Consider the following 144,179-nt stretch of genomic DNA (forward strand, 5'->3'; position numbering starts at 1 on the left):
ATTGACTTTTTTTATCTGTATTTGAAAAATTAAAAAAAAAAAAACATTATTACAGTGGAATGTTTATAATTGTAAGAGGCGTATAAAGGTGTTATTAAATTAGATATTTGCTTATGTGCATATAAGATATTTGGAGTTATCCTTTTTTCATATAAATATTCAGAAGAATCCGATTATGGCTCAAAAAATCTGATTACTAGTTATATGGTGCCGTGAACCCATAGAAGTGTATGGGGGATGTATATTGGCCGTATATACGTCCCCCATACATGTGTGTGAATGTAGCCTTACACATGCATAACTAAGAGTGACATTTCACAAAGTTTCACAAATTTTAAAATCAATACAGTCTACTGACATTCTTAATGAACAGTTTCATTGCTAAAGCCACTTGAAATGACTATAAAGCTATTGTAAATGGTTTGTCCATTATATTACATTACTTATTCAGAGCTAACAGCAGGACTATGTTTTTTTGTTTTAAAAAGTAGCAAATTCACTACAGACCAAATGCCACATTTATCATTAAGGAAAAAGCACTAAGATACATCTGACCAGCAGGAAAGCCAAGAAAAGTCTCAGATAACAACAGGAAAAAGTCAGACTTATGATACACTTCTGCAACCTAACTTCTTTAATCTCTGAAGCAAGTGTCCAGTTTTCCAATTAAAATGTAATATACAGGCGGTCCCCTAGTTACAAACGGGCCCCTGGATTTTGGTAATTTACTGTACTTTAGCCCTAGACTACAATAAACAGCTATAACAGTTATCACAGTTGTCTGTAATGAAGTTTAATTGTTAATCCTGGTTCTTATGACAACCCAACATTTTTAAAATCCAATTGTCACAGAGACCAAAAAAATTTTGTCTGGGGTTACAATTATAAAATATACAGTTCCGACTTACATACAAATTCAACTTAAGAACAAACCTACAGAACATATCTTGTATGTAACCCGAGGACTGCCTGTATATATATATATATGTATATATATATATATACTCACCGGCCACTTTATTAGGTACACCTGTCCAACTGCTCGTTAACACTTAATTTCTAATCAGCCAATCACATGGCGGCAACTCAGTGCATTTAGGCATGTAGACATGGTCAAGACAATCTCCTGCAGTTCAAACCGAGCATCAGTATGGGGAAGAAAGGTGATTTGAGTGCCTTTGAACGTGGCATGGTTGTTGGTGCCAGAAGGGCTGGTCTGCGTATTTCAGAAACTGCTGATCTACTGGGATTTTCACGCACAACCATCTCTAGGGTTTACAGAGAATGGTCCAAAAAGAAAAAAACATCCAGTGAGCGGCAGTCTGTGGGCGGAAATGCCTTGTTGATGCCAGAGGTCAGAGGAGAATGGGCAGACTGGTTCGAGCTGATAGAAAGGTAACAGTGACTCAAATCGCCGCCCGTTACAACTAAGGTAGGCAGAAGAGCATCTCTGAACGCACAGTACGTCGAACTTTGAGGCAGATGGGCTACAGCAGCAGAAGACCACACCGGGTGCCACTCCTTTCAGCTAAGAACAGGAAACTGAGGCTACAATTTGCACAAGCTCATCGAAATTGGACAGTAGAAGATTGGAAAAACGTTGCCTGGTCTGATGAGTCTCGATTTCTACTGCGACATTCGTATGGTAGAGTCAGAATTTGGCGTCAGCAACATGTAAGCATGGATCCATCCTGCCTTGTATCAACGGTTCAGGCTGGTGGTGGTGGTGTAATGGTGTGGGGAATATTTTCTTGGCACTCTTTGGGCCCCTTGGTACCAATTGAGCATCGTTGTAACGCCACAGCCTACCTGAGTATTGTTGCTGACCATGTCCATCCCTTTATGACCCCAATGTACCCAACATCTGATGGCTACTTTCAGCAGGATAATGCGCCATGTCATAAAGCTGGAATCATCTCACCCTGGTTTCTTGAACATGACAATGAGTTTACTGTACTTAAATGGCCTCCACAGTCACCAGATCTCAATCCAATAGAGCTTCTTTGGGATGTGGTGGAACGGGAGATTCGCATCATGGATGTGCAGCCGACAAATCTGCGGCAACTGTGTGATGCCATCATGTCAATATGGACCAAAATCTCTGAGGAATGCTTCCAGCACCTGGTTGAATCTATGCCACGAAGAATTGAGGCAGTTCTGAAGGCAAAATGGGGTCCAACCCGTTAATAGTATGGTGTACCTAATAAAGTGGCCGGTGAGTGTATATGTACTAACAGTGGTAACATTAAGACCAATAAAGTGGGCAACATTAATTATCTTGTAACAAAAGACCTATTTAGAAGTGGGATATATCAGTTCTGCGGGATGTATCTCCAATTTTCTTTTTATCTTATGAAAACCAGATTGGGAAACATATGCCTTTTCTAATCTTATTTTTCTTCAATTTTCTATCCATAATTACGGGGGTTCCCATTCTGTATTGTTAATTATTGATGAACGGACCTATTAAGGTTCATGTTCGGCCTACTGGGAAACATAATTCTGCAGTGGGTTTTGAGTCTGAAACCTATACATTATTTCTTCAGAATCATGATACACCTTCCTAGGAGCATGTTTGGCTATGTGTGAAGGGCATAGGCACCTTGCACCAAAATGTTGCATGTGGGTGCATGTGTCTGTGTACATATAAAACCTCCTTGGTTAGCCTTTTCTCACATGAACAATAGTGTCGGAAATTTTTTATTGGCCAATGACACATTTCTCAAGTATGCATAAGGCTCAGTTGATAATGAGCCATGTGACTGAAACATGTCACACTGTAAGAATTGTAATGCTGTAAGATACTATGAGAACTAAAAGCAAAACCAATAATTGTGATTTTGACATTTTCAATTAAAATTTACAAGTCCTCTTCCTACACTTCAGAAGAGTATGGAGTCTGATCTTTAAAAACAAGAAACTGACATTTTTAGGGCCATCTCTATAATTAACATAGTGGCTGCCCTTATTGCAATAATTTTAAATTGTGACAATGCTATTGCTCTGTAATGTCTTATTTAGTGTATATATGTACCTCATGATCTATAAAGCGCTGCAAAATATGGCACTATATAAATAAAGATTTATCATTATTATACCATCTCCACAGGCTAACCCTCCATGATTGTGCTATACTTAAAGGGGTATTCCCATCTGGGCATTTACATGTAATTTAATTCATTTGCCATATGTAAAAAATTCTTCAATTGGATGTTATAAAAAAAATGTTCCTGTGAGAAGATAATTTCTCATAAATGTAGCCATGTTGTCCCTTAGAAACGAGATGGCTTCCTCAGATACGACCACCTCACACTCTGGCAGCAGTGGTCAGACATGCACTATTGAGTCCTGCCTGACCTCCTGGCTTCACCAATCATTACCACAGGATGGCTGTGGGACATGCAGTAACTTGTGGACATTTCATATACAAAAACCTTTTGTTTCTTTGTGCAATCCCTCCAGCAGAGGTGGCCGTATCCAAGGACACAGTCTTGTTTCTAAGGGACCATATGACTACTGTTACTGTATTACGCGGTAGATTTTCGCACCAAAATCTGTTTGATGAATTGATTAATTGTCAAAATTTCAAAAACCTCTGTTTAGAAATAAACAAAAATGTTTAATTTTGTAACTTTTTTTTCATATAAACATTTTGTCAGAAGCATCAGAAGCAGACAGCTGTTCTTTATGTTTTTAAATAAATATTTTTTTTAATTGATTATTTTAAACAGAAAACAATTATGATAGCTTAACAATATAAACCATCATAATATGTGGCTGTTCACATTAAACCCCTCCCCCGCCTGAACACATCTGTCACTCAGCAGGAGGGAGGTCCCCAGTGATTTCAGTCTCCATATAAGGGCACTGACCTCTTTGGAAAAGCACCAAATTCAATAGAAAGAGCCAGTCACTATCTTTTTCCCGAGGTTGATTCCAGCCCCTACATTCAGGGGGGAGGATCAGGCATATAGCCCCCTATAATCAGACAGTGATGCGTCAGTGATATACATTGTAAGGACACGTTGCTGAGCCCCAAAAGTTCTCCATATAATGTATGTGATAAAGGAGAGACGACTGCAGCTGGACAGGATATACAGGACACACCATGATAGGACATCTGTATATACAAAGCGGAAACTGTAATATAACAATTAAAACATAAAATGATGTCCATTTTTTATTTTTATATTAAATCACCCTAAAAACGAACTACCGTGTTTCCCCGAAAGTAAGACAGTGGGGCAGATTTACTTACCCGGTCCATTCGCGATCCAGCGGCGCATTCTCTGCGGTGGATTCGGGTCCGGACGGGATTCACTAAGGTAGTTCCTCCGCTGTCCAACAGATGGCGCTGCTGCGCTGAATTTCCCCGAGGCCTGCTAGAATACCCTGAAATTCACCAGCCTATAAATGCGCACGGTTTTTCCGAATCCGTCGGGTTTTCATTCGGCCACGCCCCCCCAATTTCCGTTGCGTGCATGCCAGCGCCGATGCACCACAATCCGATCGCGTGCAAATCGGCGCAAATCGGAAATATTCGGGTAACACGTCGGGAAAACGCGAATCGGGCCCTTAGTAAATGACCCCCAGTGTCTTACATTCTTTTTACCCTCAAAAGTCCCACTATGTCTTACTTTTGGGGTATGTCTTATATTGGAAAAAAATTGTCGATTTTGTTTTAACCATAAAATCCACAGTATCCCACACATCTCCCATAGGGTTACAGCCCCATACAGTATCCCACACATCTCCCATAGGGTTACAGCCCCATACAGTATCCCACACATCTCCCATAGGGTTACAGCCCCATACAGTATCCCACACATCTCCCATAGGGTTACAGCCCCATACAGTATCCCACACATCTCCAATAGGGTTACAGCCCCATACAGTATCTCACACATCTCCCATAGGGTTACAGCCCCATACAGTATCCCACACATCTCCCATAGGGTTACAGCCCCATACAGTATCCCACACATCTCCCATAGGGTTACAGCCCCATACAGTATCCCACACATCTCCCATAGGGTTACAGCCCCATACAGTATCCCACACATCTCCAATAGGGTTACAGCCCCATACAGTATCTCACACATCTCCCATAGGGTTACAGCCCCATACAGTATCCCACACATCTCCCATAGGGTTACAGCCCCATACAGTATCCCACACATCTCCCATAGGGTTACAGCCCCATACAGTATCCCACACATCTCCAGTAGGGTTACAGCCCCATACAGTATCTCACACATCTCCCATAGGGTTACAGCCCCATACAGTATCCCACACATCTCCCATAGGGTTACAGCACCATACAGTATCCCACACATCTCCCATAGGGTTACAGCCCCATACAGTATCCCACACATCTCCCATAGGGTTACAGCACCATACAGTATCCCACACATCTCCCATAGGGTTACAGCACCTGGTACTGCAATTGCGATCGGATCAATTACTCTGCAGTGCTGGGTAGAGGTCTGGCTTCTTCTTCCTTGTGCAGGAGCCACTGGTCCAATCAGAGGCTGCACATGAGGGCACGGAGGCTGCGTGTTTCTGTATGCCCCGGCCCCGCGATATTCAGCCGGCATCAAGCTCCCGCCCACCCTTTAGCCGGCTCCAACCCGCCCCCCACATACCTCCGCTTTCCACCCCTCCGCTCCCGGATCCTGCATCTAGCTCCCGCCCCCGCCGGCCGACATAAGACTCCCGCCAGCAGCCACCAATCCCACCTCAGCTCCGGGCTCCCCCCCTGCCTCTCTATATTGTTCATGTTCCTGATGCAGGTACTGGTACTACCAACCAATGTAAAATTTACTACGTCTTACTTTTAGGGTACGTCTTACATTAGACGACCCCCCTTAAACTCCCACTACATCTTACTTTCGGAGGTGTCTTACTTTCGGGGAAACATGGTAGCTGAAGAATACTCCTAAATGTTAAATGTTTTTCTCATTGAGACTTTTTACACAAAGTCGCAAAAATATGAAAAAGTCTCAAAAACTAGCCGGGAGAATGAACGCATCTATCTAAGCAAATTTTGACATTAGACAAATCTGGCGCAAAATAAAGACATTTTAGGCAAAATTTAACGCAACATAGAAAAAATCAAGATATAACAGCCCCCTAGTCTACTTCTCTTTGCGTGTTTGTAACTAGTGTTAGGGATTTTTTTATGCAGGGCCCCAACAGCCCTCTTGACTTTTGTAAGTCCTAATTAACCCATGATTGAACATAAAGACCAAGACATACGTCAATCTCTTAGTCAAGATCTTCTCCCGTTTAATAATCAAAATGCATAATATATAACAGACAGAAGAGTCATCAAAGGGGCGTGAATAGTATACTGCAAAACTATTGGACATCAGCACATTCTGGGAAAAAAGTGAATTAATTGTGCTCAGTTCTCAGAGACCTTGTACACAGATATTGTTGATGAAGAAGAAGGTGATAAGTGGCTCCAGAATCATATTATTATGCAGCTTCGAGGACAGACTGGCTTCTCATTAAATGTCAAAGGGTATTAGCAGACAGGCAAGCAAACAGGTTACATAAAATGAAGTTTGAATGATGACATTAACTTGACAATGGTCAGGGAACATGGGCGCTGTATCTAAGATGGCGGACAGTAGTCAAGATGGCGTCCGAAACCAGTGCGACCTCCCTAACACTAGCCACAAGAGAAGTCATTTATTTTCCACCCAAGCTTCACATTCACAGAGCTGTATTGCAAGATTCACCTAACATGTTTCATGTCTAAACGGCTTCATCACATGTCATATTTATATCAGAATACTAATAAAAGTTATATTTTAACACAAATCTTAGGGGTGGACATATCAAGGTTTTAAAGCCAGGTTTTACATTATAGTAGTCATGAAAAGATACTGTGACTTTTCATCTGCAGATCACACCCAATGTATACTCAGATAATACAACCAGACAGTTTTTCCACTATATCAATGATTTGGTAGCACAGACAATGTTCCATTTCACAGTTTCCTTTAAAGAGGAATGGGAACCATAGATAAGGATTCCTCTTCAAAGTGTGTCCAAAAATGACACAGTCTGAAAAGGATTTCCTGTTAAAGACAATCATTTCTGAGCAAACTGGAAAAATAGCAAGCTTAAATTTAACACGAGTTGTATTTGTTTTATGCGGTGAAATGTATTTTTAATACATTTTTTTCTCTTTTTGCTAGTTTCTTTTTCCTAAAAATGCATGAAATGGAAATAAAAAAATCTTCATTTTTTATTAGCTTTGTGAATCCCTTTTAACCAAAAGACAAGCAGGCATAGAAATAAAGAAAGATTGGCGTTTTGCACAGCAGTTTTAATATTTCCCCCAATGGCACACAGTGGGGCAGATTTACTTACCCGGTCCATTCGCGATCCGTCGAGTTTTGTTCAGCCACAACCACCCCCACCCCCCCCCCGATTTCCATCGCGAGCATCCCGGCGCCGATGCGCCACAATCCGATCGTGTGCGCCAAAATCCCGGGGCAATTCAGGGGAAATCGGCGCAAATCGGAATTATTCGGGTAACACGTTGGGAAAATGCGAATCGGACCCTTAGTAAATGACCCCCAGTGTCTCGGATTCACAAAGAGGCTTTGGCCTCTTAGTAGATCTAGATACTTTCTCGGCCAGGTCAGACCTGGTTTGACCGGGTGGAGATTTCAGCTGCAGTCAGCTATAGTAAATACGGCGGGATGGGGCATTCATGTCCCTCTCCACATCATGTCGAAAGTGGCCTGCAAGGTTGAAACTGGCAGGGTTGGAGCTTTATAAAATGCCTTGTCCTACAGAAAACCAAATAACCTAAATGATGTATAACACAAACTACATAAAAAATGAAACTCAAGAATGGAACACTAATATAACAAAGACAATGATGACCATATATACTCAAGTATAAGCCTAGTTTTTCAGCACAAAAAAAATGTGCTGAAACCCAAACTCGGCTTATACTCGAGTACAAATAATTATATCAAAACTCACCTTTCTGGCTTTCCCCGCTATAGGCAGGAGGCTGGCTTTATACTGGGGCAGGGGACTGGCTATATACTGGGGGATATGGGATGGCAGGCTATATACTGGGGGGCAGGTGCTGGATTTATACTATGGAGCAGGGTCCGGCAGGCTATATACTGGGGAGGCTGTGACCAATGCATTTCCCACCCTCGGGTTATACTCGAGTCAATAGGTTTTCCCAGGCTTTTGTGGTAAAATTAGGGGCCTCGGCTTATACTTGGGTCGGCTTATACTCGAGTATATGCTGTAGATAATATTGTGGCATTCTGGCCCAAGTGTGCATTTCACTTCATGACTTCTGAACTTCAGGATACACTGGACCTAGTGTTTGGAAGGTGTCCTGTTGCATTGCCATAGGAGTGTGAGACGTCCCCTCTGAGCTGTAGGTTAAAAATGGGCATGGTAAATTAGAAGTTAGGAACCTCTGCAGTAAATTCTGTCAAAATCCCTGGACAAAAAAAAATAAATAAAGAATACAGTTCTCAGTTTGGAGCACTGAATGTATATAACAGATCAGTGCTCCAGACTAGAAGTCTGTGTTGGAATTGTTTGGATTCTATCCAGAACACCTCATTTGGGTACTTGGATGTCAGCATTTGTGTTTTCGTCTTAGTCCATCCTCTCAGAATAAGTTCAGAGACTCTTTCAGACACAGGGAGCAGGAGCTACATTCCTCACATATGAAGTCAGGTCTGACCCGCATTTAAGCCTTAAAGTTGTCAAATACCAGGTGTGCTGCACAATGTCCTTGATAATGGCTCAGCCAAGCAGATCATCCTAAAGGGTACTTCAGCTCAAACACATCTTGTTGTGTATACATTTTTTTAATAAGAAAAAGACAATGACAAATAGAAATATTTTAAAAGTAATTTCTTTTCTTGTAAATATCTATAGAATTGGGATTTCTTCTTGAGCACAAGTAGACAAAGTTATATTTATAGCACTGTACATGTCACTGTTGTGTATGTTATTTGTGTTACGTAAAACTCATCCTGTACCTCACTCATGCCATGCCTCAATAATATTTCCACTGTCACATACACTCTCATCAGCACACAAATACATAGATCTCTGTGTCCCACAATATCAACACATCCCCTACTGCTGAACGTTGCAATCATTGACGATTAGAAAAACATGTCCTATTCCCACCCAATAATGGAAACTTAAAACAATGCTGCTGGTCCCAAAAAAGTAACAACAGTTTTATTATTTTCTTCCATTCATAGACATCATCAAACCATCATGTGTTCTTAATGTATATGCAATGTTTGCTAGGTGGATATAGTTTTTATTAATTTCGCTACATGATATGTAAGTACTATGTAATTCAACTTGGCTAAAGAGTATACACATAGCTGGATATGTGTATTCGCAGATTGCAGATTGCCCAGTTCAAATTCATAGACTGTATGTAAATATAATAGGAAATGGGAAACCTTTATGTATGGGTCCTTTATTTGGGGGCTAGTGCATATTGTAATGTATATGGCTTTACACATTTAAAATGTATTCAGACATAAACACTACCTAGCATAAACATACTTTACATGGACACTAATATGGTATAAGTTAAGTTTGCACAATAAACCTATGAGCTGATGAAGACTTTGAGTGCCGGGATCTTTGTTTGATATAATTTCATATGAATGTCTGCTGCACCTGGCCCGGAAGCCGATGTAGCATTCGGCCGGCTGTAGAAGGGGAGTGGGTTAGCAATCCTCTCCCCTCCCCTCTCCAGAGGGAGCTGTGCAACCAGGCTGTACATTGTGTGCACTCACCATACTATGCCATGCATAACGAACTTCTGTCTATCTAGTCGTATGCTAGCTGCCATTCATATAGCTGCCATAAATGGTCACATGAAAGGAGCCTAACTAACAATAGTTTCGTTAATATCAGGCTAGGCAGTCCATTTTTATTTGTTATCTGTAGTGGTTTCATTGTGTAGATTTTTCCTCACAGTTGCACCTGCAGAGAACGGAATGACTTTGTGCACATTAAATGACGTGTTGGTAATAAATTACATTTTTTATCTCAACTGTTCATTCTCATGAAATTATCCTTCTACAAGCAAAGGAAATATCAATATTGTACACAAGATACACAGGGCCGATTCTAGCATATTTGCTAGACAAATATTAAAATGCCCCCCCCCCCCCCCTCACCTCCTTAGCAACCTACCTCTGTTCTCCTGCTATATTTGGCGTACAGACATATCTTTTAAAAGTGCCCCAGTCTGGTTAGTAAATGCTAACAGTAGTAATCGTTATAGTTATAAAATATTTATTATTCTCACAAATTGAGTGTATAAAAAAAGCGCTTTCCATAAGCCTGCAGAAGAAGAAGCCTTACGATGAAACCCAGGGTCTGGCAATAACATCTAATGGCTTGGTCTAAAACCGGCCTTAGGTGTTTGTGTACAACCAAAGGAGGTGTTAACCCTTTAAATGCCACATGATCTTGTTGCTTTGCCTCGGTATGTAAGGCATAACACCTGCGATCAGTGCCAATCTAGAAGACGGACTTCTTGCTGAAGTCTATGTTCGTGTCGTCCAGAGATCTGTATCCACATTATTTGGCATGGACCTGGATTTTGCAATTCGGCTCTGCTCATTGGTTAGGCTGTGATTGAAAGAGTTAGGAGTAGTCCAAGCAAGTTGCACTGACCCTTGACCCATAGTACTGTATAAAAAAAGCCAACTTTTTTTTCAACATTAAGTTGTATGGGCCCTAATGCCAGATAAAGTGCAATGACCTCAAAGTGGTGGTATATTATACAGACTCCATTAAGTATATATTTATTATAACTTACATTTAGCTCCAAAGGTCAGTTTGAAACTTTTTCATTTTGCAGGTAATCCTAGTTTGCCAATCTACCTCTTCCAATATGAGCTGCAAAATATAAACTATGTTATTAATGAACCTTTCTAGGAAAAGTTCAATGTTGACTTCAGTTTATACCACAAAGTGCCCTTTAATTACAGGAGCTGGGAAATTTATTACTGCTCTTCCATCTTCAAAGAGAAGTTTCTTTCTGTCCTGTGAACCATTAAAAAACAACCTGTCTGATTTACTATACACAGTATATGCATGCATCTCTACCAGTTGTCATAAGCACAAAAAGAAGGGATGGGATGGAATTCAAGCCTCTGTAAGAGGGGGTCATACTTGTATGATAGGGACATTTTTACATAACAAATTAGCTCTTCTTTGTGTATTGGTGAGACCTTATATATTACATTAAATCATATAAATAGCAGAACCCTACAATGTTAATGTTTATAGGGAATTTCATGGAATTGTAGGTTGGTTATAGAAGAGCCTTTGCAGTATATATACTCAAGCCAACCCGAGTATAAGCTGAGACCACTAATTTTTTACACAAAAACTTACAATTTAATAAACTGTTCAGTTTCCTCCTCTCAATAATGAAATGTGCAGCAGAGCACCTTAATAATGTAATATGTCCAGCAGAGCCTCCTTGAAAATAAATTCTGTACTCACCTCCAGCACTCCCTGCAGCCCTGCTTTTCCTTCTCTATTCGGCTATTGTGACTTCCCAGGATTGTGGGCAGAGGTATGTCTATGTTCACCCGAAGCACTTGTGTATAGTTTAAAAAAATATAAAACTATATTTTAGACCTAAGGTACTTTAAAAATGCTATTCTAAACATATAACTGAACACATATTGCTGAGTTAGCCAGCATCATTAATGGTGAATACAGCTAACATTTTATGGTAGATTTCCTTTAAAGTGTTAAATAAATAAATTAAACTTGTTAATATCATAGTTCTATTTTTTCTACCTTTCTTGATTCTTTAAACATTGTGGGGCAGATTTACTTACACGGTCCTGTCGCGATCCAGCGGTGCGTTCTCTGCGGAGGATTTGGGTCTTCCGGCGATTCACTAAGGTAGTGCGCCTGATGTCCAGCAGGTGTCGCTGCTGCGCTGAATTCAATCGGAGTTCACTGAAGTTCACCGTCCTACGCTGGGTGCAGGTAAGCGCATGTCAAGCGACACTTTTTTTTTTCTAAATGCGTCTGATTTTCTTACAGCCACACCCCCCATTTCCGTCGCGTGCATGCCGGCGCCAATGCGCCACTATCCGTTCGCATGCGCCAAATTCAGGGAAAATCTGCGCAAATATTCGGGTAACGCAACAAAAAAATACGATTCAGGCCCCCTGTATCTCTGTACTCACACACAACTGTTAAATAAGTACAAGTTGTCTTTGTGTCAGTTACTTAACCCCTTACAGACAGCCACTTCTATATGTCCTTACACTATCCCACACAGGGATAGAGAGATGAAATAAATGGCCACAGAATATTTTTTATTTAATAATGTATATAAGAAGATATACTCATCTGCGGCTTTGATCATTTGGTTACCCTGTAAGGTTGTACACTTTTAGGGACAAATAGTATACGCATACAGTTTTTGAGATATTCAATTTCTACTGGTAATAGTATATAATACAATACAATGGAGATCTGAAAGACTCAATGGGGCATATTTATCAAGCTGTCTGAAAGTCAGAATATTTCTAGTTGCCCATGGCAACCAATCACAGCTCCCCTTTAACATATTCATGAGCACTGGTAAAATGAAAGCTGAGCTGTGATTGGTTGCCATGGGCAACTAGAAATATTCTGACTTTCAGACAGCATGATAAATCTGCCCCATTGTGTCTGCATACATTCTGTGTTTATGGGGGCTAAGAATAATGGTGGTCAACAGCACAGAGACAATTCCTGTAACCTACTTTATTTAGAATATGCTAATTCCAGTGGTTGTGAATTAAATTAGAAAACAGGAACAAAACTTGCAGGAAAGTAATAGTGTACACCCATGTGGCTTCGTTTTAAAGAACAGAAATCTTGAAATTGAAATGAAACTAAAAATTAAGAGAAAATTGCTGCTGGGAACTAACCGTGTGGGTCCTCCAGTTGCTCTGGGCCCATTTGCCAATGTATGCCGGGTGCTGGTGCCTGCCCTGCATGTAGACCTCATGTGCATACCTATATTTAAGATCCACGTTGTACAAACTCAAAATAACACCACCATATCTATGTTCCTGAGCTACAAGCCACAAGCCACTGTCTTTATGCAAAAGTTTAGATTTATTTGAAATTTCTACAGAAAAAATAAACAGAACTTAATTCAATGTGTGCTATATTGACAGGTATGACATCCTATGTGTGTGTGCATATGTCCACTAAAGGGATATGCACCATTGCGTTTACAATAACCAAATTTGAACAAGTGGGGGATCCTGCACAGCAAAAAAATATATAAGTGGTGGGTATATGGACATTGTTAACAACTAAGTGGTGGGTATATGGACACTGTCACCGTGGGGTGGTAATGCCTGTACCCTGTTTTGCTCTGGTGTGAGCTCCCTTTTAGTAGCCATGACTGTTTTAGACTGAGATGCTTATACTTTCACAGGGATAACTCTGTCCTGGTTACTTTGATTTGTCTTTTGATCTATACTGCATTGTCATTTCATATGTACTAACTGTTCACATACTGTTATTCAGGTTTGATGTGTCATACCTATTGTTGAGCTCACACTGTCTTGACTTGTGCAATCAGGGGTTGAGTGTTGGTGACTTTTGCATTCACCGCACTGAGTTTTTAGTGTCATAGTACACTTTTTTAAGTGATTTTATATTGTGTGTCTGGTCTTTTTGTAATTAATAAAGTTTACATTTTCAATCTACTCTTGGGTTATTATGGCACATCTTTCTTGGGAACTGTTCATACAATAACCAAATTTTATACAGCCACTCTCTGTCACTGTGGGAACGTCATAGAATATGTTTTGAGCAGAAATTTTCACCCCAGGCTTTCCAAAATATACTTATTAACCACCATACACAGGAGCCATGGTCTGCTGGCTGCTGTGGCAGTTATAAGCTGAGCAGTAATTGGTTGCTATTTTGCCACTGGTGACTAATATGAGCTCTGAGCTATGATTGCCTACTATAGGCAATGAGTATATGACAGCATGTGTGAGGTAATATGAATAGGGATACAAAGATGGGGGAGATTTATCAGAAATGTCAGTTGTGCATGGAAACCCATCAGATATCATCTGTAATTATACAAACAGCTATGGAAAAATTAAACTTGAGCGCCGATAAATCTCCCCACAGACAAATAAAGAGAGAGTCAGAGACAGTCAGTCAGGGACAGACAGTTGGAGACAGAGAAAACCAGAGTTAAGAGACAAAAACAGACAGAGACGTAGATGGTCAGACACAGGTGGAGACGGAGACAGTCAGAGAGACAGACAGTCACTGACACTCAAAGACAGAAACGGTCAGAGACAGAGTCAATCAGAGACAGTCATGTAATGTCACAGAAAACCGGAATCAGAGACAGTCAGTGACAGACAGAGATTGTCAGAGACAGAGTTAGTCAAGGATAGATAGACACAGTCAGAGACAATCAGAGCCAGAGACAGTCAGAGAATACCGGAATCAGAGATAGTCAACGACAGACAGAGATGGTTAGAGACAGACAGAGATAGTCAGGGATAGACAGAGACAGACAGAGATAGTCAGAGAAAACCAGAATCAGAGACAGTCAGAGACACAGTTAGAAACACCCAGAGACAGAAACGGTCAGAAACAGAGACAATGACGGGCAGAGGCCGTCACTGACAGAGTTGGTCAGGGACAGAAATGGTCAGAGACAGTCAGAGACAGTCGGAGACAGTCAGATACAATCAGAGACAGAAGCGGTCAAAGACAGACAGAGATAATAAGTCAGAGAGACAGTCACAGAGAGAGATACATTTTGTTAACCCATTCCATTTTGTTATATATAAGAGCAGTTATTAACTATCCTGGCCAATGCCAGGAGCTACAGCTAGTATACAGTAAAGAAGAAAGTATAGTATTATCATTTGCATTACTGATTTATGAAATGTTGTGGAAGGTTTAGGTACCCAGTTATTCTACAATTTGGACAATTCTATAGTGCTGCATAAGTAATTTATGAGGTCAATGTAGTTCTTACTTGAGCGAAGGCTTGTTTGGATATACTTTTATTTTCAAAGACTTTACATTGTCTCAAAAACTTATTGTTATATTGAAATGTATTCCTTTATGACATTGTATATTGTTGTCACATATCTGTCATTCCTTTTCACGATTTAATTGAGGTTGATCATGCATACAAATGTCATCAGTAAGAAGCAGTCATACCAGTGTTATAAATGATACCAATTTCCATGTGCTGTTTATATTTATATAATTGTAATGTGTAAAACTCACGTGACATGTTTCATTGCATGAATCATAATATGGGATAACACAGAATAAGATAATTCTTTCTTGACAATGCTTTTCTCTATAATATAAAGGACTATAAAGAGTTTTATTCTTCAACAATTACAACATATTTATTTATTTATTTTTAAACCATTTTATTAATTTTAACAGAAATACATATACACTGAGACATGTTAATACAATGTTGCATGCAAACCGGCCCCAATGCGCCAAAATCCCGGGGCAATTCAGTGCAAAACGGAAATCGGCGAAAATGCGCTCTGCGGACCCTTAGTGAATGTGCCTCAATGTGTTGAGTCGACATGAGTTAGTTTCCTCTTGTAATATTACATTGTGATGTAGTTATGATACAACCAGTTGTTCTTTCTTATTTGAGGATATTAGCATTACTAGAATTAGTGCATGATATATGAGGAATAACACTTGAAAACAGTCAAAAACTATTTAACAGTTAAGCAGTACTAACTGAGACCTGAGACTAGCTATTATATTACCAAAGTTTACCCTTGATAATTAGGGCTATTAATCCAATTATCCCAAGCTGATTTATATTTATGGTATTTGGTTTCCTGTAAGGAGATGTGTTTATGATTTCAAAGATCAAGATGTAGTATTTATATCCTGCAGACTGATGTCTGCTTGGCGTAGGAAGGTGCTTTCTTGTAGAAATTCCATCCTGTACGACAATGCAGTCCTGCTTCCTCCCCCCCAGGATGGCCACAGAAAGTGAGCACTCGGGATGAGCGCATGTGTATGTTTTGGCCACTGTTGAACTTGTGCGTTGCTCCATATACATAAAGAACTTTTGAATGTGCTAAAACATATTGGGGCACATTTACTTACTCAGTCCTGTCGCGATCCCCGATCTGGACGGTCCGACAAAGATGAAGTCTGCCGCGATTCACCAACATCATGCGCCCGAGATCCTGCATGTCTCGCATCCCCGTTCAGGTCCACCGGAGTTCACCTTCTTCTTCCCAGTGTATGTGAGCGCATGGCTTGCGACACAATTTGCGATGTTAAATCCTGTGCGTTGTCTGAATCCGTTGGATCGTCCGACGACTCGTCCCCCGGATTTGTGTCGAATGAAAGCCAGTGCCGATGCACCAAAATCCAATCACGTGCGCCAAAAACCCCTGTTAAATGCGGCGCAACACGGAAATCATTGGAAAACCTGACTAAAATGCGGTCCGCGGCCCCTTAGTAAATGAGCCCCATTGTTTGTCCTTCAAGGTTACATATAAAAATAAAACTTGGGAATAAACAATTCACTGCCATTTCAAGTTCCAAGTAATTTATTTGCACTGACACAACTTTTTAAATTTACATACAGAAAATGTATAGGTTATCAATAAAGAATAATAAATCCCTATTCTCTGTGAATATGCTTTTTTTTCTTATCAAACATAAAAGGCATTAGGGGATATGTGACATGTGATATGTGATATGTGTTAAGCCACAAAAGAGCAAGAATTGAATATATTCGTTATGCCACAGACAAGATCCAAGGAGAACTTATAGCATAGAAACTATCCTGAACACTATATAGAAGGTATATGAAGCATTTTAGTAGAAGGGGGAAAGGAAAGTAATCCCCATCTGTATCCCCTTAAAAAACTATTTGAGCCCCCTGAGAGAAAAGTAAGGGGTATATCAATAGCATATAATATTCTTAATTACGGGGGGAAATCAGACAAGCTGAGTTATATGAAAAAATGGGAGTCGGACTTCAACATAGAATGGGATGATGAGCAGTGGGCAAAAACATTTAGATGGACAGCTCAGTGTTCGCCTTGCATAAACCACTTAGAACAAATAAAAAAGATACATTTGAGATGGTATCTTACACCGGACAGACTCTCCAAAGGAGGACCGTCTTCTCCTCTATGTTGGCGGGGATGCCGTATTAAAGGAGACCAAGTCCATATGTGGTGGTCATGCCCTAAATTAACCCCATTTTGGGGACTTGTTAAACATAGTCACACAAGCGCAGAATGTTATCTCCCCACAGTTAGCTCTATTACACATAGGGACTGAAAAATTCCCAATGACCCAGAGATGAATTATTATGTACATCCTGATCGCAGCAAGGCAATGTATAGCAGCAAACTGGAGGACGGCACAAAAATTAAAGCTAACAGAAGTTTGCAATAGAGTAAACATGCATAGGCATTATGAAATTATTATGGCCACAAATTAAACGCATCTTTGCAGAACGAAAGAAAAATGGGACATATGGGAGAAGTCCCCTTTTTCAGTGAATTGAGTCTGGTCCTTGAAAGATACCCTAAAGTGTTCAGCCCACCCTATTTAACAGAAGGGTCATTTCTAGCCCGAATAGAAAATTGAAACTTAAAATTTCTGTCACCTTAAATATGAGATTAAAATGTTGCCCCTCCCAGGCTGCAGCTGCAAAAAGATTTAAAAAGGAAAAAAAAATGTTTTTTTTTGTTATATGTCTGTCTGTACTGTTTATATTTGTTTATGTATTTGTATTTTTGTATAATAAAAAAAAAAAAGCTATAAGAATAATATTGTTTTTCCAGTTGCTTAACCCCTTAACGCTCTGCGCCGTAGCTCTACGGCGCAGAGGTATAAGGGATGTATGAAGAGGGCTCACGGGCTGAGTCCTCTTCATACAAAGGTGGGGGTTTTTGCATATTAACCCCCCCGTTGCTGCCGGCAAAGTCGCCGGCGGCATTTAAAAGACGGCGGCGCGCGGGCGCCGCCATCTTTTTTTCGATCGCCACGCCCCCGAACGTCATCGGGGGGCGGCGATCGGTTGCCATGGTAGCCTCATGTCTTCTTTTGACACGAGGCTATCTGGCAGCTGCAGATTCGTTACAATGAGCCAGTGGCTCATTGTAATGAATGTGCTGCAAAAATGCCATATATTGCAATACAGAAGTATTGCAGTATATGGTAGCAGCGATCTGACCATCTAGGGTTAATGTACCCTAGATGGTCTAAAAGATAGTGAAAAAAAAAAGTTTAAAAAAAGTTTAAAAAATAAAAAAAATTAATAAAATATTAAAAGTTCAAATCACCCCCCTTTCCCTAGAACGGATATAAAACATAATAAACAGTAAAAATCACAAACTTATTAGGTATCGCCGCGTCCCAAAATGCCCTATCTATCAAAATATAAAAACGGTTACGGGCGGCGGTGACCTCCGAGGCGGGAAATGTCGCCCAAATGTCCGAAATGCGACTTTTACACCTTTTTACATAACATAAAAAATGAAATAAAAAATGATCAAAATGTTGCACAGACCTCAAAATGATAGCAATGAAAATGTCGCCTCATTTCGCAAAAAATGACCCCTCACACATCTCCGTGCGCCAAAGTATGAAAAAGTTATTAGCGACAGAAGATGGCAAAAAAAAAAATGTTTTTCTTTTTTGTACACATTCGTTTAATTTTTGAAAATGTATTAAAACACAATAAAACCTATATAAATTTGGTATCACCGCGATCGCACCGAACCAAAGAATAAAGTAGGCGTGTTATTTGGAGCGAAGAGTGAAAGTCGTAAAAACTGAGCCCACAAGAACGTCACGTGCGTTTTTTTAAAAAATTTTTCCACATTTGGAATTTTTTTTCAGCTTCGCAGTACACGGCATGTTAAAATAAATAACATTACGGGAAAGTAAAATTTGTTACGCACAAAATAAGCCCTCACACAGGTCTGTACACGGAAACATGAAAAAGTTATGGATTTTTGAAGTTGGAGAGCGAGAAATGAGCCGAAAAACCCTCCGTCCTTAAGGGGTTAAAAAGAGTTTTCTGGCCTGGAATTGATTTTTTCACTATTTGTGATTGCTGTTACAGTACAGACCAAAAGTTTGGACACACCTTCTCATTCAAAGAGTTTTTTGTATTTTCATGACTATGAAAATTGTAGATTCACACTGAAGGCATCAAAACTATGGGGCACATTTACTTACCCGGTCCAGTCGCGATCCAGCGGCGGGTTCTCCGACGCTGATTCGGGTTCTGCCGGGATTCACTAAGGTCCGTGCGCCAATATTCACCAGGTGTCGCTGCTGCGCCGAGGTCCGCTGGAGTTCACCTGCTTTTTTTCTGGTGTATGTGAATGCTTGATCTTGCGACACAAATGGCTTTTTAAATTCTGCGGTTTTTCCGAATCCTTCGGGTTGTCCGGTGGCCACGCCCCCCGATTTCTGTCGCGCGAAAGTCAGCGCGATTGCGCCAAAAAACGATCGCGTGCGCCACAATCCTGTGAAATACAGCGCAAAGAGGAAATATTCGGGAAAAACCCGACGGATTCGCGGCTGCGGACCCTTAGTAAATGTGCCCCTATGAATTAACACTTGTGGAATTACATAAGTGTGAAACGACTGAAAATATGACTTATATTCTAGGATCTTCAAAGTAGCAACCTACTTTGCACACTCTTGGCATTCTCTTTATGAGCTTCAAGAGGTAGTCACCAGAAAAGGTTTTCATATCACAGGTGTGCCCTGTCAGGTTTAATAAGAGGGATTTCTTGCCTTATAAATGGGGTTGGGACCATCAGTTATGTTGTGCAGAAGTCAGGTGGATACACAGCTGATAGTCCTACTGAATAGACTGTTAGAATTTGTATTATGGCTGGAAAAAAGCATCTAAGTAAAGAAAAATGAGTGGCCATCATTACTTTAAGAAATGAAGGTCAGTCAGTCCAAATGGCAAAACTTTCCCCAAGTGTCCCCAAGTGCAGTTGCAAAAACCATCAAGTGCCACAAAGAAACTGCCTCACATGAGGACCACCACAGGAAAGGAAGACCAAGAGTCACCTCTGCTGCAGAGGATAAGGTCATCTGAGTCACCCGCCTCAGAAATCACAGGTTAACAGCAGCTCAGATTAAAGACCAGGTCAATACCACACAGAGTTCTAACAGCAGACACATCTCTAAAACAACTGTTAAGAGGAGACTGTGTGCAGCAGGCCTTCATGGTAACATAACTGCTAGGAAACCACTGCTCAGGACAGACAACAAGCAGAAAAGACTTGTTTGGGTCAAAGAACACAAGGAATGGACATTAGAGCAGTGGAAATCTGTGCTTTGGTCTGATGAGTCCAAATTTGACATCTTTGGTTCCAACCACTGTGTCTTTGTGCGACACAGAAAAGGTGAACAAGTGGACTCTACATGCCTGGTTCCAACCATGAAGCATGGAGGAGGTGGTGTGATGGTGTGGGGGTGCTTTTGCTGGTGACAATGTTGGGGATTTATTAAAAATTGAAGGTATACTGAACCAGCATAGTTACCACAGCACCTTGCAGCGGCATGCCATTCCATCCGGTTTGCATTTAGTTGGACCATCATTTATTTTTCAACAGGACAATGACCCCAAACAGGCCTCCAGGCTGTGTAAGGGCTATTTGACCAAGAAGGAGAGTGATGGGGCACCACGCCAGATGACCTGGCCTCCACAGTCACCAGACCTGAACCTGAACTAGGTGGTTTGGGGTGAGCTGGACTGCATAGTGAAGGCAAAAGGGCCAACAAGTGCTAAGCATCTCTGGGAACTTCTTCAATACTGTTGCAAGACCAATTAAGGTGGCTACCTCTTGAAGCTCATCAAGAGAATGCCAAGAGTGTGCAAAGCAGTAATCAAAGCAAAAGGTGGCTACGTTGAAGAACCTAGAATATAAGACATATTTTCAGTTGTTTCACACTTTTTTCCACATGTGTTAATTCACAGTTTTGATGCCTTCAGTGTGAATCTACAATTTTTATTGTCATCAAAAATACAGAAAACTCTTTGAATGAGGTGTGTCCAGACTTTTGGTCTGTACTGTATATATATATATATATATATATATACTCTTCCTACCCTAGCTGTAGGTTGTTACTAACATAACACTGTATACATGTACTATAATTTGTAGGTTTTGTAAATAGTTCCATTTAACATGTATTCTACAATGATGATGATGTCTATTTGATATCATCAAGAGATACAATGTGGACTTGATTTGATTTGTAGAAATGTTCTTTTCGTAATGCTCAAATACAAGCAACCTTAAATGCCCAGACACAGCAAAGAACAACTTTACAATATCAATAATTTAGACTAAGCTCACAACTTAAGATGAACAAAGTGTACAGAGGATAATTTTAAAAGTGTTCTTATAACAAAACATAATCTTAATTTATGCATTGGACTAAGGGACTGCACTTGAATTAAAAATGGATTATGTAATAAGATGAAGTTCTTTGGCAAGTAAAGCCAGGATGGCAAAAAAGTATCCATCCTTTCCAAAGAAGTACCAACGATTTCTTTGTAATACATTGTTGGAAAAAAAATAGAATACTAAGTTTAAAACGCATCAGCAATTTTGTCCATGAAAAACTACTAAAAGAATTAGGTAAAAGCCTACCTTATGTGTATATGAACTGTACAGTGGGTACAGAAAGTATTCAGATCCCCTTAAATTTTCACTCTTAGTCTCATTGCAGCCAATTGGTAAGTTCAAAATAGTTCTTTTTTCTCATTAATGTAAACTCTGCTCCCCACAGAAAGGTAGATATTTTGCTAATTTAGTAAACAAGAAAAACTGAAATATCACAAGTATACCGACCCTTTGCTGTGATTCTCACATGCTGTCAATGTCTCTCTGATCCTCCTTGAGATGATTCTACTCCTTCATTGGAGTCCAGCTATGATTAGAGAGATGGGACAGGCACACGTTTGTCTGTATAAGACCTCACGGCTCACAGAAGAAGCCTTGGTGAGAGAGGTAAAGAAGGACCCCAAGATCACCATGGCTAATTTGCAGTAGGGAGAACGTTCCACAAAGTCAATTATTCTCTGGTCTGTTGAGATGAAGATTGAATTTTATGGTGTTTATTCTAATTGGTAGGTGTGGAGAAAACCAAGCACTACTCATCACCTTTCAAATACAAACCCAACCGTGAAACACGATGGTGGCAGCATCATAGTATGGGAGTTTTTTTCTGCTGCAGGGACAGGTCAACTGGTTGTAAATGAAAGATGAATGCAGTCAAGTACAGAGATATCCTGGATGAAAACCTCTTCCAGAGTGCTCTGGACCTCATACTAGGCCGAAGGTTCACCTTCTAACAAAACAATGACCCTAAGCACACAGCTAAAATCTAAAAGCAGCGGCTTCAGAACACCTCTGTGATTATTCTTGACTGGCCCAGACAGAGCCCGGACATAAACCCAATTGAGCATCTTTGGAGAGACTTAAAAATGGATGTCCACCAACGTTCACCATTCAACCTGAAGGAACTGGAAAGTATCTGCAAGCAGAGGATCCCAAATTCCAGGTGTGAAAAACTTGTTGCATCATTCCGAAGAAGACTCATAGCTGTACTAGCTCAAAGGGTGCTTCTACTAAATACTGAGCAAAGGTTCTGAATACTTATGACTGTGTGATATTTCAGTTTTTCTTGTTTAATAAATTAGCAAAAATGTCTACAATTCTGTTTATTTTGTAAATATGGGATGCTTAGCGGATATTTAAGAGCAAAAATAAAGAACTCTTTTGATCTTACCAATTGGCTGCAATGAAACAAAGAATAGAAATTTTAAAGGGGTCTGAATACTTTTCTTACCCACTGTATATCCTTATGTATGCTGATATTAGCAGAAAGAAAGGAAACTTAAATTCCAGGATTGTAGTTTCTCCAGGTTCACTTGGGTTCAGCCTGCATACTGCTGTGCTCTTATATATATACACTCACCGGCCACTTTATTAGGTACACCTGTCCAACTGCTCGTTAACAATTAATTTCTAATCAGCCAATCACATGGCGGCAACTCAGTGCATTTAGGCATGTAGACATGGTCAAGACAATCTCCTGCAGTTCAAACCGAGCATCAGTATGGGGAAGAAAGGTGATTTGAGTGCCTTTGAACGTGGCATGGTTGTTGGTGCCAGAAGGGCTGGTCTGAGTATTTCAGAAACTGCTGATCTACTGTGATTTTCATGCACAACCATCTCTAGGGTTTACAGAGAATGGTCCGAAAAAGAAAAAACATCCAGTGAGCGGCAGTTCTGTGGGCGGAAATTCCTTGTTGATGCCAAAGGTCAGAGGAGAATGGGCAGACTGGTTCGAGCTGATAGAAAGGCAACAGTGACTCAAATCGCCACCCATTACAACCAAGGTAGGCAGAAGAGCATCTCTGAACGCACAGTACGTCGAACTTTGAGGCAGATGGGCTACAGCAGCAGAAGACCACACCGGGTGCCACTCCTTTCAGCTAAGAACAGGAAACTGAGGCTACAATTTGCACAAGCTCATTGAAATTGGACAGTAGAAGATTGGAAAAACGTTGCCTGGTCTGATGAGTCTCGATTTCTGCTGCAACATTCGGATGGTAGGGTCAGAATTTGGCGTCAACAACATGAAAGCATGGATCCATCCTGCCTTGTATCAACGATTCAGGCTGGTGGTGGTGGTGTCAAGGTGTGGGGAATATTTTCTTGGCACTCTTTGTGCCCCTTGGTACCAATTGAGCATTGTTGCAACGCCACAGCCTACCTGAGTATTGTTGCTGACCATGTCCATCCCTTTATGACCACAATGTACCCAACATCTGATGGCTACTTTCAGCAGGATAATGCGCCATGTCATAAAGCTGGAATCATCTCAGGCTGGTTTGTTGAACATGACAATGAGTTCACTGTACTCAAATGGCTTCCACAGTCACCAGATCTCAATCCAATAGAGCATCTTTGGGATGTGGTGGAACGGGAGATTCGCATAAATGGATGTGCAGCCGACAAATCTGCGGCAACTGTGTGATGCCATCATGTCAATATGGACCAAAATCTCTGAGGAATGCTTCCAGCACCTTGTTGAATCTATGCCATGAAGAATTGAGGCAGTTCTGAAGGCAAAAGGGGGTCCAACCCGTTACTAGCATGGTGTACCTAATAAAGTGGCCGGTGAGTGTAAACTGAGCTGCTCCACAGGCCCTGCGCCTCTCAACCCTCCCCTCTCCATAGAGAAGTGGACAGCCTACGCCACAACATGGTGAAATATAGGACATGTCCTATTTTTTTTCTGTGCACAGTCACGGTGTAAGGAACTGCCCAAAGAATTGTTTGATCTTGCAAAAAGAATTGTGGCAAGGCACACATCTGGCCAAGGTTGCAAAAAATTACTGCAGCACTCAAGGTTCCTAAGAGCTCTGTGGCCTCCATAATCCTTACATGTAAAAAGTTTGGGACGACCACAACTCTTTCTCCGCCTGGCTGTCCAGCCAAACTAAGCAATTGTGAGAAAAGAACCTTGGTGAGAGAGGTAAAGAAAAACCCCAAGATCATTGTGGCTGAGCTCCAGAGATGCAGTAGGGAGATGGGAGAAAGTTCATCACCCGGGCGAACATACAGCCACGCACAGGAGAGATGAGCACTGCTCAGCCCACCCCTTTCTATAGGGAAGCAGACAGCCTGTGCCATAATATGTTAAAATATAGGATATGTCCTATTTTTTTATGTGCACGGTCACGGTGCGGTGAGACAACGGCTGCAAAATGTGGGGACGGATATCGGTCCCCCTAAAGTTCGTGTAGGAGGGGCCTAAGTGCATGATTAAAATGTTCCCCCGGACAGCTATTTAGCACAGTCAGCAGTGGGAAGATAATGAAGTAGTTTGTATATTTCTCTCTTTATGACACTTGCTGTGTTTTACAACATCTTATTCAAAATGACAGTTAAAGGGGTATTCTGAGAATATGAACCCATAATGCTATTAATAAATGAATATAACAAAAACTCAACACCATTAGGCGCAAAATGGAGCTTAAATAGTTTGATTCTATAATTCACAAAATGTAATAAGCTTTCTAAAGTAGGCAGAATTATCACCAAGATGGCCACCACTGGAAACTACAAGTTCCATGATCCCTTAGTTCTCAGTAACTCCTCCTCCCTCTTATGCTCTGTTCCCAGTGATGATGTAAAAGACTGTCATACAAATGTAATTACCATCACTGCATATTACCTCACCCTCACTGAGATGGGTCTCTACACAACACTGGATTCACTGCAAGCAACTTCAGCCAAACATAGTGATGATCACATGACCAGCCCATGCAGGTGCAGGACACGTGATGTGGACATGTGACCAGCAGTCGTCATCTGTGCCGAGCTGGGAAAATCAACGTCCTGATTGACCCCTTAACAACCAGACCCTTTTTCATTTTCCCTCCCCACCTTTAAAAAATCCATAACTTTTTAATTTTTCCATGTAGAGAGCTGTGTGAGGGTTTGTACTAACAAATTGCTTTGTGCCTAACAAATTGCACTTCATAATGACAGTATTTAATATTCTATACCAGTGGTGGCGAACCTATGGCACAGGTGCCAGAGGTGGTACTCGTAGACCTTTCTATTGGCACTCAGGCCATCACCCTAGCACAAAGTTCAACAGACCAGACTTGAGGCCTCCTTCTGAAGTCCAAGGTAGTCCAGCTACTGTTCTGGACCTTGCAATTCTACCTGTTCAGCAAACCATGGAGGGAAGCTACAATAATTTTCCAAAATTTTGATATATCAGACACTATGGGACATGGCGATACCTGACACGATTTTTACTGGGGAGTGACTGGTCTTCAAACCTAGGTTGTCTGATTGATCCTACCACATGCTGTGATCGCACAATTTAATACAAATGGGCTAAAATCAGACAGCCTTCGTATGACCCGAGGCTGTCTTGGTAACCGATTGCCAACCCCCCTCCCCACCTCGATGCCTTCACAGGGGGCTGTGATCGAATCCAATATGGCCACCCTCACGTGCCCCTGGGATTTAAGTGCTTCCGGCAGCTTTGACGGAGGCAATTACAAGGTTAACCAGTGTTACCAGTGTGCAATATGCATCACACGCCCTCTCTAAATACTTATAGTTGACCGGCGACGTACAGATCCATTACACTTTGGTAAGAGACTAAAGGGCCAGCAGCATTTTAATTTTAAATAACAACTAATAACATATTAGCTTATATTTTAGGGACCTATTTGGATGAGAATTATGCTTATTCCTGGAATACCCATTTAATAAAAAATTACAAAGGTAAAGTTCTTTGTTGTCAGGTGAGTGGTAGCAGAGAGACTAAATAGCAAATTGGATGCAAAAACTTAGGGTTGGTTATAAGTCAAAACTTTCCTGGTATCAGTGGATTAGAACCTATTGAAGAAGGTTGTGGTGGTGAAAGGTCTTCTTTGAAAGGGTTACCAGTTGGTACAGCTGTGTCCCCAGCTATAGGCTCAAGATGAGTGCCACTTATTTTCAACCACTTTGGCTCTTGGCAAACCTCTGTGATGTAAGGACAGCATAGATTGTCTTAAAGGAAAGCTACCATTCGCTTTGATGCATTAAGAACCAAACATACATTGAGAATGATGTAGCTACACTAATGCAGAATATATCTTGTTTAATCCCTCAAGTTGTTTTTGCTTGAAAAACAATTATATGGTAACATTATGATAATGAGGCTCTGGCACTCCTGTGCCTGCCCCAGCACTTCTTCTCTTACCCTAATTATGCACTGCTTCAGAGAAAGCTGTATTCACTGTGTTGTCCCTGACAGGCAGAAGTAATCAATCGCTGCTCCTTCCTCAGCTGCTGTCTATGAGTCACCCAGCTTAGATTAATCAGAACTGTCTGGATAGTTCAGGAAACTGTGTTATATGTTTATGTACTGTACCGAGTGTGCACCCAGCCTTCCCAAGTTCTGAATTTTATGATTGTTTTTTGAGCAAAACCACTGGGATCAGGGATTAAACAAGATATGTTGCTGAATCAGTGTAGCTACAGCATTCCTAAGGTATGTTTGGTTCACACTGGGATCAGGGATTAAACAAGATATGTTGCTGCATCAGTGTAGCTACAGCATTCCTAAGGTATGTTTGGTTCACAGTGCATGAAAACAAATGGTAGATTTCTCACAATGATAACTATACATCAACACACAGGCTCATAGCTTATTGGAAAGTTCCTCTGGTTGCTGGAGGCAACTCAATTAAATTATCAGGTAATCATCAAGTCTGGAGCCTGTATGTTTTTTGTTTAGAAACAAAATACATAGTTTAGATAAAGTAAATATAGTAGGAAGAGTTTCCAATGCCTATTAGATGGGTTAAGGGGTGGGAATATTGTATTTATTTAAAAACATTATTAGTGGCCAACAGACCGCTTCATGATGGCATACAGGTTGGGGGTGGGAAATCCTATCATTGTCCATAAATAGATCACGCACATGAGGACTGATAACGTTCCAAACTAAATGTCGGTGGAGGGTAATAAGGGGTGTGACTAGATATGGGACTTCAATAAGCCATCATGAGTTACCAGAGAAGGCTGCTTAGTAGACATCCACTGTGTCACCTGGAAGGGTCACCTATCTGCAACCTGAACAGCAAGAACTTTCTTTCACAGGTTTTAAGTACTTTCCGACAACTAGTGAGGTTGTCACTAGTTTTTTCAGACTGCTGAAAACTGATCGAAAACTGATGAAAATAGCAGGCACAAACGTCAGTGATCTGCAACGCAAGTGTGAAAGGGGACCCACATTGTTGTCTATTCAAAGTTGAGTTTTGACTTTGTTGCCAGTAGGTAAAGCAATGGACGTTGTGACCACATAGACTATCATTAGATGCAATATCAATTACGGGTCTCCTCAGATATATGAAGGACCAGACGTTTTGGAAGGGAACAGAATTTTTCTATTAAAGGGGTATTCTCATTTCAGCAAATGAATGTTATTGTTTGTATTATAAAAAGTTATACATTTGTCCAATATACTTTCTGTATCAATTCTTCATGGATCTCTAGATCTCTGCTTGCTGTCCCTCTATAGAAAGCTTAAATTTTTACTCCCAGTGGACAGAAATCTGACTATGGTCACACAGGTGCACGGCTCGTTATATCATACAGCTCTGATTACTCTCTGATACTAACGAGCCGTGCACCTTTGTGACCATGGTCAGACTTCTGTCCACTGGAAGTAAACATAGAAGATTTCTATAAAATGACAGCAAGCAGAGATCTGGAAAACTATTAAGAATTGATACAGAAAGTATATTGCAAAATTGTATAACTTATTTATATTGTATTGTAAAATTGTATTTTATAATACAAACAATAACATTAATTTGCTGAAATGGGAACACCCCTTTAGGTAAAAATGGTCTCATTGCAATTTTTTTTGCTCTATACAAAAGTAGATTAGAAAGGGATGAATGCTGTACACCCTTACCCTCTAAATTCTCTGAAACAAAATAAATTTTACAATTGTAAAGTGGACATTATATGGCAATGTAAGAAATATTCTTAGTACAGGCGTTCCCTTACTTAAGGACACCCGACTTACAGACGACCCCTAGTTTCAGACGGACCCCTCTGCCCACTGTGACCTGTGGAGAAGCTCTCTGCTTTAGTCTAGTCCCAGGCTGCAATGATCAGGTGTCTGTAATGAAGCTTTATCAATAATCCTTGGCCCAATTACAGCAAAAAATTTTGAAACTCCCATTGTCACTGGGCCAAAAAATTTTTTGTCTTGATCTACAGTTATAAAATATACATGTTCGACTTACATACAAATTCAACTTAGGTTCCATAGGTTTGTTCTCATCTTGTATGTAACCCGGGGACTGCCTGGATTTGTTTTCCTCCCTCATTGGTATAATAAACATTTAGGAGAAGTTTCCATTTTCCTGAATAACCTGAGGCATTTCCTCAAAAATGCTCAGAGATATCGGATTCTCAGATGGGAATTGTTTGGCTATGTGCCCACACATCCATTATCTGAACCTAGACAGAAGAAGAATCCTAGGTTTTTCTGAGCAACAAGTACATTCTTGACTGTGAAAACCATTACAACAGTTTAAAAAGCCTTTCCCTTTTCTTTGCAGCATTCTTGTGCATTATTTTTAGCACAGTGTCAGACAGCACAGTTTATCATCTGACGGTATTATGGTTTGTAATTTTCTAGGAGAAGCAGAATAATCCCAAAAGAAATAAAGGTAAGTTTTTTTTTTTAATTATTTATAAACAAACTGGATTTTGTGTTGAAGAAACAGCCTGAAAACACAATGTAATGATAACATGGCAGAACCATCATACATCAAGCATGTAAGTTATGCAACTAGAAACCTTTTAAGACATCCCTTGTATACAAACGTATACTGACCCGGGTGAGTGTTCCTTATCCTGCCTCTCTCCATTTAAACCTGAGCGACTGCCCTGTGAAAACAGTAGGATACAGGACATGTTCGGTTCAGTCACAGTGCGAGCGCTCACCACATCGTGACTGGGTTCCCTAGACGTCTATGGGGACTGTGATGCAGGTGCAGCAATGGCCCCAATACCTTAGTGTGCAGAGGGTCTTACTGTGACTCTAAAGCAAGCACAGGCGGTGCCCTTCATAAGGACACCCAACTTAGACGACCACTAGTTACAGACGGACTTCTCTGCCCACTGTGACCTCTGGTGAAGCTCTCTGGATGCTTTACTATAGTCCCAGACTACAATGATCAGCTGTAATGTGTCTGTAATGAAGCTTAATTGATAATCCTTGGGCTCAAAACAGCAAATAAAAAATTTGAAACTCCAATTGTCACTGGGGCAAAAATTATTTTTGTCTGGATCTACAATTATAAAATATACAGTTTCGACTTACATACAAATTCAACTTAAGAACAAACCTATGGAACCTATCTTGCATGTAACCCGGGGACTGCCTGTAAATTATATTATGTTGCAGCTTCGTTTTACATAAAACAAACAACAAAACTGGGCCGGTTGCACATGACTAGAAATTGTGAACTCAAGTTCAGCGCGATTTGGATTTTTGTTAAACATCATCAGATTCAATCATTAGTTGTGGGACTCTAAAGTTGCAATGCAACATTTCAACTAAAGTCACAGTGAGGCCCTAAACTAGCACAGCTTTCATTATACCTATACCTTAGCAATGGCTATTTACAATCGGAGGCTGGCTGCACACCTTTATGTATGCCTGATTCCATGGAATGCTCATACCTTCCTTAGGATACAAAGTTTTTGGACCATACAGAAATATCAGACCATACAGTCTGTCGGAGGGCCGAACTGCAGACCAGAAGGCTAAGGGAGGGATAGTCCTTGCATTAGAATTCTATATTATGCAATGACTCCCGTTTGTTCAACGTGTGGGATGAGAATAAGATACGGGCCGGTTTCCACGGGCTGCACATATTCAGGTAAATTCGCCTAAACCTTATTATATGGCCCTCCTTGTATTGCACAGTCCTATATTTTAGTGATCTGCTCAAACTAGCATTCAAGGACACCTTAAATCTTCAATATATCGAGCTCCTTCTGGAATGAGTGGTGACTGCAACAGGGTTCAACAGCCCTTGTTGTGATTGCCATTAGTAAAAGTCTGAGGGATACCCTTTTGTTCAGAAATCCATTGTCCACAAAGAATGCCAACATCTTAAAGAGTACTTGAGGTAGTCACAGACCCTCACATCTATGTCTGCTTTCTTGCCTGCAGTGGTTTATTCTAAATAAACATTATATAGCAAACCACAATGTCTTCCCTGATTGACAGCTGTACATCAGAACTGTTTGTGGCAGTTACTGATCTACAGAGAGAGAAAGTTTCATTCTTAACCCTCTTTCCATTTGCTACATATCTTTAGTTTAAGTAAATGTTAAAAAAGTTTTTGCTAGTACACGTCTGGAGCCATAGACCGGCAGATATATAGTATCAAATCAGCGAGATATGGGCTCAACTTCTGACTCAAACACTACTTGCACCATTTCCTAAATCTGATTGGTAACACAAGTAATGAATACTGAAAACATACAAAAGTTTTATTTCTTTTCGTTATACAGAGAGGACAACTAGGAGTTGAGGGATTTCATTTTATTGTACTTGAAGATATATTGCTGTACAGACACATTTACATAAAAAACATGTATTTCATTTATGTACAGTGACTGAAAACCCCACAAGAAAATCACTGTCCTCCCAATGATACAAAAGTATGTACAGTATAATGATGGTTACAGCACAGTAATAACACGGCAGTGAACTTCTGTACAATTCAGATTGAATAGCCATCATAATGCAAAAACAATCACAATTTCACATTGCATCAGATTAGTTTCCTCCAATAGCCTAAGCTTAAACATGGTAAAACCTATACCATTTCATCAACTATATTAGTCCATATTGCTTCAACATACCTCCTGCCCTTCTACGACATACAAAATCCAACCTAACTTGCAAACTTGCCATATAAATGGCCCATCAGGTCTAAAGTCCCCTGCCCAAACACAGTATTCATTACTCTGTAGAGTCTACATCTCCTAAATCCTTCACTAGTTTCTACTTTGCATCTACGTCCCAAAAAAAGCCTTTAAAAAAAAAAAATCACACCACCAAAAAAAAAAGACAGTATTTTTTTTTTTTAAATCAACTGCCGTGTAAAAAATTTAAAAAAAAAATTAATAAAAAAAAACTGCATCAGTGGGAAGGCAAATGGCTAGGGGCGTTTTCAAAGTCTTCAAAGCTACAATAAAATGGTCTTCAGAAAAACCCTCTACACTACATAAAAAAATTAAATACAGATCACAAACACATAAATGAAGGAATGTACAGTAAACAAAAGGAGAAATAAATTCCAGTAGGTAACATGGAAAACCTGCTAAAAGAGAGTCTTTTCAGGATTTGCTCAAAGAAGTTTCAGATGTAAAAATAACAATGCTTTGGGTATTTCTGACATTCTGAAAGGAAAAAAAGAAAAAAAAAAAGGACCGGCTCAGATTACAGTCTAAGTGTATTTCAAGACTTTACTGCTGGAGAACGCCAAGGTGAACAAAACACCAAATATGGCTGTAGTTACTGGAGGTCATGTTACGCTTGGATTTCCTCAACATTACTTTCACATGGAAGTGGTAATGCCCCACACTTAATAAGGAATCAATTCAAGACAAGTCATTGTCAGGATGTCATCAATAAATTATTTCTTAATAGTTTATTTTTCCCTTCCTAAAGAGGGGGGAAAAAAGACTCTACTTTAGCAGTGTTAACTGCATACCAGTAGCTGCCACTGAAAGGGGACAAGGGGTAACATACAGTAGGATTAATGAAATAATCCCAAAATAATCACATAAAAAGAAAAAAAAATGTACATATCTATAAACACAAGTCCAGCCAAAAGGCAATTTAAATCTTAGACCAATGTTTCCTTCCGCTTCATGCTCTGTTGTGTCTTGTCTCGCATTTTGCGACTGCCACTCTTTTGGGGTTTCCCAGGTTTAAGATCCTCTGGGGAATCTGCAATAGAACAGTCAGCATTTGCTTCAAGGTCCATTTCCACAATGCCAGAGGTGGTGGACGATCGCCTCTGTACTTTGGCGTTTGGCATTGGGGGGTGATTTTCTTCGCATTCCTCGCTGAGTTCAGGCAGCTCTTTTAGTTCGGTAGGTGATGCATGCTGGTACGGAGCAATTGCTGTTCTGATACAGTTCAGCCATTGTTGTTTGTGAAAGATGTCATTGGCTTGAAGCGTGTGACTTTGGCCAAGGCAGGCCTCTTGGAACCGAACTCTGAAGATGTTTTTAGCTAAAAATAAACAGATAAAAAGTTAGAGGATTTAAGAGTATGTATACATTATCAGACAGGAGGGAGAGTTACTTCCCCATTATACTGGGAAAAGAGGCAACAACTCTTCAGATTCAGTAATGGGTTCCCAATTTCCAATAAACTTTATCTCCCCCATTTTCTATATTTGGAAGACCTGTCGTCAAGACAACAGTGTGTTTTGGAACTGCCCAGCTGACACCTCGCTTTAACTTCCCAATGTTTTGGAGCAATGTGTTGGGAGCGACTTTTGGCAGTTTAGGTTGCATCAAATTATATATATATATATATATATATATATATATATATATTACAATATTAAACCAACATGTTCTACATAGTAGCAGAGCACAAAAATAAATCTTTTGTTATAAATGAATATACCTTTATCAGAATTGCTGAACGCCCCTCTGAAGGAGCCTCCCATTCTAACATCTCCATCTTGAAGATCCTCCAACACCAGATCTTGGACAGGGATCGGCTGCCTGTAAACCTGGTAATACAGACGTTCATTCCGTGTGACTGGGCGTGTTAAGACCAGAATGTCTTGAAAAAGGAACAGGTACAGTTTCTGTGAAGAGACCAAATACAGAACTATAATTTCATTGCTTTAAGTGAGAAAATCCTCTATGTTCTAGCTGTCTTCTGACCATTGGTCAGTGCACGGTCTGCATTACATTTTCCATCCCACAGTGCTATAGTTAAAAATTGTTTACCGATGCTACGATTGCAGGCTCTAGCCTGGCACCCTGTATAACATTACATTGCTGAAACCTGTTGTATGTGTAATGTCATTTGTTTACTATTCATTATTTTTGGAGCCCTACAGCAGAAGAATGTGGTCCGACAACATGACATCATTCCATGTAGTATCTGGCATCAGTACCATTACACTTACATGGCCATTTTTATTCTTCAGCTCGCCGTGACACAGCAGTGACTTGCTTGATTCTATCCGCAAGTCTCTCTGTTTGTCATCCAGGTATTCTAGCTTGTCAATGTAATACTGGCATTCAGACTCGCCCTTTTTCAAGTTAATGTCTGCGAGAACACCTTGGATTAAGCAAATCTGTAAAAAGGGAGAAAGAAGAAAGAGTATTTAGAAAACTTTAAATAGCTTCACATTTATTAAAATTCTACAATAAAACAGACCGCTACAAAAACTACTCCCATAGTTTCTTATCTATATAAGGTGGACTGATTGATACCCAATACCCATCTGTAGAGGGCTTTTGTGACCATCTATCTATATGCAAGGGTCTGACCACTGATGGGAAGGAGGCCCAACAGTAAATAACACAATCCTAGAGTTGATAAATTATGTTCATAAATATTGTTGTAACCCAGCTTACCGCTTCCTCCAAACTCTTTACATCTGGGTGGTCTTTAGGAGTGTGTCTTAAAATTTCCTTGAGAAGCAGGGGATATTTTACTAGACGGCTTCTTGGAATATCAAGGAAACTCCACAGGTCCAACTTGCGACTGAAAGGAGATTCAAGACACCTCTGCAGAAAATCCTGAACTCTTCGATCCAACTTCTTCTGATCCAGAAGAGCTTTTGCTGCCAGCTGGTTACTGCAATAACCTATGTAGGCATTGAGTCGGGGCAACTAAGAGGGGGAGAAAAAAAAAGTACCCATAAAAATGTACCCTTAGTGTATTCTAGCTATGTCGTTACTTTTACGAAGATACAAGTTGTATAAAAAGCAGAACACAATTGATAACTTACCCAGGTTACAAGAATGTGACCAATCTGTCCCACTGTTCCATCTGCTCTTGTTGCCTCTCCAAGTTTAGTAAGAAGTTCTATTAAGAAAAAAAAATGTGCATTATAAATTAAATACTAAAAACATGGCCAATGGATGGACACATTGACTACATGTAGCTTGAAACGCACCTTCATGTAGGGGAATATAAGAATCCAGATCTCCAAATATATGTGCCAGCTCCTCCTCAGACATAATGGATAGCTTAAGCATTGGGTCATGGTAGGCCTTCCTTGCCAACTTGAGGTCTTCAATAAGGTCTTGTTCTCCTCTAGTCATTTCAAATATAGCCTTTAAATACAATAAACAGGAGAGAAAGATGTAAATATGGGGATTGTAATAAGTTAACCCCCAAGTCCATCTACATATTCTTCATCTGTATTTATATCAAGCTGCTTGTTTATAGTTATCCTGATAACTACAATGTAACTTGCCCAGGGACCACCTCTTTGGAAACCACACACGTATTCAGATTTTCTGCTATACGTTTGCAGCATTATGTATACTAGTCATCATCTTTGAGAAGACCATTTACAAATGAGATAATGGCTGGTCATCTATAACCAAAAGGCCTATTCTTTCCAACACTATTAAATGTTTCAGAATATGGTACATTAACCAGAGCATGTACCTCTTGCCGCTTAATTTCTTTGGTGCTCAAAGATTCCTTCATATTGACATCCAACATCTCGGACCATAGGACACTGTTTCTTCGTTTTGGAGGGGTGGGTGCTGCCATTTTACTACAAGATTTGTGCACGCTTCCTGGCGATTTGTTTTCAGCTCGCATTGTGAATGACTACATGGAAGAAAATTTTGAAATCGGTCAGTATTTACTTAAATACAAGGAAATGAGTTAAAAGCAGATTACTTGTATATTCTTAAATGTTAATTCACATAAGTTAGTAAAATATATATATATATTAATGGATCTGGGGGATCTTAGATTACCTGGATGGTTTGGCCAAAGCGCCGGACTGCGCCATTTCGCACAGGTGATATCAAATTTGCAAGCGATGTAACGCGTGCTAAAGGCCGTACTCTCTTGTTGCATGGCTCCTGAAAACACAGAGAAAAGCACACATTGAAACGTTTTCTAGGCTTGTAGCTACATGAATACCATCAACTCCCAGGCATTCTTCAACACTAAGCAAATATGAAATGCTAACTAGCATGTAAAAGGCCTCAGACAATACAGGCTTACGTAGGTTCCCCAGTCTGCACGCAAGCTGCATTAAGCAGAACAACAAATGTAATCCAAGCAAATGTTCAAAGGGCAAAGCTGGTCATATGGGTAGAATTTTCTCTGGTTATGCTTCTATGTGTAGATTTACCAGGCACAGAGCCTAGTAAAACACATCTATTATACAAAAAGTATATTATATAATACACAAGACGTGAAAGCAACAGGTTAGACATTAGGGCAACTAACAGCTTGCACAACCCTTGCAATACGAGGGCCAAAAATTATAGAAGCTGCTAAAACTATGCCATTGTGTGTGGGTTATTAACTTATTCATTGCCACTTTCCAGAAATTCTAAAACGTATTCATACGTTTACACTTTTGTAACACTGATAAAACAGGATAGATTCCTGACCGGGTCACAATGAAGCACAATCTTTATTAAAGCCCTAACTTATTTTACATATCTCTCTTGCAGGAAATCATCCATATCTCATAGTCTAAAGCAAACAGTATAACAATCATTTCCGGAAATTGCAGTGCATTCTACATACAAGTGTGAACATCTCCTACCACTTAATGAAATCTGTAAGCTAAGGAAACATAATCATCTCCATTCAGCCCACTATCAATGATCACTCACATCACAAACCTTATCTTTAGCTCCTACTTTCTACAATGGGTCAAATAATTGTATGCATAGTTAAGGTAAGAGAAGACTTCCCATCTTTGACCCAAGTCCTTTAAAAGAAGTCAAACATGGGGCAATTGTTTTTTTTTATGTCCATTGAAAGACAGGTGTGAAAGCCATGAGGTCACATGTCTCAAGATTCACATTACAGGGCAACTAACTTGTGGTCTACATGTGAACATATGATGAAATAGGGACAAAGGGGCCCCTTGTAGGAATGAACAAATGCTTGAAAGCCCATGTACATCGGGTGTCCTCGCCCGCCTTGTTACATTGCTAAAATAAACCAAATGTAATAACACAGCTGCTATAAACCATAATAAATCAAGCCAGTTTATTAACATGATACGCAGCAAATCGGCCAATGCTTGCCATAGCGAAATAGAGCCCTCTACAGACCTACCAAGCGGTTGTACTTGATAAGTACCTTTATTGTACAGGGAGTCCTTCAGGGCGAGACAGCCACACAGCAGGCTGACCAGAAGAACTATGCTTCCTACGCTCCAGGGCAAGAAGCCATAAAATGTATGAAACAAATCAGCATATAGATATTTATTCATCATATGCTAAAGGACATTAGTCCCACACAGCGACCAGCACAATATTACACTTTGTTCTCTGTTGAAAGGATACATTGAAGAAAGTCACATCAAAAGATTAAGTATACAAGAAGCGGACAGGAAAACAAACTAAAACTACAGATAAGCCTCAAATGTGGCTGAAAGTACAAAGAACCGTTTCAGTGACCATCCAAAGCCAATCCTCTCATGCAAGACAAGAGATTTCACTCCAACCAATACATAAGGCTTCAAGCTTCCAAATCGTGACTAAACATAACTCCATTAGGTTGTAGGAGGGTCAATAAGACATGAAGCCTGAACACACAAATATACAATTATATTTTTATACTTCTATGTATATAATATACAGTGTATAAAGGTACTATAGATAACTTTCATACATAGAAAATCACATAAAACTATTAACCAGTACATACCTCCAATTCCTTTGATGCCGGATTCTGAACTGCTATCACCTGAATAGTCCTTTTAATAGGCAAGAGACCCCCAATTTCATCATGAGCCACCATACTTTATAATATGTCCCTGCCTTGAGTAGCTAGTAATCCACCTTTGATGTTCAAGCCCTTGCGGGGCTTCTATGTTATCATAGACAAGTCTCCGGTGTGCTAAGAAACACTCACAGCTCCTTCCCATACTGCATACTTCCCTTGCTTCAAATGGAGTGAGCTTTACAGAGTGCAGCAACTGGGCGAAACTTAAAGCTGGGAGGAGCCGCCACAGCTGCCTTCTGGGCGGGCGTCCATGGAATGCCATGTCATTTGTCTGACAGCTGGTACACCTACAGATCAAGTTACACAGAACTGCAGACACTGTACTCAAAGTCAGGAAGAAGACGTACAAGCCAGGGTGCTGTGCAGGCTCAGAATCCAGACCTTTTGTACAGATAGCAGCACAGCAAGTTCAGGTAAAAGGGGATAGTAACTGGTAAGACTTGTATCTCAAATGATAAGATACAACTACATAGTGCTCCAACTGTAGCACTTTCTAAACATGTGTTATTTGACCATGCTTGGTATAAAACAAAAATGTATGTACAGTAATAAACACATTTCGAATATTCAACAAAATAAACGGATGTACTCAAAGGTATTATCCATTCTGGTTTTTAATCAATCCTTCTCTTCAGGAAGGACAATCACATTTGTTAGCTGTATGTAATTGCAGCTCTGTTCACTAAACAACCCTTTGTACTCCTCCAATGTACAGGCTACTCTACAGTCCGATTCCCCTTGGACTCTGTATACAAGATGGTGGCTGGTGAGTGGTTCACGCAGCATTATTTAGTCATATACCTTAGAATCAGATTGGCTGGGCCGCTGTACAAGCACTTATTCACCACTTTCTCCTCACAGATTGTAAGCTCTTGTGAGCAGGCAAGTCACTCTGGTGTATTGGGTCATTTTATTACTGAGCTGGAAAAAGTCATCCAGAGTCTTTATTGCCTTACATACATATGCGTTATATATACACCACTGATAAAAGGACTACTGTTCTCAGCAACACTTTTATACACAAAAAAAGGCAAACAAAAGATGTACATTCTCAGCACTTACAATGAACAAAAACGGTGCTCTGTTACAGTCAGTTACTATCTGCCAGACCTGGATTACACTATTTTTGGCATAAAGGTAAAGCTGTCCAACTAGACAAACTTTGCCCTCACCTTTGTATTTCAGCAGATCCATCAACATTTGCAGCAAAGTTCCAGAGAATAAAGGGACTGTCAGCTCCGGTCACATATAAACGTAAGACGTGGCCTTGTCGGTGAAGTGTCTTGCGAGTAAGCATGCCTTTCTTCAGAATTTGGTGCACCATGGCTGTGGTTGCCCGGTTCCTTTGACTTGGCCATGATTAACACTTCCCTGTCCCTACTGATAAACTAGGCGTTGCTGTAACACCTGAACATATAAAAGTGGGTTGTTTGGGGATCCCAAGATTGCCACGACTGGGACACCCTGCCACATAATAAATATAGATTTACAATGTGCCTCCATTTACTATATTTTATTGACTTGTTGCAGGATAATAAAGTGGTATTTTGTTATGTAGTGTGTATAACTCATTTCTTTTACAGTCCTGGTTGTCATCCTCCTCAGGATCTATGAGGTATTGCATGAAGTTTGGTTTCAGAACTGACCAGTTTCCATCAATTTTCATGCAATAGTGGAAGGAAGTGCAGTGAAGAGCATAGCACACAAGTGTGATAAGCTCGGAGAGTGGAGTAATATCCTCTACTAGGGGCAGCGCCAAAATAGGCAGAAGGCATGGTAGAAGATGATATAAAAGGAAGCAAATCACCAATGTAAAGGCATGGCTGCAATCTGTATGTGCACCTCTACAAAGCAGTGGAGGAGCTTTTTAGAGGTTAAATTAAAGTGGTTTTCCCCATGAAAGAATATTCTCAAATCTCAATCCCCTAGTGATGTTTAACCAACCAAGATCATTTTAACCACATACTTTACAATTTGACTCAGTATTATTGCTGTTTTAGCTCCTATCACTCCCTAGGCTGGTCAGTGTAATATTCCAGAGTGTGGGTGGGGACTGTGGGCAGACACTTCATGATCCCTCTGTGCTATGAGATGCTGTGTGCTGACAATGTGGTTAGATTATCAGGGTACAAGGTTTATATAAACTTTCATCTTCAGCTTCTGAACATTGTACTAGTATCTGACACATAGAAAAAGAGATGAGAAAGATCACAGATGATGAGATTCATGAGATGCCCATTACACACTGTCAGCTTTGCTACATGTTCTCACACTATGAGATCTCCTGTGCCTCCCCTATATCTGCCTGTAGCTTGCAGCTTCTCTCTCCTCATGCTGTGCTATTTGCTCAGGATGCAAGTGTCTCTTGAGCTCTGTCCTGAAATGCATGGGGGGCGGGCTAGAGTGCAGGGAGCAGATGGCTTCCCCGACCCCAAGTCAGTAGTTACAGGGTTGTGTCTAAGGGCAACTGAAATTGTTTACACCAGGACTAATAGAGACAGGTTGGATTTATATCTGTAAAATGCTGTATTTTTGCTATTAACAGTGAATTAGAGAAAGTGTTATTTTGTTATCCAGAGTAAATTTAGGAAACTTTTCTTTGTGGGAATATCCCTTTAAGTGTCAAGTGTCCTTAAAAGGAACACTCCAGTCAAAACTAATTCTTTGAACAACACATGGTACAGGGCCTGAATTATCTGGGAAAACACCATTTAATGTGCTGAAAGGCACTTTAAACAGCATTTTGGCAGACATTGTACTAGAATTCTTGCACATATTCCTTAATTGTATCGATTTTCTTCTCACTATAAGTATAAGTGCATCTCAATGAATTGGAATATCAGCAAAAAGTAATTTTTTTAGCAATTCAAAAAGTGAATAAAAGAGTTTATTTATGCCAACGTTGATAATTATGACTAACAGCCAAGGAAAACCCAAAAGTCATCTCAGAAAATAACAACTAACCCTAAACACACATTCTAAGGCTTCCTAATAGTTTTAAAAGGCCCCTTACTTTGGTTCAGTTTGCGACAATCATGGGGAAGACTGCTGACTAGGATAACAGAAGACAGCAACAAGGATAACTGCAGCATTGATAGGATTGTCAATAAAAAGCCATTCAAAATTTGCGGGAGAGTCACAAGGAGTGTGCTGCTGTTGGGGTCAGAGCTACAGACACCCTACATAGATATATCCAAGACGTGGGCTACAAGTGTCTCACTTCATGTGTCAAGCCACCAGTGACCAATAGATAACACCAGAAGTGTCTTACCTTGGCCAAGGAGAAAAAGAACCAGACTGCTGATCAGTGGCAAATTTTAAATAATCCAAGCTGCTTGAGGTCTAGTGCGAGTCTCCACAATGAGTGATGATTTGGGGAGCCATGTAATCTACTGGTATATGTCCACTGTGATTTATTAAGACCAAAGTCATCGCAGCATGGCAGAGATATGAAATTGTATTTTTTAGCAGGATTTGGCACTGTCCACTGTGCCAAAAATACCACACTATCAGTGTGCTTGATTGACCAGCAAACTCGCTGGTCAACCCATGGGGTATTGTCAAGAGGAAGATGAGACACCAGACCAGGTGCAACAATGCATCAAAACACCTCTGCAGTGCCATCAGCTGATAGCAAACATGTCAGGCCGCATTGATGCAGTCATTCAAGCAGAAGGAGCCCTGATCAGTTATTGAGGGCATTTACTGTACACACTTTTCATTTGGCCAACATTTCTGTGTTCAAAATAAAATATTCTAATTTTCCTCGGTTTGTAATGATATATATACCAGTTTCACTTTTTGATTTGAATTACTGAGAAAAAAAAAAAAACTAGTTTATTGAGAGAATTGTATAGTCTTGAAAAAAACCTGAACACACCTCAACCTGGCCAGTCACCGCCATGTGACAACTGCAGCCAGGCCAATGACTGAGTACAGTGGTCACACGTTGATGAACAGGACATTATTTGGGGCCCTGCAATAACCAGGTTGCCGATTCTAGAACATGAATTAGGAGCCAAATTTCTCTTCATGTTCCATAATATTTTTTTCAATATATCAGGATGAGACCATGGAACAGAGAATGATCTGTAACATTATTACTTTGCCATCTCATATCTCCACTTTACACTACATACAAGTAAGCTTTTAAAGAACTGAAACGATGTGTTTTACTGACTGACTTCTTTAAGCAGTTTAAAAATTTCTCCATCAGGTTCTTGAAACTGTATGTTAGTGATTGTTGCTAGAAAACATGGGTAGTACCTGAACAGGTAAACATAGAGCTGAGTCACAAACTACAAGAATTTATTCTGTTACAGTCATTCTTTAGGTCGTGTATAAAAGACTCTCAGACACTTCTTAAGAAATTTTTGTGTGCCGCTTTGCTCAGGATGGCTAATATTTAGCTTCAGGGTTAGTAACACTAGCAGTTCTCCAATAAGCCTTTGATCAGTTTGGATATGACCAGAGGGATCGCTCATCGTAAGGGGGGGGGGGGGGGGTCCTGTATCCCCTGTTTGAATTAAGTAGTTATTGATCATTTGTGCTGCCACTCCACTCAATCTATGAATACTGAAGAATGCCAAGTCCAGGGCTTCAGATAGCTCCAAAGGAGGAGATTTATCAGAAGTGTCTTAGGCCCGTTCCACACTTGCGAGTGTGATGCGATGAACTCGCATCACACTCGCAACGCATGCTGCCAGGAACGCGCGGCCCGAACGCTGCACACCGGGAGTGAACTAAGCATGTCAGTTCACTCCCGGTGTGCAGCGTTCGGGCCGTGCGTTCCCGACAGCATGCGTTGCGAGTGTGATGCGAGTTCATCGCATCACACTCGCAAGTGTGGAACAGGCCTTAGAGCAGAAGCGTTTTAGTAGTAGATGGCAATCAATCAGAGCTTAACTTTAATTTTATAAACAGCTGTGGGAAAATTAAAGTTGGTTTCTGTTGGCAACTGGAACATTTTACCTCAGAATCTTCTGATGAATCTCATTGGGAGTTTTCCTAATATAGAAACTTTGAGGGAGATTTATCTGTCATGTGCCACTTACAAAAGAGCTGGACAAAAACCAGGAGCTAGTTATAGGAAGTCAGCCCGGGTGACCACGTCTTCCTGCTTTCACTGGACTGGAGCTTCTCAGACAAATGCACCATGAAAACTTTCTAATGGTTTGGAGTGTGACCAAGTTCTAAGGACAATTAATACAAATCACCATATTACGCCTTTTCTTTACCTTAAGATCAAAGCTGCAAAGGCTTAAAGAGTCATCATCCTTTTCTCTGCGTTTCCTTTTCTGGAAATATAAAAAGAAATTGATTTGATAAAAAAAATAATAAAATAAAAATCGGCTTTCTATCAGCTATATATCAATTGGTATGTAGCACATTGCATATTTTTATGGTGTAGTGCAGGAGAACTTCAATAAAGGGACACAGTCACCTACCAGCTATTTCAAGTAAGAGTATGATATATGCTTTCCGCCACTTATGAGAAATCTTGCCCATTTACCTACCTCTATATCTATCTATATATTCGGATTGAATTGATACCAAAATCTAGAGTGTGATACGATACCCAGAGAATTAGCAAAATACTTTTAAGAAAAGCAAAAAAGTATTATGTGAATTCGATGCATAGGGTGCGGTCACATGGGGGTGCGGATTACATTGCATTTGTCATGCAAACGTCTGGGGGTTCAGCCCAACTGCATATGCGTTTCCAATGAAACTCATGTGATCAGTAATGATCAACCAGCGTTATGTTTATCATATGTATTGTGAAGGTTGTCCTGCTAATGTATAATTTTATTTGTATTTATAAATATATTTATAATTTTTATTCATTCAATTTAACTACCGTATTAATTTTATGGGAAAAAGCAACACCTCTTTATACCTGTGCATTTCTATGGAAGCTATGGAGATAAAATCCTCCTACACCCAGAAAGCCCATAGTATAGTGGCCCAGTTTCACTAAGGTGGGTAGAGTGTGGAGGTTTCAAGTTCAAGTTTAGTTCTATTCTCAGGTTTCATATTACCTAGAAACATGGCATCAAGCTTGTCACTGTGTACAGTGGGATCCCCAATTTCATTGTTAGCAGTCGCCTGAACCCGATAGCAACCGATAAATGAACATACCCTCTGAATTGTAGAACCAAATACTTAAGGTAACGATATTAGCGGACTAGATCAATTGTATTTATAGAACACCAGCAACAGAATTCTCCTCAGGGCAGGGCAGGTTATCATATGGATTTTATGCTTAGGAAATTATAGTTTGTGTACTTTTACCATTACAGTTGTATCAAGCAGTTTCACAGGAACAAGGTGAAGAACACGGGCGAGTGTTAGCAATTTAATGGACATGAACCAATTGTGATATTCAAGACTGAGAAAAAGTTAGCAGTACTGAGCTAGACAGTGGAAACAATGGCTCTAGACATAAACACATCTGTAGATTCAGTTATGAGGGAGAAAAGGCCATTAGACAACATCTGGATTTAGTTTGGAGAATGTGAATGGCTTCTGATGATCACCGTCTAGTACACGGCTCCGAGCAGCTGTTTGCCATTATGATACACATGGAAATATGACCCTTGTCTGGACAGATTTACATGTATACAAGGCATTGAATCCCTGCACATTGTAGTTGTAATAATTGCATACATTGTCTAAAAAGACTATTTACATGCACAGAAACAGGGAATAAAAGTGATTGTGTAAGTCACCAAGGAGTTCATATACAATATTATATTATATATGTACGTATATTGTTATCCACAGGCAGCCAGTACTAACCAATGTAAAATCCCACTGTGTGCTAGGAGTCAGAAAGGTGAAAGAGCTCCCTCTTCTGAGTGAATGTCTGAAAAAAAGAAAAAAAAAAAAAAAGTTTAGTAACGCAGACAGAAGGTAATGTAAATGACTTCATTATAGAATTAGAGTTGGCAATCCTCCACTTGAGACTACATTTCTGGCTAGATTATGTATTTCCATCCTCCTGGTACAGACATGACTCATGTGTGACCCGGTATCAAGTGTGAGTGCAGAAAATGGTACTCATGTGTAAACGGGGCTCTTCCCACATAGCTTCCCCAGGGTTTTTCCTTTGTGTTACATGTAGGTTCCAGGCACATACATTAAACTGATGCCCACGTACAACTTGGTGGGATTAAAAAAAAAAAAAAAAAGGAGAAAAATCACTGCACCCCAAGACACCAGCAAACTTATCAAATTAGAATGCTCTCCGAAACAGATATTTAGTAAGAGGGAAAGTTATTTCTGCTACTGGATCCTATAGTAAGTAACACTGATATTTATAGTATTGAGATGGTGTATGAGCTCTGAAGGCATACGTTGCCTTATGAGCTGTTATTCCTTTGGCTAGAAAGTGAGATGGCTACCATATAGCTATGCCATTTGTCTATAACAACCTAGACTGAAACAACCAAACTCGGGTTTGCTTTCAACAGACACTTATTCCTCTGCACCACTAAAGGGCTGAGGCAACAGACAGACTAATTACATAACAGCTTAAATATTTACTCCTGCACCATTTTTACTAGAATCTATTGCCTGAATTACAAGTGACCACTCCCTGCCCTCCTACGATAACTCTAGTCCTGCATACAAAGTCAGTGTACTTCCCTACCCACCTGCAGACTGCAGTGGCACATCAGCACCTAGTGGCCAAACTCAAGTATTGCAATAAGTAAAAATATAAAATACTTGATCTCCAGCAAGCTTTCAGAATATAACACACTGAATAAAGCCATGTTCACATTTTTATTTTCTTGCGACATGTTCCTCACGATCTTACCCATTTAAACTAGCAGCACCTGAAGTAGGTTATGAAATGTGCTTTCTAGAACTCTTTCTTTAAAGAGGATCTGTCACCCCCGAAAAATACCCGCACCAAATATGTTCCCCCTAATCCTGTCCCCAGCCTCTTTATATTTATTAAATTTTTATTAAAATATGTGTGTGCAAACTTAGTTTTAACGATCCGACTTCTAACCAAATAAGAGTTCGGATCGTCGTACAGGTCTCCTACCCCTGTCGGTCAGTGACCTGTATTGTGCAATCGCTGCGGGCTCTATGCGGTGCGCTTACAGCGGCTGCGCACCGCTTATTCACAGCGCCGGTTGAATGCGCTGCCACCGCCGATTCTTACAGGTCCCTGACTGACAGGGGCATGGAGGGGGTGTGTCGGCCGGCCCCCTCATGTATATGGCCGACTGCTAGGGGGCCTTTACGACGATCCGACCTCTTATTTGGTTACAGGTCGGATCGTTAAAACTAAGTTAGCACACAAAAATTTTTATAAAAATTTAATAAATATAAAGGGGCTGGGAACAGGATTAGGGGGAACATATTTGGTGGAGGTATGTTTTGGGGTCCTCTTTAAAGGAAATCTATCAATCAGGATACACCAGGAAGACTTCCTCAGGCACAGTGACCGAGGTAATCTTATATGTGTTGTTATCCATGACCCTCTTCCTACTAAATTCAACCTTTTAAATTGTATTGATGAGCCAGAAGAGCTCCAGACCACCCGCAACCCGTGGTAGCTTCACAGGGAAGGAGCACTTTCCCTCCCAATTTGTTCTAAAAGAGCAGGAGATAAGGGAAGACAGTGTGACAGCCTGTGAAGCTACAGCATGTAGGGCTTGCAGTAACACCACCATTGCTCTTCTGGCACAATAATAGTTGTTAGGCCATGGATAATAAAATCATACAGGAGGGCAATGAGCCAAGTTTAGAGAATACAAGGGGAGAGTCACTGTAGATGCCCATTTCTTTGGTTCAATGGTACCTAGAGAACTGATTTTGGTGGCATATTAAAGACTAGAAACTCATCATTCAGATTATATTTCATTTTGCGAGCTAAAGGACTGGAGATACAAGAATCTGTCATCAGGGACCAACTCCCACAAAGCACCCAGTGCTTTTTAGAGGTTTTTAATTGCATGGGTAGAAGCATCAGTGAAACATAGCTCTGCTTAAAAAAAAAAAACACACACACACACGTCTTTTCCAGTCATGGAGCCAACTCAAGTACAGTCAAGCTACCTAGCCTCCTCACTGACAGAGTGGCTTAGTGTTACTCAGCTCTGCTACATTATTAACCACTCTCTCAGGAAGTAGTAGAGAGTTACACTGGCAATATGAAGATAAATCAGCCTTCTTTCGCACCCTACTCTCAGGAACGGGTTAGCAGTTAGCCAGGTCAGTGAGAAAGGCGGGGTAGCTTAACTGTATACTGCAGCTCCCCATCTCAGGCAAAATATTACTGTAGAAGAAATTTTTATATGTAAAAAAAGAGTGAAGATACGTTCAAAGGAAGCCATTTTAACAGTAATCGCCAACCCTTTTAGCTCTGTGCATCAAAATGTGTCAAAAAAATAAATAAATAACACAACTAGCCTAACTCGGGTGCTGATATCACTTCAAGAAAAAGTTTGTGACTTTTGTAGCTCTAAAACCAAAAAGTTCTCTTGCAGTTTTGCCAAGTGGTAACTGTGGCTGGTACACTGGGAGTAGGGAGAGATTCTGATAGCTTCTTTAAGATACTGGACAGGGTATAATCCCACAGTCATAGGAATGGACCTCGGAGCAGCCACCTGCCATCGATCAGGCAACTGTAGGACACAGTTCTAGTTTTCCATGCTGCCTTGGTGGAAGTCTACAATAAATTTAGGGCAGGTGGGAATGAAGTCAGTGAGGTAGTGTGAGAGATATATTTCGCTACAGACGCCATTTTGGTCCAACCGGATCCCATCTTGTCTTAGCCGGGGGTCAACATCATTGTGTGTGAACCGTTTAGAAATTACTGTCTCCTCGCTGCTGTTTACTTTATCCTTCTGCAGCTTCTCTGTTTGAAGGCCATGTTGTGACTTATACAGAGCTAACACAAGGACAATTAGTAAAAACATTCTGTCCACATGAGAACAAGGCTCCTGGAAGAAACGGTGCATAGTTCATCAACATTTCAGGAGAATGTCTTAAAGGGGAGGTTTTGGTATATTCAAGCTGGCCTATAGCATTGCAGAATTTTATCACCTTTTCGCGCCCCTATGCAGATGATTTTCAATGTTTTATATATACGGTTGCACGCTAATAAACATTCTCATCCCGGTATCCATTTTGGTTTTATAGCATTTAATATGGAATTCACCTTACAACTGATGAGGGCTGTTTGAGCCCTAGGTAAAGATCTTTCTCAGTAGGCAGTGAAGTCAGAGCCAACAGGGGTAAGATGGCTGCTGTGTGCGCTGCTTTCTCAGCAGGAGAGTTGTCCATTCTCCAGATGCCAATACCGTCAGGTAGTAAAGACATCACTACCTCAAGAGCAAGCAGACATAAGAATCCGGAGTTAGGGCAACTCGCCTGCTGAGATTAGTGGAGGGCGCTGTGCCACCCTCTCCTCTCATCAGGAGGGTTGCCCTGCCCCAGGATTCTGTCAGCTTGCTGTGGGTCAGCAAAATGCTCAGCGTGTCATCTCACACATGTCATAGGTTAGCCATCACTGTACAATGGGATGATAGATCCTTCAGCGATTTAACCGTACATACCAAGACATTTATACCTCTAGGTTAACTCTCTGACAACAACATAATTTACCTTTAGAGGCTACTGGGGTCTGTCTGATGGCAGCAGGTAAGGCTTCTCCATGTGCCAGTAGCCTCCTCCTGTTCAGCCTCCTGCTGCTCTTCCTACTAACATGCAGGGAATTCCTTCTTGGCTCCTGTTTCTGTGTAGCCCAAGACATGCGCATCGCAAGCTTCATTAAAGACGCACCTGCACTGTGCATAGACTGATACCTGCGCGGTGAAGAGTAGCAGTGCAGCAACAGCAAGGACATGGTGGGAGGCAGAACAGGAAGAGGCTACTGGAGCATGGACCTGCTGTCACACCCCCGTCATTTACAGAAATCACAGATAAAGATTTAAGTTTGTTCTATTCGGTAACAGTATAACGTGTAGGGATAAGACTAGAAGAGGAAATCTACCAGCAGAAATACCGCAGATGGTGTATTCTTGATGGCAGGTTTCATACGTACAACACAGGAATAAAACAGAGTGTGAAAAATCTAAAGTAGAACATTTTTTCATGTACAATCAAAACTGTAACAAGTCAGTCTATACTGTATTAAGAGAAAACTACTGACTCAGCATCAATTGCAGAGTCATAATTATTATTGATGATACACAAGGTAACAGTTACTGACAGATATTTGCATAAGGCATTGTTTAAAGGGAACCTGCACCACAGTTTTCACAAATACAGCAAGTGACAGGTTCCCATAGAGCCCTATTAACTAAATGTCACACTTGTAGCTAAATTTTTCTCTCACATTCCCATAAATCAACATATTTATCAAGCATAAAGCCAGATTTAGTCAGAGTCACCTCTACTTCACCCTCACTCACTCCTAGATCTCCCTAGACCTCCTTCTTACCATACAGAATGTCATGTGACCAGAATGATGTCAATTAAGGTTCTTTACCCACTTTCATTTGAAAAATCTACCCCATGTATGTATGTGATGAAATCTCAGCATGTCTCCATGGTGAGAATGTGGAATAGGGCATGGGGAGGAATAGATAAGAGCGAGGACAGGACACCCTCTCACGTGCCGTACGGGAGCGGTACGGCACAGCAAACGTGCAGCACCGTACCGTTCTGTAGCCGGGAGAAAGAGAGGACATGTCCTATCTTTTCCCAGTATATGGCGCCTTGCGCCATATATCACTATGGAGAGGGGAGGAGTGAGCGGCGCTCACGTGTGCCCACTGTGCTAAGATGCTATGGAGAGAGGTGGTCCACATATCTCCTTCACCTAGATCATATAGATGTAATGCATCATGTAGAGGTAACGTTTGTGGGAGATCTGTGACAAATCTGAAAGCTAATATCTGCAAAATATTACAGCTCCAGCACAGGAGGAAACGCTACCAAATTCCATACACACTCCAGAGGATATATACATGGGGAACAGGATATATCCACTACATATCGATTTGTTCTGTGAAATTTCAATGTGAATTTCACCATTTAAAAACACATTAGGACATTTGTCCCGTGTGCACATAGTGGCTACTTGTTTCTACAATCTTCTGCATCACACTGCATAAAGAACCACTTACGTTTCTAACTGGAAAATGGTGAGTCTACACACCCCGAAATCAAGAGGAAAGAAAACATCTAAATGATAGAACAACGCAAGACGGTTTCTTTTGAAAGATGGCTAAAGAGGTTGCACCAGTCTCTACACGACACATGGGGGTGTCACATGCCATGAGCCGCAGATCACAGATATTCTTCTGATAGACATCACAGCCGAGATCTGAGTTTAAAGGGCTTCTCCAGGTGTATGGTACGGATGGGCTATCCATAGTAATGTCAGATGCCCTGATGGGGTAGATTCATAGCAGCCCCCCTTTATTGATAAGCAGACACAGAGCTGTACCTAGTGCCTAGTAATGCAGCACAGTCCTAAGCTACAAAACATAATACGGCAATAATAACGGCCCACCCTACAGATGGTGTATATGTGCAGTATATACATACACTCCCTATAGCCCGGGCTATACAACAAGAATGCGCTCCATCAGTGACAAGGAGGCAGCTGTCACACCTCGCACAGACATCTGCCCCTCCTGCCCGGGATCCCGTCCTACCTCCTGCCCTTCTCCGGAGTGCTCGGACCCAGGAGGCTGGTGACGGAATTCTTCCGTTTAGGTCCGTTTCTTTTTTGGGGCTTCACATTCTCGGTGGGTGGAGAAGGGTCCGCCGGAGGCGCCATTACCTCCTCCCCCTCCATATTGGGCTGTGGGATCTCTAATTAAACGGCGGCCACAGGGACGTTTGTCATTCACTCAACCGCCGCGCCGCCAGTTTGAAAAGAGCGGAAGTTGGTCTATAGCCAATAGCATTGCGAGAACAAGGTTACCAGGAGACGGCTGAGGGGAAGACTCGTACCTCAGAGCGCACTCCTCCGGCAGCGTCATCACTTCTTTTGTGTCCGCTGCCGCCATTTTGGATTAGGGCACGTAGATCTTCACGGATTTCATTTTTTTTTTTTTTTTTTTTTTTTTTTTTAAACTCACTTTAGATAGGTCTGGAAGTGTTCATTTCTATAACGTGAAGGTTGTGGTTTGCAAATTCAGCAGATGTCACTGCTGCCTCAAAGACCTGGCAGCTCAAAGGACATCACTATCCATAGGCAGGAATAGTATGGAGCATCAGCTGCTGCCTCCATGCACATAGAAGCTGATGTGTAATAACAAATTCTAATAAACTTCAAAAAGCAGCACTCCATTAACAATTAGAATGTTCTATTTATTCCACTATAGCGCCAAAAAAGAAAATACACACAACCTTTCACCTTGGCTATGAAGGCATTATCCTATTATTTAATAATGGCTACATGAAGGCCCCTATGAGCTCTTCTGCTTCAATCTGATACGAAATCCTACTGAAATGTGGTGTAAAAATTTATTTCTGCTGCAAGTTTTGTGTCCACGACTAGCAAAACTGATTATAGCCCCTACAATTCTAGCATTTACTTCCACCATACAGTACTAGAATCAAGCTTCTTGGAGAATGGAGGATGTGTCCCTACTGCCTGCTTTCAATCTGTGGGTTCAGGACCATTGGAGGGCCTTCAAAGGTCCTATAATGGCTCGTGTACATGGGTATTGAAAGCAGAAACATATGTATAAGTATGTCATGTGTGAAGGTCCTTCACAGTATAAAATTTGTTGGATGGTCATAGGCCCCAGGCTGCTTTTCAAACTGCCTATATTACAGTTAACTATTGTTGTCCATAGCATGTAAGTTACTATAGATTTCCAATACAAAATAAGAATTCCTGTCTACCAAAAAATTTTGTTTAATGTGCAACACCCTCGCCGATGCAATGGCGAGGTAGTGCTTGCGAATACGTCCCACCTGTAGGTAACATCACATTACACTACATGGTCCTTATAGGATCAAAGGGAAATTGCAGTGGTTAATCCTGCCTGGCAAGGCAGATGTTAATATGTGATGTAATTTCTATTATCCAATGATATGTGTTACATCCTGTCTCTGTGCACTGAGAGGTAATTGGAGGAGCAGCCACCACCTGACCAAAGGGAGGTAATAAAACCTCTGGCCAGGAATGTTCTAGAGAAGTCTCTCCCAAGAGAGAGAAGAGAGCAGTCTCTCCCAGAAGGGAGAATAGACCGGTCCTAGTCAGGCCCTCAGGGTCTGCAGGACGCAAGCAGAGAGTAGCTAGCTGAGCAGCAGCTCAGAGACTCTAGCACACCAGACCAGTGCAGGAAGAGCCTAGCCCCTGCCTGAAGTGGAACAGTAAGACTAGAGTTAGTGTAGTGAGGAAAGGGGTATCATCCTACCTTCAAGGGTGATACCTGAAGAGATCCAGGACCGAGCTGAAGCATCCTCTAGGACACAGCTACCTCCCAGCCTGCCCTATACATCCAGGCTGGTGAACTACATCCTGTGGCTCCCTCCAAATACCTCTCCAGTACTCCATCCACCTGTTAAAGGCACGTTTGCTGCGGTTCCTGCGGTTCAAATAAAGAACTGTAAGTTGTTTTCTTCAACTTCTGTCTCCGTCTGGTCCCTGCTAATACGGCTGCCTTCATCACCGGCACCCTGTCCACCACACAGAGACTCACACTCGGGACATTAAGGGGTTGCCCCAGGGAGATTCGCTATAGTAGCCTCTCCCTCATCTTTTCTTGCCAACACCACCCTGCTGGAGACCTGCCAGGCTGTAGGACAGCCCTCCGGTTCCCCCGTACCAAGCACCGTGACAATAGCGTGCTTAGGCCGCAACCGCCAGCCACTCCGGTACTGCGGGCCCCGGCTGTCACCAGGCCGCACCTCAAGGGCTAGGCCCCGGTGGGGGATGTTGCAAATGTCCAATTGCTAATTCATTTTTCCCTCCATGCCCACAAAAAGAAAAAACAAAACATGAGGATATGAAATACCTCTATTCCCAGCTCTCAACTATGTAAAATTCACTTATACCATGTCTCACGATGCACAGGAACTGGTTTGAGCGCCTTCCCACATGGCATATTTTTCCCCCCCTCCCACTTTCATTTTGGATGCGTTTGAATACTCAAGAAAAACCACACGTGGGAAGGTACCCTCTGGAGCCTGACAAGACTTAGTACCACAACAAAAGAAAAGAACCAGCGCATTATGATCAATGAAAAAAAAAGCCAAGCATCACAGAACGACACGTTTCACCATAGGCTTTATCAATGTCAGAACACATCGTTCTGTGATACCTGGCTGTTTTATTCTTGGTTTATTGTCCCCTTTTGATATGGATTATTAAAAGTTTACCATTGGATCATGTCGTGGTGGATCAATGTTCTTTTGTTGTGTATATATTTACCTGTGGCAAGAGATTGTCCAATTGATCCGATCATAAACTGTCATGCTAACATATGGCAGTATATGGGGATTTCACTGATTACAATGTGCCACTGCCACCAAGTCGAGACAGCTGCTTTTTACTACCGCCGACAATCAAAGGAGTTAACACCACCGATCGGTGCTAGAATGAGGCTTCTATGAATCCCACCGAGAATATGTGAGCACGCATTACTAGTGCATGCACAGTTCACCTATTCCTGGCCTCCTCTCTCACTAGATAAGGGCAACTGCTAGGCATGCGCAGTAGCTTTACAGCTGTCCTGATCGTTTGAGCCTTACCACGGGACAGCTGATCTAGCGAGGAAGGTAAATGTAAACTGCGCTAGCTATGCCCATTCACTTATTCCCGGCAGGTTTAGAGAAGCCTCATTCTAAGCACCTGCGCGAGCACTGCTGCTGGCAAGTGACAGTGGCCGTATCTAGTGTCAGAGCCATTACTAGGGAGAGGAAGCCCCATTAACAGAATATGGGAATATAGGTAATTTTTTATAAAACAATGAATTGAAGAAATTGTTTGAGGGGGTTAGGGATTGAATTATCTGTGGTAGATGAAGTGGGAATACCCCTTTAACAAATTGGTATCTGCTATTTTGCATATTTCCCAGAATCCCCCTGTGGAGCATCAATGGATGCAAGTCCCCACCACACCTGCAAGGCTTGTGTTTTTTTGGCGGGCCATGCAATTTTGAAAAAAAAAAAAAATGAATGCGTTTTTTTTTTAAAACGCACCGTTTGACAGGTTTGAACAATTATCTTAATTGAAACTGGCCAAAAACGCATGAGTTTGACGGACTGTTTAAAAACGGGCCAAAAACACGTGTGATTTGAACCCATTTTTGGGCAGTTAAGTCAGTTAAAAAACGCATGTAGATTAGGAAAACGCATCAGTTTTTGACCCATTTTAATTAATATTGGTAGAACCGGTCAAAAACATGTGTTTATTAAGACATGCGGTTTTAACGGACTGCTTAAGAACGGCCCAAAAACTGGTTCAAAATGGCACGTATGCTGCCAGCCTCAGGGCTGGGGCAGGCTATTTAAAAATGAACGTGTACTTACCTTCTCCGCTGATGTCCTGCGCCGCGGTCCGTCTGATCAGTGCCTGTTTGTTTGTTTACAGGGGCACAGAAGCTGTGCACAGGGAGCTACCGTCTGGCTCCTCCCATCCCCCCCCCCATCTCTCAGCATTGTAAGCCTTGGGAGATTGTCGGATGGGAGCTTCTGGCCGGAAGCTCCCTGTGCCCCCTTGTAAACTAACTGGAACACAAATCAGGTCGACCACAGTGTGGGACATCAGCAGCGCCAGAGGTGGCAAGTACACGTTTATTACCCTGGCCTTAAATTATTCCTAAACTCAAGATAACCCCTTGAATATTTGGGTTTTATTATAAGATCAGAAAAGTGAAATATTTTTGCTACTTTATTCATGCCACTCTCCCATTGCACTCAAAATAGGGGGATCTTGCAGCTCTAACCAATCTCTACAGTTTATTCTAAATTCAGGTAGACAAACTCATCCTTCTGTTTATCCCCCACACTAATGCCTCTAGAGACACGTTACATGAGTTACACAGCACAGACCAAAAATAAGTATTTAAAGGGGTTGGCTACTTTTCAATAAATCCGTTCCATTAGACATGCCTCCATTTACTGTATATGTACCTGAACCTTCGCAAGCTCCAGCCTTTCCCCATTCTCACTATGCTGCCCTCTAAAGGCATGAGAAATGGAAAGTTCTGTATATATATTCAGTCTGTCCCAATGACTTCCCTCACTGGGCCCCTTTCTCTCACGCAAGGAGAGGGGAGAGCAGGATAAATCATAACTCCATGTGATCATTTCTTTACATGTCTAAGCAATGACGACCAAGAGGGGCAGCAGCAGCAAAGTTTACAGACAGCACTAAAGTAATGAGCAGGACTGCTGAATACACTTTTGAACATGCAGGCCAGTAAAGGCACAGAAAACCTTAAAGTATTTAAGCCAAATTACGGCCAATGTTCCACACTGCAGCATGTCCTAGCAGTGATATCTGTTAAGCAGGAAGGAGGCAGGGTAATGTTAGTAAAATTTACTGTGCAGGACTTGCTTAGTGTGACTGGACTCGCATCAAGTGAGTTGCATACAATTTTACTAACTGATTTTGCAGCCATAGAAAGGAACTACTTGGGAACTGATGCTTTTTAATCAGTTTTTAGTTAAGCATTTATTTTTGGTGGATTAATTTAAATGGTAGGTTCTCTAAGGATATTGATACTACACTAATAAAGCCATGTGTTATACACGGCAGCCAGAAAAAAAAAAAAAAATTATATATATATATATATATATATATATATATGCGAGCCATTGTATGCTCAGTCTACAGATCTCAGTATAAATTAGATAGCAGTTCCAAAAACCAGTAGGGTTAAATAATTAATCATCATCTAATTATGCACTTTTTATTGGTACAAGACTGCAAAAATATCCAATACATTACATATTCTTAGTAGGGTTTCCATGTTGTTAATAGGAGATACAAACATTAGACCTTTGACAGGTTAATCGTTAAAATATTATGACAGTTGAGCACTTAAATATTTAAGATCACTACAATACAACGGTTAACTTGAATTCCAATATATAGGACTGCACAGTGTGGCCAATAGGAGAGCTGAAGCAGCTCAGTATTCGTCCTCTTCATCCTCATCACCACCAGATTCAGTTCCTACTTCTTCATAATCCTTTTCCAGAGCAGCCATATCCTCTCGTGCTTCAGAAAATTCTCCTTCCTCCATCCCCTCTCCCACATACCAGTGTACAAAAGCCCTCTTAGAATACATAAGGTCAAATTTATGGTCCAGCCTAGCCCAGGCCTCTGCAATTGCTGTGGTATTGCTCAACATGCAGACAGCACGTTGAACTTTGGCCAAATCCCCTCCTGGGACTACAGTGGGGGGCTGGTAATTGATGCCTACTTTAAATCCAGTTGGACACCAGTCAACAAACTGAATCGACCGCCTGGTTTTAATGGCAGCTATAGCAGCATTTACGTCTTTAGGCACCACATCTCCCCTGTATAGCAGACAGCAAGCCATGTATTTACCACGTCTGGGGTCACATTTAACCATTTGATTTGAATATTCAAAGCAAGCATTGGTAATCTCCGGTACAGACAGTTGTTCATGGTACGCCTTCTCTGCAGATATTATAGGGGAGTAAGTTACTAGCGGGAAGTGTATTCTGGGATAAGGCACCAAGTTAGTCTGGAATTCTGTTAAGTCAACATTCAATGCACCATCAAACCTCAGGGAGGCCGTAATGGAGGAAACTATTTGGGCAATTAACCTGTTCAGGTTGGTATAAGAAGGACGTTCGATGTCCAGATTACGATTACATATATCATAAATGGCCTCATTGTCCACCATGAAGGCACAGTCTGAATGCTCTAGAGTTGTGTGGGTTGTCAGGATAGAATTGTAAGGCTCGACCACTGCAGTGGAGACCTTGGGGGCTGGATACACTGAAAACTCAAGCTTGGACTTCTTTCCATAGTCAACAGATAAACGCTCCATCAATAGTGAAGTAAAGCCAGAGCCAGTACCACCTCCGAAACTGTGAAACACTAAAAATCCTTGAAGACCACTGCACTGATCAGCCTGTAGGAGAAATCCATCAGTTATGATTTATTAATAAATTTAACACCAATATATAAATTATTCTACTGAAGACCCAGCCATCTTTCCACTTACCGTTTTTAGCCTCTCGTCATGACTATATCTGGCAGTCTCAAAACTGTATTGAGTGCCTACTACTTAATTCACATTGAATACTTGTTCAGTGACTACAGTTATATCACTTTCATCTTAACAGGGGAAAACCCCTTTTCATCCAATACAAGTGATATTGCCAGCCCAGAGTTTAGTTGTGGCATAAAATCCCTTAAGCATCAGCTTTACGGATTATGCTAGTTATAGGATGGCGGATACTTTGGGAGTTGTACTTACTTCAAGGATTCTCTCCACAGGAAAGGGGATAAGACTGATTGGTGCAGGTCTGATTGGCGGGACACCCTTCAATCATGAGTATGGACCCCCACCCATCACAAGAACAGAAGTTTTCTTACCAACTGAACAACATCCTCTTCAATAAGAAAGCGCTAGAAACAGGGATGCAACTACAGTGGTAGCAGCTTCTATGTGGCCCTGTATATATAAGCTGTATGTTTGTATATGGCATGGATGTCTCTGTATGACTCACTTGCATGTGTGTAAGCAAAAAAGTATATTTAAGTGGGAAGAGTGGCCCCATGCAGAAACCTCGCCTATTTACTCTGAAAACGGCCTAACTAGAGACGGCCCAAAAACGCCATGTGACACATCACTCCAAGGGTGCTGAGCTCCATAATTCAATTGGTAATAACAGGATCCTTGTTGTCATGATTGGTGCTGCACCCACCCCCACCTACTGAAATTCCTGCCAATCCAAAGAATGGACTTCAATTTCCTCTGGATAGGGAATAACAATCAAAGTTTGTACAACCGACTCACGTATTAGAAAGTCGGGTCCAGCATAATAATCGGAGTATACTCACCATTTTTCGCACTTTGTCCAGCACAGAATCAATTAACTCCTTGCCTATTGTGTAGTGTCCGCGAGCATAGTTGTTAGCTGCGTCCTCTTTTCCTGTAATCAGTTGCTCTGGATGGAACAAGCATTTATATAAACCAGTTCTTGTTTCATCTAGAAAAGATATTGAACAACATGGTTCGCAAAATAAAATCCAGTGGATTAGTTGCCTATACCAACCCCTGCTTTCATCCCTCAATCCAATAGTCTTACAAATAAGAGTTGATAAAGTCCCCCAGTGGTGTTACATTTTAGCAGTAGATTGTCAGGGCGCGGTCACACGTTCCGCTAGCGTCCCGTTCATAGGGGGCGGGTCTCGGCCTGATCGCATGTGCGTTTCCTGGGAAATTCTTATGCTACAGAACTGAGCCCGGCCTCTGTGCACTAGTGTTCAGTTATGAATGCAACACTAGCGGAACGTGCAACTGTGTGGGGGAATTCACACAGGACTGATCGGAGTTGCATGCCAGATTTATCTAGTATATAAGATAAACATGCTGCTTCCCATCTTTATCATTTAGGGCGCTGTCCCACGTTGCGTTTGCAGACGCAGACGCAGACCAAACCACGCCCACTGGGGCGGTCCGATCGCATCGGCGATTTCCAGAGAAACGCAGATGCGATTGGACCGCCGACCGCCCCGGTGGGCGCGGTTTGGTCTGCGTTTGCAAACGCAACGTGTGACAGCGCCCTCATACTAAGCAGTGGGATAACTAGGAATGGTAGGACCCCAAAGAAGGCCTCTGTATGGGACCCCCATCACACAAAAAAAAAAAAAAAAAGTATACTCACATGTGAGATGCAATTACACATTTATACACTCGTGCACATATACATACACACCACATTTATGTTATGTACATATTTATGCTGTAGAATGTGCAGCATAATATGTATATAATGGTGCATATCCAATCTTTAGGCCGCGGTCACACGTACCGCTAAGCGTCCACCATAACGCGACGCTAGCGCACAGGGGGAGGTCCTCGGCCCGAATGCAAAGGCGTTTCCAGGGAAACGCATGCGTTTGTTAAGCCGATCGCATGCGTTTCTCTGGAAACGCATGTGCGTTCGGGCTGAGGACCTCCCCCTGTGCGCTAGCGTCGCGTTATGACCGGACGTCTAGCGGTATGCGTGACCGCGGCCTTAGTGTGTCAGGTCGGATGTGGTCCCCGGACACTGCAGCTCTATAGTGCAACATCCCGATACTAAATATTATACAAGCCCAGTAAAACCATCCTAGAGTCAGAAATACAAGGCTTACTGTACCTATGACAGTTTCTTCCAAATCAACAAACACCGCTCTTGGCACATGTTTTCCTGACCCAGTCTCACTGAAGAAGGTGCCAAATGAAGAGTCTGTGGACTGTGCCGTCTTTTCAGAGTGTATAACGCCATCAGGTTGGATTCCATGTTCCAGGCAATACAACTCCCAGCAGGAGTTTCCTATCTGAACACCAGCCTGGCCTACATGGATAGATATGCATTCCCTCTGCAAGATAAGTACAAAACTGAATCCAAGTTTATATCGCATCAGTTCTCACTTCATGCAACTTACTCCAGATTTATAAAGCAAATCCAGATGTCACTTTACGAATCCATTTACATTTTATAAAGAAGTTAATTTAGGTGCAAATCTACTCTAGTCCTCAAGTGGCATAGGAAACATTTAGAATAACTTAACATGTTGTGTTTAAATTGCATAAAAAAATGCATTGTTAACAGTATGTTTACATAGCGTAAATGCAATTGAATTTGTAAATGTTTACAGTTTTAAACTCAACATGTAAACATAGTACAAGAAAGTAGTTTCTGCACTAGTTTTTGCACCAATTCAACTAAAGTGTGCATATCCACTGCATATAGCGACACCCTGCGTTCACACAGCTTGAAGCGCAATACTACAGCTAAGAAGAGAAGAAGATTTGCCCAATTACATTGTTGACATTTGAGTTAAATGTTAACTCATGCATTAGCACGTCTTGTTAAGTATTAGGCTGGTGCCACACACACTGCTTTGTCTGCCCGATCGCATCAGTATTTCTATGGAAACTCCTGGGATCGGGAACAAGCATTAAATTAACGCAAAACACCGGCGGCTCGTTCCCAATCGCAGGCGTTTCCATAGAAACGCTGATGCAATCGGGCCGAGGCCCGCCCTGGTGGGCTCGACATTGTCTGCATTTGCAAGCGCAGACAAAGCGCTACGTCTGGCGCCGGCCTCAGGGTGAAGACACGGCGTTTTTAGGCCGTTTTTACTTAGTTTTGAAATGCATGTGTTAAATGACCGGGGGAGTGAGGGGGAACAATGTTCCTCTTTGTGCAGCTTGAGGGTGAACACACACGTGGCGTTTTTGGGCCGTTTTTACTAAGTGCGTTTTCAGATCGTTAAAACCGCATGCTTTTGAAAACGCATCCGTTTTTTGAAAACGCATCCGTTTTTCATTGCGCAATTTCGGAAAAACGGACAAAAACGCATTGCGTTTTTAACGATCTGAAAACGCACTTGGTAAAAACGGCCCAAAAACGCCATGTGTGTCTTCACCCTAAGGGGTTAAATTACCCGGCAAAGCGAGAGCTTCCCGTCAGGCAGAAGCCTCTGGGACCAGGTTGTGCATGACACTTGCAGTGCCAGCGCAATCCTGAGGACAATATAGAATCGGCAACAGCCCGCTAACTAAGACGATTTATAACTTCCCATGTCCTTTACAAATCGCAATGTTAACAGCAATGTGATTAAGAAAATCTCCTTTCATCAGCTGTTTTATTGCATTTCAAAATGCATTAAAAACGCCACTCTTGAACACCGCTCAGACAAATGCTGTTCTGCACATCACAAGGCCTGTTTGCAGGTCACACATATTCATGTACCAAGCACAACAGCTTTAAGGGCGGTGGCACACGTGGCATTTTGAGCCCAGTTTTAGTCATGAGTTTTCAGACCATTAAAAAAAGTGAGCGTTTTTGAAACTGCATGCATTTTTGTCCGGTTTTCCCCAATTAGGATGATGCCACACATGTTTTTGAAAACGCATCCGTTTTTGACAGGTTTGACCAATTAGCTGAATTGAAACTGGTCAAAAACGCATGAGTTAACACATGCTTAAAAATGGGCCAAAAACGCGTTCAAAATGCCACGTGTGCCATCACCCTAAGGGTGAAGACACACATGGCGTTTTTAGGCCGTTTTTGGGCCGTTTTTAGATCGTTAAAAAACGCATCAGTTTTTTTAAAATGCATGCTTTTGTCCGTTTTTAATTGCGCAAATTCGGAAAACCAGACAAACATATGCGTTTTCAAGAAACACATGCGTTTTTAAAAACGGATGTGTTTTTAAACGCATGCGTTTTTAACGATCTGAAAACGCGTTTTAACGAAAAACGGCATAAAAAACGTCACGCGTGTCTTCACCCTCAGGGCGCGTTAACACGTTGCGTTTGGTTGCGTTTTAATTGCATTTGAAACGCATATACAACAGCTGATAAGAGGTAATTTGCCTAATTACATTACCATTTACGTTTGTAAATGCAATGTTAACACATGCGTTAACAAAATGCATGTGTTAACATATGCATTAACATTGCGTTTATGATGCATTTTGTAAACGAAATGTTAACAGTTATGTAATTAGGCAAATCACCTCTCCTCAGCTGTTGTATATGCATTTCAAACACGATGAAAACGCAGGTCAAAACGCAGGTCAAAACGCAACATGTGAACGCGCCCTCAGGGAAACTGCTTCCCAGCAAAACGCACATGTAAAAACCCAATGCAATTAGAAGTTCAAGTGCTTTTCCAAAACAAAAAAACGCAACATAAAGACAGAAGAGGGTAAAGAAGTGCATTTAAATGTAAGCGGAACGGGGTAGTCTTTCCCAATGAGTCAAAAACGCAACATGCTAATGCACCTTAGCTTAGAAACGCAATGCAACACATGTGACCACACCATCCATCTCTTCAAAAATTGTTTAAAGAGGACCTGTCACCCTGAAAAATGACCCCCACAAAATACCCCCCCCCCCCATACTCTTCACCCCAGCCCCTTTCTCCCCAGTTTTTTTATTTTTTTTTTATTTTTTGTGGTAAATTGCTTTAAAGCGATCCGACCTCTTACTAAATAAGAGGTCGGATTCTCCTATCTTGTGTCCGGTAGTCGGCCTTATTCATTAGGGGGCCGGCCGACGCACCCCCTCCACGCCCGTCTGCGGAGACCTGTAGGAGAAGCCAGCAGCATCGCATGTATTGCATAATCGCTGCCGGCTCTCCGAGATGCAGCCGCGCCGCACTGACAGCGGCTGCAGACTTTCTCCTATACATTGCCAGGGCGGCCGCGCTGCACTAACAGCAGCTGCAGGCGCGCCAGGCTTACATACATCACCGAATCTCGGAGAGCCGGATCGCTTTATATCAATTTACCACAAATAAATTAAAAAAAAAAAAAAAAAAAAAAATGGCTGGGAAGGAAGGGGCTGGGGTGAGGATTATGTTGCGTTTGCAAAACACCAGCGGCTCGTTCCCGTTCGCAGGCTTTTCCATAAAAACACCTATGCGATCGGGCCAAGGCCCGCCCCGGTGGGCGCAACTTTGTCTGCGTTTGCAAGCGCAGACAAAGCGCTACGTGTGGCACCAGCCTAAGGGCGCGTTCACACATTGCACTTTGGTTGCGTTTTCATTGCGTTTTAAAACGCATTTCAACAGCTGAGGAGAGGGGATTTGCCTAATTACGTTACTATTTACATTTGTTAACGCTTTGTTAACATATGCGTTTTGTAAACGCAAACGGTAACAGTAATGTAATTAGGCAAATCACCTCATCTCAGCTGTTGTAATGCGTTTTAAAACGCAATGAAAGCGCAACATGTGAACGCCCCTAAGGGCGCGGTCCCACGTTGCGCTTGCAGACGCAGACCAAACCGCGCCCACCGGGCGGTCCGCGGTCCAATCGCATCGGCGTTTCTCTATGTTTCTATTGAAAACGCCGATGCGATTGGACCGCGGACCGCCCGGTGGGCGCGGTTTGGTCTGCGTCTGCGTTTGCAAACGCAACGTGGGACCGCGCCCTAAGGGTGACGGCACACGTGGAGTTTTGAATGCGTTTTTTTGGGACGCTTTTAAGTAGTCCGTTAAAAAAAAAATGCATGCTATTTTGACCAGTTTGAATTAAGATAATTGATCAAACCTGTCAATAATGCATGCGTTGAACGGTTTGCTAAAAACGGCCCAAAAAACATGTTCAAACCGCCACGTGTGCCATCACCCTGAGGGCACGCTCACACTTTGCGCTTTCATTGCGTTAAAACTCATTACAACAGCTGAGGTGATTTGCCTAATAATATTACTGTTAACATTTGCGTTTACAGTGCATTTTGTAAATGCAATGTTAATGCATGCGTTAACAAGTGTAAATAGTAACGTAATTAGGTAAACCACCTCTGAGGGCGCGTTCACACGTTGCGTTTTGGTTGCGTTTTCATTACGTTTGAAACGCATATACAACAGCTGATGAGGTGATTTGCCTAATTACATTGCCGTTTACGTTTGTAAATGCAATGTTAACGTATGCGTGTTAACATCACGTTTGCGATGCGTTTTGTTAACGGAAATGTTTAGTTATGTAATTAGGCAAATCACCTATGCTTAGCTGTTGTATATGCGTATCAGACGCAATGAAAATGCAGGTCAAAACGCAACGTGTTAACGCGCCCTGAGGGCGCGTTCACATGTTGCGTTTTCATTGCGTTTGGAACGCATATACAACAGCTGATGTGAGGTAATTTGCCTAATTACATTACCGTTTACGTTTGTAAACGCAATGTTAACGCGTGCGTTAACAAAACGCATGCGTTAACGCGTTGACGATGCGTTTTGTTAACGCATGCGTTAACAGTGATGAAATTAGGCAAATCACCTCTCCTCAGCTGTTGTATATGCGTTTCAAACGCAATGAAAACGCAGGTCAAAACGCAACGTGTGAACGCGCCCTGAGGGTGTGGTAACATGCTATACTTGCACCACATTTCCAAGCACAGGGGGCTGTGCCTCAGCTCAATCACATTAGCATTTCCAACAAGACATATGCAGTTTACTGAACACATGCGTTTTTCTGCAAATGCATTCACCCGAGGCACCCCCCCCCTCCCATTGCAACCACACCATAACAGTATGTTATAAGTACTTCAATCCCATACTATCCATTTAACTCTGTACTTGTAGTGCACACATTTAGCTTATAAAATGAATACATAATAAAAACCCACCTAGAACTGAACACACAAAGTACTTCATTAAGGGCCGTTTTTAGATTGTAAAAAAAGCACCTGTTTTTGTCCAGTTTTCCAAATTTGCGAAATAAAAACTAATGTGTTTAACACTTTTCTTTTTTTACAAACTAACAACGGCCCAAAAACGCCATGCGTGACATCACCCTAATCACAGAAAACTCAATTTTGCCCCATTTTACAACCAAGTAAAAAATAAATGAACCTTTGCATACCATGATGCCTCGTGTCTAGCAGCCTTCAAGCTAAATGATCTATCAGTATGATAGAGAAGTAATCAGGTGCCTGCTACATCATCATTTATAAAGCAGCCTCATAGTCACACCTGAGGGGGAATTCAGCAAGTTTAACCCTTTGCGCGTACACGTAGGCTAGGGCTGCACAGTGACAAGGGTCACATGACAAAGAAATAATTGGCAATTCACAATTGATGTGTTTTTGACGAATTCCAAAGGCCACGGTCACACGTACCGCTAAGGGTGAAGACACACATGGCGTTTTTGGGCCGTTTTTGGGCCGTTTTTACTAATTGCGTTTTCAGATCGTTAAAAACGCATGCGTTAAAAAACGCATCCGTTTTTTAAAAACGCATGCGTTTTTGTCCGTTTTTCATTGCGCAATTTCGGAAAAACGGACAAAAACGGATGCGTTTTCAAAAAACGCATGCGTTTTTAAAAAAGGATGCGTTTTTTAACGCATGCGTTTTTAACGATCTGAAAACGCACTTAGTAAAAACGGACCAAAAACGGACCAAAAACGGACCAAAAACGCCATGTGTGTCTTCACCCAAAGGCTTCAGCCTTGATCACATGTTGAAGTAACATTGCGTTTCCATTGCATTTGCTAAAACGCAGTGTTACTTGAACATGTGATCAAGGCTGAGGCCGGCACCACACGTAGCGCTTTGTCTGCGCTTGCAAACGCAGACAAAGTCGCGCCCACCGGGGCGGGCCTCGGCCCGATCGCATCGGCGTTTCTATGGAAACGCCTGTGACCGGGAACGAGCCGCCGGTGTTTCGCGTTAAATTAAATTAACGCTAAACGGTGGGCGTGACTTTGTCTGCGTTTGCGTTTACAAGGGCAGACAAAGCGCTACGTGTGGTGCCAGCCTGAGGGCGCGTTTATACGTTGCGTTTTGACCTGAGTTTTCATTGCGTTTGAAATGCATATACAACAGCTGAGGAGGGATGATTTGCCTAATTACATTACTGTTAACATTTCCGTTTACAAAAGCATCATAAACGCGATGTTAACGCATGCGTTAACAACGGGTTAACGCATGCGTTTTGTTAACACATGCGTTAACATTGCGTTTACAAACGTAAACGGTAATGTAATTAGGCAAATGACCTCTCATCAGCTGTTGTACGCAATGAAAACGCGACCAAAACGCAACGTGTGAATGCGCCCTGAAGCTTTTGGGCCACGGTCACGCGTTCCGCTAGGCTTATCAATCGCATGCGTTTCCCTGGAAATACATGTGCGCTCGGGCCGAGGACCACCCCTGTGCGCTAGCATCGCGTTATGAACGGACGCCAAGCAGAACTTGTGACCGCGGCCTCGGAATGCGTCAAAAACACATCAAAAAAGTGACACAATGCATAGTGTGAATAAGCCTTGACATAAGTGGCCGCTGTCACATAACGCAACGCTAGCGCACAGGGGGCAGTCCTCGGCCCGATCGCATATGCGTTTCCAGAGAAAAGCATGCGATCGGGTTATCCCTGTGTGCTAGCTTTGCGTTATAAACGGTTTAGGCCGCGGTCACACGTACCGCTAGCGCCTCGTTATGAACGGTACGTGTGACCGCGGTACGTGTGACCGCAGCCTCAAACGCATCCAAAATGAAAGTGGGGCCTGCCTGAAACGCATGCATTTCCAATGAAACGCATATGCGTTTTGGCCAAACCCCCTCCTACTTTTGTTTTGGATGTGTTTAAAAATGCAAAAAAAGCGACACGTGGTAAGTAGCTAAGGGTGATGGCACACGTGGCGTTTTGAACGCGTTTTTGGCCCATTATTGAGCAGTCTGTCAAAACCGCATGTGTTTTTTCAAAGCCCATGTGTTTTTGACTGGTTTGACCAATTATCTTAATTGAAACGGGTCAAAAACGCTTGACTTTTCAAAATATGCATGCGTTTTTAACTTAAGCGTTTTTTTACGGACTGCTTAAAAACGGATAAAATGCGCTCACACTTTCCGCTAGTGTTGTTTTTAACTCATGCGTTTTTTTACGGACTGCTTAAAACCGGATAAAACGCGTTCACACTTTCCACTAGTGTCGCGTTCTTTACGCGATGCTAGCACACAGGGGGCAGGGCTCGGGGCGATCGCATATGCGTTTCCAGAGAAACACATGCGATCGGGTTTTCAATCGCATGCGTTTCCCGGGAAACTCATATGCGATCGTCATGAGCCCCGTCCCCTGTGCGCTAGCGTTATGAACGCGCCCTAAACCAATACAAAAGGAATGGTTTACATTTGAAGTGCTAGGTCCCTTTAAGCCCTTGACCCCTCCTTCTTGCCATGCCCAAGATGGTTTAAATTGGGCCAGAGAGTCAGAATTTTAGTTTGGAGCAGGCAGTCAGTGATCTTCTTTTGCTCTAGTCTGTGGCTTGGTTTTCTAGAGCTTTTAAACATGGTGGGTTGTTATAGTCTCAAGAATCTGTTTTACAACTTTGAGTAGATGTTGTTTTTCATCTGTCTATTTATTGAAGACTTTGAGGGATGTGTAATTTTATTGATTTGTTTTTTTTTTCCTTTTTGTATGTTTTTAAATCTTATTTGGGGGGAGAGGGGACTTTTTGGTGCTTTTTTTTTTTTTTTTTGCAACTAAGCCAGGGTCTTAAGAAGCTATCAAAGACTAATAAAAAGTTGGACTGTAAACATGATCCTTGTAGTACTGGCTACTTTACCAGGACATCGGTATGGGTCAGAAGCTGGTGTAAATGGCCTTAGAATTTCTTACTTTGAGGACACTGGAACATATATTGTACTTGTCTGATAACTGTTTTTATATAATAGAGGGAATGTATCTCTATACATATTGGCCAAGCAGGAGTGCAGATGGGCAATGCCTGCTGGGAGCTTTACTGTCTAGAGCATGGTATCCAGCCAGATGGGATTATTCCTAATGAGAAGAACATTGCAGATGCATCGTTTGGGACATTCTTCTTTGAAACTGGAGCAGGAAAACATGTGCCACGTGCGGTGCTTGTTGACTTGGAACCAAGTGTTATAGGTAAGAGATGTATGGCTAAACTGTGCTAGGCTGGGAGAACATGACTGTAGTTGTCCATAAAAACCACACTGTACACATTGCCAGGGATGGGGGTCTTTGTATTGCAGTGAAATATTATGCAAGGTGTATCTGCTTGGTGGTGGAATGGTAGTGTTAAGCTGTAATGTTTCCCTATGGTGCCAGGACTGTCACTGGCACTGTGGTAAATCTGTGGATTCTGACCACAATAATAAGTACACTAATAAATGTGGTGCAATTCTGACGGCATTGTCTTTTAATGGTTGGTGCCCATTTTCCTTCCCCATTGGCTTGGTTTCCTGTGATTGTATGCTTCTGAAGGGTTATTTTATAAACAGTAAAGCAGGGGGGGGGCTCTGTCATTGTAATTGGGAGGTTACAATTTCAATAAGTCAGTTCTGGAGCCCCTCCTGTTTTTCTGTCTGTAAAACAGTCTCTGGAGCTGCACCGGCTGAACTACTGGAACATGGCCACTTCAATTAACACACACAGAGCAACATGGGTGAGCTGGATTACAAATGTTAGTATTTTTGTCGTCAGGGTTATGCCTAGTTTGATAAATCTGCAGATCTGTTGATGTACGAGCACAGCAGTTGTGACATGCAAAAAGCAGGTGTTTTTTAACACAATTTGTCTTCATCTTTAGGTGAGATCCGAACTGGAGCATACCGCTCCCTGTTCCATCCAGAGCAGCTCATTACTGGCAAGGAAGATGCTGCCAATAACTATGCCAGAGGTCACTATACCATTGGAAAGGAGATTGTTGATGGTGTATTGGACAGATTACGCAAAATGGTAAGTTTTATTTATGCGTAAAATACAAATGCTTGTATAAAATGCAAAGTACGTCATACTTGGCCTTGCTATTCTATAGTGTAACAAATCAAATTGGTTTACAAATTGCAAATTCTGACTCTTTATATTTACAGGCTGATCAGTGCAGTGGCCTACAAGGGTTTTTAATCTTTCACAGTTTTGGAGGTGGTACTGGCTCTGGTTTCACTTCCCTGCTTATGGAGCGTTTATCTGTTGACTATGGAAAGAAGTCCAAGCTTGAGTTCTCCGTTTATCCTGCTCCACAAATTTCCACTGCAGTGGTCGAGCCTTACAATTCTATCCTGACAACCCACACAACTCTAGAGCATTCAGACTGTGCCTTCATGGTGGACAATGAGGCCATTTATGATATATGTAATCGTAATCTGGACATCGAACGTCCTTCTTATACCAACCTGAACCGACTTATAGGGCAAATAGTTTCCTCCATTACGGCCTCCCTGAGGTTTGATGGTGCATTGAATGTTGACTTAACAGAATTCCAGACTAACTTGGTGCCTTATCCCAGAATACACTTCCCGCTAGTAACTTACTCCCCTATAATATCTGCAGAGAAGGCGTACCATGAACAACTGTCTGTACCGGAGATTACCAATGCTTGCTTTGAATATTCAAATCAAATGGTTAAATGTGACCCCAGACGTGGTAAATACATGGCTTGCTGTCTGCTATACAGGGGAGATGTGGTGCCTAAAGACGTAAATGCTGCAATAGCTGCCATTAAAACCAGGCGGTCGATTCAGTTTGTTGACTGGTGTCCAACTGGATTTAAAGTAGGCATCAATTACCAGCCCCCCACTGTAGTCCCAGGAGGGGATTTGGCCAAAGTTCAACGTGCTGTCTGCATGTTGAGCAATACCACAGCAATTGCAGAGGCCTGGGCTAGGCTGGACCATAAATTTGACCTTATGTATTCTAAGAGGGCTTTTGTACACTGGTATGTGGGAGAGGGGATGGAGGAAGGAGAATTTACTGAAGCACGAGAGGATATGGCTGCTCTGGAAAAGGATTATGAAGAAGTAGGAACTGAATCTGGAGATGGTGGGGATGATGAGGATGAAGAATACTAATATATGGAAATGTGATTTTTGGCAAGCAGGGTCTCTGGATAGGCTTTCCGATGTTTTAAAGTAAAAGTAGTAACTGAGAACTGTAGCCCAGTTTGCCTACATGTCTTCATGTCAAAAGATGCTAATAAAAAAAAAAAATATATACTAATGTCCTTTTTTGCATTTTTATTTTATGTCCAATATGTGTTTAAAATGTTGATCTACATTGGAATGACTAACACTGTTAATCCATTTTGCTGGTTGTCCATGCCTAAAGTCTCCTTTTCCTGGCACTGTTATGGAAGGTCTGGAATCCATCAAAGCAGTGTAAGTCCGGGACTCCCAAGTGACTTGTGGCTGCATTATCTGTGATGCTGCAAAAAGATGAGTCTGCAAAACAAAATGCATTAGAAATGGTGCATTAAATGCATTTGATTTTGTGGATCCACTGCACCCCTTTAAGCACATTGCATAGCTGTAGGTTTCATATGCTAGCTTGATGCTTACATTCCACATTAGGTTGTGTTAAAGCAAACCTGTTAAAGCAAAACCCATGCTGATGGCATAGGCTATTGGAACCAGAATTTAAAAATTCTGGCATAATTCACATTGAGTAGAGAGGGAAGGGTGGTGTGGAAGAATACAGGCGGTCCCCCTACTTAAGAACACTCGACTTGCATACGACCCCCTAGTTACAAACGGACCTCTGGATATTGGTAATTTATTGTACTTTAGTCCCAGGCCACAATAATCAGATGTAACAACAGTTATCACAGGTGTCTGTAATAAAGCTTTGTTATTCCTGATTCTTATGACAACCCAAAATTTTTAAAATCCAATTGTCACAGAGACCAAAAAAGTTCTGGCTAGGATTACAATAAAAAAATGTACAGTTCCGACTTGCATACAAATTCAACTTAAGAACAAATCTACAGACCCTATCTTGTATGTAACCCGGGAACTGCCTGTATATAAGACAAAGGTTGCAGCTTTCCCTTCCCTAACATCTGCCACATGATTCTGGCAGGGAACCAGGCACTGTGAGAAACTTAAACTACTGTGATTCAGAATGCTTACAAAGGAATTTTTAAAATCTGTATGTTGACTGCTATTCATGCCTGATTAAAAAATTAAATAAATATTCCTATTTCTCCCACCACCCCATGGTTAGGCACTACTACAAAGCCACAATTGGCTGCAAACCTATTCTCAACATCAAAATTAGATCTAATTTTATATTTTGGTAGATATCTAGAGAACTTTACAGGGATACTTTTTGCCATAAATTAGACAAGTCTTCTGGACTAAACATTTTTAGTTTTTAATGGGGGTTTAATAAAAATTACCAAATAAATTTTACCAGTGTAACTAGAATTTATTAATAGTGTAACCAATGCAGTTCTTACAAACTTCCTTTCTCCCTCTAGTGAGGATCTGCTTTCTGGTTCACATAAGACTACTTCTAGCACTTCCTCTGACCCCCCCCCCATGTCCTGGAACTAGTCTGTTTCCTTACATCCCTGACTACAAAAATGTATGCATAGGAATGGCCTTTAACTGCTGTACAGACATTCTTTTCTTCTGGACAAATGAATGCCTTTAATTCACTGCCTATAAAACAAATGGGTTTAATACTAGTCTTTATCTGCCATCTATGGCAAAGTACTACTCTAATAATGTATATACACTGCACAGTATTAACATTATGTACACTGGCTGAGCTAATGAGGGGCATTGATGGCACTTTGGGATGTGGTTTTCCTTTGAAAGAAAGCTCTTAAATTTTAATCCAGTAGTGAAGTTCACACAAAGATAATTTTAATCCCTTACTTACAATTTTAGTTTAATTATTGTTTTTGGTTCTTACTCCCCAGAGAGTGTATGTGTGGACTATAAGCAGACACTTTATGATTCCTCTGTGCCATGAGATGCTGTGTGTTTTGTCATGGTACAGGGTTTATCTACACTTTTATTTAGCTCCTGAACATTCTACTGTTACCTGCACATAGTAAAAGAGAGATGAGACCCATTAGCTGGATATAAAAGACAATGACACTCTCCGCTCTGCTCCCTCACCTAATCAATAAAACACACTCAGCAGGCCTTCCTTGTCAGCAGGAGGTGCCTGTGTCTGAGTTGGTCTTGTAATGCAGGGGCGAGTGCAGGAGGCAGAGAGTACTGCAGTGTGCAGAGAAGAGAAGCTATTCATTAGAGGAATCCAACCCTAGTCAGAAGATTTCCAGTCGTATCCGGGGACAACCAAAATTGTGAACACCATGACTGATGGAGACAGGTTGTAATTATATCTGTGAAATGCTATATCTTTAACAATGAAATAGAGAATGTGTTATTTTATCCTGTGTGCTTATAAATTGTTAAATTAATCCAGATTTATCATCCAGCATTGGACACAGTGATAAAACTGGTGCAGAAGAAGACTGTCTACTCTAAAGCTACATGTACACAGCATGTGCCGTTCTACAGTGCTCCAACACCGGACCTAAGTAGGAAGTGGCCCAATCTTTTGCTGTCCGGGTAGTCTGCTCATGCAGACTAATAAACCCATAAATATAGCTGTAAAAATATATTGCGTGCATGATCACTAACCTTGCACTAATGTCTAAAGCCACATGTTCATGAATGTGTATTATTTATAGAACGGACTTGGATGCCATCCAATTGTATTTCAATTTTTTTTTAAATACCCTGTATGATTTTATTGGACAGTGGTCAGTGAAAATGGTTCAGACAAGGACATGCTCTAAAGAATAGGTAGATGATACGATAAAAAAAAAACTGATGTGAATTTATTTATTAAAAAGTATTGCATTTAGTGTGGCCATGTCCATTGTCACCACATTTTCACTAATAAAAATTAACAACAGGTTTCCATAGCACTATACTATTAGCACATGAGCCCTCTTCACATAGCCTTAAAAGGGTTTGCCCATGAAAGAAATGTTGATCCCCTTATGCTTACATAATAAAGATCATTTTACCCCCTTTCTTAACAATTTTACTCAGTTTTATTGATGTTTTAGCTCCTATAACTCAGAAATGGTCAGTGTAAAATTCCAGAGTGTGGGCTCTAAGAGCAGAGAAATTATGATCCCTCTAGCGCTATGAGATGCTGTGTGCTGACAATGTGCTTATATTATCAGGGTACAGGTTTATCTACACTTTCATTTAGCTTTTGAACATTCACTAGTATCTGACACATAGAAAAAGAGAGATGAGACGGATCAGAAATGAGGGATAAGATCCATGAGATTGATATAAAGCACAATGACACACTACAGTGCTCCTACATCTCAGCTATTACACACACTGTTAGCTCTGAGTGTCTGTAAGTGTCTGTGTGTGAGCTTGTCTTGTAATGCAGGAGGGAAGGAGAGCACACTGCATCCTGCAGACAGGATAAGCTATGCATGAGTAGAATCTGCCCCAACCATAGTCAGAAGATTTACGGTCGGATCCGGGGGCAACCAATGTATACAACAGGACTGATAGAGAATTTTTGAATTATATCTGTGAAACGCTGTATTTTTGTTAATAATTGTAAATGAGAGAATGTGCTATTTTGTTATCCTGAGTATATTTAAGAATCTTGTCTTCCTGAGAATACCCCTTTAATTTTGCTGCATTGTACTATAAGGACACCCAATGTTGAGGGGTTAATAGATACTAACATAAACAAAGTGCCTTATTTGACCACTGCAGAGATAGATATGCATTGTTGATTGGCAACAAGTGCAATCCACATTTCTGCAGATGTTAAAGGGAACTTACCACCACAAATCTACCTATAAAGGTAGGTGGATCAATGGGACGAGGACGAGGGACGAGGAGCTACGCGCCGAAGATGGTGAGTAGGAGGGGAAAAGAGGCTACCGGGGCATGGAGTAGCCGCGCCATGTAACCTCAGATGCGGCTACTCCACGCCCCCAGTAGCCGCATAACAAAATTTGCATACAAGGCTAACAAAAGTTACTAAAAAAGTGCGGGGACATGAGGATTAGCCCTTAAAAGGGCTATCCTCACGTCCCATTGATCCACCTACCACCCGATCTACCTTTATAGGTAGATTTGTGGTGGTGGGTTCACTTTAATTGCTTTGTAAAACTTCTGCTCCTGTTCACATTTGCCTTGTGACTTATGTTTATAACAAGCACAGTGGTTTGCATTTGACTGATCTGCTTCATGATTGACTGTGTGGGAGATCTGCCAACTGGCAGACACTGTGATTATGTTCTCCTTTGTGCCACCTCCATGCAAAGCAGACATAAAGGGGGTGTTGTCTGTGGCAGAGTGGGCAATTGTGGGGTATTCTTGCCCCACATTACACTGGATATTCCATGCGCCTGTTGAGCAGGGCCGCTTCTGCCATGAGGCGGGCTGAAAATTTCGCCTCAGGTGGCAGATGCGGAGCCCTGAGGCAGGCGGCAAAACAGCTGTGGGTGATTTGGGCACTCGCCCCAATCACCCACTAGCACTACGGACCTGCCGCTGCCACGATTCATATTCTCACTGTAGCGCTGCTCTATGGCTCTGGAGGACGCAGGCAGCGTGACATCATAAAAGGCCGCCTGCTTCCTCCAGAGCCATAGAGCAGCGGTGCCCGGCAGGAGGAGGGAGGGGCAGACTGGCCCGATGTTATGTTTGGGGAAGGCTTCTCCTTGTTGGCTGTAGGGTGGGATGGGATGGCTGTGCGGAGGCTTTTCTGACCGGTGGAGCAGCAGCCAGCTGGAGTGTGATCACAATGCTCCTGCTCCACCAAAGCCTCGGACAGCCATTAACGATCCTCCGGTGAGTTGAGCTCTGCTCCTGCTGCAGAAGCTCAGAAAAGCAAGCCCCGCCCACCAGCTCGGAGCTTCTGAAAATCAGCAGCAGCTATGTGTGTGCTGCTGTCTGCTGTGCATGTTGCTGTGGTAATCTACAGGTATGCTACATGTATATGCTGTGTGTATGCTGCAGCCTGCTGTGTATGTTTTGTGTGTATACTGTGTATGTATGCTGCTGCCTGCTGTGTGATGCTGCATGTATGTGCTGTGTATGATGCTGTGTGAATTCTGCTGCTTGTTGTGGATGATACTGTGTGTGATGGTGTGTGTGATGCTGCACATGTGTATGTATGCTGTGTATGCATAATGATGTGTGTATACTGCTGCCTGCTGTGTATGATGGTGTGTATACTCCTGCCTGCTGTGTATGATGGTGTGTATACTGCTGCCTGCTGTGTATGATGGTGTATATACTGCTGCCTGCTGTGTATGATGGTGTGTATGCTGCTGTCTGCTGTATATGATGCTGTGTATGCTGCTGTCTGTTGTATATGATGCTGTGTATGCTGCTGTATATGATGCTGTGTGTGATGCTGTGTATGTATGGTGCCGCTCTGCCAGTGCTAATTGCTTGTCTTCCAGAGTTACCGGCTCCCCTCCCCGCTGATCTGCTACGGTTGCTGTGTCATCGGCAGTGAAAGAAGGGGATGAGAGAGAAGCAGAGATGGCGCAGGAAGAAGAACATGGCTGTCCGGCCCCACTAATGGCTCTCCTGACCCCTTCTCCACACTACAGGTGCTCAGCTCTGAGGTTTTCCCTCTCCCACAGCTTCTCTCACCTCATTCCTTCAGCTACTCTCACCTCATACCTCCCTTAGCTGCTATTTTCCCTCCTCCTCCTTCTTACTTATTTTGGTCCTTATTTGACCCCTTCAGTTACTCTTTTGCCCCCTGCATCTACCACCTGCTGATGTACCACAATTTTTGCCGTGGTAAGCAATCAGAACCCGGTGTCTTGTATTGTTTTATTGCAAGACACCGGGTTCTGGTTACCGATCACATTTGTTACGTATACACAATCTGGTCAAGGCCGCCCCTGTACACTAGCGCTGCGTTTGTAAATACAGTGGGCTGAATATAGAAGGAGATCAGGGCTAGGATTTTTTTTTTTTTATGGGGGGGGGGGCAACATTTCAGTTTTCGCCTCAGGCAGCAAAAAAGCTAGAATCGGCCCTGCTGTTGAGGTAGGGCCTTGCTTAGAATTGTATGCCGTAGCCTAGCTGCCAGATACAGGCCAGAGGCTCCCTAGGTGTCTGGTGGCTTTAATCATACACCAGTGCACAAAGCATGCAAAAATAGAAAATGAAAACTCTATACAGATTTCTTCAGGCTCATGTCTCCTCAATTGTGTCAATTGAAAGCCCTCCTTTATTTATATAGTATAAAGTGATAATGTGAACTTGACTTAAATAGTTTTTATTAAAATGGCCAAATTGTTTAATTGTCCTAGTATGATTAATAGGTAAAAATACAAGAGGAAGATAAATTCTCATTGCATAAATCCTCTAAAAATGGCTATGGCACCACCTAGTGGGGTTTTTCTGTTAGGTTCCCTTCATGCCATAATTTTAAGAAAGCTAATCACATGAAAAATACTCTATAGTAAAATTTTATGTTATAGAGAAGGAGGACCTGAGTGTTACAGTGACTGCTATTTATGTATGCACAGTCTTACAGTGCAGTTCATAGGTAGAGATATAAATGAAGAAAGTACTGGAAATGTTCCTACGATTCCATTTTTTCACTTACTGTGTACATACGCATTTATATTCGGGAGTTAGAAGCATTTAGGTAGATTATAGGTGTCTTGCAAGACTTGACTATTTTTTTCTGTGAAGCGTTTAGAAAATTCTCCCTTAAACTTATATGTATCTTTGGTAACAAATCTAGAAAAAGAGACAAAAAAATTTGCATTTTAATTTTAATCTTGGTAAAAGTAAATTGAGATCAGCGTCAGTGGTATTTTGTGCAGGATGCTACAAGTTCTCCTTAAAGGACAGCTGTCATCAGGTCTGTGTCACTTGTCCTGTCACTACTACCTGTTGGAGGATCCCATCCCAGCCTTTATCTAGTTATTTCATACATTAATCATTATAAAATCATCTATTTTTTATCATGTAAATGAGGCTGGTCACATGGTCAGAGGCAGTGATGTCACCCCTGTTCCCCCTCCAATCTCCACCCCCTGCTCAGGTCTGTGTGCAATGTATAGTAAAGCATTGCTAGTGTGTGTGCTGCATCTGCTGACATGCTGCATCCTCCTAATACACAGAGACACCTGACATGTTCTGCTATAACATGGCTGCAGCCTGGAGCTGTTGTATCTCTCCTATACACACACAGACTGCAGGGGCCGCCAGCACCAGGAAACACATCATTATACAGCCTAACATCATTATACAGGCTGTCAGTCAAGCACTGGGGGTGTGGCTGTACCTCCCACTCATGAATAAGGTGGACAGCTTGAATATGCTAATGCTTCATTGGACATTTCACAGGTCATTTGCATACAGCTTTAGGACCTCACTGCTTAAGTTTACAGGCATGTAGAGGGACAATTAAGGGATAGAGGCAATGCTCTCTAATGGCAGTTTGTGAAAATATATTTAGTTTAGGGGGGTTATTTTGCCTGACAGGTTCTCTTTAAACATATGCATATGTAGAGAGGAATTGTGGGGAAAAAGGAATATTTTCAGTAGATATTTTTCAGTATATATAATATACCGTATTTTCTGGACTATAAGATGCACTTTTTAGCAAGAAAAAATCTCCCGGTGGTCAGGAGGATCCAGCACTGGCAGACCCTCCTGACCACTGTAAGGGAGATCGGGTGATGCCCCGATATAGAGCTGCACCCGATCTCCCAGAGAGGAGAGGCTCCTTACTACTATCCCCTCTCCCCGATGTCCTACAGGTCCAGGACCTGTGGTGATGTCAGAATCATATGACTGATCACATGCTTCTTACATCACCACAGGTCTGATACTGCCATGCTGCCCTGGGACAGGGTAAGAAGAAGAGGAATGGGGAAAGTGTGTGTGTGTATATGTATGTGGGGGGGGGGGGGGTAACGAGGGGGTCTGTGTGTATAGCAGAGCAGAGCTGAGTGTGGATGTGGATGGATGATGGAGAGCTGAGTGTTTAACTATGGATGATGCAGAGCTGTCTGTGTAAATGTATGTCTGTGTGTGCTGTGCTTTAGTGTGACCAACAGGGATATTTTAATTGGTGTAAAATATATTTTTCCATTTTTGGAAGCCTAAATCTGGGGTGCGTCCTATAGTAAGAAGCGTCTTATAGTCCAAAAAATACAGTATATATTATTTATATATATATATATATATATATCTCAAAAAAATTAAAACAATTCAGCTGCACCAGTTAAGAAAAATCGGGTGCTCAACCTTCAAGTTTGTTAAATCCTTTCACACATAAAAATCAAAAAATGGTGGCACTCCAAGTTCCTGTGAAAAAGGAATTCTTTTATTCCAAAAGTGCTACGTTTCAGCTCCCATATCTGGAGCCTTTCTCGCGCTATATATATATACCAACTTCAACCAAACTCACAGTGAGAAAGATGTTCTATCAAGTTTGTTGAAAAGTTGGATACACTTTCACACAGGTGATATAGATATTCTAACCTGTAGCTCTTTTTCCTAACTTCCATTTCTTTTTTGTTATGTGCACCATCTTCATTACTAACTGTGCTCTTCAAAGTGGGTAGAGGAGAATGTCTCTGTAAATAAGTAAAGAACAATTACCACTATATATTTTATCACAAGCTGTAGCCCGTGGGGTGGCCCGGGATAGTAAAAAACTGCTCTTAGCTATCACAAAAAGATATTTGGCACTGAAACATTAATGAAAAACAAATCAAAAAAATAATAGAAGCATTTTAAATCTAATATTCAATGCCACAGATATGCAACACAAATTAATTAAATAATTGTCAAGGTAATGTGAAGTACCTTATCTAAAACTCCTCATTCCAGAACATTTTGATAAACAACATTCTTTGTTTTTCCTTCAGGTTTTTGGCAGTACCAGCTCTTGAACTGGCCGTGTAAAGCTGACCATAGGAAAAGCATGGAGATTGCAAATCAATTCCTGCTACTTTCAAAGATTGTCCCTGAGCATATTACCTCAATCAGATTGATACTCCAGTCACAACCAGAGCTGCAGTCATCTGAGATGATATCACGATAGATAGATGATTGCAACTTTGGATGTGACAGTAGTATACACTCACCGGCCACTTTATTAGGTACACCATGCTAGTAACGGGTTGGACCCCCTTTTGCCTTCAGAACTGCCTCAATTCTTCGTGGCATAGATTCAGCAAGGTGCTGGAAGCATTCCTCAGAGATTTTGGTCCATATTGACATGATGGCATCACACAGTTGCCGCAGATTTGTCGGCTGCACATCCATGATGCGAATCTCCCGTTCCACCACATCCCAAAGATGCTCTATTGGATTGAGATCTGTTGACTGTGGAGGCCATTTGAGTACAGTGAACTCATTGTCATGTTCAAGAAACCAGTCTGAGATGATTCCAGCTTTATGACATGGCGCATTATCCTGCTGAAAGTAGCCATCACATGGTCAGCAACAATACTCAGGTAGGCTGTGGCGTTGCAACGATGCTCAATTGGTACCAAGGGGCCCAAAGAGTGCCAAGAAAATATTCCCCAGACCATGACACCACCACCACCAGCTTGAACCGTTGATACAAGGCAGGATGGATCCATGCTTTCATGTTGTTGACGCCAAATTCTGACCCTACCATCCGAATGTCGCAGCAGAAATCGAGACTCATCAGACCAGGCAACGCTTTTCCAATCTTCTACTGTCCAATTTCGATGAGCTTGTGCAAATTGTAGCCTCAGTTTCCTGTTCTTAGCTGAAAGGAGTGGCACCCGATGTGGTCTTCTGCTGCTGTAGCCCATCTGCCTCAAAGTGTCTTGACCATGTCTACATGCCTAAATGCACTGAGTTGCCGCCATGTGATTGGCTGATTAGAAATTAAGTGTTAACGAGCAGTTGGACAGGTGTACCTAATAAAGTGGCCGGTGAGTGTATAATGGGATATAAATAGACAGATATAACCTTACTTATTACCTCATATCACCTTAAATTTTATCACGCATATTACCTGATATCATCAAACATATCACCTCACATATGACCTTGCATATCATCTTACATAGCACCTCACATATTTCCTTATATTACGTCACACTTAAGCTGTCTCATACTCATTGCATATACTAACCAGTCAAAACACAGAGCTCATATTAATGACTGTCAGAGTTTGGAAGTAGTGAATCCTCTGTACAACTGCGGATGATGATGTAAGCCGACAACGGAGTCTAAGTGGTACCCGGTTTTCACCAGAGCCGCCCCAAAGCAGGTTGAACTTGTTGCGGTGTGGTACCACCAGGTCGTTCCACAGGCGGAGGTGAAGTACAGAATCGTAAGGCAAACTCGTGGTCAGGGACAGGTAAGAGGTCAGGACAGGCAGCACGGGATCAGATACATAACGGAACAGGGGTCACAACGGGAATTAAGCATACTACAAATCGCATTAAATAGCTTTCTCAGAGGACGCTAGGCACAAAGATCTGGTGGGGAATGCTGGGAGGGGCCGGCCTTTATTCATATCCATGAAATGGCCAGCACCAATAAGCAGTGCACTGGCCCATTAAATCTATGAGCGTCAGCGTGCACTCGTCCCCGTCTCCTAGGGCAGCCAGGACACGGTAAGTGAACCCGGGAGGGGGGGAGCAGGGAACACAGAGCAGGGCACGGGTGCACATGCGACCAGGGACATGGGTCGCAGAAGCACTCTTGACAATGAGCTGTGGCAAAACTGAGCTGTGTTTGGTTGCTAATTGCTACAACAGTCAGCAGACAATGGCTCTTGTAGATGGTAGTTAATACGTGTATTTTGGAAAGCACGGGATGAAAATTTCATCTCAAAACTTGCAAAATTTGGTGATTGTCAATGTTGTAGATTCCTTTAGCGGACATACATACAGACATACATAAATTCAGCTTTATATATTAGATTAAACAATATATATGCTTCAGCAGTTCGTGCCACTGGGTATGATGTGTGATTAACTCTTTTATACCATAGTATGGAATTTGGGCAGCACGGTGGATTAGTGGTTAGCATTGCAGCACTGGGGACCTGGGTTCAAGTTAAAGGAAATCTACCATTTGCTTTATGCATTATGAACCAAACATACCATTTGCTTTATGCATTATGAACCAAACATACCTAGAGAATGCTTTAGCTACACTGATGCAGCAACATATCTTGTTTAATCCCTGAACTGAGTGGTTTTGCTAAAAACACAATTATAAAATTATGATAATGAGGCTCTGTCGTTCCTGTGGCTGCCCCACACTTGTGGCTACCCCAAGGTGCTGTGTATGTCATCCAGCTGAGGTTGATTAATCCTGTCTGGACAGTTCAGGAAGCTCTGTGTAATGTGTTTATGTACGGCAGGCAGTATGCACCCAGCTTTTCCGAAGGTCCTGAACTATATAATTGTTTTTGAGCAAAAACACTTGGATCAGGGATTAAACAAGATATGTTTCTGCATCAGTGTAGCTACAGCATTCTCAAAGTATATTTGGTTAACAATGCATAAAAACAAATGGTAGATTTCCTTTAAATTAATCAAACAAATTAAAGATCTATCATTAGCATTCAAGATTTTCATTAAAGGGGTTGGCCACTCATAAGTTGCTCTTGTGTCTTTACTGCCTCAATAATAATCCCTGTATGTTCATCAAGCGATTTAGTATTCCTGCTACTTTCTTTAGTGCTGTCTGCAAACTCTCTGTAGATCTTTATTTACATGTCTAAGCTCAGATAGGAGGGACAGCAGCAAGAGATTATGACTGCTCTGCCCCTCCCCTCTGTGTGAGACACAATGAGACAGAATGAGAGAGAAAGAGGCACAGTGGGTGACGCCATTAGAATGGACTGAAGGAGCGAGAAACAGTTATCTGTATATGCAGCATGGTGAGAGCAGGGAAAGGCTGAAGCTCTCAAAGAAGGCAAAGGTACATACACTCACCGGCCACTTTATTAGGTACACCTGTCCAACTGCTCGTTAACACTTAATTTCTAATCAGCCAATCAGATGGCATGTAGACATGGTCAAGACAATCTCCTGCAGTTCAAACCGAGCATCAGTATGGGGAAGAAAGGTGATTTGAGTGCCTTTGAACGTGGCTTGGTTGTTGGTGCCAGAAGGGCTGGTCTGAGTATTTCAGAAACTGCTGATCTACTGGGATTATCACGCACAACCATCTCTAGGGTTTACAGAGAATGGTCCGAAAAAGAAAAAACATCCAGTGAGCGGCAGTTCTGTGGGCGGAAATGCCTTGTTGATGCCAGAGGTCAGAGGAGAATGGGCAGACTGGTTCGAGCTGATAGAAAGGCAACAGTGACTCAAATCGCCACCCGTTACAACCAAGGTAGGCAGAAGAGCATCTCTGAACGCACAGTACGTTGAACTTTGAGGCAGACGGGGCTACAGCAGCAGAAGACCACACCGGGTGCCACTCCTTTCAGCTAAGAACAGGAAACTGAGGCTACAATTTTCACAAGCTCATTGAAATTGGACAGTAGAAGATTGGAAAAACGTTGCCTGGTCTGATGAGTCTCGATTTCTGCTGCGACATTCGGATGGTAGGGTCAGAATTTGGCGTCAACAACATGAAAGCATGGATCCATCCTGCCTTGTATCAACGGTTCAAGCTGGTGGTGGTGGTGTCATGGTCTGGGGAATATTTTCTTGGCACTCTTTGGGCCCCTTGGTACCAATTGAGCATCGTTGCAACGCCACAGCCTACCTGAGTATTGTTGCTGACCATGTCCATCCCTTTATGACCACAATGTACCCAACATGTGATGGCTACTTTCAGCAGGATAATGCGCCATGTCATAAAGCTGGAATCATCTCAGACTGGTTTCTTGAACATGACAATGAGTTCACTGTACTCAAATGGCCTCCACCAGATCTCAATCCAATAGAGCATCTTTGGGATGTGGTGGAACGGGAGATTCGCTTCATGGATGTGCAGCCGACAAATCTGCGGCAACTGTGTGATGCCATCATGTCAATATGGACCAAAATCTCTGAGGAATGCTTCCAGCACCTTGTTGAATCTATGCCACGAAGAATTGAGGCAGTTCTGAAGGCAAAAGGGGGTCCAACCCGTTACTAGCATGGTGTACCTAATAAAGTGGCCGGTGAGTGTATACATGTAATGGAACATATTTATTGAAAAATGGCCAGCCCCTTTAAGACTCTCTAGTTTAACTTTGCACTACAATTAAACTCTATTAGTAAAGCAGCCCTAATATCTTCTGAGATGGGATATACTATAGCTTGGTTTTACAGTTAGTGCACACCTTGTTTTGGGCAAATTGTAGGTATTGCATAGGAGACACAGTCTGTTCATTGAAGGTAGGCAAGGGGTTGTTGCTCATGATAACTTCAGTTTTGTCTTGATTTATCTTAGATGCCCTGTACATAATCCTCAGTATTCTTCTGAAATATTCAATATGATCCACAAATTTTGAAGATGGAATCTTGGCAAACAATGGACTCTAAGAAAAATAAATACATTTTTTTTAAGGAGGATTGTAGGGAAAATTTAATTAATGAAAAATGTAAAATAACTATACCATAGCTGTTCTTATAATCAGACATACAGGTGTGTGCCCCCTTCTTTAAGGGGTTTGCCCATGAAAGAAAGTACTCAGTTTTGTTGCTAGTTCTATCACTCATTCATGTTCAGTGTAAAATTCCAGAGTGTGGGCGGGGACTCTCTGAGCAGACATTTCATGATCCCTCTAGTTCTATGAGATGCTGTGTGCTGACAATGTACTTAGATTATCAGGTTACGGGGTTCATCTACACTTTGATTTAGCTTCTGAACAGTCTACTATCTGACACATAGAAAAATAGAGATGAGACATCATAAGATGAACATAAAACACAGAGTAACACTCATCTGTATTATAACATACACAATCACTTCTGGTATGCCTCCCCTTCCCCTAGTCTGTAGCTTGTACTGTAAGACTTTGCTCACTGCGGCTTGCGAGGAGAAAGCGTCTGTGGCTGTAGTGTGTCTGAGCTGGTCTTGTAATGCGAGGGGGGAGGCAGAAGGCAGTGAGCATTGCAGCCATTCAGACAAGAGAAGCAATTCAGGAGAACAATCTGATAGTAGTCGGAAGATTTGCGGTCAGATCCAGGGACTACTAAATTGTAAACATCAAGATTGATAGGGACAGGTTGGAATTATATCTGTGAAATACTGTATATTTTGTTATTAACACTGAATAATAGAATGTTATTTTGTTACCTCTAGTATATTTAAGAATCTTGTCTTCATGGGAATATCCCTTTAAGCTTCGTATGCCCTTGTTTTTAAGAAAAAAAAGGCCTTCAAAATTATGCAAATGTTTCTGAAGGGATTCAGGCTCCACAAACACCTAAGGAGCCTGTAGCCCCTGAGGCTCATTTGCATAATTGTAAGATCCTTTAAAAAAAAAAAGGGTCATAAGATGCTAAAAGAAGTACAGATATAGACAGTGGGGATACACACCAGCATGTAAGTGTGTTTGGTTTACATTCCTTGATACTGGTGGTAGATGTCCTTTAACCCCTTGCTGCCAAAGCCACTTTTCACCTTCCTGACAATATTTCTTCAAATCTGACATATGTCACTAGAAGTGGTTAGAACTTTGAGACACTTTAACATATCGAGGCGAGTTTGTTTTCTCAAGACACATTGCACTTCATGTTAGTTGAAAAATCTGGGTGATATGTTTGGTGAAAATTTGGAAAAATTCTCGATTTTTGAAATTAAAAATTTTCTTCTTTTTTGACACATAGTCATAACAGCAAAATAACTTGATAACTAACATTTACCAAATGTCTGTTTTATGTTGACATGGTTTTTATGTGTCCTCTCATTAAGGGGTTATTTCCTGCGAGATTAGATGCACCTTACAATTACTTCATTTTAGTGGGTCTTTAGCTTATCCATGAGATTTTATTAACTATTTATTGTATGGAGGAAAAGAAAATCATCAATTATGGTTTCTTTTTTGATAAATTTTTAGAACATTTTTGTGAAGAGATTTTATGAAAACTGTACAGCTGACAGCCGTAGCTGGATGTATTAGTACGTCATCTGTTGGCAGGAATCTCTGATAACACGTCTTATAGGCGAGTGTCAGCTGTAATATACATCTGGCAGCCGCAGCTTCTGGTATCTCCTTACTGGAGCCGGTGCCAGAAGCTGGACGTAATAGTACGTCATGTGTCATACTATTACGCTCCAATGTTGGGATGGGGTTAAATGCTACATGGACGGATAAGGACTACCATTGGCCCATGGCTGCATGAAAATTGTATTGCCACTTCATGTCAATTTTTTTTAATGGTTTGAAATTTATTGTCTACATACAGTATTGTATTAGAATCAAACTTCTTCAGAAAGGAGGGGGGTTCTTTCTGTCCAAATTCAGTTTTGCAGGTTAAGGACCTCCACAGATCCTGAGAAGGCTCTGGTATTCAAGTTTTTTGACAGCAGGCACACATGTATTTGGTTTTTAGGGAAGGAGGTCCTCTCTTTATCAACTCCATTGGGCAGCATTGGTGGCCATGGGCTTGGGCTGCCACTCAAAACACCCATATTATGATCCACTACTTTAAGGCTGTGCTCACATTTGCATCTGAAAATGGTGTAATGGTGTACCTTTTATACCTTTTTAATAAATACAAATAAAAGGTACATTTAATTCCCTGACATATGGGTTAATTATGCCTGTTGACAATTGTGGTTTGTGTAACATATCTGGCACTGTTTTGGATTCTGTAACAAAGATGTGAGCAGATGGAAATCCTACAATTAACACTTTGATGCAAATGTTTTCAGTGTACATATTTTTTAAAATCTGTCTGAAACAGGTAGAAAACTTCTTCTCCCCCTAACAAAGAAAATATAAAAAATGTACTAATAAATGAATAGCCAAAAAATGGCCACAGAATGATTAAATTTGCTCCATGTTGACCACAGGCAATAACATGTACAGTAAAAAAAAATAAAACGCTACACTAGAATCATTACCTTTAGTGTTTCTTGTGAAATTATTATTTCTTGCAGTTGTGCATCTGAGCTCTCTCGAAGCAGCCTCCAGTAATCTTTTGCACTGTGACCTTAAAATAACAAATGTGTAATTCTTTTCATTATTTTATGTTTAAAAAAATAATTTATTTTCTTGAGTTGATCTTCTTACCTGGATAATGAACCCAGCTAGTAAGCAAAGTAATTTAAGGCCATTAATTAAAATTCTTGTATGTGTCCATTTTTCATATAGATTTACCTTGTTCCTTTTTTTTCTAGAATAATTTTCAATGTGTAAAGTAAAAACAATAGAAATGAAGCAAACATAATATTTACCTGTATATTCAATAAACAAAGGGTACACGTTATGTACTGTAACTTCATGAAATGGATCAAGGAACTGCTTAGCCGCTTGTTCACCAAGAAACCTGCAAAGACAATAAGCTAATAGTGTAGGGATCACATGTCTTAGAGGGAATGTCTCACATAACTAATATTATATATTCCACAATCACCCACATTATATTGTCATATACCACATCAATAATTAGAAGAATTACAACCATGGAGCACCTACATAATGCACAACGACTTGCCAAAACAATATATTCTGATTTGCTGGGTGGTTGTAGGCAGGGTCGGACTGGAGTATCTGGGGCCCACCAGAGAAAATGACATTTGGGGCCCACCCATTATAAATAAAGAATGCAAGACTATGCGTAAATAAATGGTAAAACCTGCTATATTTTCTTTGTGCATTAGTAACATCAATTAATGTATAAGCAGCAGGTAAAAAAAACTAATTCACTTAACAACCAAATAGAGACGTGTAAAATTAGGCGTTTTGTAAAATAAACTTGACCTGTCACTAGGGATCTCATTTTCACTAGACAGGTTGCAAAAGCCCATCACATCTGCTGTGCAAATATGTAGTTTCTCCTATTTTTGACCATTTGCATTACAGAATAATTATGTATTGCACCCTGACAGAATCTTCTGTGTAGTCCCAGGGGTTGGGCTTTGGTTTGGATCCATTTTAAAAAACAACACGTGACATGTCTGTGTTGCAGACTCCTCAGCTCTTGAACCCCTTCTTTGTGCTCCTGTACAGCTCCTCCCTTCTGCTCCTTCACAGAGCTCACAGCCTGGTGAGCCTGACATCAGTGGGAGAGGGAGGAGCTGTACAGGAGCACAAAGGTGGGGGCCAAGAGCTGAGGAGTCTGCAGCACAGACAAGTCACAAGTAGTTTTTTGAAATGCATCCAAACCAAAGCCCAACCCCTGGGACTACACAGAGGATTCTGTCAGGGTGCAAGGTTATTTATAACACACAATTATAATGTAATGCATAAGCTTAGAGAAAGCAGAAAGACATATTTGCAGTGCAGCTGTAATGGGCTTTTGCTACCTGTCTTTAGTGAAAATGAGGTCCCTGGTGATAGGTTCCCTTTAATTAGAAGAAATGTATACCAGTGCAATCTATGTGTACAGTGAAAACTAGGAAGATAGGTTTCAGCTATATTTATAATGGTAATCATACAGTTCCTCTAATCAACTGGCAGGTTGCACCTTCAATGCCCAAGAGTCCATATTAAGTACAATAAATTAAACAATGCTTTTGTGCCATCATATTCTGAAGCCTACAACTTTCTTTTACTCTTTCATTAACCCCTTCGTGACCAGGCATTTTTCTTTTTGAGGCTTTCTTTCTGTTGTATACATGGTATTTAATAAAGATGCCGTTTAACTCTTCCAAGACTGTTCACTTTTTAGTTTTTGCATTTCCATTTTTCACTTTTTTCTTTCCTTTCCAAAAGCCATATAAAAGTTATATATTTAGATTTTTTTCTTTAATAAAGACATATGAGGGCTTGTAATCTATGGGATACATTCTACTTTCTAGTGGTACCACTTTATATTCTGTGCCATGTAGTAAGAAGCTGAAAAAGTACCAAATGTGGGCAAAGCTTCCATTATAGTCTCAGGGCCCCTACAGCTTCCATTATAGTCTCAGGGCCCCCTTCCTCCCACAGCTGCTATTACTGCGACCCCTTTCCCCTCAGAGTTGCCATTACAGGAGCACCACTCCATAATAATAATCTTTATTTATACAGCGCCATCAAATTCTCTAGCGCATTACAGATTCTGGAGAACATACAAAAAAAAATAAGACATTAAAAAGTAACAAAAGTCATGTGAAACACAGGGCCCCCTGGCCCCATCCCCCAGAGCTGTGATCACAGGGCCCCGGCCCCCCCTCCCCCAGAGCAGCCATCAAAGGTCCCCCGCCTCCCCCAGAGCAGTCATCGAAGGGCCCTCCTCTCCCAGAGAAGTCATCAAGGGCCCCCCCTCCCCCTGAGCAGTCATCAAGGCCCCCCTCCCCCCAGAGCAGTCATTAAGGCCCCCTTCCCCCCCGGAGCAGTCATTAAGCCCCCCCTCCCCCTCAGAGCAGTCATTAAGACCCCCCTCCCCCCCAGAGCAGTCATTAAGGCCCCCCTCCCCCCCAGAGCAGTCATTAAGGCCCCCCTCCCCCCAGAGTAGTCATTAAGGCCCCCCTCCCCCCTCCAGTCCCCAAGAGCTGCCGTGATACATCATACTACATAATAACATGACAGGGCCGAGGGGCAGCTGCTCACCTCAGGCTCCGCTCCGGAACTGCAGCAGGTCGCTGGATGTCGGAGGGCGGAGGCTATTAAGCATCCGCGCAAACGCGCTCTAATGTGGAGGCGCTCACGTACAGTATGTTTGTGCGGGCCCTGCTTGGGAGTGTCGGACTGGCTGTGATTGGGTGCGTGTGCTGGTGGAAACAGCATCTGCCAGCGCCCGGCCCGATGGTACACATAATCAGATCATCTTCCATCTGACACACTGTCAGTGTCGGACCCAGGGCCCACCGGAGGTTTCTCTGGTAATCCGGTGGGCCAGTCCGACGCTGGTTGTAGGGGTGTATTTTAATCTTGGGAGAGAAGAAGATTAGTGGTAAAAGTCCATAACTTCCCGTATGATCTGGAGTGGTAAAGGAGATTTAAGCAGATTTACCATGAAAACTGAACTTTATTATTTGATTTTTCTAACAACCACTCACTATTAGCCGAGTTCTATAGGAATAGATTTGCCCGGCTCTGTGTATGGATGACTGGATAGTTGCTTTTGAACAGTAAATAAGTGTTCAAAATATATATTACATGATAAAAGGATTGCCTATAGCAAAAGTAAACTATTGAGAAATTATCTCTTATAAAAAAGGGCCAAGTGTGGACAATAATCATTGGAATAGCCCCTTTCAATATAGTTACACATGTAGTAAATCATAAAAGAGAATATAAAGTCATAAGTCTCAATAAAAAAAAAAATAAGTTGAAGTATCAAAGTATAAAAGTACAGTGTTAGGCAGACTTTCCATATGCATCATTTGGATCTCTGGTAGTTAAATTATTAATAGTTTCAGTATAAAGGAAGTAATAAGAATAGATTGTTCCTAATATACCTGGCTGCGATAAAGACATAAACTGTTATTGAGCTATAAATTTCATTGACACAAATTACCTCCCACACTTGTGCAAGATTAGGTGTTCAGAAGGGACAAAGTTCAGAGAATCTACTTCATAAAGATGATACATATATCTAAAAAAATGTCTCTCACCATTTTAGTCCATCTATTTATGATTCCTTTTCCATAAAAATAATTATGGTACAACTGCAGAATATAGCCCTAATGTAGAACCAGAGGGGTATCATATTGTACAGGCATATGGGGAGTCATAGTAGTGGCGACAGAGAGAGTTGTTATAATTTGAATGGGACACAAGCCGGTCATAGTCTACAGGATCAATAAATGATTATTTATTGTTTGTTCTGGGGTCTGTATTATTGTTCTTAGTCTCTTCTGGAGTCTGCATTATTATTATCTGGTCCAGGTCTAAATTATTACACATTCTTTAATTAAAATTATTATTATAATTAAATATTATTATTCATTTTTCTGGGGTCTGTATCAATTAATGTCTAACTTTAGTATCTTTTGGTGTTTCTGGGATGATATTTAACTCTTGTGTAGTACAGTATTTACTGTGGTACTTTCTTGGTGGTGGTACACTAGTGTGGCCACTTAAAGGAGACCTACCATTTCATTTGATGCATTATGAACCAACATACCTTGAAAATGCTGTAGCTACACTGATGCATATCTTGTTTAATCCCTGAGCTGAGTGGTTTTGCTGAAAAAAATAATTATAAAATTATGATAATGAAGCTCTGTCACTTCTGTGCTGCAGCTCGGTGCTTTTGCTTTCACATTAGTTATGCACTAGTCAGAAGATGCAATCACTGTTCTCCCCGCCAGGCAGAATAATCAATTGCTGCACCACCCCAGTTGCTGTGTATGAGTTATCCAGCTCAGGTTAATTAGTCCTGCATTGGCTGTTCAGAAAGCACTTTGTGTAATGTGTGTAAAGTGTGTAATGTGGATCCAGCTTTCCCAAAGTTCAGATCGTTTTTGAGAAAAACCACTCAACTCAGGGATTAAACAAGATATGATTCTGCATCAGTGTAGCTACAACATTCTCAAGGTATGTTGGCTTCATAATGCATGAAATAAAATAGTAGATTTTCTTTAAGTTAAACATTATGACTGTCCCTCAAGCCAAAAACAGTGATGCCCTCTTGCCCTAACTTAACCTTTACTAAACCAAATAAACATAAAGGTATGATACTCTGAAAAAGCAAATATCATGAACACCAGTCATCCTTTGAAGCCATTAGTCCTCTTATTTCTTTATGTTGAGACCAAAAGACTACTGTCTTGTATGTAAAAGTTAACTACCAAACATGGGTTCTTTGTATCTATTGCCACCATGTTTTACAGGAAGAGGGAACCGATTCCCCATTCTTGATACTGTATGTATTCAAGCTGAAAAGAAACATTATTAGGTTAATGGTTCACTAAGACTCTGGATTTGTTTAGCTTTTTATTTTAGAAGGGTAATGGAGTGGTAAATGTCCTGGAGCTCCAATATTGACAATCTTTTTGGAATCTGGGTAGTTTATGAATGGAGCAAGCATATATATATTTTTTTTTCATCGCTCCATCTGGGTGACAGATTGCATCTCCTTTTTATTATAGGGGTGACGTGATGTGTCCATAGACATATATGGAGCCATTTTGCCCATGCGCAAACATCCTTCCTGTTCTGCGTTCCAGCATGCGTTTCAAGCTCGGCTGGCGTTGTTTGTTTGCCGACAGCCATTGGCTTTACTATCATGGAGTGAAACGATGGGGATCACGTCTACTATCCCTTGAGGTTATGGTTGTTTAAAAGTATTTTGATCATGTATATGATGTTACGCTGACATTTTGTATTTCTTGTAATTATGAAGTTTCTATGTTCTGATGCACGTTATCATCTATGCACTTTATATATGAATCATGTGGATATGTTGTATTGAGAAATTATGGTTATAGATTAACTTTGCACTACAGCACCTTTCATTGAGAGGGGTGGAGTTCACATTATGTGATGTGCACCATTTTTAGTATATATGTGTGTTTGTAACCACATGTATTTAGCTTGAGAAATGCTTGAGCCTTGAGACATAAGATCGCTGCTATTATGAAATTGATCCATTGGAACTCTTGTATTAACACTAGATCATTTGGATAATTGTATATATATATAATTATATATATATATATATATATATATATATATATATATACACTCACCGGCCACTTTATTAGGTACACCTGTCCAACTGCTCGTTAACACTTAATTTCTAATCAGCCAATCACATGGCGACAGCTCAGTGCATTTAGGCATGTAGACGTGGTCAAGACAATCTCCTGCAGTTCAAACCGAGCATCAGTATAGGGAAGAAAGGTGATTTGAGTGCCTTTGAACGTGACATGGTTGTTGGTGCCAGAAGGGCTGGTCTCAGTATTTCAGAAACTGCTAATCTACTGGGATTTTCACGCACAACCATCTCTAGGGTTTACAGAGAATGGTCCGAAAAAGAAAAAACATCCAGTGAGCGGCAGTGCTGTGGGCGGAAATGCCTTGTTGATGCTAGAGGTCAGAGGAGAATGGGCAGACTGGTTTGAGCTGATAGAAAGGCAACAGTGACTGAAATCGCCACCTGTTACAACCAAGGTAGGCAGAAGAGCATCTCTGAACGCACAGTACGTCGAACTTTGAGGCAGATGGGCTACAGCAGCAGAAGACCACACCGGGTGCCACTCCTTTCAGCTAAGAACAGGAAAATGAGGCTACAATTTGTACAAGCTCTTCGAAATTGGACAGTAGAAGATTGGAAAAACGTTGCTTTGTCTGATGAGTCTCAATTTCTGCTGCGACATTCGGATGGTAGGGTCAGAATTTGGCGTCAACAACATGAAAGCATGGATCCATCCTGCCTTGTATCAACGGTTCAGGCTGGTGGTGGTGGTGTCATGGTGTGGGGAATATTTTCTTGGCACTCTTTGGACTTCTTGGTACCAATTGAGCATCGTTGCAACGCCACAGCCTACCTGAGTATTGTTGCTGACCATGTCCATCCCTTTATGACCACAATGTACCCAACATCTGATGGCTACTTTCAGCAGGATAATGCGCCATGTCATAAAGCTGGAATCATCTCAGACTGGTTTCTTGAACATGACAATGAGTTCACTGTACTCAAATGGCCTCCACAGTCACCAGATCTCAATCCAATAGAGCAGTGATGGCGAACCTTTAAGCAGCCGAGTGCCCAAAAAGCAACCCCAAACCCCCCTTATTTATCGCGAGGTGCCAACCAAAATTTAAAGCAGTAACTTATTGCTCCCTGTTCTTCAACAACTTTCAATCATATTGGCCTCCTGAGGACAGCAACAAGTGTCCCTCTGTGCACAGAGAATCATGGGACCGACAAGAGGCCCTCCGAAGATAATTCGGCCCTGTCAATTCATTTTTCCTCTTCCTACAGTCCCAAGTAGCGAAGTAAGTATAAAAATATGACCGAAAGCAACATCTTTTAAGTTTCTTGGAACTTGGAAAATTCTTTGAGTCCTGTCTAGTGTTCTGGGACAATGGCCCGGGTGCCCACAGAAAGAGATTGGAGTGCCGCCTCTGGCACTGCAATAGAGAATCTTTGGGATGTGGTGGAACGGGAGATTCGCATCATGGATGTGCAGCCGACAAATCTGCGGCAACTGTGTGATGCCATCATGTCAATATGGACCAAAATCTCTGAGGAATACTTTCAGCACCTTGTTGAATCTATGCCAGTTCTTAAGGCAAAAGGGGGTCCAACCCGTTACTAGCATGGTGTACCTAATAAAGTGGCCGGTGAGTGTGTATATATATATATATATATATATATATATATATATTCATATTTATTTTAAAAAATTGCTTTTAGCTATTGGAAACTTCATAACATGTTTGTGAAACTTACTTTTGTAGAAGTAAAATATGAGGTTCTAAATTGTTCCCCTCTTCCACCACTTCTTTTATTTTATCTTGTATTGTACCTTCTGTATCTTCAGTAGGTGGGCATAGAGTTTCATGCACTTTTTCCACCGTGCTGTTGAAGCAGGATGATGAATCCATCTTCTACAGAGTCTGTGTGGAAGATATACTAGCCAAGAATAATAAGTCCATCTAAAAATACTGAGCTTAATTTTAACTTTATGTAATAAAAGTTACAATTTTACCCTTTCTAAAGCTAGGGCATCACATTAGATGGTTCTTGTGATCAGCAGGAGTCTCAGCAGTCAGACCCCAATCAACTCTATCCTATTACCCCACAAGTAAAGAAAGCATTGCATTCAGAAGTTTATAAGCTTCCCATAAATACTTTTTCTATTTCCCATCACATTGGTGAGAATTTTTGATGGCACTATGACCAGCCTTCTGGCATAATTTGCTCCAAAACCTGTGTAAAACATTTACCAAGGCTTTTAGACCATTTTTTTTAAAACTTTTGCTTTGTCACATTGTGGCACTCAGATTAGACCAGTTAGAAGCAGGTAAAAAAATAGATTTTGACAGTCTTAAAAGTGCTATTTTTATCCCAAAAGTTTTTCTGCACTAAAAAACAGGACTCCTCCTGACGAAGCAAAAGGCACGGGTTGAGCGTGGTCAGTAGGCGTAGTATACTATTCAAAGTTTGCAAGCACAAAAATATTTGCCCCTTGCTTATTCAAAAAGTAAAGTATTATTAGGAAACCCAAACAACCCATTGTGTGTTAATGGGTTTTTGTGTGTTAACCCCTTTTCATGTCTAATATGCATTGTGATTAAACAAATTTGTTAATGTATCTAAATTTTGAATACACTTTGGTCAATTACTCGTAAACCATCTGTTGGTATATGTTTTGGTGCAGTTCTAGGCCTTTTTTTGGGTGACATTAGGGATTGATATATTTATGGAAATATATTTTTGGATGAACCAAAAAACAGGACGTTATTGAATGTGTTCCCATGCCCAAAAGAGGGGGTGACTGGAGGAGATGAGTGTTAACCTGAGAAGCTTACTGGATCCTAACACTTAATACAAGTTGTCCACCTGGATTAAACCTTAGATTGGATTTTTTTTGGTATTTCAGATTTGCTTTTTCAAATACAATGCTTTGCTCTTTTCGCACCATGTGTTTCTCCTCATTATTGTATCTCCTCCCATCTTCCTGCCTTCCCATGGTGCTTTTTGCTCTAGTTGACCCATTGTGCAGCACACGCTTTTATGAATAACTAAAAGTTGGAAACAGATCAACAAATATGCTTAAGCTTTTCATGTGCACATGAAGTTTTTTACCAATATGGATTAAAGTTTTTGATTTTAAAGAGCACCCGTCAGGCAAATTAACCCTTTAAACTAAATATATTTTCATAAACTGCCATTAGAAAGCATTGCCTCTATTCCTTCATTGTCCCTCTACATGCCTACAAACTTAAGCAATGAGGTCCTAAAGCTGTATGCAAATGACCTGAGAGATGTCCAATGAGTCATTATCATATTCAAGCTGTCCAGCTTACTCATGAGTGGGAGGCACAGCCACACCCCCAGTGCTTGACTGACTGCCTGTATTATGATGTGAGGTATAATGGTGTAATGGCTCCTCCATGTGCTTCCTGGTGCTGGCGCCCCCTGAAGCCTGTGTGCATGAGATACTCCTATACACACGACTGACAGCTTGTATAATGATGTGAGGTGTAATGGCTCCTCCATGTGCTTCCTGGTGCTGGTGCCGCCTACAGCCTGTGTGTGTATGAGATACTCCTATACACATGACTGACAGCCTGTATAATGGTGTGAGGTATAATGGTGTAATGGCTCCTTCATGTGCTTCCTGGTGCTGGCCCCCCCTGTAGCCTGTGTGTATGAGATAATCCTATACACATGACTGACAGCCTGTATAATGGTGTGAGGTATAATGGTGTAATGGCTCCTCCATGTGCTTCCTGGTGCTGCCCTGTAGCCTGTGTGTATGAGATATTCCTATACACATGACTGACAGCCTGTATAATGGTGTGAGGTATAATGGTGTAATGGCTCCTCCATGTGCTTCCTGGTGCTGCCCTGTAGCCTGTGTGTATGAGATATTCCTATACACATGACTGACAGCCTGTATAATGGTGTGAGGTATAATGGTGTAACGTCTCCTCCATGTGCTTCCTGGTGCTGGCGCCCCCTGCAGTCTGTGTGTGTATAGGAGAGATACAACAGCTCCAGGCAGCCATGTTATAGCAGAACATGTCAGGTACTTGTGTAGTTGATGCCTGTGTCTCACACATGTGTATTAGGAGGGAGAGCATGTCAGCAGATGAAGCACAGACACTAGCAATGCTTATAATAATAATAATAATAATTATTTATTTATATAGCGCACACAGATTACACAGCGCTGCACAAAGCATGTCAAATTGGTCCCTGTCCCCATGGGGCTCACAATCTAAACAACCTAACAGTATATTTTGAAATGTGGGAGGAAACCGGAGTACCCGGAGGAAACCCACGCAAACACGGAGAGAGAACATACAAACTCTTTGCAGATGTTGACAATGCTTTACTATACATAACACACAGACATGAGAAGGGGAGGAGAGGGGAGGGGTAACAGGGGTGACATCACTGCCTCTGACCATGTGACCAGCCTCATTTACATAATAAAGAAAAGAAAATTTTATAATGATTAATGTATGAATTGACGAGATAAAGGCTTGGATGGATCCTTGTGAGCTGCTCTAACAGGTAGTAGTGACTGGACTAGTGACAGAGACCTGATCACAGGTGTCCTTTAACCTCTTTACTTCAAGCCCTATGCTGGAATCTAACTTTAGTAATGTAGAGTGAAAGGTTGGTAAATTGGATTTCAGAGATTGGTAGCCTAGCGCAAATGCAAATAGAAGGGAGTGTAAGTTGTTAGTCTTTATGTCAGATTTTTATAACTCGATCCACTTCTCATTGTTTGTCATGAGCTACCAATTACAGAATTACAGCTTATATGATATAATTTTATGATATGGTAATCCCACTTATCTGTATGTTTTTAAGTATTTTACTGTATTATTGTATTGAAACTTACTCTGGATCTTTTACCAGACCATACAAAAGTTGGCACTTGTGAATTAAGCTGGTTGTATAGGGATTGTGCAGAATTTATACATTATTTTTGGTTGAATTAATATTTTTATATACTACTATGTATAGGTCATGTTGTAATTGTGGGATCAATGTTTTGAAGTTTTTTCTGTTATTAAGCTAGATGCAGTTGTAAGTTCAATTTCCAAGCACAGTAAAATATAATCTTGCCATTAATATGGGAAGTTATGGTTAATATTGTATTTAATTTTTATGGGGACGTTGATGCCCAGTATTAGTGATATATTCCCATTAACTTTGTAATCCGAAAGGGAGTCAAACTTGTATTTTCATGTGTCTGTGAACACTAGTTTTAATGGATCAATAAAGATCATACCCTTTAACTACTTTGAGTGCTGGAGAAACACTACTTTTTATCTTTGGACTATTAGCATCTGGGACTGACACTACTTCTGGTGGGATTGTAACTATGCACCAAATCAGGGACAAAGTGATACAAGGCGCTACATTCAATTCATGGGCAATATTCAATTGTTTTCCCTTTGGTTCTATAATATTTATCCATGATCTTTGAGAATCCGCATTTGGTGATTGATTTGAAATGCAAAGTATATTATACCTATACAGGCAGTCCCCGGGTTACGTACAAGATAGATTCTGCAGGTTTGTTCTTAAGTTGGAACTGTATACTTTATTATCATAACCTGAGTCAAAAATGTTTTGCTCTCTGTGACAACTGGATTTACAGACACCATCAATAACTGTTACAGCTGATTATAGTAGCCTAAGACTAAAGTACAGTAAATTACCAACATCCAGAGGTCCGTTTGTAACTAGGGGTCATCTGTAAGTCAGGTGTTCTTAAGTAGGGGACCGCCTGGATATTATTACATGTTTGGAAAATAAGATGCAATATGTATATGTAATAACACAGTAATACTGTAATAAGCACATTCTTAGCTACAAGGTGGATGTGGAATTGAAATTGTCTTTAATAGGGGCTTCATAATATTAAATGTCTGCCCATTTTTTATATTCTCCTCTACTTTTCTCCATACAAGCGAGAATGGAGGTTAATAAAGCTGCAGGTTTTGGAAAAATGTACAATCACATCCAAAAGTCAAATTTTACACATAATATTGCAAAGCTAATACGTGTTTTATAATTAAGAAACAAATTATACTTACGGTCAGGTACTGAGGAAAATGGGATTGTTGTCTGATAGTAGCACATCAGGTAAAACTTCTCAGAGTTGTGCCTGGCTGACGCATATAATTGCAGTCTAATGATATGTCACTGATGGATGGAACATGCCAGTGTTTGCTCAGAAAGTGCCACTTATACAAAGACATTAGTGTGTTTGCCAAGGCTGTGGTTTATTGAAATGTGTATCTGTGAAACAAATGCACCAACATAGCAACTTCAGTGAATAGGTTTTCAAAATCAGATCCCCAACCTCCCTATGCCTGTGCTTTATTTTAAGCCACAGATAAATATATTAAATCTTCATTTTGTACTTTGCCAGATCTGTTACAGTTTGAACAATGCTCTGTAAGTCCGCTTAAAAGCTATTTGGCCATAGTCTATACCAGTGATTTTCAACCTTTTTTGAGCCGCGGCACACTTTTTATACTTAGAAAATCCTGGGGCACACCACCAACCAAAATGACACTAAAACAGTCATATTATACATATAGTTAATAATATAGATTCTAAATTTATTTTACTCAGTGTGAAATCTGGGCCTGTTTCGATAAACACAAAAGGGATATCCTGGCAGGAATGGTGGAAAGACACACACAAAGCTCTTTCTCAACAGTTCTCAGTTTCTCCCTGTTTTTAGTATATGGTGCTGATTATTTTGTGGCTCATATACTGCAAAATAAAGGGGTACAATGAGAAGTACTAAGGCCATTAGGCCAGAGTACAAGTGCCAGCTCATATACTCAGCATATGAGCTGGTACTTGTAGTACTCCAGCCTCATGACTATAGTATTTCTCATTTTACATTTCTCATTGTTATATGCAGTATACTGCTGAAGTACTAAAAGTACCAGCTCATATGCTGAGTATGCTGCCAACAGTTAATATACTCAGGTAAAAGCTCATATAGTCAGCATAATTGGTGGGCATTACCTTGGCGGTGGGCAAATGCGGGAGTCTCTCCGCACTCAGGATGATGCGCCGGCCTCGGTGACGTCATTTTGTCGCACGAGGTTCAAAGCTTGCGCATGTGTTATGTCTCCTACATTGTAAGAAGCCGTGACTGCGCATCGCTGCGCATTGCCGGGAAACAAAACACAGGGGACACCATAGTTTGGGGAAATTTCCCCGCGGCACACCCGACCATGTGTCGCGGCACACTAGTGTGCCACGGCACACAGGTTGAAAATCACTGGTCTATACAATACAAAGAAAATTGGAAGCTCCATTGGTTCCTTGAAAGGTTTCCTAATTCATATTTAAGGCTCTGTTGACTTAACCCCTTTGTGACCGAGAGTCATTGGTTCCTTCATGTCTAGGTCAATTATTGCAGTTCTGTTATGCTCGTCTTAAAATGACGATATCTTTGGAACACCTTTACATATCATTTGAATTTTTTTATAAGATGTGAGACTTTAACTTGGTAGGAGAGTTTTATTAATAACATATTTTATACAATTAGCAGCCAAATTATTAAAAATGTGAAATATAATAATTCTTTATTTATATAGCGCACACAGATTACGCAGCGCTACACAGAGCTTGTCAAATCAGTCCCTGTCCCCATGGGGCTCACAATCTAATCAACCTACCAGTATGTTTTGGAGTGTGGGAGGAATCCCATGCAAACATGGAGAGAACATACAAACTCTTTGCAGATGTTGACCTGGATGGGCCTTGAACCCAACAACCCCAGCGCTGCAAGGCTGTAGTGCTAACCCCCGAGCCAGTGTTCTGCCCACACTTTTCTGTCATTTTTCTAAATGAAGTTTTTTTTAAAATCAGAAGTAAAATTGGAAAAACATTTACCAAAATATGTTTAAAATATGTGCAGTGTCAATCTGACACCCTTCCCCAGGTTCAGAGTCAGATGCAGAGGGTGCATGTACTTCTGCGCAGTGTTAGTTCTGTCTCCCAGCAGCTCTTTTACATTTTGCCTTTACATGACAGGCTGGAGGAGGGCTAACATCAAATAGTTATATCTTGTAAACCTTGGCACCTAGAAACACAGTTCTAGTGGCATATTTAACATGATAATCTCCCCTTTAATATCATATCAGAACTGCGTTTTTAGGTGAACTTAAAATATAAAATCACATTTATTACTGCAACTTTAAAAGTGGATACCTCTGTTTCTGTGGCGCCTAGAAACACATTCTTGATGTGATATTAGCTCAAATAGAAGAAGAGATACAGAGAGGGCGCCACATGTGTGAAATCCTTTAAAGATTTGTTAAATAGTAATGAGAGTTGTTGTGCTCACCTTCTCCTGTTGTACAGCCGGTACAACACGTTTAGCGAGATTTTAGTGGTTTTGACGGTACTTCATCCAACTGAGGAAGAGCCCGGTCCGGGCTCGAAACGCGTCTTGCTCAATAAAGAAACCTTAAACAAAGACAAAAGGTTTTACTTTGGATAATTTGGCGCCGTATCTAGCCTGGAGACCTTTTCTATCCATGATGTGATATTAGAGCAGAGATTCTCCTCTTTAATATGACAATGGAGTTTATTAGCGCTATAGTTCAGTAGATATAACTATTTGAAGTGTGCAACTGTCCTGACGTGTGAACATGCTATCTCCACAGGGTATGTGCAATTCGGTTGCTTATAGCCACAAGGCAGTTGTGAAGCAGTTAATTAGCATTCTGTCTGAAGACCCACATTCAGCATGACCAAGTCTCACCACTGGGTTAAAATGTACCTATTTTTTTATCTTATGGAACATATTCTTCTAAATTCAATGTCCTTTTCCTTTACTTTTTAGCATATGCTCTGCTTCCTAGGACAGTATGTCACAGGATTGTGCCTTTTTGGAAAGGCTACTTTTTCTGATTATGAAGCCAGAGTAGGGCAAGTTTCATTACCACATTATTCACACATACACTACTTTTCACCCCAGAATGCATCAATTTAGGATGTTGGTTTCATTAATAAACCTTGACTAGGCATCCACCTAATATTTGTGTAGTTGTGCTACTTGCAGAGAAGATATACACGGGGGGGGGGGGGGGGGGGAGTTTTCCTACCTACAAAGAATGGAGACGTTTGTAATTTTTATTGTGGGTACACTTCAACTTTAATAGAAAAAATCTAAAAAAAATAATACAATAAAAACACATAACTTAAACCTAAACACTGAAGTTACCTGGCCAAAAATAGTTTTCATCCAAATAGGTCCGTCCAAACACGAACCCCATTAAAGTCAATGGGGACCTGAATTTTGAATTTTGTTGAATCCACACAAGTGTTAGCAACATAAATGTGGCCAACCTTATTAAAGATCTACCACCAGGATGAGTCCATTGTAAACCAAGCGTACTGACATACTGGTGTATGCCCCCTCTTGCAGAATATGCTGTTCTTTTAGCTTCTTATGTCCTGGTTTTTAAAAAAAGGATTTTAAAATAATGCAAATGAGCCTGAGGGTTTTCAGGCTCCATAGGCATTGATGGAGCCGGGAGCCCCTCAGATTCATTCGCATGATTTTTAACCCCTTAATGCCGAGGCCCTCTTTCGTTTTTGCATTTTTATTTTTCACTCCCCACCTTCAAAAATCTATAACTATTTTATTTTTCCATGTAAAGAGCTGTGTGGGGGCTTTTTTTTGCATAATAAATTGCACCTCATATTGAGGGTATTTAATATTCCATACCGTGTACTAGGAAGCGGGAAAAAAATTCAAAATGAGGTGAAATTTGTGACGTTTTCTTGTGGGCTTGGAGCTTACGGCTTTCACTGTGCACCCCAAATTACATGTCTACTTTATTCTTTCTGTAAGAACGAATACAAGAATATCAAATTTGTATAGGTTTTATAATGTTTTCACACATTTATTTTTGCCATCTTCTGGCGCTAATAATTTTTTCATACTTTGGTGTATGGAGTTGATGGTGGTGACATTTTTGCGACTTTTGATGAAGTTTTCAAAGATCCTATTTTTAGGACTGTAGGGCCATTTGATCACTTTTTATAGAATTTTTTATATTTTTGATAACGCCAAAAAAGTACCATTTTCGACTTTGACCGCTATTTTCCATTACGGGGTTAAACGCAGTGAAAAAACGTTATTATATTTTGGTAGATCAGGCATTTCCAGACGCAGCGATACCTAATGTGTTTATGATTTTTACTGTTTATTTATATTTATATGACTGAGATTCCTCTGATCGTGGGCATTAACCCTTTGCATGCCGCTGTCATCCTGACCGCAGCGTGTATGTGTCTTCTGCTCTAGATCGGACCCCCCCCCCCCTCCCGCGACGCTTACCGGGGGGTCCGAAGCTCGGATGGCAGCCATGGGGTCTGCCAGTGCCCCGAGGCTCCGTGATTCTGTCTGGGAGCCAGGTCCTGTCTACTAGCAGCATGCTCAGTGTGTTACATCCCGTGGATAGGGCCTAACTTTCCTTTGTGGTAAAACCCCTTTAAGGTTTCAACAAAAACAAGGTTTTAACAAACCTGGGTCACAATTGAACTGAAGAATGCAATAAGGAAAAACTGTGTTATGCTCCAGGGGGAGTGGACCAACTGGGCCACCGCAGATGATGACATAAGCCTACACTTGGGAGCGGAATCTAAGTGGCACCCGGTTTTCACCAGAGCCCGTCGCAAAGCAGGTTGGACTTGCTGTGGCGAGGTACCACCAAGTCGTTCCACGGGTGCAACTTTGTCAAGGCGAGGTACACAGACGTTGGGCAGGATTAGGGCAACAGGTCAGGGTAGGCGGTACAGGATCAGAGGCAAATATGGAACTGGGGTCACAGCGGGAAATCACGCAAAGAACGAAACAAGCTTTTTCAATGGCACTAGGCACTAAGATCCGGCAGTGCGGGAGAAGATGGGTTAAATAGGATTCTGGGTAAGGCCAGTGCCAATTAATGGTGCGCTGGCCCTTCAAATCTCCTAAAGTCGGCGCGCACTGTAGAAGTCAGGGACACGTGCGCATGGCCAAGGACTTGGTAGGAGGAGTGAGGAAGGGTGAGTAGCTGTAGTAGGGCGCTGGGGCACACAGAGAGACATGGGTGAGCCTGAGACCCGAGACATGGATCGGGGGAGCACCCATGACAGTACCCCCCTTTTGCCCTCCCCCTCTTCTTGGGCTGGAGGAATCTCTGCAGGAGATCATGATCCAGGATATTGTCCTTGGGCTCCCAAGATCTCTCCTCAGAAGAACCGCTTACCTCTCACTGTCTTCATGTCAAGGATCTCCTTTACCTCAAAGATTTTGGTGGAGTCAGCCCCAGGAGCAGGAAGAGGTACTTGCTGGGAGAAGCGGTTCAGGATGACAGGCTTGAGTAACGATGCATGGAAGGAGTTCGATATCCGCATGGTGGGAGGAAGGCACAACTAGTAGGCCACAGGATTGATGAGCCTCCGCACCTTGAAAGGACCCAGGAATCGAGGACCAAGCTTGTAGCCAGGGATCTTTAGCCAGACATACCTGGAGGACAACCAGACTTTGTCACCTGGAGAGAAGACAGGAGGAGGCCTGCGTTTCTTGTCAGCCTGGAGCTGGGTTTGGGCAGGAGCCTGTAAAAAGGAAAGGCGAGTCTGCTCCAAGATGAAATTCAGATCCCGTACCAACTCCTCAACAGCAAGGACGTCCGGGGATACAGGCAGAGGAAGAGGAGGACGTGGATGCAGTCCATAACTGATGAAAAATGGAGCAGAGCCTGTAGATGTTGAATTCAAGGAGTTATAAGAAAACTCTATGGCAACAGAGTGGACCAGTCGTTCTGATGGGCGGAAACAAAGTGACCGAGATAGCAGGCCAGGGTCTGGTAAACTCTTTCCACCTGACCATTAGACTGTGGGTAATAGGCAGAGGAAAAGTCCAATTTTACTTGAGGCTGGTTACAGAGCGATCGCCAGAATTTGGAGATAAACTGAACCCCCAATCAGAAATGATGTGCTGGGGAAGTCCATGGAGCCGGAAGATGTGATGAAAGAACTGGCTGGCAAGGCGTGGAGTAGATGGCAGACCTGGCAGAGGAACAAAATGGTGGTATTGCCTGTGGAAGGCCTAAGGTCCGTGATGAAATCCATAGCCACATGAGTCCACGGGCAGCTGGGTATCAGCAACGGCTGAAGGAGACCAGCAGGTTTCAGATGAGATGGCTTATTTCGGGCTCTGGAAGCGCAGGAGCCCACAAAGTCCCGTACATCCTTGACCAGATCTGACCACCAATAAAAACAGAAAATGAGGGCGACTGAGCGCTGCACCCTAGGGTGCCCAGACACAAATGAGCAATGTTCCCAAGACAGAATCCTCTTCTCTAGAGCTGGTCGCACGTAGGTCTTGCCAGGAGGTAGATGCCAAAGGTCCACTGGAGCGGCCACAACCAGTCGCTCAGGAGGGATGACACACCTAGGAGCTGGTTCCTCCCCAATGACATCTGAGGCACAAGACAGGACATCAGCCTTGAAGTTCTTTTCAGCCAGACAGAAGTAAATAAGGAAATTGAATCGGGAAAAGAAGAGTGACTGGTGAGCTTGACATAGGTTGAGTTGCTGAGCAGTCTGGAGATAGAGAAGATTTTTATGATCTGTGTATATGCAGACTGGAAAGCGCCCAGTCTGCACAAGGCAAGAGATAACGCCACTCTTCTAAGGCAAGTTTAATCACCAGCAGTTGTCAGTCTCCTATGGTGCCGAACACTTTCAACGAATGTTGTAGTGACTTTCGAGAAGGATCTGACATCAGTTATGACAGCCCAAACAAAGGTTATATCTGTCACCACAACACAGTCCTTGCTAACACTTAGCCCTGGAACCCCTGAGGACGCCACTAAGGTGGTGAAACATGTCGGGGGGGGGGGGGGGGGGAGGGAATGTAGTGTTTTCTGTTTTATTTAGCAGTCAGAGAGCCAAATGAATTGAATAATAGTCAGATCAGAAGGAGTGGCAGCAATACTTGAGAGTGTGTGTGTATGAGAGACTGGTATGTGCTTTTTCACATGAACAAATAATTGGAAGTGAGTGGTGTTCTGGTGTGATACAATACAGATATAGAATAAGTTTGTTAAGGACTCCTATCGGATGGACACATACAGTATCATTTGACTAATAAATACAAGTCAATACTAGCAAATGAGTGGGCTCAGGTATAGGGGAGGCCTACAAGGTCAAATTGCTGAGCATATATGTGCTGTCTGTTGATATGTCATGGCCCCCTGCTTAATAAATACACCTCTAGTACCAAACAGAATGCTCAAATATAATCCGAAATTACCCTTCAAGGAGAAGGGAGAGAAGACACTAATACAATACACAGGTAGTTGGTCTAAAAATATCAAAAAAACTTTATTATTACTACAATGCATATAACAATTTTTAAAAAACCTCCTGGGGGAGTCGGTCTTCCCGGACGGTGGAACGATACTACAAATATTAGGTAAGAACTGGTAGTTGCACTAAGGGGCCCTGGCGTACTGGATACATATCTCAGTGGTCACCTTCATGCTATGTTCATGGTACATACCGTAGACAGCACCTATAGAGTTCAGTCTCTTTGACATCCAGCTCACCACTATATATACATATGAATTAGTTCCACACCGTCCAGTGTTAGACCGCCCTTTTTTGTTTTTATGTCTTTCCACCCAATATTGTGTTGTATCCTGTGGACATCCTCAATTTTGAGGCCACACTCTTGTCTCCATGGTTTTTTAAAAATTGTTATATGCATTGCAGTAATAAAAAAGTTTTTTTGATATTTTTAGACCAACTACCTGTGTATTGTATTAGTGTGTTCTCTCCTTTCTCCTTGAAGGGTAATTTCGGATTATATAATAAATTATTATTATTATCGGGCGGCACGGTGGCTGAGTGAGTAGCACTTCTGCCTTGCAGCACTGGGGTCCTGGGTTCGAATCCCACCCAGGTCAACATCTGCAAAGAGTTTGTATGTTCTCTCCGTGTTTGCGTGGGTTTCCTCCGGGTACTCCGGTTTCCTCCCACACTTCAAAACATACTGGTAGGTTGTTTAGATTGTGAGCCCCATGGGGACAGGGACCAATTTGATATGCTTGTGCAGCGCTGCGTAATCTGTGTGCGCTATATAAATAAAGAATTATTATTATTATTATTATTATTATTTATTATTACTCTGTATCAATTCTAAGAACTAAAAATGATTACTCACTAGTGACATCTAGTGTCCAAACTATGCAGTGTCCGCCTTCCTTAAAGTAAACGGAGATACTGATTGAAAAAAATAAACAAACACCACATCATATCTTTGCCAATTAGGTGTATACGAATAACAAACCAGTACAACACACAACACTGCAGCCACGATCATATAATCTTAATAACTAAATCTTACATTGTGGGCCATACTGACTGTAGATTTTTAACAAATCTTGTGTAGTGTTGTCTTTACCAATTTCCCTTTTAAAATATGTACGAATAAAGATAGTTTAATACACATTTTTCTTTTGACCAATGGGTCTTAGTGAGGCTGTCTTTAGGCCTTTTTTGTGATAATTGTTGAAGTTAAATGAGGACCCAGTCAGGCATTCATCTCACTTTGTTCTTCGTTAGAATTGGGGGTTGGACCATTCTTGGTGAGCGCCACAATAGGAGACATCAGAGAGGAGAAGTGCGGGATGAACTACCAATAGTAATTTGCAAAGTCCAGGAAACTCTGTATTGCATGATACAGCACGAGGGCATTAAAGAACAGCAGACAGCTTGGAAGGATCCATCTGGAGGCCTCTGTCAGAGATAATGGGGGTCATTTACTAAGGGGCCGATTCGCATTTTCCCAACGTGTCACCCGAATATTTCCGATTTTCACCGATTTCCCCTGAATTGCCCACGCGATCGGACTGTGGCGCATCGGCGCTGGTATAATAACAAGAGATGGGTGTAGCACAACCACAAATTAATTTTGAGCCAATGCACAAATACCAACATGAAAACAATACCAGAAGAAAAAAGAGTGCATTCAAGGGCTCTGGTATAGTACAAAGTAGAAATCCAAGTTTATTAGACAAAAAATAATGACAAATGTTCAGAAAAAATACACACATTTAAAATCATTTAAAAATACTATATACATGAAATCATACAGTCACCTGGTATGGTGAATCTGTAAACTACCCCCCGACCAACACAAGGTAAGTGGTACAAGGCCAACCTGACTGACCAACAGTAAGATGAATGCTTCAGTTGCTGAATAAACAAGGTGGGTCCCCTAACCTATCTAAACATGTCAAAAGCCAAATGGCAGCCTCCGGCTCCATACAAGATGCAAAAGATATATTGTAAGCAGATAAGCATGAAAAAAGCATAAATGGATACCAAGAAGAGGACTCTGATATAAGCGGCGGATCTATGAGCAGTCAAGGAGGGCACAAGTGGACGGGGGTGGCGGGCTCCCCACGCGTTTCGTCGTGCAAAGCACGACTTCCTCAGGGGTATGTGGCCCATAGTGATCGCTACTGACCTTTTATAGTCCCTGGAATGAATGAGAGAACGATTGTAGCGTGCCATTGCGGTAGAGCGCCAAACCGGAAGTAGATCCGGAAAAATCGGAAGTGACGTATACTCGCATGCGCTACCCCGGCCGGGGATTGTTTGTTTGCACAGGTACCATGGAGACCCTGTGACTCATACAGAGAACGCAAAAAACCGCAATTGCCAAGATGAACAGTGCCTAAAAATAGGCAAGAGAACGGCGCCTAGATTTCAAATAATAAAGAAGTCGATATGTATAGATCTATAGTGCGACTCAAGATGTGTAAATGTTAACGGTTGCTAACGGTCAGCAAAACACATATTATAGGGACTAGAAAAGGAGGCAAGTAGTGCAATCATTCAAGTATAATAAACAATTAGGTTTAAGTTACCTATGGTGAACATCTGTCTACAGAAAGCTTCAATTTACCAAATAATAATAGTAGATTGTGTCATACATAGAGAAGCAATTATCATAGTAAATGCGGTACAGAGAGTATTGTTGAGGTAGTAAAGAAATCGTGCATCTTATCAGAACACGGGAGCTGCATGAGGTCTGCAGGAAAATTTCCTGCTATCCTACACAGGGGGATTCACCAGAAGGTATGTAAATCACAAGACATTTTCTCACTATCTTACAAAGAAAATAACAGAATGTGGGATCAATAGATCTTAACACCAATAGTCTCGTATTGAATTAGCATCACAGGATCTTCGTAGAGACATCTCATATGCGGAAAAGGTGAGTAAGCCATCATGTTGAACAGTAGGGGACCAGAAGGGTCCAAACTACTGGGGGTGAAACAATATATGTGACACCCAGGTAGGTGATAGGGGAGCACGAGTTTGGGTTCTTCACCCTCAATAGTTTGGACCCTTATGGTCCTTTTCGTTCCCCTATCACCTACCTGGGTGTCACACATATTGTTTCACCCCCAGTAGTTTGGACCCTTCTGGTCCCCTATTATTGTGCACATTCACTGTCCATACTTCCATAAGGCTTTCACCAACACCTATTCCTTTCCCCCTTCTTGCACCCAATATACAAATTTCACGGCACTCCATTCATGCAGCCTCATCCTATTTACAGCACTGCATCACCAGACCTTTTGCAGTCACATATATTAACATGTCTCTAACATACACATTTTCCTCTTAAATAATTTTGAGTAGAATACCTTCTAACCTTTCCTTCTTTTATGAAACAATTAGGATATGTGGCATATGTATTCATCTATCCTGCTCTCCCCTTCACTTGGATACTACTATTTGGATGCGATGGGACCTTTCAAGTTATTTACCCATATACTGTTCAACATGATGGCTTACTCACCTTTTCCGCATATGAGATGTCTCTACGAAGATCCTGTGATGCTAATTCAATACGAGACTATTGGTGTTAAGATCTATTGATCCCACATTCTGTTATTTTCTTTGTAAGATAGTGAGAAAATGTCTTGTGATTTACATACCTTCTGGTGAATCCCCCTGTGTAGGATAGCAGGAAATTTTCCTGCAGACCTCATGCAGCTCCCGTGTTCTGATAAGATGCACGATTTCTTTACTACCTCAACAATACTCTCTGTACCGCATTTACTATGATAATTGCTTCTCTATGTATGACACAATCTACTATTATTATTTGGTAAATTGAAGCTTTCTATAGACAGATGTTCACCATAGGTAACTTAAACCTAATTGTTTATTATACTTGAATGATTGCACTACTTGCCTCCTTTTCTAGTCCCTATAATATGTGTTTTGCTGACCGTTAGCAACCGTTAACATTTACACATCTTGAGTCGCACTATAGATCTATACATATCGACTTCTTTATTATTTGAAATCTAGGCGCCGTTCTCTTGCCTATTTTTAGGCACTGTTCATCTTGGCAATTGCGGTTTTTTGCGTTCTCTGTATGAGTCACAGGGTCTCCATGGTACCTGTGCAAACAAACAATCCCCGGCCGGGGTAGCGCATGCGAGTATACGTCACTTCCGATTTTTCCGGATCTACTTCCGGTTTGGCGCTCTACCGCAATGGCACGCTACAATCGTTCTCTCATTCATTCCAGGGACTATAAAAGGTCAGTAGCGATCACTATGGGCCACATACCCCTGAGGAAGTCGTGCTTTGCACGACGAAACGCGTGGGGAGCCCGCCACCCCCGTCCACTTGTGCCCTCCTTGACTGCTCATAGATCCGCCGCTTATATCAGAGTCCTCTTCTTGGTATCCATTTATGCTTTTTTTCATGCTTATCTGCTTACAATATATCTTTTGCATCTTGTATGGAGCCGGAGGCTGCCATTTGGCTTTTGACATGTTTAGATAGGTTAGGGGACCCACCTTGTTTATTCAGCAACTGAAGCATTCATCCTACTGTTGGTCAGTCAGGTTGGCCTTGTACCACTTACCTTGTGTTGGTCGGGGGGTAGTTTACAGATTCACCATACCAGGTGACTGTATGATTTCATGTATATAGTATTTTTAAATGATTTTAAATGTGTGTATTTTTTCTGAACATTTGTCATTATTTTTTGTCTAATAAACTTGGATTTCTACTTTGTACTATACCAGAGCCCTTGAATGCACTCTTTTTTCTTCTGGTATTGTTTTCGCATCGGCGCTGGTACGCACACGACGGAAATCGGGGGGCGTGGCCGAATGAAGACCCGGCGGATTCGGAAAAACCACTTGCACTTACCTTCACTCCGCCCAGCTCGGTGTATTCCAGTGCGTTCCAGGGAACTTCAGCGCAGCAGCACCACCTGGTGGACGTCGGAGGAACTGCCTTAATAAATCCCGGCCGGACCCGAGAGAACGCGCCGCTGGATCGCGAATGGACCGGGTAAGTAAATCTGCCCCAATATAGCCAAGGAAAGGAAGATCCCACTGGTGAAATTGGCACCTCAGCAAAGGCTTACCGATAACAACTGTGATCGGTGTCAGCAGTCTTTCCGAGGATCGTCGCTCCCTGTGGCGTCATCGGGGAGCGGCGATCCGACGCCATGAAGACCCGAGGCTGCTTTGTGTTAACCCTTTCATGACAGCACATTGTAATGAATGAGGAGGAAAATCCCCATATACTGCCATACTGTAGTTAAATTACCCTAGGGAATCTGAAAAATAGTAAAAATAAAAAACTTTAAAAAAAAATTATAATTAAAAAAACGTAAAAATTCAAATCACCCCCCTTTCCCTAGAACTGATATAAATTTAGATAAACAGTAAAAATCATAAACACATTAGGTATCGACGCATCCAAAAATGCCTGATCTATCAAAATATAGTAACAGATTTTAACTGCGTTTAAACCCCGTAACGGAAAATAGCTCCCAAAGTCCCACTTTTTGCTATTTTTAAAAATATAAAAAATTCTATAAAACGTGATCAAAAGGTCGCACAGTCATAAAAATCATAACATTGTAAACGTCATAAAAAATTGCAAAAAACTGCACCTCCTAAAGCTCTGTATATCAAAGTATTAAAAAGTTATTAGCGCAAGAAGATGGTAAAATCCCCCCCAATTTTTTTGTACAGGAGGTTTTAATTTTTGTAAATGTATGGAAACATTATAAAACCTATACTAATTTGGTATCCCCATAATCGTACCGACCCAAAGAATAAAGTAGACATGTCATTTGGGGTGTACAGTGAAATCCGTAAAATCCGAGCCCACAATAACACAGCGCAAATGCGTTTTTTCACCAATTTCACTGCTTATGGAATTTTTTTCCCGCTTCCCAGTACACGGCATGGAATATTAAATATCACTATTTTGAAGTGTAATTTGTCACGCAGAAATTAAGCCATAACACAGCTCTGTACATGGAAAAATTAAAAAGTCATAGATTTTTGAAGGTGGGGAGTGAAAAATGAAAACGCAAAAACGAAAAAGGGCATCGGCGGGAAGGGGTTACATGGATGGAGAGACCCATCCTTCTTGGTCACAACAAAGAGACCTGCACCAGAGGAGAGAAGGATTTACATATGAACCCCCTCTACAGGTTTTTCTCTGATGAAGTCCGACATAGCTGCAGTCTCGGGCACAGAGAGTGGTTACACCCGACCGCAACGAGGAGACGTACCCGGCAGCAGATCAACGGGGCAGTCATAAGGATGATGCGGTGCTAAGGTCTCTGCTTGCTTCTTTGAAAAGACGTCTGCAAAGTCCTGATAGCTAGCTGGAGGACCCTATAGAGGCTTGGGAACTACGGAAGAGAGCATGACTGGTACTGGATGGGGAACCACCATGCAGCGAGAACGGCAGTCAGATCCCCAACTAAGAATCTCCCCTGTCTTCCAATTAAGCACAGGTGCGTGGAGCTGCAACCACGGTAGACCTAACAGGAGGGAAGACATGAACAAAGGTAGCACACAGAAGGACAGTCTCTCTTTATTTAGTGCCCCAACTTGCAGTAACAAAGGCTCAGTGCGGTACTGGACCGGATCGGACATAAGCCGAGATGACGTAAGTGGCACCCGGACTTCACCAGAGCTCATCGCAAAGCGGTTTGAACTTGCTGCGGTGAAGTTTCACCAGATTGTTCCACAGGTGCGACTTTTTCTGCAGTGGTAGCCAAGGCAAGGTACACAGACGTTCGGCAGGATCATAGTCGAGGGAAAGACAAGAGGTCAGGACAGGCAGCACAGAATCAGAGTCAGGAAGTGCTCGTGCTCGTTATTCGAGTCAAACTTTTTCCTATGCTCGAGTGCTCGTTTCGAATAACGAACCCCATTAAAGGCAATGGGAGACTCGAGCATTTTTCATGGGGACCAAGGCTCTGCACAGGGAAGCTTGGCCAAAAACCTGGAAACCTCAGAAAATGATGGAAACACCAGGGAAATGGACAGGAAACAGCAGGGGCAGCATGCATGGATGCCTCTGAGGCTGACTAATCGCACCATTATGCCAAAATTATGGGCAACAGCATGGTGATGACAGAGTGACCGAGTGAGGCGAGATAACATCTAAAACACCCAATGATTGACCCTGACACTATAGGGGACGGCATGCGGAGGCAGCGGCAGCAGCGGCAGGCTAGAGAGTGGCATTGCGATATACACCAAATGGGCTGCAAACCAATTAAAAAAATTCCTTTTGGCGAGGATAACATGTAGCACTGTACGTATCAGTAGGTGAGGAAGAAGCTCTGAAATGATTTACTAAGTGAACAAAAGGTTGACAGAATAGCTAGCCGATAATAAAGTATCTGGTGAAACACCCGAAAAATTAGCTTGACACAGCTCGTTTGCTAAGGGGACAACATATGGAGGCAGCTATGGAGACTTTTGGAGGCAGCTATGGAGACGACATGTGGAGGCTGCTATGGAGACAATGTGTGGTGGCAGCTATGGAGACAACGTGTGGAGGCAGCTATGGAGACAACATGTGGAGGCTGCTATGGAGACAACGTGTGGAGGAGGCTATGGAGATGGCGTGTGATGGCTGCTATGGAGACGGCATGTGGAGGCTGCTATGGAGACGACGTGTGGAAGCAGCTATCGAGGCGACATGTGGAGGCAGCTAAAAAGACAACGTGTGGAGGGTGCTATAAAGACTACGTGTGGAGGCTGCTATGGAATACAATTAAATTTGGATAGTGCCTGTATGTGGCAGTCCAAAAAAGTTTTCAAAATAGAGGACCGGGTAGGTGGCCCTCCAGAAAAATTAAATAGATAGAGTGCCTGTATGTGGCAGTCCAAAAAAGTTTTCAAAACAGAGGACCGGGTAGGTGGCCCTCCAGAAAAAAAATAGATAGAGTACCTGTATGTGGCACTCCCAAAACTTGAAGTTCTTGCCCTGACAACAACTTCACCACTGTCTGACAACCGTGTCTCCTCATCGTCCGACACCTCTTTACACACTTCTTCCACTACGTCAACAATGTCATCATCACCCACAGACTGCGAACCTGGGCATCGGGAAAGAGCTCAGCAGCAACCTGAGAAGTGGTTTGTGACTCTGGGAAGGGTCCAGAAAACAGTCCCTTAGAGTATGCCGGATCAAATACCAAATTTTCCTTGGAGGGGGCAGACTGGGGGGAAGGAGGTTGAGGTGGAGGAGCTGGAGGAGTGCTCACTTGGGTAACAAGGGTGGACTGCGTGGAAGACTGACTGGTGGACAAATGACTTGAAGCATTGTCCGCAATCCACAACATCACCTGTTCGCACTGTTGTGGCCTCGAGTCCCTGTAAGTTGAGACATGAAGCTAGGGAGTGTAGCTCTGCGGCGTTCCCCTGCTCCCTCATCAGCAGGTGGTGTCTCACCCCGCCCAGGACCACGGCCTCTGACCCCTGCTGTAATTGGATGCCCACGCCCACACCCTCGTCCTCTACCCTTAGCCCTTGGGTTCAACATTTTCCAAATAAAAGTCTATTTTATAGACAAAAGAGAAATATAAACTGTAAATTTTTGTTGGGTAATTTTTTTTAATGTTTGTTTTTTCTGGATTTATAGAAGAACAAAACGTGCAGAAGAAATCAGACAGCAACCTCAGAAGATGATTGCTATGGCTAGTTTCTAAACAATACAGACAATTTTTTTTAAATGTCCCGGTGATGTCACGTTGATGTGAACAAAAGACCGTATTTGATTACGCCACACGTGACGTACAGTATGCTTCACCGGCACAGAGAATGTGGATTGGGATTACTGGAGACTAGCTTGCTAAACAGTAGCAGGCAGACTAAGCTAGATGAAATTGCATTTGCACACAAAAGGATTTTGTGCTGTGACTTTCACTTTTGAAAAAAAAAAATCATCAGACTGTGCCTAATTCAATCAAACCCCCAATAAATTGTCCCACTTAGCTGTTTGAAATGGATATGTGTGTCACTAAGAGCCAAAAATAACGTTTGCATGTCTCCCTGCAAATTCGTCACAATATGGTAGTAGCTACACTACTAGTGCCAGAAAGCCCAGCCACAAGCAAATAAAAAAAACCCACTATTGTAGCCCTAACAAGGGCTGTTGGGTTCTTGTAGAATCACTCCTGCCTAACACTAATCTAATAGAACACCCTAACGCTTTCCCTGACCAGCAGCAGCTCTCTCCCTAGCGCAATCCAGAAAGAGAATGACGCGAGCAGCGCGGGCAGGGGCTAGTCTATTCCAGGGTCACCTGATCAGGCCAGCCAACCACTGCTATCGACGTGTAAGGGTACCACGTCATGCTGGGTGGAGTGCAGAGTCTCCTGGCTTGTGATTGGGAGATGCCATTTTCTCGAGCTGACGAAATATTCGTCCGAGCAACGAGCAGTTTCGAGTACGCTAATGCTCGAACGAGCATCAAGCTCGGACAAGTATGTTCGCTCATCTCTAAAAATCACACAAAGAATGCAGGGCATCAGGGAACAAGCATTTTCAATGGCACTAGGCACAGTGATCCAGCAGGGAGTGCGGGGAGAGGCTGGGTTAATAGGATTCTGGGTAAGGCCAGCGCCAATTAACTGCGTGCTGGCTCTTTAAATATTCTGAAGAAGGTGTACACACGGCAGAAGCCGGAGCAAGGACAGGTGACTAGCTGTAGCAGGGCGTGGGGGCACACGGAGAGGCACCAGTGAGCCCGCGACCCAAAACATGGGTCGTGGGAGCACCCGTGACAAACACGCAGGCTTTTTTGAAAGGTGATGCTGACAGATATGACAAAGGAAGCTTAAGTGGAAAATTTGGGAGTGTAAGGACGATGATAAAACAAAGTTAGACGGGTGGTTGGAGTCAAATAACAGCAGAGATACAGTACAGACCAAAAGTTTAGACACACCTTCTCATTTAAAGAGTTTTCTGTATTTTCATGACTATAAAATTTTCTTAATATTATTATGTATTGCTGGGTATTACAGTGGGCACTCTTTGTTTCATTGCAGCCAGTTGGTAAGATCAAAAAAGTAATGTAAACTCTGCACCCCATATTGACAGAAAAAAACTAAATGTAGATATTTGTGCAAATGTATTAAACAAGAAAATTGTAACTATTGCATGGTTATAAGTATTCAGATCATTTTCTCAGTATTAGGTAGAAGCCCCTTTTGACCCAGTACATCCATAAGTCTTCTTGGGAATGATGAAACAAGTTTTTCACATCTTTTTCAATTCTACCTTGCAGATCCTTTCCAGTTCCCACAGGTTGGTGAACATTGGTGGACAGATTTGCTCAATTGGGTTTAGGTCTGGGCTCTGGATGGGTCAGTCAACATTGGTCATAGAGTTGTTCTGAAGGCACTGCCTTATTATTTTAGCTTTGTGCTTATGGTCATTGTCTTGTTGGAAGATGAACCTTCAGCCCAGTTTGAGGTTCAGAGCACTCCGGAAGAGGTTTTCATCCAGGATTTTGCTGTACTTTCCATTCATCTTTCCTTCAATTGCAACCTATCCCTGCAGCTGAAAAACACTGCCACATCATGATGCTACCACCACCATGTTTCACTGTTGAGATGGCATTTGACGAGTGATGAGCAGTGCCTGGTTTTCTCCACATATACAGCTTAGAATTAAAACCATAAACTTCAATATTCTTCTCATTAGACCAGAGAATCTTATTTCTCAGAGTCTGGGAGTCCTTCATGTGTTTTGTTGCAGACTTTCTCCAATCTCCCTACTGCATCTCTGGAGATCAGCCACAGTGATCTTGGAGTTCATATTTACCTCTCTCGCCAAGGCTCTTCTTCCACGATTGCTTAGATTGGCTGAATGGCCAGGTTGAGAAACAGTTGTGGTTGTCCCAAACTTATTAAATTAATGGAGGCCAATGTGCTCTTAGTAACATTAAATGCTTCAGAAATTTTGTAAACTTGGCCAGGTCTCTGCCTTGCCATTATTAGGCAGTTCCATAGACCTCATGATTCTCGTGTGGCCTGACATGCACTGTGAGTTGTGAGGTCTTATTTAAACAGGTGTCTGCCTTTCTTATTCAAGTCCAATCAGTTAAATTAACCACAGCTGGACTCCAATGAAGATAGCCATCTAAAGAAGGATCAGAATGACATGGACAGCATGTGAGTTAAATATGAGCGTCACACATCTCCTGATCTAATCCGCACTCTGTGCTGTTCTTAAGGATCCTTTGGGCCTTTTTCTCTCACTTCAGTCGTTCTTGTTGGTCTGGTCCCCAGTGGACTCCTGCAGTATCCTTTACGGTGTTTAATAGTCATACACTTTGTTACAGTTCTATAATGTTTAAGATTGACTTGACTGCATTTAAGTTCACTATGCAATGTTTTCATATTTAGGCATGGACACTTATACATGACTCCATTGGCGGTTCCTGGCCCCTGGGGGCGCCCTGCATGGACAGCGCGTCTCTCATTGGGCCCCACGACCAGCTGGACTGCTCGTGGTATAATTTGACCCCATTAGGCTCGTCACTGTCGTCCGCGGCAGCGACAGACCCTAGTCCTTAGCGGCCCTTTAGGCTGCTTTATTTGTTTTCTTTGCTTTATTCTATTTGCTTAATTGTTATCTTCTCTTCCTCCCCCTTCCCTCCTTGAGTCCTCCCTGTTGTCTCCCTACCCTATTGTCTCCCGGTCGGTGTCTCCCCTAGTGATTTTCTGCCCAATTAGGACCCAGAGTACATCTCCCGGTGGTTGATCCCAACATGGCGCCTATCACCTGTTACTCCCTAAATGCCAGGGGTTTGAATATTCCCCAGAAGCGTAGCCAAGTCTTTTTCCGCATGCACAAGCTCCGGGCTGACCTTCTCTTCTTACAGGAGACCCACTTCCGCACCGATAGCATTCCAGTGCTTAGGGACAGATATTACTCATCCTGGTTCCATAGCACTCATGCGGGGGCCAAATCGAGGGGGGCATCTATTGCTATCCATAAACGCTTACTTCATGAAGTTATAGACTCCCAAACCGACCCAGAGGGCAGATTCATCTTTGTGAAAATAAGAATATGGGGCCAACTGCTCACACTGGCCTCGGTGTACCTTCCCAATAGAGACCAGATTAGAGCATGCGGCAAAATTCTGTCCCGATTACGGGATTTTTCAGAGGGCATAGTTGTTCTGGGGGGGGACTTTAATTTCCCGCTCGACCCCTCGGTCGACTGTTCAGTAGTGCGGCCTACCCTAGCCCCAGCCCAAATGCGGAAACTACGGAAATCCCTTTGGGAGTCACAACTGGTGGACGCCTGGAGAATCCTCCACCCACAATCTCGTGACTATACCTATTACTCCCCAGCGCATCGATCCTACAGTCAGTTAGATATGTTTTTCCTAAGTCACCATGCCCTTACCTGGAAGCCAGAGGCCTCCATTGCCCCCTCCTTGTGGTCTGACCACGCACCGATCTCTCTCGCCTTGGAAATCCCAGGCTCTCATGCCTCACCGTGGCGGTGGCGCCTTAACGACAATTTGCTCAAAGACTCTGTCTGCCTTGCTGACGTTCGCAAGCAGATTGCTGAGTTCTTCACTACCCATTCGGGACAGCAGCCGTCTCTCCCGGTGCAGTGGAAGACTCTTAAGGGTATGCTCCAATTAGTATTTCTTAGACATGGGGCCCGTCTGAAGCGAGAGAGATCGGCCAAAACACTGTTACTTCTGTCCAAGATAAGTGCCCTAGAATTGGATCACAAAAACGGAGGGTCCCAGGAGGTTCTGAATGAACTGTTAAACACTCGAGAGGAGCTGAAGGAGTTACTGAATCAGAAATACTTAAGCTCCCGAGATAGGAATAAACGCTTCTTCTATGAATACTCTAATAAATGCGGGAAACCCCTCGCCAGATACCTCCACCCCCGCACGACTGGTACTTACATCCCACACGTTAAAGACCACGCGGACAGGTTGACTCATGACCCCAACAGCATTAACTCTGTTTTCCAGAAGTACTATAAGGAACTATATAACCTTCAAGACCAATTATCCGAATCGGCCGGGGCCAGGGAAATGGAGAGAATTCGGGCGTATGTTAAAGATACGGCCCTTCCCAGACTGACTAGTGAGGGCCGCGAAGGCCTAGAAGCGGACTTCTCTGAACCAGAGGTAATGGAGGCCATTAAAGCTACCCCAGCAGGGAAATCCCCTGGCCCCGACGGTTTCACCCCCCGCTTTTATAAGACCCTGAAGACCGAAATAGTCCCATTCTTGACACGTACGTTTAACTGTATCTCCTCTCAGGTTCCTCTCCCGCCCCAGTCACTACAGGCCTCCATATCCGTAATCCCCAAGCTTGGCAAAGACCATACCATTTGCTCCAACTACCGGCCAATATCCATCATTAATATGGACATAAAGATACTTTCCAAATTAATGGCCAACCGACTGGGGCCCTTGCTTCCAGCTATTATACACAATGACCAGGTCGGTTTCATCCAGGGGAGGGAAGCCCGCGATAACACTAATAAAACTTTGCTCCTCATTTCTAAGGCCAAGTCAACCAGGCAGCAGATGTGTTTGTTCTTGGTGGACGCAGAGAAGGCGTTTGACCGTGTGCACTGGGGTTTCCTTTGGGCTTCGTTGAGACAGGTGGGCATAGCTCCCCTTTTCCTGAGCTTGGTGCAGGCACTATACTCTGCCCCCATGGCCCAGGTCCGAACCAACGGCATTATGTCGGATTCCTTCTGCATTAAAAACGGCACCAGGCAGGGCTGTCCGTTATCTCCTCTCTTATATGTTATAGTCATGGAACATCTGGCTGTTGCCCTTCGTCGGAACCCCAGTGTACACGGTCTCCAGGTGGGATCTCGACAGTATAAGATGGCACTATATGCTGATGACCTTCTCCTCTATGTCTCCCAGCCCAGAATCACACTCCCTAATGTCCTGGAAGAATTTAGGAAATTTGGTTCCCTTAGCAATTTTAAGGTCAACCTCTCCAAATCAGAAATCTTAAATGTTTCCCTCCCAGGGACTGAGGTGCTCCACCTGGCCTCTCAATTTCCCTTTAAATGGAAAAACTCTCATATTTGCTACTTGGGAATTAATATCTCGGCTGACCTATCATCACTGTATGCCCTAAACTACAAACCACTCCTAGGCCGAACGGTTAGTGACCTCGGCCAACACCAAAGCCGCCACCTCTCCTGGTTCGGCCGCATAAAGGTTCTTAAAATGGACACTATGCCCCGATTCCTGTATCTATATCAGACACTACCGATCCGACCCCCAAGCTCCTTTTTTACGACCTTACGTACGGCCTTTCGGCAGTTTATCTGGGGTGGCGGATCTAGCCGCATAAGTTTCTCTGTATTGACACGTACAAAAGCCAGGGGGGGGGGGGTGGGACTTCCCGATCCAAGGTTATATCATACGGCGGCTATTATTCAAAGACTGGTTGACTGGACGTATAACGCTGACTCTAAACAGTGGGTTAAATTAGAACTCGACCTAACCTCCCCCACGCTACGTTATCTTCCCTGGGTCCCAGCTGACTCTAGACCTTCGGACCTTAATCATTCTCTGTTTTGCCCATACTTTTTCTTTGCATGGGACAAGCTGATGAGCATGAATACCCTGCTTAGGATGAGAGGCCCGTTGACCCCACTATTTCACAATCCTGCCTTCCCACCTGGTGTGGGCAGGCAGAGGTTTCTCTGTTGGGAGGCTTCTTCCGACATTCGCCTAGGCCAGATTGTCGAGGGCGATTCCATCCCCACTCTGGGGTCCCTGCAGGCCTCCCATCCTGACTCCTCACTGTCCTGGCTAGAGCACAGGCAACTGACATCTTACGTAATGGCTGACCCAGAACACACCTCATTTGGGTCGTCCCCCACGGCCCTGGAAGCTTTATTTAGGTTGTCTTCTTCACCAACACATGTACTTTCCACCATATACAGCTTATTGTTGGAAAATGCCACTCCTGATAGGCCAAATTACATTGGTGCATGGGAGGAAGCCCTCTCTATCGAATTTACAGACGCGGAGCTAGATAAGGCCTTCCTATTCTCGCACAAGATGCCGCTGCCCTGCAGCGCTCAAGAGAAGAATTATAAAATATTGTCCAGATGGTATAGATGCCCCTCTCGGCTCCATAGAATTTTCCCCGAAGTCTCCGATGTGTGCTGGCGCTGCGGTGCGGAGGTGGGTACCTTACTCCATATTTGGTGGAGCTGTACGGCTCTTCAACCATTCTGGAACAAAATCTTTGACACCTAACGTCAGGTCACCGGCAAGACGGCCACCCCTTCTCCTCAGATAGCTTTACTCTCGATTATTCCTGGTACTATCTCCTCTATTAAGAAGGGTCTCCTTCGTCACTTTTTGACTGCAGCTCGTACAGTAATCCCCAGGCATTGGAAAAGTCCACAACCTCCTACGATAGTTGAGTGGGTTCAGGAGCTCGGTTTTATCCGGAGGATGGAAGAGCTGGTGGCCAACGATTCAGTAGACCCTAATAAGACGAACACAGCTTGGGCCTCATGGGATGTATTTCTGGACTCTCAGGGATTTCATGATCTCCTCCTGTCATAGATAAAACGAGTAGTAGCTCTCCCAACCTTCAAAAACCTATCCCTTATGTGTGTGTCCCCCGTTTTCTCCTCCCCTTTTTTACCCCTCCCCCCAATTTCTCTTTTCTTTATATTCATGTGAGTGTTTTTACTTCTTTTATGTTTATCTTTTACTACCTTGTTCATGTTATAGCTGTTACTTTGCCCGAGATGGCAACGGGGGTTTTACTCCTTGCTGACTTATCCTTCAACTCTCCCCCCATATGAGCATATGATCTTTGTTGCGTCTGACCCTGCGTGGTCAGGTTTACTATGCCATCTCCTGTTTGTACTGATTCTTGTAACGTTTTTCCCAATAAATGTTGATTATACCTAAATATGAGCGTCACAACAAAGGGTCTGAATACTTATGACTGTCAGGGTTCGGGGTCAGTGGTCCCTCTGGACCACCACGGGAGATGGTACTAGCCGACACCTGGGACCGGAATCAAAGTGGCACCTGGTCTTCACCAGAGCTTGCCGCAAAGCAGGATGTTCTTGCCACGGCGGGGTGCCACCAGGTCGTTCCACAGGTGCAACTAGCTCGGGTGGCAGCCAAGGTTGCAGTACAGAATCGTAGTCCAGACTTGTGCTCAGAAGCAGGCTGGTTGTCAGGGCAGGCGGCAGAGATACAAGGTCAGCGTACTGCTCCCAAAGTCAGCAACAGGGGATCAATGCAAATGATCAAGTGAGGGCCGGGTGGCGCCAATGCCAAGGAGAGAGGCACGGGTGTGCCTGTGATCCGTGACATGTCTCGCGGAGGCACATGTGACAATGACCATGTGATATTTCAATTTTTCTTGTTATATAAATTAGCAAAATATCTACATTTCTATGTTTTTTTCTGTCAAGATGGGGTGCAAAGTGTACATTAATGCGCAATGATCTTACCAATTGGCTGCAATGAAACACAGAGTGAAAAATTTAAAGGGGCTGAATACTTTCCAGATCCACAGTATTTTTAATGTTTAGGTATATGATATCTGTTTCTTCTATGTTATTATGTTTTTATGTGTTTTATGGAGCAGTGTCAACATCATTGCCATTTTTTCACAAATGGAAGAGCCCATGACTTTGAAAAATGACAGTGTGCACATGTCTGCATTAGATCCAATGCTTTTTAACAGATCAACGCACATGTCCACAATTTTAATAGACTGTGCTTCTAGATATATCGGATGCTGAGCAGATGCCGGTTCAGCTCAAGATCTGAGCCGAACCGTCATCGGGAAACACGAGGTGCTGGCTGTGCCGACCGCGGCATTTACCTTGGCTTTGGGGGGTCTTTCCCCCACGATCGGCCCCCCTGAGCCGATCGTGACCCCAGAGTTGCCTGCAAGAACTGCCGGTAAGATGGCGTCTGTGACATTATCTTACCGGCAGAGTGCTAGCCTATACATTAGTATTGCAGGATATCATCATGAACAAGCAATCAGATGATTGCTTGTTCATGTCCCATGGAGGAAACTGTAAAAATGTGGAAAAAAAGGTTATTCAATAAAAAATAAAGTTAGAAATCAATAAAAATGCCCATAAGCCCCAAAACATATAAAGAGACGTATAACGCAAAAAAAGTCTAAATAATAACACAAACCCCACATATATAGTATCACCGCGTCCGTAACAACCTGTAGAATCAAAGTAAATCATTATTGAACCTGCACGATAAACACCGGTTTTATTTGACAAATTTAGTAAAACGTAAGTAAAAATATTAATGTCTGGTATCCCCGTAATCGTATCAACCCGTAAAACTAAGATAACATGATTATTAGGCTAAACGGTGAACACGGGGGAAAAAAAAGTTTAAAAACCCAGTACAGAATTGATGCTTTTCTACTCCTGCCCTCAAAAAAAAGTTCCTACATTTTCAACAACCCCAAAATGGTAACACTGGAAAAAGCATCTCATCCCGCAAAAAATATTCTGTCAAATGGCCCCAATAATGAAAAAGCGAAAATTTTATAGCCTACAAAAGGGGCCAATGAGGAAACTAAAATCCTGGCAGCTGCAGGGCGCTCCTTCCCTTCTGCGCCTTGCTGTGCGCCCATAAAACAAGAAAAGACCACATGTTGGGGGTCTCTGTACTCAGGAGAAATTGTAGAACAAATTGTATGGTGGGTTTTCTCTTTTTATCTTTTGAAAATGTGTAAATTTTAGGGCTAAATAAACGTATAACCGGCTCAATTTGACCATTCTAAATTTCACCTCCATTTTGATTCAATTACTATGAAGATCTCAAGGGGTTAACAATCTTCCTAAAAGCTGTGTCTGATAGCTTGAGGGGTGCAGATTTGCAAATGGGTTGATAATATAGGGGGGTTTTGATGCTAAATATGTAAAATTTCATTCAAAACTGTATTTATCCCCAAAATAGTAAATTCTGAAAATCCAAATTTCAAAAATGATGAAAATGTAAAGTAGACATATGGGAAATGTAATTCAGCAACTTATTTAGGTGGTAAATCTATCTGCCTGAAAACGCAATGACTTCGAATTTCGAAAATTCGCTAATTTTTTAAAAAATTCATCATTTTTTCTTTTTTTGTAAATAAACACAAAACCTATCAGCCAACATTAACCACTAAAATGAAGTACAACAAGTTGGGGACAAACAGTCTCAGAATCACTTTGATAAGTAACAGAGTTCAAAAGTTATAACCATATAAAGCGACCAAGTCAGAATACAAAAAATGGGGCTGAACCTTAAGCTATTTAATGGCTGCGTCCTTAAAGGGGTTGTCAGAGTTTAAAAATATATATATATATGTGGCCGGGAGCGGGCTGACTAAAATAATAAAGCTGTACTTATCTCCCGATGCCCTCCCGTATCCAGCGCTGCTGTCGCTCCGGTCCGGGCGCCATGTAAACAAACATGGCCGCCGGAGCAGCGCTGCATTCAGCTTCCGGCCGGCCATGGCCGGGTACGCCTATCTGTCCCTATACACAGCATTGTGTATGGGGGCCGGAAGGTTGTCGTGTCCGGCCCGAAGCTGAGTCCAGCGCTGCTCCGGCGGCCATGTTTGTTTACATGGCGCCCGGACCGGAGCGACAGCAGCGCTGGATACGGGAGGGCACCGGGAGGTAAGTACAGCTTTATTGTTTTAGGCAGCCCGCTCCCGGCCACATATATTTTTTTATCAAAACTCGGACAACCCCTTTAAGGGGTTAAAAAGTTAAAAACTAGATTGTAGTAAAGATCCATTTTCTAGCTGTACCACAAAATTAAGAAATGGACGAATTGCCAGCTAGGTCAGTCCCTACCCTAATGTGCATTTTACATGGCAGTTTTCTTTTGGTAACTCTGTACTACACAAGTTCAAAATGTGAGGTCAGAACCAAAGTATCTTCTTTGAAGATGCCTCCTTTTACTTCAATATCTTTTACTACTTCCTGGTTTATCAAATCCCCCATAAATTACAATGGGTTTATTATATCTCTTCAGGATATTGCCAGCTTCAGAATGACTGGGCAGTTCTATGCAGAGCTGTGTGCCATTAATTTTGTTAGAATAAGGATTTTCGGAGATATTTAAAATCATGATGAAAAGAAAGTTTTGCAATAATACATCTGGTATTATTCTGTTTCATGGCAATTGTGTGTTATATTGGTATTGCTTTTACGGTGAAATGTCCCCAGTGTTGGCTCAATACTGCAGAGCCTGTGTTCTGCCAGGAAATATAATAGTAAGCATGTGGGCAGTCCGCTAGATAAATAGAAAGGTATTTCTTTGTCAGAAAGAATGTACACAATCCAAATTCCCCTGAACAAGGCAGTGGTTATAATTTTCTGCCCTATTTTATTGTGAATCTGTCAGTAGTTTTGAGCATGAAAAATTAATTTTGGGTATTAGGCTGGGGACAGGAAGTGAAATATACCTCTAGTTAAAGAAATACACGTCACTCGATGTCTTTCTGAATTTAGGGTGCCCAAGTAGGTTACAACACTGTGAAATATACCTTTGACCAGGTATTTAATAAAATGGCAGCTCAGAAGTTGAGCAAAAACAGTTGTAGAGGAGAGTAACAGCTTATTTAGGAAATAGTTGGATTAGATAACAATGACAGATTCTAAAATTTGGAGTAATTACATTTAGGAATAGCGAGGGGGTAATCTAATTACAATAAAGAACTCATAGAAGTTTCCAGGATTGTAAAAGATCAGATCACCGGCCCTAATGGATATGTACCAAATTCTCAGTAGTCCATATGCTTGCACAAAAACAACTGACCCTATCATATACAGCAATTAAAAAAAACAGAGGCAAAGTTCCTAGTTGTCACATTCAGTTCCTGCAGGGAAAGTGTAATTGTTCCCGATATCCTGCATGTGTCGCTTTCCTGCTAAGGTCCAACGGAGTTCACTTTCTTCTTCCCGGTGTATGTAAGTGCATTGCCTTGCGACACAATTTGAAAGTTAAATCCCGCTCTCAGTCCGAATCAGTCAGATCGTCCGACAGCACGTCCCCCAATTTGTGCTGCATGAAAGCCAGCGCAGCTGCGCCAAAAACGATCACTTGCGTCACAATCCTAGTGCAGACACCTGTCAAAGCCGTGCAAATCCTGAAAAAAGTGTGATCTGGGACTCTTAGTAGATAAGCTCCAATGTCTCCTCTTTCAGCCATGTGTCATCCCTGTGGAGTTTATCACACAGACATCTTATGTTCTTCATTGTCCCTACATTGTGTATCCTGCTGCTAACCCTAACCCTCTGTAATACTGCAACAAAGAAAGTCCTCCGGAAAAGAGTAACATACAAGAAACAAATGCTTCCTAAAATAACATGTTTTAGAGGCCTCCATTTCTATAATCCACATTCGGAGAGATTTATTAATCTATTGTAGTTTGCACAAAAAAAAGTGTCTGCAGCACATTAATAAAGGGTTTTCTGGCTCTCCTATGACAAGCTCGACAAAAGGGCGTGGTCTATGAAAAGGGGGCATGGCATCACACCAAAACGGTCAGTCTGGCAAAGTAAGCCAACTAATAGGAGGTGCAGAGTACGACTAGACTGTCTTATACTAGGACAGATTTATCAACCAGCACCAGACACTTATATGAATCTGGTGCAGAATAAGTCTAACTCTGCACTGTTTAGCCTCAGGACACTTTTTATAAATCTGTCCCAGTGTATGTGTCCTAACATGTTATAATACAATCCATAATTAATATATTGGGCCTCTTCTACCCTGTTTCCCCAAAAATAAGACCTAGTGCAATTTTGTTAAGCTTAGAAATATAAGGCCCCCACTGAAAATAAGACTTAGCGGCTGTCATTAAGACCTACAGCTCCCCCCGTACATTAGTATTAGTAGATCATGTAGTTACACTACAAGAGACTGTGACATGAAATTCAGAATGTGTAGATGTTCGTGAAGTTGTTGACATAATGGTCCTTATAATGGTCCTTAGATTAAAAATTGCTTTTTGTTCTAGGATTGTTAAATGTACCATAGATTATTGTACAAGGAAATATAGTCACAAGACTTTCTTGATTTCAAGAAATTCTGGAATTCAAATGGTTATGTGATGTGTGCGATGGCGTGGCTACAATATATTAATACAATATAAAAATAAATTTTTTAAAATGTAAATTGTTGCTCATGAAAAAAATAAGACATCGCCTGAAAATAAGACCTAGTGCATATTTAGGAGCAAAAATTATTATATGACACTGTCTAACACTGTAATATCAACGCCCCTACACTGAATAATTGTATCACACTAAAGTCTTCCCAGTAAGTAATGTCTCCAAAAACCTCAGTAAATAATGGCCCCACAGCCCCATTAGGTAATATTACCTCTGCCATCGCTAAGTATTGTCCCCATAGTCCACAGTATGTAATGTCCCCCACAGCCCCAGTAAATAATGTCCCCCACAGCCACAGTAAATAATGATCTCTACAGCACCAGAAAGTAATGCCCCACACAGCATCAATGAGTAATGTCCCCCATAGAACATAATGGGGCAGATTTACTTACCCGGTCCATTCGCGATCCAGCGGTGCGTTCTCTGCGCTGGATTCGGGTCCAGCCGGGATTTAATAAGGTAGTTCCTCCGCCGTCCACCAGGTGGCGCTGCTGCGCTGAAAAGCATTTGAAGGCGCCGGAATTCACCGAGGCCGGCTGAGTGAAGGTAAGCGCGTCCCGAGCGACACATTTTCCGTTTTTAAAAGCGGCGGTTTTTACGAATACGTCGGGTTTTCGTTCGGTCATGCCCCCCTATTTCCGTCGCACGCATGCCGGCGACGATGCGCCACAATCCGATCGCGCGCGCCAAAATCCCGGGGCGATTCAGGTACAATCAGCGCAAATCAGAAATATTCGGGTAACACGTCGGGAAAACGCGAATCGGGGCCCTTAGTAAATGACCCCCAATGTCCACCACTCAGTAATGTCCTCAAAATCCTTCAGTAAATAATGGCCCCCACATTCCCAGTACATATGTCCCTTACAGCCCCCACAAAGTAATATCTCCCACAAATAATGTCTCCCCACAAATGTATGTTCCCCACAGCCCCAGGAAGTAATGTCCTCAACAGCCCCAGCACCCCCCTAGTAAATAATGGTCCTACAGCCCCCTAGTAAAAAATGGCCCCCATAGCTCCCAGTAAGTACTGTCACTCACAGCCCCAGTAAGTAGTGCCCCCACAGCACCCACATTCCTATTTATATAAAGTCCTCCATAGGCCCCAGTAAGTAATGTAATCCATAGAAAAAGCAAAAAGTAGGTTCCGGCACTCCAAACAAAAATTCCTGTATTCGTTAAAACATGTAAACTTTATTCCATCCTTTAAAATAGATAAATCATCTTGGTCAGATGCGTTTTCATAGGAAAAGACCTGCACGTTTCGAACAATCACATCTTGTTCTTAATCATGGTCCACAAGATGTGATTGTTCGAAACGCGTAGGTCTTTTCCTATGAAAACGCATCTGACCAAGATGATTTATCTATTTTAAAGGATGGAATAAAGTTTACATGTTTTAACGAATACAGGAATTTTTGTTTGGAGTGCCAGAACCTACTTTTTGCTTTTTCTATGGATTACCACAGCTGACCGACACAGTCTGCCTGCTCTCGTGCTCCCTCCACCACGCTATCCGGGAATGAAGATATGTGAGTGAGTTATGTAAGTTGTTTTCTGCTTTATCTTTCACAGTAAGTAATGTAACCCTGGTATGTAATGTCCCTCACTGCAGCCAGTAATTCATGGCCCCCACAGCAATTAATGGCCTCCACATTAAAGTTCTCTCCCGATGCTTTTCCTCTCACACCAGGTAGTCAAAAAATGATAAACAATAATACTCACCTCTCTCTTCACTGGCAGCCGTACTAATCTGCTGAGGAGCGCGGCACTCAGCAATTTCCGTCAGCTCCATAGAGATTAATGGAGCAGAACAGTCATGTGCGGCCGTCTGCTCCATTAGTCTGAAAGAGTGACCGGGGACCCCTCATCACTGAGTCCCCCACCGATCAGCAAGTTAGGTCCCATCCCATGCATAAGACCTAACTTTTGTATAAATGCCTGGCACATCTCTGTGCTGTTTGTTTACATTGGGGTTTTATCAAAGGTGGATATGGTGTATAGGAAGTTTTTGCAGCTGAGATGTATTTAGTGTCAAACATTCATGCATTATTACATCTGAGATGTAGTGTCATTCATGCATTATTACAGCTGAGATGAATTTAGTGTCATTCATGCATTATTACAGCTGAGATGAATTTAGTGTCAAACATTCATGCATTATTACATGTCCATGGCAATTCGAATGGAATAATGTAGTATCTAATATTTCTCTATTCAAAGCAGAACACAGAGCAGCAGAACACAGCCCCCTACATTAGTAGTTTACTCAGTATAACACCACTTTGGCAGGGCTGGATATGTGTAAAGTAGCGATTATGTCCATGTATGCCCTTAGGCCAGAGGTGCACAACCTGTAGCCCACTTTCCATAGGCAGCTTGCAGGACCTAATGTTGTGGTCTGCACCCTCCTGTCTTGCAGTGGCAGCGGTTGAATCTAATGATCGCTTACATTACTGATGGAAGGTGTCATTGGTACAGGAACCTGGATAGCTTTAGTACAATTGACAATTACTCCCAAGTTTGAGCGCCTCATGTAGTAAGTATGTGTTGGCCTCAGAACCCAGAGCAGAGTGGAGCCCAGAGCAAGAGAGGACCAGGGATGGGCAAGTACTTGTCTGGTGTACTTAACTCACTGCTGCTCCTGTTTCCTCTCCTGCTCTGGGCACCGCTCTGCTTAGGGTCCAGCATATACTTTCAGAGAAGAGATGAAGGTGAGATGGGTGCGATAAAAAGTCAGTATTTTTTATTATTTCTCTTTTCTGTGGTCTCTCCATTCTTACTATTTGCTCTAAGTAGTCTGTTCTGAGGTCTTCACTATTTTTATCTGCTATTGGGAGTCTCAAGAATGATTATCTATCTGATCTGCGGGTTTCCATTATTATTGTTGTCTGCTCTTGGGGTCTCTGGTATGATTATTTGTCAGCTCCAGCCATCTCCATTATCATTAATTTCTACTCTGGGGCCTCCATTACTATTATAGTCTGCTCTGGAAAAGGGGTGCCCCTATTATTCTTATCTCTTCTAGAGTCTCTATTATTATTATTATCTACTTTGGGGAATCTATTATTATTTGTCTGTTCTGAGGTCTCATTATGTTCCTTTCTGGAAATTTCCAGTGTTATCATTTGTTCTGGAATCTCCATTCTTATTTGTCTGCTTTGGGTTCTCTATAATGATTTATTATGGGGTTCTCCATTATTAGTTTAATGGAGTCTCAATTATTATAGTCTGCTCTCAGGGAGAATCTCCATTATTATTGTCTGGTCTAGGGTCTCCAATATTATTACATGCTCTTGGGATCTACATTATTTTACTATCTTAAGTGTGGGTGTCATTTATCATTGTCTGTTGGGGGTCTCTATTTTTATTATCTGCTCTGGCAGGGTCTCCATTACTATAAGTTGTCTGCTCTGAGGTGTTGTCATTATTGCCATTATTAACAGACTCTGGGGTCTCCATAATTATGAAAGAGGTATTAGTTATCATCTGAATGCAGTGAAAGATTATAATTACATTTTCTGAAGGTTACAACAGTAGGAAGTGCACAGGTTTTTGCTTTTAATGACTTCATCACTAGTCTCTCACATGGCTCTGGTGGGATTTTGTCCATTCTTCTTCCTGTCTCTTCCAGTTCTGTGACTGTGGTTTTCTCGGCCATAACTTTGTCACCAAGGATTGTCCGAAGGTTTTCCATTGGGTTTAGATCAGGACTCTGGGCTGGCAATTTCATTGTTTCAGTGTTTTCTGTTTCAAGGAACTGCTTTACCCATTTTGCAGGGTGACAGGTGGCAATTTCCTTCAAGAAGAGGTCAAACCACCGAAGGAACAGTAGTCACGGTGTATTAAGGGTTTTTTAGTGGGAGTTGCTAAGGGAGATACAGTGAGGCTGTTAAGGAGAGAAAGCAGTTACTCTTTTTGTGCCAACAGGAGAAAGAGTACCTGTACCACGCTCCGGACAATGGCGGACATCAGCACCCCTTTGGCACAGCTGGAGGCTGCCACGCAGGAGATGGAGGTGGCTTTAGGAACCAGCAGCGGCGGGCCGCTAGCAGCTGCATCAGAGAGGGAGCCAGCAGTGAGAAGCAATCAAGGAATACGCACTGCCAGAGCGTCTGGGTCTGGAGGGCTGTGGAGTTGACAGTGGTGCGACAACAGGTGGCCTCCTAATGTCCATACGGCAGCTGCCCTGGGCTTGTGAGATAGTTAAGGAAATTAGCAACAGGTGCCAGATTAACAATGATAACTTGCAGGTAAAAGTGTTTTCTAATTTTGATCAGTGTTCTTTCACAATTATCTAATTTGCATTCATACTTCGTGCTTAAGAATGTATACAATTTGCCACGGGTGCTCCCACAATCCATATATGGTCTCGGGCTCACTCGTGCCCCTCGATGCCCACCAGCGCCATGCTCATGCCATGTGCCTGTCCTCGCTCCGGCCCCAGCCTCAGCAGCCTGGCACGCTTGTCCCCACCTCCTTTGACATCTATGGCCTCCTAACTTCTAAAATCAACTTTTAAAATGATGCTAAAAGACTATTACAACGGCCCCAACTGCCCCTCTGTGCTGAAGATTCACAGGCTGTTAAACTGTCTCACCCTGTCCGGCTCTCCCCCCTCCCTCTGCCTCATGTAATCTTACTGCATCACACAGTGGTAGGGGGAAGTGATAAACCAGGGACACTTTCTGAAAGATCCCAGCACTGTGACTGTGGTAATCCTCTTTATTTGTTATCCATGGCCTCCTTCCTTCTAATATCAACCTTTAAACATATGCTAATAAGCCTTAGGGGATACCCTAGCCTTTTAGCATTTGTGCAGTGGCCACAACTTGCCAACAGTCTGTAGTGCCAGATCACAGAGGGGCTAGGGTAGCCCCTCGGGCTTATTAGCATAATTTTAATATTTTTTAAGTTAGGAGGCCATGGGCAACAAATATAAGGAGATTACTACAATTATGGTTTATGGACATATAAATGATAGTTGGTTTATTATGAGCAAATTATTAGCATTCTTTTAACAGCTTATGTTTGAAGGAAGGAAGCCATGGATAACAAAATAAAATTACTACAGTTACGGTGCCTGGATTTATGAGTTAAAGTCCCTAGTTTTTTTATTATTGATACTTGTTTTTGATGGTAGATTTCATTTTAAATTTTCATCCTCTAAATAAGGGATGTAGGGATGAGGGGTGTAGTTTCCAAAATGAGATCACTTGTTGGAGGTTTATTTTCTCATTTTACTGCAGAGCCTCAGCAGTTGGTGGTATCAGCTTTTTGTGGTATCTCTGGTGCTCAGCAAATGTGCACCTGAAAACTATTACAGTAAGACTACATTCACAATGCCGATATACATCCCCCATAGACAGCAATGGGCGCACGGCGCCCTATGGGAGAGGTACGGTGCAGCACACGTGCGCACCTAGGAAAAAGATAAGACATGTTCTATCTTTAACCCGTATTACGGCGCTGTGCGCCATATGTTCCTATGGAGAGGTGCGGGGGTGAGCTGTGCTCACCCCCCTCCTCCTCTCCCCGTGCGCTGCCGTTGCCCGCCGTGTTACAGTATGGCGGGCAAAGGCAGTGTGAATGCAGCCTAAAAGTTGCCCTCCAAAAGCCAAGTAGCTCTTGTTCGTTTCAAATCCTTGCAGTTTGACCTCTCACGATAAAATGATTTAGGGTTAAACTCACATTTTATTGGAAAACATTTATTTTTACTGGCCAATGTTACTACATGCGATGTAACACCTGTAAGGTAAAACGCTCTCTATACCCCTTTATAAAATGGTCACTCTTAGTGAGTCTCTGTTGTTTTGGTATGTCAGAAGGTCTGCAAATATGACATATAACCTGAAATCTAGTCCAGCAAAATATGCCCTCCAAAAGCCAAGTAGTGATCTGGGTCTTCTGATTCCCGCCTTGCAGTCTTAAACCAGTTTTCCTCTGCACTAAAAGTATTGCCATAATCTAAAGACAGTGGGGGTATTGCTCTTGAGCTGGCATATGATAGCCCGCTGAGCCTCTGGACCTCTCCGGCAGCTGGCTGTGCAGCTTTTTATTTGTACACCAAGTCCTATGGGGAGAATAATCGCAAGTGCTAGTGATACACTAACATTTGTGATTATTTTGTGGATTCTATGCCACTTTAGTGGTGTAGATGTCCATATAAATACCCCTAACATATTTTGGAAAATGAGAATGATTTATAAAGTAAATAAAAATCATCATCAATTAGTCACTGTTAAATCTTACCAAGTCCTCCTAGTTTTTTTCTCATTGGTGGCTCTCCACACAGGAAATGCCTGAGGTAAGGATCTGATGAGACCAGTGATGGCATTATTTGCTACTGGAAGTGGTTAATATAGGACAGTGAAGATGGGACCATCATGTACTTGAAACTTTGGAAAACCAGTAAATTGGGATTTATAAAAAGTTATTTATCCCACAAAAATCCCTTCAATAAAAGTAGAAATATTGTATATGAAATATGTGTTATATTGTGAGAACTGGAGTAAAGAGTCTGCTTCACACATGGATAGCAGAAAGAGTAAAGCCCCCAACAAAACCTGATAATGTTCTGGTACAGAAAGTTTATGGTGCCAGACGGATGACTACAAGAAGTTCACAGAGCCATTCTGCTTGCTGATTCATTCAGTAGATTTCTACACAGACTTCTTACTGGCAGAAGTTCTCTCATTAAAGAAATAAAATCTGTTGTAACCTGAGACTGTTTGTGCAACACTTTATTACATAATTATGCAATTTTTAGGTCACGTCACAAGTCTACAGACAGTAAACATTTTTGTATTACGTTGGATTCCTTGAAGAAAATGTACTCTCTGCTTGTTTTTCCTTGGACTTCTTTTCTCAGTATTTTTCTTTTTATGCCTCAAGCGGTTTTTCATTTGGCAAGCACAACAAGGAATAGACAAGGCTAAAACAGAATTGGATTGAGAGAAACTCAAACTATAGTTAACTTTTCTTCTCTGTGTTGTTGATGATGTTCTCATCTTATTGTATTTCTGCTTACCAAAGTAAAGCAGACAGATTATATACATGAAGAGGTGGTACATTTGTGTGACTTATTATTTCCAGCTTGTCTATGTACATTGTATTATATTTTAAAGTGAACATGTTACAAGAAAAATATAGTGTAATTTAAAGCCAGCATGTTTTAGAGCAAGAGCTGAGTAGAATGATTTATTGTGTTGTGGAGAAAAATCTGACAGGACTGTTACGGATTGTGTGCTCTGTCCCAATGGGGCGGGCCACAATATTGGGGTGAGATGGGGGACACAATATAAAGGGGGAACAAATGTGAGGGGTAGTACAATATAAAGAGGAGTAGAGGTGTACTTAAAGGGCAATTATACTGTGTGGGGGTGGCGTAGGGGGCGAGGTAAAGGCAAAAAAATTGCCTATTTATGCATAGCAATCCCCATCTTTTTTTCCCTCTTTCACCTCCACAAGAGGCATGCCTGGGTAGTTACCAGTATGAGACATATTTGCATTTTACAAAAATTTTGCTACACTGCTTCTCCTATATATTTTTTCCATTAGTTTATTTTAAGAATATTTTAAATATTTAATCCAAATTTATTATAAGACATGGGATACATAAATATTTGCACATAACATAAAGTTTGCATTATTGGTGACACAAATAATAAAATATCTACATTTTAGAGACTTGGGAATGTAAGAACCTTGTGGACAAAGGCAGATCATATAGGCAGTATAGGCATATAAGGCACCCGGGCCTTATATGAAGATCCACCACAAATATTTAAGAAAAAAAAAAATCTATAATCACCTCCGGCTTCTCCAGATGGCCCCACGGCTCTGTCTTCTCCTCTTCGAGCCTGGACACACGCACCGCACGGACAAGAAGAGGAGAGGAAGGAGCTGCAGGACCAGAAGAAGAAGCCAAATGTGAATATAGAGGGTTTTGTCACGGGTGCTCCTGTGCCCCTCTTCGTTGCGCAGCTACCCCCGACCCACACTCACCTCCCCAGGCTCCTGCTCCTGTCCGGCCCAGCCCACGTTCCCGCTCCCTAGTGCGCGTGCGCGCCAGGACACAAGGATTTAAAGGGCCATTGGCGCTGATACTTCTGGGTTTCCATAACGGTCGGCTGTTCCCATGATCCCCTGCTGGATCTTTGAGCCATTTTGGGAGAAGAGAAAGCTCCTTGTGTGTTCCTGCGTTCCCGTGCCCATCTGCATTGATCTCCTGTTATTGACTTCGGACCGGTACACTGACCTTGCATCTCTGCTGCCTGCCCTGACTACCAGCATGCATCTGACCACGAGCCTGAACTACTATTTGGTACTGTATCCTTGGCTGCCACAGCAAGCTAGTCGCACCTGTGGAATGACCTGGTGGCACCCTGCCGCAGCAAGACCATCCCGCTTTGCTGCGGGCTCTGCTGAAGACCAGGTAACATTTAGATCCCAGTCCTAGGTGTCAGCTAGTACCATCTTCCGCAGTGGTCCAGAGGGTCCACTGACCCCGAACCCTGACAGTTTCTTTTTTTTAAAGAGGATCCTGCTGTGTACTTTACACAGTGTACATTAATAGGGGGAAGGGGGAATCTCTGCTGTGGACATACTGCAACGGAGGTCTCTGCAGTGGACAATTCATTAAAGGGGGGCATCTGCTGTGGACATTTCATTAAAGGGGGCATCGGATGGGGACATTTTGTAAAGGGGGTATTTGCTGTGGATATTTCATTGAAGGGGACATCTGCTGTGGGTATTTCTTTAAAGGGGAGCTCTGCTTGGACATTTTTTTTAAAGGGGGCTCTGCTGTGGGCATTTCATTAAAGGGGAGCTCTGATGAGGAAATTTTATTAAAGGGGAGCTCTGCTGTTGACATTTCACTTATGTGGTGCGGCTGCTGCTGGACATTTTGAGTCGTAGTCAATAACTGAGCCTTGGGTTATACGCAAGTATTTACAGTATGAGGGGGAGTTCAGCTGCAGAGCGCTCAGAGACTGGGCCTGCCAGGGGTAGCAGTCCACATCTCCTATGCCAGGCAGAATAGGAAATAATTAATAGTGGAGGGCAGCATAGGCAATAATTAATGGTGAGGGGCAGCATAGGAAATAATTAATTATGAGGGGCAGCATAGGAAATAATTAATGGTAGAGGGGCAGCATGTGAAATAATTATGAGGGGCAGTATGTGAAATAATTATGAGGGGAAGCATAGGAAATAATTAATGGTGGAATGGCAGCATTGGAAATAATTAATGGTGGGGGGCAGCATAGGATAATAATTGAGGAGCAGCATAGGAAATAATTAATGGTGGGTGCAGCATAGGAAATAATTAAGGGTGGAGGGGCAGCATAGGAAATAATTAATGGTGGGGGGCAGCATAGGAAATAATTAATGGTTAGGAGGCAGCGTGGGAAATAATTACCGTATATACTCGTGTATAAGCCGAGTTTTTCAGCACAAAAAATTGCTGAAAAACGTCCCCTCGGCTTATACACGAGTCAATACTGCCTAAAATTGACTAAAAAAATAATAAACTTATATACTCACCCTCCGGTGGCCCCGATGCGCAGCGCTGCTCCTCTTCTGGCTTCCCGGCTGTTCTTCTTCCTTCAGCGTGCTGGGCGCCGCCATGCTCTTCTCGCTGGCGGCGCCTAGTATGACGTCAGCAGCGGCGCGTCATTCTAGGCGCCGCCCGCGAGAAGAACAAGACGGCGCCCAGCAAGCTGAAGCAAGAATAGGAGCCGCGATGACATCGGGGGAGCAGCGCTGCGCATCGGGACGCACGGTGAGTATATAACTTTATTTTTTTATTCTGCTGGGGGCACGGCTGTATACTACTGGGGGCACGGCTCTATACTACTGGGGGCACGGCTGTGCTGTATACTACTGGGGGCATGGCTCTATACTACTGGGGGCAGGCTGTGCTGTATACTACTGGGGGCAGGCTGTGCTGTATACTACTGGGGCAGGCTGTGCTGTATACTACTGGGGGCAGGCTGGGCTGTATACTACTGGGGGCTGGCTGGGCTGTATACTACTGGGGGCTGGCTGGGCTGTATACTACTGCGGGCTGGCTGGGCTGTATACTACTGAGGGCTGGCTGGCTATATACTGGGGGGTCTGTGACCAATGCATTTCCCACCCTCGGCTTATACTCGAGTCAATAGGTTTTCCCAGTTTTTTGTGGTAAAATTAGGGGTCTCGGCTTATACTCGAGTCAGCTTATACTCGAGTATATACGGTAATGGTGCGGGCAACATATGAAATAATAAATTATGAGGGGCAGCATGTTAAATAATTAATTATGAGGGGCAGCATAGGAAATAATTAATGGTGGGGGCAGCATATGAAATAATAAATTATGAGGGGCAGCATGTTAAATAATTAATTATGAGGGGCAGCATAGGAAATAATTAATGGTGGGGGCAGCATATGAAATAATAAATTATGAGGGGCAGCATGTTAAATAATTAATTATGAGGGGCAGCATAGGAAATAATTAATGGTTAGGGGGCAGCGTAGGAAATAATTAATGGTGGGGGGCAGCATATGAAATAATTAATTATGAGGGGCAGCATAGGAAATAATTAATGGTTAGGGGGCAGCATGTGAAATAATTAATGGTGGGGTCAGCAAATGAAATAATTAATGGTGGAGGGCAGCATATGAAATAATTAGTGGTGGGGGGCATAGGAAATAATTAATTATGAGGGGCAATCTAGTAATTAATGGGGGGGGGCAACATATTCAATAATTATTCAGTATATTTAATAATTAATTGACCCAATTAATTCATTAATTGGGTCAATATATAAAACAGTTCACAAGGGGTTGCAGTATATGAAATAATTGAGGGTGGGGAGTGTATTACAGATGCTGTCACCGCTATATATATGTATTTATTTTTAAACTTTAGTCCGTCCCTCCAACGATCTGAGAGGTACAGTGAACGGCCCCTTATGTAAAAAGTTTGGGGAGCCCTGTCCTATACTGTCTGGGACATCTGGTCTGGCCGGTAGTCAGGGTGGATGGTTTCATGTACTTACGGAATGTGATTTGCTTTCCTAAATAGATGGGTTATATGAGCAAGTATGAAGTTCATCAATAAATTACTTTTATTAACGGTACAAGCTTAAGGATATATAGAGGATATAGATTATTACTTAGTCTGCCTCTGCTTGTGGAATAAACAAGGAGCTGGAAATACACAATATGGATAATATTTATTAGCAGGAGGCAGTGCCTGATTGACCCCTTCCTGTCACAACCTACCGTATTTTCCGGGCCATTAGGCGCACCGGAATATAAGGCGCATTAGTCCGATGCGCCTTATATATGTAATAATTCCATATATAAGGCGCATCGGACTATAAGGCGCGGGGTCCGGGGGCGTGGCGGAGGTCCGGGGGCGGAGCGGAGACCCGACGGGACGCGACGTGGAGAAGAGACGCGGCGACGCGGGGAAGGTGAGCGGGGAAGGTGAGGGGGAGGTGGAGGATGGCAGCGGACCATACTTACATAGGTCCCCGCTACCGGAGACAGCAGATCTCCAGCGGGAACTGCAGACCACGCGGCAGAAGTTGTTCGTGCCGCGTGGCCTGCAGTTCCCGCTGGAGATCTGCTGTCTCCGGTCTCCGGTAGCGGGGACCTATGTAAGTATGGTCCGCTGCCCAGCGCCATACATAGGGCGCACCGGACTATAAGGCGCACTTTGGATTTCCAAGGAAATCCAAGGCTTTTAAGTGCGCCTTATAGTCCGGAAAATACGGTATTTGATTTTTTCTCCACACCTTTTTATTTTCACAAAACTGTATAGGCCTAGTTTTTTACAGGACAATTTGTGTATCCTACTGGCAGTAGTTAATAACCTATATCAGTGGTGGCATACCTATGGCACGGGTGCCAGAGATGGCACTCGGAGCCCTCTTGTGGGTACCCAAGCCATCAGCACAGAGTTCAGCAGACAGGAATCAGGAATAAGCCTGCAGTCGCAGACAACTCAAGAAATGCTGCTCTCTGTGCTATTTTAAAGCAACGCATTTTTGGTTGCTTGGGACTGCAGGAAGAGGTATAACATGTGGAAATAGGCGGATTATCTTTAGAGCTCCTGCTGGTCCCACATTTCTTCTTGAACAGGGGGACCCTTGCGAGAAGCTACAATGATGGTCCAAATTTGCCCAGCATCGTATTATATAGCAATACAGCACTGTATTTCTGTCCTTAAAAGGCCTATATGATTGAAACAGTTAGCAATAAATTACTACTTAAATTGCCGTGCTGGCACTTTGCAATAAATAAGTGGGTCTTGGTTGTAGTTTTTGCGCTCGGTCTCTAAAAGGTTCACTATTACTGATCTATATGGTGACCTGGGCAGCTACATAAATATCTGAATTGGGAGGAATTAGAAAACAATGGGTTTTTGTTTCATGCTTTTCACTGTGAGGTAAAAATTATTACATCTAAGATCACTTCGATATATACTTTTGTAAATGTTTGAATAGATTTGTATATGAAGTTGTGTAAGGGTTCAATTGAAGTAAGGATCCTTTGTTGGAAGGATTAATAGGGGGAAGGGGGAATCTCTGCTGTGGACATACTGCAACGGAGGTCTCTGCAGTGGACAATTCATTAAAGGGGGGCATCTGCTGTGGACATTTCATTAAAGGGGGCATCGGATGGGGACATTTTGTAAAGGGGGTATTTGCTGTGGATATTTCATTGAAGGGGACATCTGCTGTGGGTATTTCTTTAAAGGGGAGCTCTGCTTGGACATTTTTTTTTAAAGGGGGCTCTGCTGTGGGCATTTCATTAACGGGGAGCTCTGATGAGGAAATTTTATTAAAGGGGAGCTCTGCTGTTGACATTTCACTTATGTGGTGCGGCTGCTGCTGGACATTTTGAGTCGTAGTCAATAACTGAGCCTTGGGTTATACGCAAGTATTTACAGTATGAGGGGGAGTTCAGCTGCAGAGCGCTCAGAGACTGGGCCTGCCAGGGGTAGCAGTCCACATCTCCTATGCCAGGCAGAATAGGAAATAATTAATAGTGGAGGGCAGCATAGGCAATAATTAATGGTGAGGGGCAGCATAGGAAATAATTAATTATGAGGGGCAGCATAGGAAATAATTAATGGTAGAGGGGCAGCATGTGAAATAATTATGAGGGGCAGTATGTGAAATAATTATGAGGGGAAGCATAGGAAATAATTAATGGTGGAATAGCAGCATTGGAAATAATTAATGGTGGGGGGCAGCATAGGATAATAATTGAGGAGCAGCATAGGAAATAATTAATGGTGGGTGCAGCATAGGAAATAATTAAGGGTGGAGGGGCAGCATAGGAAATAATTAATGGTGGGGGGCAGCATAGGAAATAATTAATGGTTAGGAGGCAGCGTGGGAAATAATTACCGTATATACTCGTGTATAAGCCGAGTTTTTCAGCACAAAAAATTGCTGAAAAACGTCCCCTCGGCTTATACACGAGTCAATACTGCCTAAAATTGACTAAAAAAACAATAAACTTATATACTCACCCTCCGGTGGCCCCGATGCGCAGCGCTGCTCCTCTTCTGGCTTCCCGGCTGTTCTTCTTCCTTCAGCGTGCTGGGCGCCGCCATGCTCTTCTCGCTGGCGGCGCCTAGTATGACGTCAGCAGCGGCGCGTCATTCTAGGCGCCGCCCGCGAGAAGAACAAGACGGCGCCCAGCAAGCTGAAGCAAGAATAGGAGCCGCGATGACATCGGGGGAGCAGCGCTGCGCATCGGGACGCACGGTGAGTATATAACTTTATTTTTTTATTCTGCTGGGGGCACGGCTGTATACTACTGGGGGCACGGCTGTGCTGTATACTACTGGGGGCAGGCTGTGCTGTATACTACTGGGGGCAGGCTGTGCTGTATACTACTGGGGGCAGGCTGTGCTGTATACTACTGGGGGCAGGCTGGGCTGTATACTACTGGGGGCTGGCTGGGCGGTATACTACTGGGGGCTGGCTGGGCTGTATACTACTGGGGGCTGGCTGGGCTGTATACTACTGAGGGCTGGCTGGCTATATACTGGGGGGTCTGTGACCAATGCATTTCCCACCCTCGGCTTATACTCGAGTCAATAGGTTTTCCCAGTTTTTTGTGGTAAAATTAGGGGTCTCGGCTTATACTCGGGTCGGCTTATACTCGAGTATATACGGTAATGGTGCGGGCAACATATGAAATAATAAATTATGAGGGGCAGCATGTTAAATAATTAATTATGAGGGGCAGCATAGGAAATAATTAATGGTGGGGGCAGCATATGAAATAATAAATTATGAGGGGCAGCATGTTAAATAATTAATTATGAGGGGCAGCATAGGAAATAATTAATGGTTAGGGGGCAGCGTAGGAAATAATTAATGGTGGGGGGCAGCATATGAAATAATTAATTATGAGGGGCAGCATAGGAAATAATTAATGGTTAGGGGGCAGCATGTGAAATAATTAATGGTGGGGTCAGCAAATGAAATAATTAATGGTGGAGGGCAGCATATGAAATAATTAGTGGTGGGGGGCATAGGAAATAATTAATTATGAGGGGTAATCTAGTAATTAATGGGGGGGGCAACATATTCAATAATTATTCAGTATATTTAATAATTAATTGACCCAATTAATTCATTAATTGGGTCAATATATAAAACAGTTCACAAGGGGTTGCAGTATATGAAATAATTGAGGGTGGGGAGTGTATTACAGATGCTGTCACCGCTATATATATGTATTTATTTTTAAACTTTAGTCCGTCCCTCCAACGATCTGAGAGGTACAGTGAACGGCCCCTTATGTAAAAAGTTTGGGGAGCCCTGTCCTATACTGTCTGGGACATCTGGTCTGGCCGGTAGTCAGGGTGGATGGTTTCATGTACTTACGGAATGTGATTTGCTTTCCTAAATAGATGGGTTATATGAGCAAGTATGAAGTTCATCAATAAATTACTTTTATTAACGGTACAAGCTTAAGGATATATAGAGGATATAGATTATTACTTAGTCTGCCTCTGCTTGTGGAATAAACAAGGAGCTGGAAATACACAATATGGATAATATTTATTAGCAGGAGGCAGTGCCTGATTGACCCCTTCCTGTCACAACCTACCGTATTTTCCGGGCCATTAGGCGCACCGGAATATAAGGCGCATTAGTCCGATGCGCCTTATATATGTAATAATTCCATATATAAGGCGCATCGGACTATAAGGCGCGGGGTCCGGGGGCGTGGCGGAGGTTCGGGGGCGGAGCGGAGACCCGACGGGACGCGACGTGGAGAAGAGACGCGGCGACGCGGGGAAGGTGAGCGGGGAAGGTGAGGGGGAGGTGGAGGATGGCAGCGGACCATACTTACATAGGTCCCCGCTACCGGAGACAGCAGATCTCCAGCGGGAACTGCAGACCACGCGGCAGAAGTTGTTCGTGCCGCGTGGCCTGCAGTTCCCGCTGGAGATCTGCTGTCTCCGGTCTCCGGTAGCGGGGACCTATGTAAGTATGGTCCGCTGCCCAGCGCCATACATAGGGCGCACCGGACTATAAGGCGCACTTTGGATTTCCAAGGAAATCCAAGGCTTTTAAGTGCGCCTTATAGTCCGGAAAATACGGTATTTGATTTTTTCTCCACACCTTTTTATTTTCACAAAACTGTATAGGCCTAGTTTTTTACAGGACAATTTGTGTATCCTACTGGCAGTAGTTAATAACCTATATCAGTGGTGGCATACCTATGGCACGGGTGCCAGAGATGGCACTCGGAGCCCTCTTGTGGGTACCCAAGCCATCAGCACAGAGTTCAGCAGACAGGAATCAGGAATAAGCCTGCAGTCGCAGACAACTCAAGAAATGCTGCTCTCTGTGCTATTTTAAAGCAACGCATTTTTGGTTGCTTGGGACTGCAGGAAGAGGTATAACATGTGGAAATAGGCAGATTATCTTTAGAGCTCCTGCTGGTCCCACATTTCTTCTTGAACAGGGGGACCCTTGCGAGAAGCTACAATGATGGTCCAAATTTGCCCAGCATCGTATTATATAGCAATACAGCACTGTATTTCTGTCCTTAAAAGGCCTATATGATTGAAACAGTTAGCAATAAATTACTACTTAAATTGCCGTGCTGGCACTTTGCAATAAATAAGTGGGTCTTGGTTGTAGTTTTTGCGCTCGGTCTCTAAAAGGTTCACTATTACTGATCTATATGGTGACCTGGGCAGCTACATAAATATCTGAATTGGGAGGAATTAGAAAACAATGGGTTTTTGTTTCATGCTTTTCACTGTGAGGTAAAAATTATTACATCTAAGATCACTTCGATATATACTTTTGTAAATGTTTGAATAGATTTGTATATGAAGTTGTGTAAGGGTTCAATTGAAGTAAGGATCCTTTGTTGGAAGGATTAATAGGGGGAAGGGGGAATCTCTGCTGTGGACATACTGCAACGGAGGTCTCTGCAGTGGACAATTCATTAAAGGGGGGCATCTGCTGTGGACATTTCATTAAAGGGGGCATCGGATGGGGACATTTTGTAAAGGGGGTATTTGCTGTGGATATTTCATTGAAGGGGACATCTGCTGTGGGTATTTCTTTAAAGGGGAGCTCTGCTTGGACATTTTTTTTTAAAGGGGGCTCTGCTGTGGGCATTTCATTAAAGGGGAGCTCTGATGAGGAAATTTTATTAAAGGGGAGCTCTGCTGTTGACATTTCACTTATGTGGTGCGGCTGCTGCTGGACATTTTGAGTCGTAGTCAATAACTGAGCCTTGGGTTATACGCAAGTATTTACAGTATGAGGGGGAGTTCAGCTGCAGAGCGCTCAGAGACTGGGCCTGCCAGGGGTAGCAGTCCACATCTCCTATGCCAGGCAGAATAGGAAATAATTAATAGTGGAGGGCAGCATAGGCAATAATTAATGGTGAGGGGCAGCATAGGAAATAATTAATTATGAGGGGCAGCATAGGAAATAATTAATGGTAGAGGGGCAGCATGTGAAATAATTATGAGGGGCAGTATGTGAAATAATTATGAGGGGAAGCATAGGAAATAATTAATGGTGGAATAGCAGCATTGGAAATAATTAATGGTGGGGGGCAGCATAGGATAATAATTGAGGAGCAGCATAGGAAATAATTAATGGTGGGTGCAGCATAGGAAATAATTAAGGGTGGAGGGGCAGCATAGGAAATAATTAATGGTGGGGGGCAGCATAGGAAATAATTAATGGTTAGGAGGCAGCGTGGGAAATAATTACCGTATATACTCGTGTATAAGCCGAGTTTTTCAGCACAAAAAATTGCTGAAAAACGTCCCCTCGGCTTATACACGAGTCAATACTGCCTAAAATTGACTAAAAAAACAATAAACTTATATACTCACCCTCCGGTGGCCCCGATGCGCAGCGCTGCTCCTCTTCTGGCTTCCCGGCTGTTCTTCTTCCTTCAGCGTGCTGGGCGCCGCCATGCTCTTCTCGCTGGCGGCGCCTAGTATGACGTCAGCAGCGGCGCGTCATTCTAGGCGCCGCCCGCGAGAAGAACAAGACGGCGCCCAGCAAGCTGAAGCAAGAATAGGAGCCGCGATGACATCGGGGGAGCAGCGCTGCGCATCGGGACGCACGGTGAGTATATAACTTTATTTTTTTATTCTGCTGGGGGCACGGCTGTATACTACTGGGGGCACGGCTCTATACTACTGGGGGCACGGCTGTGCTGTATACTACTGGGGGCACGGCTCTATACTACTGGGGGCAGGCTGTGCTGTATACTACTGGGGGCAGGCTGTGCTGTATACTACTGGGGGCAGGCTGTGCTGTATACTACTGGGGGCAGGCTGGGCTGTATACTACTGGGGGCTGGCTGGGCTGTATACTACTGGGGGCTGGCTGGGCTGTATACTACTGAGGGCTGGCTGGCTATATACTGGGGGGTCTGTGACCAATGCATTTCCCACCCTCGGCTTATACTCGAGTCAATAGGTTTTCCCAGTTTTTTGTGGTAAAATTAGGGGTCTCGGCTTATACTCGGGTCGGCTTATACTCGAGTATATATGGTAATGGTGCGGGCAACATATGAAATAATAAATTATGAGGGGCAGCATGTTAAATAATTAATTATGAGGGGCAGCATAGGAAATAATTAATGGTGGGGGCAGCATATGAAATAATAAATTATGAGGGGCAGCATGTTAAATAATTAATTATGAGGGGCAGCATAGGAAATAATTAATGGTTAGGGGGCAGCGTAGGAAATAATTAATGGTGGGGGGCAGCATATGAAATAATTAATTATGAGGGGCAGCATAGGAAATAATTAATGGTTAGGGGGCAGCATGTGAAATAATTAATGGTGGGGTCAGCAAATGAAATAATTAATGGTGGAGGGCAGCATATGAAATAATTAGTGGTGGGGGGCATAGGAAATAATTAATTATGAGGGGCAATCTAGTAATTAATGGGGGGGGCAACATATTCAATAATTATTCAGTATATTTAATAATTAATTGACCCAATTAATTCATTAATTGGGTCAATATATAAAACAGTTCACAAGGGGTTGCAGTATATGAAATAATTGAGGGTGGGGAGTGTATTACAGATGCTGTCACCGCTATATATATGTATTTATTTTTAAACTTTAGTCCGTCCCTCCAACGATCTGAGAGGTACAGTGAACGGCCCCTTATGTAAAAAGTTTGGGGAGCCCTGTCCTATACTGTCTG

The 144,179-nt window shown here is 42.3% G+C and overlaps 4 protein-coding genes and 1 long non-coding RNA gene across 8 annotated transcripts in view; 1 reads left to right on the forward strand and 4 right to left on the reverse strand.

Moving 5' to 3' along the window:
- LOC140125642 (uncharacterized) overlaps nucleotides 1-11,638 on the reverse strand; it is an 11,754-nt gene extending 116 nt beyond the window's left edge. The window contains exons 1-3 of the long non-coding RNA XR_011854666.1: nucleotides 11,548-11,638; nucleotides 10,856-10,935; nucleotides 1-15 (exon numbers count right to left, since the gene is read on the reverse strand). The exon at nucleotides 1-15 is cut by the window's left edge and continues 116 nt beyond it. This is a non-coding gene — a long non-coding RNA (uncharacterized lncRNA). The remainder of the gene's footprint in view (nucleotides 16-10,855; nucleotides 10,936-11,547) is intronic.
- A 19,598-nt stretch (nucleotides 11,639-31,236) lies between these two features.
- NET1 (neuroepithelial cell transforming 1) lies at nucleotides 31,237-50,620 on the reverse strand. Of its 2 annotated transcripts, XM_072147463.1 has the most exons (11): nucleotides 50,376-50,620; nucleotides 44,491-44,557; nucleotides 42,927-42,986; nucleotides 35,691-35,798; nucleotides 35,371-35,538; nucleotides 34,871-35,030; nucleotides 34,703-34,779; nucleotides 34,326-34,583; nucleotides 33,872-34,042; nucleotides 33,358-33,544; nucleotides 31,237-32,955 (listed from the first exon to the last, which is right to left on the reverse strand). In XM_072147463.1, the coding sequence occupies exons 1-11, from the start codon at nucleotides 50,516-50,518 to the stop codon at nucleotides 32,564-32,566; spliced, it is 1,791 nt and encodes a 596-aa protein (XP_072003564.1). In that variant the 5' UTR covers nucleotides 50,519-50,620; the 3' UTR covers nucleotides 31,237-32,563. The 2 variants fall into 2 exon arrangements, with proteins under 2 accessions (XP_072003564.1, XP_072003565.1); XM_072147464.1 differs by lacking the exons at nucleotides 42,927-42,986; nucleotides 44,491-44,557; nucleotides 50,376-50,620 and adding an exon at nucleotides 37,612-37,876.
- Nucleotides 50,621-55,581: 4,961 nt separating this feature from the next.
- On the reverse strand, nucleotides 55,582-64,374 carry LOC140127135 (tubulin alpha-1C chain-like). The gene is made up of 4 exons (XM_072147465.1): nucleotides 64,256-64,374; nucleotides 59,032-59,254; nucleotides 57,728-57,876; nucleotides 55,582-56,792 (listed from the first exon to the last, which is right to left on the reverse strand). Exons 1-4 carry the CDS (start codon nucleotides 64,256-64,258, stop codon nucleotides 55,818-55,820), a joined length of 1,350 nt encoding a protein of 449 aa, XP_072003566.1. The 5' UTR covers nucleotides 64,259-64,374; the 3' UTR covers nucleotides 55,582-55,817.
- A 2,198-nt stretch (nucleotides 64,375-66,572) lies between these two features.
- Nucleotides 66,573-69,349, forward strand: LOC140127136 (tubulin alpha chain-like). The gene is made up of 4 exons (XM_072147466.1): nucleotides 66,573-66,682; nucleotides 67,066-67,282; nucleotides 67,947-68,095; nucleotides 68,230-69,349. The coding sequence occupies exons 1-4, from the start codon at nucleotides 66,680-66,682 to the stop codon at nucleotides 69,205-69,207; spliced, it is 1,347 nt and encodes a 448-aa protein (XP_072003567.1). The 5' UTR covers nucleotides 66,573-66,679; the 3' UTR covers nucleotides 69,208-69,349.
- On the reverse strand, nucleotides 68,476-99,522 carry LOC140127137 (uncharacterized). Of its 3 annotated transcripts, none has more exons than XM_072147467.1 (9): nucleotides 99,235-99,522; nucleotides 96,956-97,160; nucleotides 92,622-92,788; nucleotides 85,528-85,619; nucleotides 85,195-85,283; nucleotides 82,463-82,660; nucleotides 77,668-77,762; nucleotides 75,776-75,912; nucleotides 68,476-69,576 (listed from the first exon to the last, which is right to left on the reverse strand). In XM_072147467.1, exons 3-8 carry the CDS (start codon nucleotides 92,774-92,776, stop codon nucleotides 75,804-75,806), a joined length of 738 nt encoding a protein of 245 aa, XP_072003568.1. In that variant the 5' UTR covers nucleotides 92,777-92,788; nucleotides 96,956-97,160; nucleotides 99,235-99,522; the 3' UTR covers nucleotides 68,476-69,576; nucleotides 75,776-75,803. The 3 variants fall into 3 exon arrangements, with proteins under 3 accessions (XP_072003568.1, XP_072003569.1, XP_072003571.1); XM_072147468.1 differs by having other exon boundaries at nucleotides 92,622-92,804; XM_072147470.1 differs by lacking the exon at nucleotides 75,776-75,912.
- Nucleotides 99,523-144,179: the final 44,657 nt, after the last annotated feature.

Source organism: Engystomops pustulosus, chromosome 4 (assembly GCF_040894005.1).
Source record: "Engystomops pustulosus chromosome 4, aEngPut4.maternal, whole genome shotgun sequence".
Lineage (NCBI taxonomy): Eukaryota > Metazoa > Chordata > Amphibia > Anura > Leptodactylidae > Engystomops > Engystomops pustulosus.

Excerpts from the sequence above, each read along its gene's own strand:
- LOC140127136 (XM_072147466.1), top strand. Across the intron at positions 67,283-67,946 it reads CTTGGAACCAAGTGTTATAG|GTGAGATCCGAACTGGAGCA; the intron begins GTAAGAGATGTA and ends CTTCATCTTTAG. Across the intron at positions 68,096-68,229 it reads TGGACAGATTACGCAAAATG|GCTGATCAGTGCAGTGGCCT; the intron begins GTAAGTTTTATT and ends TTATATTTACAG.
- LOC140127135 (XM_072147465.1), bottom strand. Across the intron at positions 57,877-59,031 it reads TTTGGAAGAAACTGTCATAG|ATGAAACAAGAACTGGTTTA; the intron begins GTACAGTAAGCC and ends TATCTTTTCTAG. Across the intron at positions 56,793-57,727 it reads TGGACAAAGTGCGAAAAATG|GCTGATCAGTGCAGTGGTCT; the intron begins GTGAGTATACTC and ends TTTCTCCTACAG.
- LOC140127137 (XM_072147467.1), bottom strand. The coding sequence starts at position 92,776 with ATGGATTCATCATCCTGCTTCAACAGCACGGTGGAAAAAGTGCATGAA. Across the intron at positions 77,763-82,462 it reads TACAATTTGCCCAAAACAAG|AGACATTCTCCTCTACCCAC; the intron begins GTGTGCACTAAC and ends ACTTATTTACAG. Across the intron at positions 75,913-77,667 it reads GTTAGGAAAAAGAGCTACAG|ATTTGTTACCAAAGATACAT; the intron begins GTTAGAATATCT and ends CTCTTTTTCTAG.
- NET1 (XM_072147463.1), bottom strand. The coding sequence starts at position 50,518 with ATGGAGGGGGAGGAGGTAATGGCGCCTCCGGCGGACCCTTCTCCACCC. Across the intron at positions 34,780-34,870 it reads TTATATTCCCCTACATGAAG|AACTTCTTACTAAACTTGGA; the intron begins GTGCGTTTCAAG and ends TTTTCTTAATAG. Across the intron at positions 34,584-34,702 it reads GTCACATTCTTGTAACCTGG|TTGCCCCGACTCAATGCCTA; the intron begins GTAAGTTATCAA and ends TCCCCCTCTTAG.